Source organism: Miscanthus floridulus, chromosome 1 (assembly GCF_019320115.1).
Source record: "Miscanthus floridulus cultivar M001 chromosome 1, ASM1932011v1, whole genome shotgun sequence".
Lineage (NCBI taxonomy): Eukaryota > Viridiplantae > Streptophyta > Magnoliopsida > Poales > Poaceae > Miscanthus > Miscanthus floridulus.
In genome coordinates, this window is record NC_089580.1 from 45,182,808 (window position 1) to 45,325,028 (window position 142,221).

Genomic DNA, 142,221 nt, shown 5'->3' on the forward strand with positions numbered 1-142,221 from the left:
GTGGCGGCTCTGGGACCTCCTCCTGACAAGAATCTCCTCCTCGTACTCCCCGATGATCTCCTCGACCTCATGATCGCCGATAGTCACGATCTCCGCTAACTCGTTCTCTACATGCATACGATGATGATGCAACACTTAGCATTTAGGCAACAGCAACTCTTAAAATAAGGATACGCATACTAGGCTACTAAGCTAGCTCTAATGACTAAGGTACCAAGCTAACTATCATCTTCATCAAGCAAAGTGTTGGGTTCAACTAATAAACACCTAACTTTATAAATTAAGGATATATCTTTATTTCTACTAATGATTTAATGTATATTGAAACAAAGAGCATTTAACTACCCTAATGCTTGGTCTATTCTAAGGCTACAAAAACTACAGTAAGCACATAATAATACAATGAAGCTACTATAAAAATTTTAGGATTCAAGCTATCACTAATTTACCACTAAAAATTCCTATAATATTTACCCTACGAATATTAAGTAATTTCAAATGATTTGATAGGCCTTAGCATCAACATAGATATGTATGAACTAGCTACTACTATCAGGTAGACAATGATTTTAGAAACCTAACAAAATTAGTTTCATAATTTTTGGACATCTACATGAATTTATATTAAATATACAAGTTTAGCTCAGAAAATAATTAGAAAAGCAATAACTAATTCATTTAGAAAAAAAGAAAAGACGATTTCACTGCACGGCCCGCGCGACGCGGCCTATGCACGCGAGGCGGCCCATGGCGGGGAAGCCCGCGGCACGCTGGCGCTTTTGCAGAAACGCCCCCGCGCTATCCTCTATTAACACGATGACTATGCGCACTATTTCTACAGACATCGTTTATGCAAGAAGGCCCTCAGTATTAACTCGTCTTCGCATCGGAGAGGTCCCTGATGCCTCCACGCTTGCCGCCGCGGCATTGGCCGACACTGTGCCACTACGCCGGTGAACTGGGGACCCCCCCCCACTCACCCACTTGCTAGATTTCGACCCTATTGTCACTTGACGCCATTTGCATCACCATAAATTGTGTTGTAATATGGGTATGTTTTGCAATATTTGTCCAAAAAGGTGACAATAGGGGGATTGTGTTGCCACAAAAATAGTGCATTGCAATTTTTACATTCTGCGTTGCAAGAGGTGAGACCTATAGCAACCCTTTTTCGAAAAGTGTTGCTATTGGTTAATAATATTGCCATGATGACATTTAGTTGCATTAGTATTGATTGGCGTTGCAACTGTCTGGTGCTCTTGCAACCAAATAGAACAGTGTTGTTATTGCTTGAAATTATTGCCATAGTGTTGTTGGGTTATAATATTTCTCACGACCATTGCAATAGGTAGACCGTGTATTACAACTAAATTTCTAAGATGATGTAATAGTATGTTGCTATTCTCACATTTTTGTGGGTTGTAATATTTCTCACGACCATTGCAATAGGTAGCTGTTTGTTGCAACTAAATTTCTAAGGCGATGTAATAGTTTATTTCTATTGCCACAGTTTTTGTTGGTTGTAATATTTCTCACGACCATTGCAATAGGTAGTTGTTTATTGCAACTAAATACCTAAAGCGATGCAATAGTATATTGCTATTGCCACATGTGTGTTTGATTGCTATAGAATAGCATGTGTTGTTGCAATATGGTTTGGTGGGCCATTGGGTGTGAAGGGCTAGGAAAACAGCATCGACCGCCAACAAGAACAGGAGACACTGGTGCCCTAGAGATCGAGAAACGATGCCTCCACACCATTGATCATTAGGACATAAACACCGCAATGCTCAACACACGCCATATTCATTGACAATGCTTGCACCCTGATTCATCTTGCCTTTGGTAAAGTCCTAACGATCTTGTGATTACATACTCTCCATGCTGCAAACTTATGCAATTATAATTTAATTCATGTTATTAACATACTAGGGTATTCTAGTTCTCAGCCTAATAAATGCTTGCTTAAATATACTAGTACGTATTTAGTCAAAAAAATTAGGGTAAACATAATCACGAAATATACATTAGTTCACACTAGCTACCAGGTCATACATACAAATATATCGTGGTTCGGGACATAGCCACAAACTAACACTAGTTCATACAAACCAGCTACCAACACATATAGTGCTTTCATGCCAACTACCAGGTCATATATATACACATATACATCATGATTCATACAAGCAACGAACTAATTACCAGCCACTACAAACGATAACAACAAAATCTACCCCGATCATCACACTTTGTTGTGAAAGGCGCCCTTCTTGGTGTTGCACTTCATCGCTTCAGCTACATCCTAGTCATCCATGATTGTGTTGTACAGCTTGGTGAACCTTCTACAAATATCATAGGTTCACATAAATCTAGATTTGTACGTTAGAATGGACAAACACATTATCATATTATCCAAATTAAGACAGCAAGCAATACCAGTAAGCATGCTTTTAAGTCTCTGTGAATCACAATATTAGGTTCATTATGAAGATGTCATTCAACTGCAGAAAGTAACACAAGAATCAATTATCACAGATAAATTACTAGGGATGAATGATAGCAGTATGCTAGAGTGAGCTAGAAATAAAGGGAGACAATACATCACAATGATACGGTATTTCCTGGTATAACTACAATATATACTATTAGAATGCCCCATCTCATGCTACAATTCAAATAGATCCAAAAGTTGACAATAGTCAATAGTTGTCGGTGCGGGACCCATGAGATACCCCGCAAGGAAGGGAGAAGATCTAGTCTAATTATGATTCTTCCCATGTAATCCTAGTAGTAGCATTATTCTGTAATCCTACTAGGAACACTTATTGTAAACCGACTAGGATTCTGACCTCCTGACTATATAAAGGAGGGAAGGGTTCCTAGAGACGGGAGGAAGAGAACAATTGTACAACACAATACTTTACAATCAATCCAACGCAAAGGCTAACGTCGACTGGACATAGGGCTATTACTTGATCACGATCGAGGGCCCGAACCAGGATAAATCGACTGTCTCTTAGGTTTACAGTTGAGTTCTGCATACGCTGAAGCCCGAACAAACTGTCCCGGGTACCCCCGTGGTAGGCTATCGGTGGTGAAACATCGACAGCTGAGATGAAAAGAATAATCTCATCAGGACTTGGAGCAGGGACCCGATGCTCGCCTAGAGCTCTCCAATCAGCAAATTCCTTGCTCTGGAGCAGACCATCACTCACGAGCTCGCGCAACTAGTCCTTAGTCATAGTCGGAGCCAGCCAGACCTTCTGAGCAGCCCTCATGGCCATGAATTCTTGATTTTCAATGATGGAGATCGATGCTTCCTCATTGACAAAGGTCGCCTAGGACTTACTCGCCAACTTCTTCCTACCCATATACTAGCAAAAGCAATGGGGCACTAAGAATCGAGAAGGCTCAGACGGCAGCACTCAGATGACGGCGACAATGGCGGCGGCGGAAGTTTGAAGACTAGGGTTTCAAAGGAAAATTAAGGAAGTAAGGAAGATGAAGAGGAAAGACCCTTAAATAGATTTTACACCAGTAAAAACATGGCCCACCAGGTCCGCTTTTAACACGGCATGGAGACGCAACGGTCCATTTACTGACACAGCTAAAATGACGGACGACACAAATTCACACAATGGTACAGTTCAACGGGCAGATTTCAGACTTATCCATCCAGCACCACGGCGGAGTTATCACATTACTACAAAAAGAACTCATCAGCCATGAAGCAACGAAGGGTTACCTCACAAGGGACGCAATAACCCGGTCCTTATAGAAAGAACTTAGGAATCTCATAAACAACCAGGACATCAGCAGAATAAAGAATGACAGCTCAGAAGACAAGATTATTTCCATTATAAATGGTTTCAAAAAAATAGAAGATTACACATCTTACAAGACCCAACGAACTCGGTACTACGACAAGCAAAGTAGCAAAGAGGAACTCGGACACGGCTAGGCTCTGGAACGACTACGTGTTCCAAATTGCTACTCGGTAGGACAAACCGCCCTTGGCTACAATGTTTTCTTCAAAGGACGGACGCAGTGCATCCAAGGCGAAAATCAGTAGCACGGCGGGATAACATGGAGCAGAGAAGGCCGGCAGGCATCTGTCTACCCAAGTCCGATGTGATGCTGGATATGGTGTTGATCTGCACCGGACAGTCTCAGGGCAGGCGTCGAGGATCAACCCAGAACTGCCAGATGAAGGATCGCATCCCACATCACAAGACTCCCTCCAACTACCGCCACGTATTTCCAAGTATAATGCTGCTGCGGGATTAGCCTACCTCTAATCCCTATCACAAGACTCCCTCCAGTTACAGCAAGATACACAAGAACTACAAAATACGCCCGAGGCTGCTCTACTTCAGTAACTATCATATTCATGACTATGGAGATTTCAGACCACGCAACAAAGTGCTCGATGAATCAAAACAGCACACCAGAAAGGTATTTATAGACCAAAGAAGCGGTGCACATAGACCGGGAGCACCAACGGAACAAACCTAACAAAGGACACAGTGAAAAGACAGAATTCAATGTAAGAGGACTCAGGCATGAAGGAACAGTACTCAAGGACGAGCATATTCGAAAGGATATACCAACACTGTACAACTCGTGAGCAAACAGCATTTACACTCAACCACTACCATACAACCACATCTGACAACAGCAGAATACTAGAAAATATGCCAAGACCCTGCACCCGAGTTCTTTTTGAATAAAAGAACCTGGATATACGCTCGGGGGCTACAACAGGAGAGGTTTTTCAGCTCTTTTGAACAACATAAGATTCAAGACCCTTTAACTTTTTGTTCCAAATAGCAAGAGGCTCGGGGGCTACACTCAGTGAGTGCACTTTTTCCTTCAAAAAAGCGCACATCACTCAGAAGACTTCTTCAAGACAGACCACTTCAAGGCCACACGACAAAAAGAACCCGGACATAGCTATATCCGAGCTCTTTTTACCAAGAACCCGGGTATATGCTCAAGAGCCCTTCGACGAAGAATCAGAGCGATTTCAAGAGAAGACCATCCAGCTCCTTGTGCCAAACAGCAAGAGGCTCGGGGGCTACATCCAAATGGGAGTACTTTTTTCTTCAAAAAGGTACCGACCACGCGAAGATCTCACAAAGCGCTACACGGTTTCGCTCAAGAAAGCACTCGGACGACGCTTGTTCCTGCTTGACAAGACCTGAAGGAACAAGACGAGGTTTCCAGGGCTCAACCATGAAGTGCTCGGGGGTTTGTCGGTGCGGGACCCACGGGATACCCCGCAAGAAAGGGAGAAGATCTAATCTAACTAGGATTCTTCCCATGTAATCCTAGTAGTAGTATTATTCTGTAATCCTACTAGGAACACTCATTGTAAACCGACTAGGATTCCGACCTCCTGACTATATAAAGGAGGGCAGGGTTCCTAGAGACGGGAGGAAGAGAACAATTGTACAACACAACACTTTACAATCAATCCAACACAAAGGCTAACGCCGACTGGACGTAGGGCTATTACTCGATCACAATCGAGGGCCCGAACCAGGATAAATCGACTACTCTTGCGTTTATCATCGAGTTCTGCATACGCTGAAGCCCGAACAAACTGCCCCGGGTACCCCCATGGCAGACTATCGGTGGTGAAACATCGACAATAGTGATGTGAGAACTTTATTGCAATACGTGTGCTACTGAACATTTATGCAAAAACCTTAAGGCTTCTTTGGACTGGCCAGACATCCATCCTAGGCGTCTAATTTTGGGCGCCTAGGGCCAGGATGCATTTGCATAGCCCTCCATCCAAACAAGCACTTAATTTCTACATGCAAGTATCCTAGCTTCTTGACCCAGTTTGTTCATTGTCCTAGTTACATGGAACTCCTATAGAAAAATTATTCTGATCCTAGTTTTTTGGTATGCTACCATTTGTTGAGCACGATGTTCAGTTACACTATCTACATGTTAATAAACCATAGATACAGATATGATGGTGCTTCTCTCTCTCTCTCTCTCTCTCTCTCTCTGAAACTAAAAACTGCAGGTATATATCTTAAACAAACATGAGCCAATGGGCACAAGAGCAAGCTGCCATCTACATACCTATGAAAGACATGTCGAAAGTACTCAGAACATATAGAAGCACCACAAAACACAAAGGCAACTAAACATTACTGAAGCTTTTCAGTTTTCACCTCTAGGCCACACTACTAATCTCTCCAAAGGCAGCCACCTGCAGCCACAAACTACAAACATTAGTCAAAAATATAAAGATAGGTTCATGCATATGTACTGGACAGAACCAAGCTCCCAGTTCAGCATATAACAGTAGGAAAAATCTATCCAAGAACATCATAAAACTACAATATACCAAAATTACATCTATTTAAATATTTAAGTATTTATCCAAATCAGTACGGTGTACAAAGCACCTTAAGACTTCAGGAAAAAAATAAATGGTACAACCATAAGTTGGAATAGGAATCATGCATGGGTCACAGAAACTCTATATACTATTGGACACATATTTTTTGCGCAACAAATTCAACCAAATAGCGTACTAGATTTATTCAACCATGAGTTGGGATAGGAACTGTATCCCATTAGTTAGATCAACACAACCATGACTTTATTAATAATCTGTTAGCAAACTCAGCGCAAGTTTGGAAATCTGGTGTACCACCTATTGGAGCACGGAAGCCCCTTTAAGCCATCCATGATCATAACTAAATTTGTTGGCCGGCCGATAGTGAGCAGCGGTGTTCCTAACATATATATAAGCATAGCTAACTACATGAAGTAGCAATTTGATAGACAAAAAACTAAAGACTACTGGACATGAGAACTGTGAACTGAACTGAAACAAGCAGAAGGAACTGAAGGCATCAACGCACCACTTATCAGTAGCTTAGGAATACCAAAAGCCTTAGTCTTATAGTCCCTGTTCGAGCACGACCAATAATGTCTTTTCCTTGCATTGCTGGCTCAAGGAGGGTCTCTGGATAACAAAATAGCAAGAACCAAATTAGAACGGTTACAGGCATCAATATTAGCTAACCTTCTCCACACCATAAAAATAAGTAGGCTCAAATGCTTTACCAATTGGAGTCAACAGAAAAGTGATGCAGTAATATAATGTTTTTCCTATGAGCTGCCATACTAACTATAAACTAACACTACTGATGTCTGAACTTTTGTTAGTCAACAAATTTATAAGCTAGATCTAACCATAAATTTAGTGAACAAATTTATGCTGCAAGAACTCATAGACAGTGGCCCCAAAAAAAACTACTACAGCAAAAATCCTTAGATGCTTTCCCAATCCAAAAAAATGAATTGAAAGCGGAGATATATGAATCTAACTTATTAGGTATGATACTATATGACCTCAACTGCACATAATTCATTTGCTTAGAAGGTCATAATGCACACTGTAAAACACCTGATGGCATGCTCAAAAGTACCAAGTTACTGGTGATACAAAATAGTGAACATTTTTTTGTAAACAGAATATTGCATTAGCAGCCAAACAAAATATTGCGCTTGTTTTATGAAAATCCAAAATCTGAAATGTACAGTAACCAAAAATCAGGTATGGCTAGCATCTGTGAAAACAAAACACAGAGAACAATTAAATTCATAAACTGAACATATTATAGATAAGGTAGGGCAAGGAATTAAGCAGAAGAGAGATGTGCTACAGTCATGGCAAAAGAAAAAGAAGAGAGGGTACAGTAACCAAATAAGAAAGAAACCTCCAGATTTATACAAAGAGGCTTCAGCTTTCTGAACATCCTATACTATCATAATCGCTTCAAAACCAACTCTCTTAGCAAAAGCAAACTGCATGCAGAGTAAATAACAAATCTAAATCAGGCAGGTTGCAATGACAGAGCCAATCAAGGGTATATCACATTACTGAATTGACTGTTTTCATGTATGCTTTAGCTCAGTTCTGAATATGATTAGTATAGCTTAGGATGCTGCAAGATTAAACATGTCATTGCTCATGCATCTCACGAACTGCATCTTGCAACAGAGAAAAATAAAAATTGCATCTAACTTTGTCTAAACCTAATAGGATGTGTGATGGGAGAAAATTTGGTGTGCCCTGATTGTAGTTGTGCCGCTCCGATGCAGCTGGTGGCTTAGAAGTCGAAGGAGGCGGAAATCACCGAACTGGATTCGCTGCTTCTAGTAAGTCTCCTCCTCTCCTAGCTCTTCTCCGATTCAATTCTAAATTTCATGTGGAGGTGAACAACAGCTGCAGCCTTATTCATCAAACTTTTTCAGGTTTTTATTTCATCAACAGGGTGCAGAAACTGCTCAGGTTATTTGCTAATATACAAGTTTTGTTGGCTAATACTTGATTGCATGGCAGGTTACTTTTGCGTGTGTGCGAGAGCGATGGTGCGGGTGTGCCTTGTGGAAGCAACCTCAAATTTTTTTTTTACTCTAGTCTTGTGTAGTATTTCTTATGTCTTGCTTACCTGATCATTGCAAGGTGCTCTTCATTGTAAATTGACAGGAGATGCAGCAAATCAAAGGCTGTGAAGCAGGGGAAAGGAGAGGGGCAGGTGGGCTACTCACCATAGATTTTTGTTTTGTCGCTGCAAGGTAAAACCCATGGCTTAACACCTCTGTTTGGACTTGTTTTAGATGAGTTCTGGCCTGGGTAAAACGATGAGTTGCTGGTCTGGATAAAATGAAAGGGATTATTTTGCTGGATTGGTTAACTGTGCTCCTGCCCTGCAGTCTGAAATTACAGATTTTGTTGTTCTGAATCGGATGACAATTTTGTAAATCAAATGATTTTTCCTGCAAAAAGAGATAATACAGAAGTTGTAGGTGATTTAAAGACCTCTTACCTCGTGGAATTTCACGTTTTTAGCACATATAAGGTTTGGTAGATTTGTTTTTACAAATTGCCAGTATAGATAAGATCGATTATTTGGGCTCTTACATTCTGAATATCGTGATACAATGTATTAGAAAATTGTAGTTAATTTGTTTATGCTTCCAAAGAGTTCTATACTCATATTTCATATTTTAGATTGAGTCAATTAGGAGGAGTTATAGACTTCTCAAAATGATTGTCTACACTTTGTCCGACTTCAAAAACAGTAATTTTGTACCTCAAGTTAGTCCCACTGGATGGATGACATAAACATTGCCATGACTAGAAATTGTGAGCTGGTTGTCTATCATATGAAGTCTGTTTTAATATGATCTGTATGTGTTTATTTATTGCACGTCTGGTTGTCTATCCATCCAGTTAACAACAATTGGATGATTGGATCTGCACCAATTGTTTACATTTATCAAGTGTATTGTGGACATACAATTTGTTTGGTTAGTTGCCAAAGAGGAGATACATTCCAGTAGTCAATTTGTTTGTTTGTTTGGTTAATTTACCCAGCACCAGCTAAATAATCAATATTTCCCAGTAATCTTTGGGATTCAACGCTTAAAGTAGTTGATATAAATGTTTAGAAATAATGATACAGAAATTTATCTTTTAAAGAATGTTGCCAGGATTGTTATAGCTGGATTCATTTATGATGGCAAAAAAATTATGGGCGTTCACAATCTGACTGGTAGGGCGCCGCGAAGCGTGCAAAAGTTTCTAGTATGTTTAGAGCAGCATGTTAGGTTTGTGGTTTTTAAAAATGCAGATCATTAGCTACTCCCAACAGTACGATTTATATGACATAAAAAATGCATATCTAGGTGATTTGATTTTTTTTCTTTGTTGATATCATTACAGTATGATCCTTGAGTCACTTGTCCACTCTTCAAATGCTGCTAACAACCAGAAAAAGCTGGCTAAATCCTTTGGCGAATTAAAAATTGTGGTTTCTGCAACTTTCCGTTGGAATGCTGCAAATAAGGATGTCACCAAATGTTATGTACGGGCGCTCGTATACACGGCGTCGCAGGGCACGCGATGTGCGCCGCGCTGCCGAACGAGCTGCACGCCTGGGTCAGCAGGAGATTACGTCAAGTGGCTAAGTTTAGAAAGAGGAGAGTAATTGATTGTTTCCTTTTTGTTACATTCCCTTGATAGTCCTTAAGTTTAGGAAGTATGGTTGGGCCAGAGACCATATATTGCTGTAACCGCACATTGAAAGGGGTAAGCAAGAATCATTCCATCTAATCTCCTATCTCTTCTCTCAAGCCACGAGCCAGGGGGCAAAACCCGGCGAGTGTGTCGCGGCGTGGGGGCATAACCCCGTCCTAGTTATCACGGAGTGCGACTACGAACTCCGCAGTCGAGGTCCGGCGTCCTTGCCGCACACGGTCCTTGACAACCTGGTATCCAGAGTCTCTCGATCCTCTTCCACCCACCAGCCCACCGCATCCTCATCATCCGTCGCTCCGCCCACCCGCAGCCGCCTGCCGTCCGCTCCTCCCACCACATCACCGCCAGACATGGGTGATCAACTCACCCTCGCCGATCTCATGGAGAAGCTGAACACCCTCACCACCGACATGGCCGCCATGAAGGTGAAGATGGAGGGTATCCAAGATCGCGCCTACTCCTCGAAAACTAGCGGAGGTGGCCGCACCGAGGGGCCGAGGGACCTAGATCGTCCCCCCAAGTTTCAGAAGCTCGACTTCCCCCGCTACGACGGCAAGTCTGATCCCATGATCTTCATCAACAAGTGCGAGTCGTATTTCCGGCAGCAGCGCACCATGGCGGAGGAACGCGTCTGGATGGCTTCATATCAACTGGAAGGTGTCGCCCACATGTGGTTCATCCAGTTGCAAGAAGATGAAGGTACGCCGCCATGGGGATGCTTCAAGGAGCTCCTCAACTTGCGGTTTGGGCCCCATCTTCGTTCGGCACCCCTCTTTGAGCTTTCCGAGTGCCGCCGCACGGGCTCCGTCGAGGACTACGCCAACCGTTTTCAAGAGCTCCTACCGCGCGCTGGTCGGCTCGATGAGAGCCAACGGGTGCAGCTCTTCACCGGGGGACTCCTGCCGCCACTCAGTCACGCCGTCCGCATCCACAACCCGGAGACCCTCAACGCGGCCATGAGTTTGGCGCGTCAGGTGGAGCTCATGGAGCTAGATCGGCTCCACCAAACCCCCCCTAGGCACGCGCCGCGCGCGGTGTTGCCGGCCCCTGCGGCTCGGCCGGCGTTGCCCGCGGCCCCGCCGGTCCTGGCACTTCCCGCCCCGGCGCTACCGGCTCAACCCCCGGTGCTCCAGGCTCCTCCTCCCCGAGGTGCAGGGCCACAGGCGAAGCGCCTCACCCCCGAGGAGCAGGCTGAACGTCGGCGCCTCGGCCTTTGCTATAACTGCAATGAGCCCTACTCCAGGGGCCACAACCGGGTCTGCCGTCGCATATTCTACGTCCACGGTGTGGAACTCGACGATGATGCAGAGGCTGACGCACTGGCCGACCAGGAGGCGCCGCTGTTCTCCCTCCGGGCCGTAGCTGGTATGCCGATCTGTGATTCGATCCAGGTGCACGTAACGGTGGGAGCCGCGACGTTCACCGCCCTCCTGGATACGGGCTCCACTCATAACTTCATCGCGGAGGTGGCAGCAGCCCGTACAGGCCTCGCCGTCCACTCCAGGCCACGCCTCTGCGCCACCGTGGCCAACGGCGAACGGATCGCCTGTCCCGGGGTCCTCCGCCGGGCACCGATCGCCATCGCCGGCGAGGCATTCTGCGTCGACCTCTATGTGATGCCGCTCGCCGGCTACGACGTCGTCCTCGGCACACAGTGGATGGTGACGTTGGGGAAGATGGTGTGGGACTTCACCACCCGAACCGTGGCCTTCACTCGCCATGGCCGCACCATCTGCTGGGAGGACGTCTGCGCGCGCCAGGAGCCGCGTCTCACCGCCGTCATGTCGTCCACGACCCTATTGGAAGAACTGTTGACCACTTTCGGTGGCCTCTTCACAGAGCCAGCCGGGCTGCCGCCACAGCGCGCGCGTGACCACAGCATCGTCCTCAAGCCGGGCGCGCTGCCAGTGGCTGTCAGGCCTTACAGATACCCGGCGGCCCACAAGGACGAATTGGAGCACCAATGCGCCGCGATGATCGAGCAGGGCATCGTGCGGCGCAGCGACTCCGCGTTCTCGTCCCCGGTCCTCCTCGTCAAGAAACCGGACGGATCGTGGCGCTTCTGCGTCGACTAGCGGGCGCTCAACGCGCTCACCGTCAAGGACGCGTTTCCCGTACCTGTCGTCGACGAACTGCTGGATGAGCTCCATGGGGCGTGCTGCTTCACCAAGCTCGATCTGCGTTCGGGATATCACCAAGTCCGCATGCATCCGGCTGACATCCACAAGACAGCGTTCAGGACTCATGATGGCCTATACGAGTTCTTGGTCATGGCGTTCGGGCTGTGCAACGCCCCCGCCACGTTCCAAGCGCTGATGAACGACGTCCTTCGACCCTTCCTACGCCGCTTTGTGCTTGTGTTTTTTGACGACATTCTGATTTACAGTCGCACGTGGGCGGATCACCTACGCCACTTGCGCGTCGTCTTCGAGGCGCTCCAACAGCACCAGCTCTTCGTGAAGCGCTCCAAATGCGCGTTCGCGGCGTCGTCCGTCGCGTACCTCGGCCATGTGGTGTCGGCCGCGGGCGTCGCCATGGACCCAGCAAAGGTACAAGCGGTGCGGGACTGGCAGCAGCCTCGGTCCGCGCGAGCCGTGCGCGCCTTCCTGGGACTTGCCGGGTACTACCGGAAGTTCGTGCACAACTACGGCACCATCGCCGCGCCGCTCACCGCCCTGCTCAAGAAGGACGGGTTCGCCTGGTCGCCTGACGCGGCGGCTGCGTTCACCGCGCTCAAGGAGGCGGTCACCTCAGCACCGGTGCTCGCCATGCCAGATTTCTCCAAGCTGTTCGTCGTCGAGTGCGACGCGTCCTCGCACGGCTTCGGGGCGGTGCTGGTCCAGGACAGCCACCCGGTGGCCTTCTTCAGCCGGCCTGTGGCCCCCCGGCACCGAGCTCTCGCGGCGTATGAGCGCGAACTAATCGGCCTCGTCCAGGCCGTGCGCCACTGGAGGCCCTACCTTTGGGGGGGGCGTTTCGAGGTCAAGACCGATCATTATAGCCTCAAGTACTTGTTGGATCAGAGGCTGTCCACGATCCCCCAACATCACTGGGTCGGGAAGCTCCTCGGTTTCGACTTTACTGTGGAGTACAAGCCGGGGCATACCAATGCCGTGGCAGACGCTCTGTCGCGCCGCGATACTCCTGACGAGGGCTCGGTGTTGGTGTTGTCCGGACCGCGCTTCGACTTCCTCGACCGCCTTTGCCAAGCTCAAGCCTCCGATCCGGCGTTGGTCGCCCTACAGGACGCCATCAGCAGCGGCTCCAAGTCACCGCCATGGACCCTCACCGACGGACTGGTTCACTACGGCGGCCGGCTGTACCTGCCGCCAGACTCGCCGCTGCTGCAGGAGCTGCTGCGGGCGGTCCATGAGGAGGGCCATGAGGGTGTCCAGCGCACGCTGCATCGACTCCGCCGTGACTTCCATTTCCCTAACATGAAAACTGTGGTGCAGGACTTGGTGCGTGCGTGTACAGTGTGCCAGCGCAACAAGCCGGAACATCTCCACCCGGCCGGACTGTTGCTGCCACTTCCGGTGCCACAGGGTGTGTGGTCGGACATCGCCATGGACTTCGTCGAGGCGCTGCCGCGCGTCCGGGGCAAGTCCGTCATCTTGACGGTCGTGGACCGCTTCAGCAAGTATGCGCACTTCATCCCCCTGGCGCACCCGTACTCGGCGGAGACTGTGGCCCAAGCATTCTTCGCCGAGATCGTCCGGCTGCACGGCATTCCGCAGTCCATCGTCTCCGATCGTGACCCGGTGTTTACCTCCAACTTCTGGCGCGAGCTGCTGCGCTTGAGTGGCACCAAGCTGCAGATGACGACGGCGTTCCACCCACAGTCGGACGAGCAGTCGGAGGCCGCTAACAAAGTAATCATCATGTACCTTCGATGCTTGACAGGTGATCGTCCACGTGACTGGCTACGCTGGCTTCCATGGGCGGAGTACGTCTTCAACACTGCCTTCCAGTCGTCGTTGCGCGACACGCCGTTCCGCGTCGTCTACGGCCGCGATCCGCCATCCTTGCGCACCTATGCGCATGGTGACTCCCGGGTGCCGGCGGTGGCCCGCACGTTGGAGGAGCGCACAGAGTTCCTGGAGGACATCGGGCACCGCCTCGAGCAGGCCCAGGCCCTCCAGAAGCGCCACTATGACCGTCTCCACCGCGCGGTCACCTACCAGGCCGGTGACTGGGTCCTGCTTCGCCTGCGTCAGCGGCCTTCTGCATCCATGCCCCAAGCGTCGACTGGCAAGCTCAAGCCACGCTTTTACGGGCCATACCTCGTCGTCGAGCTCATCAACGACGTCGTAGTCCGCCTGGCCCTACCACCTCAAGCTCGCCTCCACGACGTCTTCCACGTTGGGCTGCTGAAAAAATTCCATGGCGCCCCACCGCAGGATCCACCAGCCCTTCCTCCGATTCGCCATGGCGCGATCGTTCCTGAGCCTGAGCGGGCGGTCAAGTTCCGCGTGGCGCGCGGCGTGCGCCAAGTCCTCATTCAGTGGAAGGGATCATCGCCAGCTTCATCAACCTGGGAGGATGTCGCCTCTTTCCGCGCCACATATCCCCAGTTTCAGCTCGAGGACGAGCTGTCTCTCGAGGAGGGGAGAGATGTTATGTACGGGCGCTCGTATACACGGCGTCGCAGGGCACGCGATGTGCGCCGCGCTGCCGAACGAGCTGCACGCCTGGGTCAGCAGGAGATTACGTCAAGTGGCTAAGTTTAGAAAGAGGAGAGTAATTGATTGTTTCCTTTTTGTTACATTCCCTTGATAGTCCTTAAGTTTAGGAAGTATGGTTGGGCCAGAGACCATATATTGCTGTAACCGCACATTGAAAGGGGTAAGCAAGAATCATTCCATCTAATCTCCTATCTCTTCTCTCAAGCCACGAGCCAGGGGGCAAAACCCGGCGAGTGTGTCGCGGCGTGGGGGCATAACCCCGTCCTAGTTATCACGGAGCGCGACTACGAACTCCGCAGTCGAGGTCCGGCGTCCTTGCCGCACACGGTCCTTGACACCAAACACCTTGAGAAAGGTAGTAGTGTTTAGGCCTTAATTCCGTAATTCTGTGATCATGCTCTGGATGCTATGGGCTGTGATCTTTTTTGCTAGTAGGACCCAATGTGGTTGCCTCCACTGGAGCTGATTATGTATCTCATTTTCCTTAACACTGATAGTAGAACAGGTGGTGCTCGCTAACTACTGCATGATTTATGAGTCCCACTATCACTGTCAAGGTACGCTTCCTCCTATTTTGTTCTCCTTTTTTCTGATTCAGTTTAGTGAGCCTAGATGTGGTTTCTGACTGGTTTGGGTGGTAGAGATTAATTCCATGCTATTTTTTTTGGGTGATAGAGATTTGATTAGAAGCATAAGATCTAATAATACTTACTGCATGTTTTTCCTTTGTTTCTCTACTGGAAAAGATTGACCCTTTGGTTAGCTAAAGAGGGAACTAAAAATTGCAACACTGGTAATTGATAAGTGGTGACACTACAGCAGAATAGTTGGAAACATATAAATTAGTTTTTTTCCTAGAGAAAGTGTGTATTTATGGCTTCCTGTTCTTACATGACCCATCCTAGAATTTACATTATGACACGTTCATACAAAAATATGATCTGCTTCAATTTAATTTCTATGGTGTGTAACCTTAGGTAGTTTATTCTTTTAATAGTATATAGGCCCAATATTTCATCCTTGTCAGAAGATAACTATCAGGCCAAAGCCTAGCTCAATAATCATCAGATTATGTAGGTAACCATTTAGTTAGGTCTGTTTTTACAAGTACTTGTGAAATTGTCAAGACTCATGTGTATCCGTGAATGATTTTATTTAGGAGGAAGATACAGTTTGAGTGGAGTGATTCGAGTGATGCTGTGATGGGATGGTCAATTCAAGATATGGATAAACAATGTCGAGCCAAGCTTCAATGCAGTCTTAGCTAGGGATATTTAAATGATGTTTGTAATACAATGTCAAACTATTGTCACAACAATGATGGCTTCATTTCATATGTGTAGAAACAAATCATGTTTTGATACAATGGTTTTATATAAATGCTTTCTTGATCACATGTTCCTGTTCTGACAAACAATAATGGCGTTGTAATATTGTTTGGTGACACCAAACCGAAAGCGTTGCAAAAGAGACTATTTGCAACCACATTTTCTGTGGCAATACATCCTATAGCGACACAATGAGCGTGGCAACAGGTGATATAGCAACACTAATCTTTGTGCTATAGCAACCAGAACCACCATCGCAAAAAAGAGTATGACAACGAACAATCTGCGCAGCAATAGATGTTGCACCTTATAGCAACCAAACCCTAGGCGTGGCAATTGCACATGTTGCCACCACTTCTTGGTGTTGCTACATAGGTCTTGTTGCCACACTAGTTATGCGATGCAATAGAGGTTGCACCTTATAGCAACCAAACCTTGGTCGTGGCAATTGCACATGTTACCACCACTTCTTGGTGTTGCGACATAATCCTTATTGCCACACACGTTATGCGTGGCAATACATTGTCTTGCAACACACGTTCGTCGTTGCTAGTGCATCATTTGCTATGACATGGACGAGTTGCCATTGCAAGGTCCAGCAACGCCTAAGGCGTTGCATTAGTTGATGTTGCCACACCTACAACCGTAGCAAAAGCTTATGTTGCAACACCTAGGTGTTGCAAATCCAAAACGCATTTTGCAACACTAAGCAGAAAAGCATTGTCCAAAGCTTTACCCACGCAAGCGCCTGCAACGCCTCCCAACGACAAAAAAGTATTTGCTATTTTTGATATTGCAACTATTTCGGGCCTATTGCAACACTTTTCGGGCGTTGAAACAGGGTTAAACTTTAGTAGTGCCCTGATCCATCTAGAGGACCGATGCTCACCTACGGGCCAACGCGCAACAATGGGCAGCGATTCAGAGACCGGAGACAAAGTAGGGAGGCTCCCCCACGGCGGCGGCCAACCTGTGGCGACGATGGCAGTGTTCCGGTGAGCCACAGCGCTAAACGACCAGTAGGGTAGCGAGTAAGCATCCAGGACTCACCACGAACCTAGCCGAGGTGAAGGTTCGGCCGGAGACTACCCGAGCCGGGCTGGCCACGCGTGACCGAGCAGTGCGGCGGCGCACCACGGCGGACACGGCTGTGTCAATGGCATTGGGGTGGTGGTAGAGGTTCCGCTAGCGCGCGCAGGGTGGAGAGGGAGTCAAGGTGAGGCTATTGGTGCATGTGATTGAGCCTAAATGGCAACCGGAGCGGGTTGCCACCCACAGCGGCCGAACATGGCCTTAACGGCTCGGCGGTGGGGAAACTCCAAAATTGGAGCTCGATCGGGTGCCATTCAAGGTAGGATGGGTAGCTAGGTAGCTTGATGACGGAGCTAGCGACGCGATGAATCGACTCGAGGTGATCTCTCCCTGACGAATTTAATGGCGCAGCTTGGCCATTGTAGCAAAGAGAGGGAGAGAGAGAGGTAGGTGGGCTCAGCTCGGCCTCGTCTTGGCGGGACATGGTCAATGTGATTAGGGAGACATGCGACAGACGCTACAGACAAAACATGTGCGTCCACGACCGGGCATGGCCCGCGTGGCCGTAGTGCCATAAATGGCAAGACGACGGCAAGCACAGCCATGTGCGCACAGCAGTGGCGGGCATCGGACCGGGCATGCAGCGGTGCAGAAGTGCAGGGGAGGGGTGCCGACGTGATGGCGAGGCGACGGCACCAGCAGCAGCAGCGCCGTGGTGCAAAGCAAGGAGGGCAGCAGCCCCGTGAGGACATGGGGCCACAGTGGCAGCAGTGCAGCAGCGGGTGGGGCAGGGTGGTCGCCAGGCGCAGTGGCCAGCGCCTGGCGTTGCGGCCAAGGGTGGCCAAGCCGTGGCTAGACCGAGTGCAGCCTTGGTCAGCCAGCATGCGGCCACGTGCGGTGACCACGTGCCAAGGCCTAACGGACCAAGCCGGAGTGCGTGCATGAATTTTAAAGCACCCATAAAAACTAAACAATTGATCTTGGAACCAAGCCACCTTCACCATGCTCAAGAGAGCATATTAGGCTACCCCTAAGAACTAAAACATAGTACTATTCTTTAACTAGACTTCTCGGAATAAATTCACAAACCCGGTGCTGTCAAACAGTTTTTAAACTTAAGAATTTTCTAAGTCTTTAAGCCAGTTTTGATTTCAAGCTCCATTTCTAAGCTATTGGAAACACTAGCTAGCAATGTTATTTTTCTACAGCAAAGGTTGCATTGCCATCTACAAAGTTTGTACTTCATGCTTTATTTAGGTGCCATATATATGTTCTATAGTATTTTTGCTCAATAAAAATTGATTTTCAACCCTACTTGATATACATGAGCTATTGAATCAAGTTTCATTTAGCATTTTTATTAGTCATTTTAGGTTACAAGAAATTTATCTACACACTTTATCACATGCATTATCACATAAACATGATGCTCATGACATGGTTCAGTAGTTTGTTAGGGTGTAACACCGAGGGTGTTTCACTCTGCCTTTGAGAAAGCGGCCTTTTGCTCGTGGTATCGTAGCCTCCGCCTTTGCGAAGCGACCTCCGCCCGCCTTCACCGGGCGACCTTCGCTTGCCTTCGCCAGGCGACCTTCGCTCGCCCTTGTCGGGCGACCTCTGGCCTTTGCCTCACACGGCCATTAGTGCGAAGGCCTTCTTATAACTTTCCTACACATCACATGAAAAACTAGTTTGCTTGTTAGTCTCTGTTGTCTCCAGACTTGCCTCTGTGTCTCATGGTCATTCCCCAACAGTTCCCCCCTTTTGAGGGCATGGTCTGACGATGGTGGGCCTTGTCCTCAAAATGTGGTATACTTTTTGAGGCGTAGAGGCCCTTTGCTGACACGGAGGCTACCCCCCTCTTCCCCCCTGGGCCACCCAGATCTGACCGTTAGCCTCGTGACATTGCGTATTTTAATTGGATGTGGTGGCTCAGGAACCGATGCGTGCGAATGGACTCGACCATTGGCGTCTGGAACGCAAAGCGTTCGTTCGCCGCCTATATAAGGGGGGTTGACGGGGGCTCCCCCGTCTCTTGTCTAAGCAGCCACTTTCGCATCCTTTTGTTTCCAAGTTCTCATCCTTGTTCCTTGGAGTCCTCTTTTAGTTTTCTTTAGCCTTCGCCTTTTGTCCCTAGCCTCCGCTTGGTTTTAGCCCTTGCCCATATTTTGGCGGTGGCTCCTCCTGTCATCTCTCCTCCCCGCCGAGCTACTTTCTTTGGTCCTTACTGCCATCTTCTTAGCGTTTGGGCGAGCAGGTGGTCTGCGCAGTTCGAGGAGTGCATGGTTGCTAGTGCGAAGGCGTAGGAGCTTGTGGAAGATCTTGCTAGCGTAGAAGCCTCTGTTGGTGATCTAATCGGAGGTAAAGAGGTGGGTTGATGGCTGGGAAGACTTGGGATTTAGGGCCTTCGTTGATGACCAAGAAGATGATCGCCAAGCTTGAGAAAGAAGGGATGTTCCCCATAGACCGAGCTAAGCCTCCACAGGGCGAGACTGTGCCTTCGCATGGTAAGGACTACGCCATTGTTTTTAAGGATTACTTTTCATGTGGCCTTCGTCTACCTTTCGTCAAGTTCCTTCGCCAAGTGCTTGAGGAGTTTGACCTTCAGATTCATCATCTAACCCCAAATGGATTCCTCACTCTGAGTAAGTTTTGCTGGGCCTGTGAGTCCTATGGCGCTATGCCTGATTTGGATACTTTCTGCACATACTATGAACTTTAGCATCAGCCGAAGAAGGTGGGTGAAGATGAGCTCATAGCTCAATACGGCAGCTACGCTTTTATGGCGAAGAGGCAGCAGGGGGAATCCCGATTGGAGATCTCTTGGTGTTAAAAGAAAATTTGGGATAAAGATTGGATGAAATATTGGTTTTATGTCTAGACCTTTGGCATCACCACTACACACGAGGATGGGAAGAAGAGTACCTACTTCCCGCTGGCCTCTGTAATGACGGAGATGAAGCCTCTGATGAAGGTCAATCCTTGTGGGGAGATTACTCCTCAGAGCGAGGCCTATGACAAGGCCTTTGCCTTGGCTTGCTGGTACTCTAGGGGCCATGACCTTATTGAGGAGATGGTTACTTCAAACTGCTGGCCGCTTGGGAAATAGAGGCCTTCGTTCAAGATTGAGATGGTGAACATTCCTGTTTATGGCCTGCTAAGGGGGTTCCTTTCCCCTTATTTGGGATTGAGCTACCAGAGGGTGAGAGTGCAGAAGACTTTGTGTCTTCTGTGGAGGAAGGTGCGTGGGAGATCGTCGGTGACATCTTCGATAGAGAATTTCTCGCACGGCGTGCCATTGGAGGCATGATGCCTCGTTTGAATCGGGTCTTTGAAGAATTGGGTATCCATCATGAGGAGCACAATGTTCCACCAAAGGTGCTAAAATCTATCGAAGAGAAGGCAAAGAAGGCTACTATTAAAAATGCTACTGTGGTAGCAGAGTCGAAGAAGAGGAAGGGGGCTGGCGGGCCTAAAACCATCAGCAAGAAATAGAAGATCATCCCTGCATCTACCGCCGCCTCCGCCGCTACCTCAGTAGCTGCCTCTACTAAGGCCGAAGAAGAGGTTGCGAAGAATGTTGCTGGAGGTTTTGCCTCTAGCGTCAGGGTAGAAGGCGAGCATTCTGTCGTCTCTTTGGACCTTGGCGGCGATGACTTCATTAAAGATGCCCTCTAGGGGATGGGTGCCGGGTCTGCTCCTGATCCCTCCATCACAGCGCCTATGCCCGGCGTTCTTGGTGATGACTCATCTGACTCGGAGGGTGAGGACATTGGTGGAGGTATTGGTGCGCGCTCTCCTTCTAACATGGAGGTCACAGGTACAAGCCATCGTCGAACTATGGATGCCCAAGTGCTGGAGGAGTCCGAGGATGATGTGGAGGCGTAATCTCCTGCTCTGTTCCAGAGTGCGGCATTCTGAGCCATGGCGCAACGAACCGACACGAGTACTTCTGGTGCCATTCCTGATTCTCTATATCTAGGTGAGGACTTGCTGTCCATCTTCGCCTTCTTTAACTGCTTCATATTTTGAGTTTTTATCCTGATTTGATTTGACTGTCTAGCAGATTTTACGAAGGCCCTTGTGGACACCAGCAAGAACCCCTGTGATCCTTTGGGTACGGACATTGCCCGGATTGGATTGGGTGCACCTCTGAGGCCTCCACTCGTTGGCGAGACCCCTTGTCCATCTGGTCTGGGCATGGAACATGGCACATGTTATAGTTCTTGGTTTTTCCTGAGTTTTTCATTTTCTGCGCCTTGTGCTTTGCTAACTACTTAATTGCTATTATAGGGGCCTCTAATAGCACAATAAGTGGGTGGGTGGACGCCCTTGAGGCTGTTTATAAAGATATAGGAGATTGTCTTTTGTTTCTTCCTTGCTATTTATTTTTAGTCTTATGTTTCTTATACCTGGTTTGTTGTTAGGCCGGCTTCACCACCAGCTGAAGAACGTGGATTATTTCAAGTTGTTGTGCATGAACCTGGAGCAGTAGTGTGTGGTGTGTTTCTGTTTGTTTCCTACTTTTCCCTCCCTGTGTTTTTTTATTGTACTTTTTGTTTTGGAAGCTATGATTGACCTTCGCTTTGACAGAGTCACTATATGGCGGAGGCTCTTGAAGAGCGTAGCACGCAAGAGGTTGTAGACTGCAACCAGGCGATTGAGGCAATGAAGAAGGAGATGGATATTCTTGAGGTTGAGAAGACCTAGCTTGCGGGGGAGGTTGGTGGCCTCTGCACCGCCCAAGCTGAATTGGGGGAGCTTCAGAAGAAGGTTGACTTGCTGAACAAGGAGGTGGATGGCGCAAAGGCTGCTGAACACTTGGCTGCTGAACGCACCTTGAAAGCTATTGAGATGCCTGACAACCTTTGCAAGCAGGTGGACATCGAGACAGAATCTAGCACTGCCTTGAAGGTGCAAGTTGAACTTTTGACTAAGCGGCTAGAGGACACCAATGCTGTTGGGGTGGCCGTAGTTGAGCTTTATGTGGGTGCGCTCAAACGGTTTGGGGGATCTACGTCTTTGTTGCCCTCCGAGCCTTCGACGTTAAATCTCTTCTCCTAGATGAAAGCCAACTTTGTGAAGCTTCCCAACTTCGTTGGTGGCGCTGTGGACTTTGGAGCTCTGGCCTCTGCCACCAACCTTTCCAAGATGTTGTTGCGGAATGACTGCCGTCACATTGAAGGCATGCGGGAAAGGGATCTTGGGGGTCTGGGTGAGCTTAGAGTGACTTCCCGCGGCGTGCGAAGATCCATCTGGCACTTTATGAAGTCGTTTTGGGTGAATTTGGCTAGGCAAAGGCTCGCTCAATGGCGAAGGCATGCCGAGATGAGGTTGCTTTTTCCATGACTTATTGTTTTTTTACTTTGGTTTTCTGTTGTTTGTTTGTTCACTTGTGTGCTTGTGCAATTTTGTAGAAGGCACAGAAAGTGGAAGCCGCACGTGGTGCTGCCGGAGCACAACCTTCGTGGGCAGCACAGGCGACGGCTACGAAGGCCCCCTCTCCTGCTATTGAGGTGATGGCTCCAAGGGCTCCTTCCCCTACTATTGATATCCCAAGGGCCAGGGAACCTATGCCTGCCCCTACTGATCCGGAGGTGTAGTATCTAGGTTTTAGCTAGTTTTTAGGTTTGTTCAAAGGCGATGTGCTGCAAATGCCCACCCTTTTGTATATACCTTAGGTCTAAATTCACAAATTGTCCTACGCAGGTTTCCTTCTCTAGGCTTGTGCAGTACATACCCCTAGTTACTATGTACCATGACGGAATTTATGTTAATGGTGAACTATGGCAATATTGGCGTGAAGCTTTTCCTCAGCGTTCGGTTCTTGAAATGTTCAATTTTGTGAAGTGTGATATCGATGATGAGCGTGCGGCGTTCACTAGGTCACTAGCTTGGCGAGGGCCTCAGCCTTCGGTTTAACGTGTGGCCCTTTCGCCTATGTTCTATAATTTATGTATCTCCATTTGGACTTGTGTTTGTTGCCTTCGGGCTTGCTATAATGCTGCTTGTGCTTAAATAACCTATGTTAGCAGTTTCCTTTGCTGTAAGGTGTTTGTAATTTTTAAATAAAGTTTTCTTGGAATGATTTAGTTGCACACTTATTTTATTGAAGATTTTGAATATGACTACAACTTAGGCCGAAGGCTCTTAGCGAATTATTTTTACAATATTTCTTTTGCCTTGGCTTCTTTCTTCTATGGTTGGAGATGAGTACGAGTCTGCGCATCGATGTGGAGAAGCTGAGGTGCTAGTCTTTGACCTTGTGAGGCTTGCAGAGGATCCATTGCTTATATCTTTGCTTTTGCCTCCGCTGCTCTTTTCTCTAGCTCCCGTTGGGGATAAGCTTGTGCATCGCAGTGGAGGAACTGAGGCACTCCCGAAGGCAGCAGTAGTTTATTGATTGCCCTGGCCTCCGTCCTTGTGCTTGCTTGCAGTCGATGGTGATGCTCTAGCACATCTGCACGAAGGAGCTGAGGCACTCATATTCGATCTTGCAGATGCTATGAATGGTTTGGCGCAATTTGAGCACTCATTGGAGGTGGTAGCCTTCGATTTTGTTGGTTCTCAAGAAGCCACAGAATAATTTGAGCAAGTAACGGAGGTTGAGGAAGCATTTCTTATACGTTGCCTCTACTTGTGCGTGGAGTGCTTTGCTACTGCCTTCGGCCGTGCTAGAGCAGCTGCGCTCTCGTCGAACATGGTCGATGCCGGGTTGCGCCAGATGGTGCCCTTGGTTGCGGGAGGATGTTACAAGCCTTCGTGCGATACCCTCCCACAAACTCTGACACAGTCTGGTTGCTGCCAGACTATAGTCGTACATCACTCCGTGGAGGTTGTTCAACACCGAGTGGGGGATGTTTATCACCTCAACGTGGCCTTCACCGGGCTACGCAAGCTGTTGGATTTCCGAGTCTTCGTACGGCACCTTTCGCTCTCTCGTTTCTAAGGAAACTCCGGCCTCCATGGCTCTCTTTCTTTGCCTTATAGTAGACTGGCTCCTATTTGGTTTGGCTTCCCTCCTAGCACTACTTTGGGGATAGGGGTATGAAAATTTGCTGATTGGGGCTAATACTGGGGTGTGGCGCCTGGTTTTATAGTCTACTACTTGCACGATGTAATAAGTTTTGGTGGTTGGCTAAAATTTATTGCTTAGATACGTTTTGAAGTTAAGACTGACATATTTTGTTTGTACCTGGCGTATCTTTGGCTCTTACTTATATTGTACTTTAGTCATTAATTCCTAATATTGCCCTGGTGCCTGATAAATATAGGTCTTTGTCATGTATTTTCTTGCCCAAAGCCTACAGCGAAGGTAGGACTTTGTTGGGTCTTTGCGACCTTTTGGCCATTATGAAGAGTCCTTGATGCCTGAATTTGGATAGGGCTTTGTCAAGGTTGTGGGCTAATTTAGCCACGGAGGTCGTTCCACGTCTTAGAGCCTTCGGCTAAGGCAATGGAGGATCCTCTTTATCATATTGTCATTGTCAAATGGTGTGGCTCCGTTGCTAGCCACTTTTGACCTTCACTTTTGGTGGTATACTTGGGGAATTACTCTTTATATTTTAGAGGGTTTACATGGGTCCTGCCTTGTTAAAAACCTCACCTCCGCTAGGAGCCCCATTTGTGAGGAAAAGAGTGCAGGCCCTTTTTGCATGAAATATAAAGAAAATATGAAAAGTAGAAGAGGTATGGTGACCTTTGCTTATAGTTCTGTGGAGGCCACCTTTTTACATTTTAGATGTAGAATCTACATAAACTGTCGATGTTCTAGGTATGAGTGGTTGTTTTTCCTTCGGCGTCTACTAGGTAGAATGATCCCGGTCTTCTAGTGGCCTCCACCGTGTATGGGCCTTCCCATCTTGGTTGTAGCTTTCCTGTATTGGCCGCATTGGGCTCCCTTCTTAGGACTAAGTCTCTATCTTGTATGAGTTTCCTGACCACCTAGGTGTCTCTCCACTTCCTAGTTTGCTCTTGGTATTTGTTGATGTTTTCTACTGCTTCCAATCTTGAGCCTTCAATCATTTCTTTGGAGTATTCTTCATCTGCAGCCAAGGTCTGCTTCATTACTCGAAGGCTCTAATGTTTGATCTCGGGTAGCATTGTCTCTTCACCGTACAGGAGCTTGAATAGAGTAAATCATGTTGCTCTGGACACCATGGTGTTGTGAGACCATGCTACCTTTGGCAGCTCTTCTGTCCATCTGCCTTTGCGGAGGTTGAATAAAGTTTTTGAGATTGCTGAGAACACTATTCTGTTGGCTCTTTCTACCGCTCCATTTGACTCTAGATGATATACTGATGCGAAGGCTATCTTTGTGCCTATGCTTTGGCAGAATTCTTTGAATTTGTCTGAATTGGACTGCTTTCCATTGTCTACTGTTAAGGTTCTTAGTACTCCAAATCTATAGATTATGTTCTACCAAAAGAATTTTTCCACTGCCTCTGATATGATTGTTGCTAGTGGCTTGGCTTCAATCCATCTTGTGAAATACTCAATCGCTACTATTGTGAATTTGTTCCCCTTGCGAAGGTGGTAGTGGGCTGACCAGGACCATGCCCCATCTTTGCAATGGCTAGGTGGGTGGGATGAGCTGTACTGTTGCCGAAGGTTTTGACTAGTGAGGGGATGTGGTCTGACATGCTTCACATGTCTTAACAATTTGTTCTGCATCTTTTACATGTGTGGGCCAATAGAATCCCTGCCTGATTGCCTTCGCAAATAATGCCCTTGGTCTAATGTGAGAGCCACACATCCCTGAATGGATTTCTTGGAGGATCTCTCTACCTTCGCTCTGGGTTATGCATTTGAGTAATGGCTGGACTACCCCTTTTTTGTACAAAATGACGTCCATTAATGTGTAACTTCTTGCCCTGGCTGCTATTCTTGTTATGCTTGCTTCATCTTCTAAGTGATGTATGTTGTTCAGGCAATCTTTTATAAAATGTCTCTAGTCTTTGGATTCGGTGATCATGATTGTTTTGAATGCCTTCGCTATTGTTTGAATTGCTGGTGCTTGCAATATTTGGTAGAAAGTTCCTTCTGGAAAGGGTGTGTTATTTGATGCTGCCTTTGCTAGCTCATCTGCTTCTATGTTCTCTGCTCTCGGTATATACTTTAGGGTGAATCCCTAGAACCTTGGCTCAAGTGCCCTTACTGTGGCTAGATATTTGGCCAACTCTAGTTCTCTTGCGACATACTTCTTTTCAACTTGTCCTGCCATGACTTGGGAGTCTTTTTTGCTAGCACAATCTTCGCATCGAGTGCTTTGCCTTGTTGAGGCCCAATATGAGACCTTCATATTCTGCTATGTTATTTGTTGTTTTGAATTCTAGTCTTGTTGCATACTTTGTACGAAGGCCTGATGGTGCTATCAAAATGGCAGAGGCCCTAGCTCCTAAATGTCCCCATGATCCGTCTATAGAGCGTCCAGATTTGGGTTTGAGGCTGTGGGTTTTGATGTGCCAAAGGTGTCTAGTCTACCACAAAGTCTGCTAATGCTTAGGATTTGACTGTTGTTCTTAGCACATAGCTGATTTCAAATTGGAATAATTATGTTGCCCATTTCCCTACTCTTATGGAGGCTTCTTTGTTGTTGAACACATCTCCAAGTGGTTGTGAAGATGGCACTGTGATCTCATGCGCTTGGAAGTAGTGTTTTAACTTTCTTGATGAGATGAGCACGGCGTACGCAATTTTCTTGATTTCTGTATAGTTCAGCTTTGCTCCTGATAGGGCTTCTAAGATATAGTAGACAGGCTATTGAATGACCTTTGACCCTTCTTCTTTCTCCTGAACATGTACCCCACTAACTACGTGTTCGGAGGCTGCCACATATAACAGTAGTGGGGCCTCCGGATCTGGCACTGTTACCAAGAGTTTGTTGGCCATGTAATTTTTTAGTCGCTGGAAGGCCTCCGACTGCTCTGGTCCCCATTCCACCTTGCCTCTGCCTCTTAGAGCTTTAAAGAATGGGAGGCTGCGTTCTGCTAATTAAGAGATAAATTTGTTCAATGCTGATATTCTTCTAGTGAGTTTTTGCACTTCCTTTTTGGTTGACGGCTCCACCATTGAGATTATAGCCTTTGTCTTCTCTAGGTTGGCCTGAATGCCTTTGGGTCCTATGATGTACCTAAGCATCTTTCCTCAGTTGACACTGAAAACACACTTCTCTAGGTTTAGCTTTAGGCCTACTTCCCTGAGATTGGCAAAGATTTCCTTTAGATCTACTATATGATCTTCCTCATTCTTGCTCATTACTACAATGTCATCGACATAAGCTATGATGTTTTTCTGTAATTGTGGGCCAAGGACTACCTTCATCATTCTGGCGAAGGTCAAGCCTACATTCTTTAGCCCTTCAGGCATTCTTGTGTAATAGTAAGTTTCAAAGGGGTAGTGAAACTTGTCTTTTCTTCACCTTCTTTGTTGAGCCAAATTTGATGATATCCTGAGAAGCAATCCAATAGGGAGAAGTGCTTGCATCTTGCTGCCTTATCAATGAAGGTGTCTATCCTAGGTAGCGGAAATGGATCTTTCTTGCATGCCTTGTTCATATCTATGAAGTATATGCACATTCTCATCTTTCCATTCTTCTTTGGCACCAGCACTACATTTGCTAACCATTCTGAGTACTTGACTTCTTTGATGACGTTTACATCTAGCAGCCTTTGCACTTCAGCCTTTGCTGCTAAGATTCTATCCTCGGACATTTTCCTTTATTTCTGCTTTCTTGGTTTCATTTTGGGGTTGATGTCAAGGGAGTGTTGTATGATATCCCTGCTAACTCCTTTCAGGTCAGAGGCTGACCAGGCAAAGACTTCTTTATTTCTGGCTAGAGTTTCTCTGAGTTTTGTTTCTTTTGCCTTCAATAGGTTGGCTCCGATGGTGAGCTTTCTGTCTAAGACTACATTTTCTAATAGGACTGACTTTGTTTCTTCTTGATCTTTGAGATCTGTTTTGCCCTTCAGCATGTCTGGAGGATCTAGCTCAGTATTCTTTGCTGAATCAACAGAATTGATGTTTCTTTGTGATTTGTAGATAGCTCTTTCTATGTTTCTTGCCTCTTTCTAACTACCATGTATTGTGATAGTGTCATGCAAAGCTAGCATCTTCATGCACAAGTAACCCATATGGATGGTTGCATTGAACTTGTTCGCAAACCCTCTACCGAACATGGCGTTGTAGGGTAATAGAGGTCCACTACGTTGAAGGTTACGTATTCTGTTCTTGCATTTTTCTGACCTCCAAAGGAAACTGATAGGGATATTTTTCCCAGTGCATCAATCTTCTTTCCCCTGAAACTGATTAGTGGTGAATCTGAATGCTATAGCTAGGTCCTGCTTAGTTTCATCTGGTCGAAGGCATTAACAAAGATGATATCTGCTGAGCTTCCAGAGTCTATGAGAACCCTGTTGATCTCCCAACCCGCTATGTTGGCCCTGATTACCATAGCGTTGGTATGGGCGTAACTTTCTAATTGCAGGTCTTCCTCTGAGAAGGTGATTGGTGACTTCGACTAATCTGTACAGTGCATTGGGCCTTGGACTGCTATGTTGTTGACAAGCCTGAGGTGATCCTTCTTTTGCTTTTTTGTTTGGAATTCCATTGAAGAGCCTTCAGCTATTAGCAATATCATGTCGATGGTGGGTAGTGGTGTATGTGGGTTGAGTTGATTTTCTGGGTTGAGCTCATTTTTGGGGGCGGCTAGCTATGGTGGGGTGGCGGCAGAGGTGCTTCTAGTTGTCTGTTATGGACCTGAGCTGGCTAGTTTGTCTCTATATATGTTATGTGCGGAGGCCTTGAATTTATGTAGGTGAGGTTGGCTTCTACTCGATGATTACTTGCTTGTCCTTGCTGTTGGGTACTTGGTTGCCATGCAGGTAAGAAGTTGGGATAGTATGCGGCTGCTAAGGTGGATGGGTGAATTTGATTGGAGTTAAGACTTGGGTAGATTGGGCAATATGGCTACTGTAAAGGCATAGCGAAGGTATGGTTGACTTCACTGGTGGGTTGTTGTGATGGAGGCTGAGTGTTTTCTCTGCTTTTTATCCTCTCCTAAGTTTCCTTCGCATCTGGGCAATCTCTGGTGATGTGCCCTTTATTTTCTCCATGAAAGAAACAATATTGCCTCCACTGTCTTAGTTCTTGGTTTTTATTCTAGTTCTTCCTTTGGTTGTATTTCTTGCCTTCATACTGCTTGTGTGATGGCTTGCTTTGTTCTGCCTTCGGCATTTGTTGTCGTTGTTGGCTGCTTCCTTGCTATTCTATGTTAAAAACTTGTTGACCAGAGGTCTGCTGAGGCTACAATTGGCCTTGGCTTCTGTTGCCCTTCTAAACATTCATGCCACTTGTTTGGTACTGATTGTTCTAATTTTTTTCTTCCAGCCTTCTTCGGAGGTTATTGTATGACCTGCAGTACTTCTCAAACTCTGTATACAGTTCTTGTATAGTGCTTGGTTTTTCTCGAGCTAGATGAGCCATGAAGGCTCCGATGTGGATGCCCTTAATTGCGGCCTCAATTGCCACATCCTCTGGGACATTTGGTGCCTTCGCTTTAAGCTGCACAAACCTCTAAAAATAATCTCTTAGCGCTTCACCTTGATTCTGTATGCACTGAAATAAATCCACTGATGTTAGAGATTCGATGGTGAACCCTTTGAAGTTAGCAATGATCTTATCTCAGAGGTCTTCCCATGAATATATTGAGCTTGGCCTCAATATCAAGTACCATGCCAATACATCTCCTTTGGTTGCGATGACAAATGACTTGGGCAAGACAGTGTCATTCCCTCCTGTGAAGGCTATGGCTACCTTGAAACTCATGATGAACTAGCGGGGGTCTGATCTTCCATTGAATTTGGGTAGGGTACTGGGCTTGTAAGTGTCGGCACAAAAATGCGTCGACACACAACAAACCGAAAGGATCTGCTTGATGGAGCAAGGCTAGAGATCCGATTGGCTTCAAAGCAGGACCAGTCGACCCTATAAACTCCTCCTAAGGCATGCCAATCAATTTGACCTGCAATTGACAAGGAGAGAAAGTTTATCAGTAATTTAAGGTGGAACATGCTGGTTTTTGCCTAGACAGTTCCAAGTGTGCCGCTTCGGGAGCAGCCAGTGTTAGCCCACTGGATCACAGAGATATCCGACCACTCACTAATGTTGTCGAGCACGCATTAGTGATGCCGACCACGAGCCATTGTTATTTTTACCTCTAGGCATAGTGTGTGGTTAGACAACGTTAGTGGTGATCGACAACGTTGGTGAGTGCTCGGTGATCTAGTGGCCTGACAGCCAGACGGGAAAAATTTATCAAATAACCGATACGAGAAAAAAATGGCTATTAAGAACTGTAACACTCGCGGGTTGTGATTGATTTTATAATGACCATTGTGATGTGCCCAATTTTAATGATTCTTTTCCTTGAGCTATTAACATGTATGTGTCAGAGATGCATCACTAGCTAAATCAGATTTGATCAATACGTAGTGTAGAGCCAATGAATTTAGTAAAAAAGGGATATGCCACGCACACAATCGACTATCTGATATGGACAAACCCACAAACCATCTAGACCTAATCCATTACCATCAACAGTGAGGTTTCACCGGATCGATGCAGCTATGATGACAACAACAAACTAAATCCAGAGAATTCATAGAATTGATTATACTTCAACAGGTTCATGAGAGCGTGTCATATCTGTGAAAGGGCAGATGAATCGGCTAAAAGAGCCGATTCGGATAGAAAAAGGATCATAGCATGTGATCAATAGACTATTCAACACGAGCAGACCTATCAACTCCTCAAATCTAACCTATCGCCTTTAATAGTGGGGTTCGACCGGATCGATGCAGCCATAATAAAGATAACAGATTCTATCCTTAAAGAAAATGGATCTACTCATATTTAATAGGATCATGAAAACACACTATGAACATTGAAATATGGGCGATCGGCTATTTAGCCGATGCAGGCATAGCAAGCAGCTAGGGTCATGCCTGGTCGAAAGCAAACCTACTAGCTAGCATCCTCCGATCTAGAGTACTAACAGTGGGGGTCGACTGGATCGATGCAGCTGTGATAGTGGGCTATAGACTAGATTCAACTAGCTAATAAACCTCCTCAAGATCAGACATGCCTTGACCGCGTATTATGCACAATCAAGATCGAAGTAAAACAACCAATAAAACATAATCCATCGTTTGAAGTAAAAAACCATTGCAATATAAACGAGGGATTAAAAGGATATGAGGCTGATCTAGATCGATCTCGATTGGGCAGGTTGATATTACTAAAAAACTAATAACAATAAGAACATCAGCAAGATTGGTAACTTAATAAATCTACCCAAAGGACGCCACCCTTAGGTAGAGCCGATAACTTGACCTTAATCTAATTCGAGCAGTGGAGGTCAACCGGATCGATGCAGCCATACTTAAACTAGATAAGAGTCGATAACTAGTTTATACTAGAGCTCACAGTGGATGTCGACCGGATCGATGCAACTGTACAAACCAAAGTATAAGCCATGACGGTACTTACAGACAACCCGGAGGTCGGCCGGACCGATGCAGCCCTACTTGTTGAAGAACTCAATGGATTCTACTCTACTCCTACTCCTAAGGGTTGGCATGGAGCTGAAAAAGAAAGTAACTTGTATTGATTGATTGGATGTCCTTTTACAATTGCCGGGTTCCAATATTTATACTCGGAGACTAAGCATGAATCCTACTCAGGTTTGACTCATTACAATCTTTGATATAGAATAAAACATTCCTAATTTAAGATAACTTGGACCCTAATCTTTCCCTTTTTGTAGAGTCCGACATATTTTCCCCAACACCAACCATAGCTCATTATCGTTATCTGCTGACGTCATTCGAACAGAGCCGATTCTGGTGCATCTGAATCAGCTGATATCGATCCTTATGCAATCGATTCCTCGATTGACATGATCTTGGAAGCTTCGAGTTCCCGCGTCCTCCTTTCCAAATTTTGGTGCAAACACATGCCCCCCAATTTTGGGATAAAATGATTTTATTCCAAAATTCCAATTTATATGTTTACCACATCGCAACCATTTTGTTCTGAGACATCCGCGTGACTCCCTGATTTCTCGGTCCAAGTTTTTATATAATATCCCAACAATATTGTATCCAACTTACTCAGACCATTCTCTTTCCCCTTCTTTCTCGAGCAAATCTTAACAGACGACGCCGCCATCACCAAGACCTCAACCCTAGCAAATCCTCTGTCCTATCAAGCTTTTATTCGAGCGATCCTCTTCAGATTCAAATCCATTTTGGCTGTAATGGCGACCAACGACCATGTCCCTGAGGTATGCTTCCAAGTTTCCATCCTCCAAGTATCGGCAGCTAACCTATATTTCCTCTCTTCTCAAATTTATTTCATCTGATTTCTAGGAAATGAGGAATGAAATCTTGATTCCATCAGCTGTTGCTCCCAATGTTTATTTTCTTGGGCCTATGGGTGACCCAGATCCATCTAATTTTAACCATCAAGAAACCAACCAAATCCCTTTCAAACAATCTACAGTGATTCATCCTCCTGGAACACCAAAACTCCCTTCAGAAACTAGCCCAAAATGCCTAAGGGATGGAGAGACTGGTTTCGTAGGGTATCCAAAAAAAGGCTGGAGATTGGGAGGTTTATGATTTGAATCAATGTTTGACGCTCTCACTATCTGGAATGGAAAGGAATGATCCACTCCTGATTTATGTATCTTATTTCTGGTCCAATACCCTGAACACTTTTGTTTTTGGTCATGGCCCAATGACCATCACTCTGGGTGATGTTTACATGTTGACCGGCCTTAGAATAACTGGATCAATGCAGCCTTATGATTACTTTAGTGCTGGTTCCAAAAAATTAGCCAAGATGTTAGACTGCACAGGATGGGCAAGCTACATTCTGAACCATATTGGAAACGGATCAGTTGTTAGCGAAAGAGAATATATGGCTTTTCTAAATATGTGGCTAGAGAGATTCATCTTCTACGGGTCATCTTGTGGTCCAACCTACAATCACAAACTTATGGCAGAGCATCTAGCAGTGGGCAAGGATATCCCCCTTGGAAAGTATCTGTTAGGAGCTGCCTATCATCTGATGCACCAGGTAGCTGCCCAGTTGCTGAAGAATGAACCAATGCATACTATTAGTGGCCCTTGGTGGTTGATACAACTATGGCTGAACCTATATATGCACAAGATTGTAAGGCCTGATCTTAGAAACCTGAGTTTTCATTCCTCCAACTTTGATGAGGAATATAGAGGCGAATAAGGAAGAACCCGTCAGTGTATGAGCTATGGTGAGGCTGCATCAGCCTTAACAATTGGTGTCGATGTGGGCCATCTCTTCAAAAAATTTCATAGAGGATTTGAGGTAGATATCTTGACTTGGCTACCCTATGATGAGGATGAGAACAATGAGCTAGTCCTCTCATTCAAATTTCGATTTGAATTAGGCTATTCAGACAAAACGACAGCTGCAGTCTTTAATTCCTTTATCAAACCTTACGCTCTTCTAGCTGAATTTCGTCATGGCCATGGTAAAATGGCTACAGGTTCCTTCCTTCCAGGCAACCTTCCAACTTATAAGTTTTACAATCCCTCTTTCGTAGCCCGTCAGTTTAGTCTTCGTCAACTCCCCCCTCAACTGTTCTTCAAGAACACACTGAAGCCAAGAGAAGGTATCAGCAAAGTGATTGAAGCCTCCAGAGCCTTTCAATTGGGATCAGATCTTCCTTCCCTTTGCTTGCATGACTGGACCAGAGTTAGCTTCTCTTCCACTTTCTTTGACTCCTAGTGGCAAGAATGGCACTCACATCTCTTCTGTAGGTTGGTCCATCCTAGATGCATAGCTCTAGATGGAGAGTTTGATTCTAACATAGAGGTAACTTACCATTTCTTTTTTAGAAAATTATTTGATGAATTCTCCTGTCAACTGTTCTAATAGACCCTTTTAGGACACCGAATTCGATCCTCCAAGCTTGGATAGGAAAGGGCATTCTATAGATTATCAGCCACCATGCCCAGTTTCAAGAATAGGATCAGCTGCACCTCCACTGAAGAAATTGATAAAAACTCATGCCGCCTCCACCATTGTAACATATCAATCTTCAAAGCGCAAGGCAGCCTAAGGGACAACCTAGAAAACTGTTACTGGGAAAAGACTCCATAGAACAAGACCATCAGCTGGTTAGGTAAACAATTCATTTTTTCCTCAAAATGGTATTCAACCTCTGATCCTCTTTCTCCACAGTTATCAACCATTGCATCCCAATAAGCTCTAGGTGCGGAACTATTGTCCTAGGCATTCAAGTCAGCATCAACTGAACCTTCATCGGCCAATCCTCAAAAAGAGCTGATTTTGATTGAAATAACCGATGCTTCCAAGATAGCAGGAGATGTAAGTCCTTCCATTTCACCCCCTAATGTTGCCAAGGTATTTTCTTTAAATTCTTGATTTTTATTCAGTTTTCACCCTTCATCTAACCATTTATCATGCCAGATACTCTCTAAGGAAACACACATGCAAGAGCAGAAGTCTGGCAGTCCACCTACTGATAATGATCCTATTGACGTTGAGAATGATCCTATTATTGACACTCATACTGTCGATTCCCCAGTTCAGCATACAACTGACGGTAAGAAAATCATATATCCCTTTTATCCTTCTGCAATAATTATGAACTAAAAATTTCCCTTGATATTTGCAGATACCAATGTTGAAAGTTCAGAGCCGATTCAACCAGACATCATTGGTGCATCATCAGCTGTCCCTTCTCTTTAGATAGAAGCTGCCACAGAAAAGGTATTGTATCCACTTCACCGTTCATTTATTATAAACTGATCCATCCTCCTGATCAAGATTTTCTTATATATAGGCACTCAATCTTCCAACTCTGAGCTATTCTTTCAATCTTGAGGAGTATCTAGATAAACATGAAATCAGCTCATCAGCCACCTCCTCTAAGGAAGCTTTGTCAGAAGAGACCAGAAATTGGCTCAGGGATATATTGTCAATGTTTGAGAAGAATATAGTTGATTTGGTCCAAGACACTAATTCAATGCAAAGAGTCTTCTTGGCTATTAAGGGTAACCCATCCCTAGTTCTCTCTAGAGTCTTGTCACATTTATCCATTATTGAAGATTAGGCCCTAAAGGTAAAAAAAGGATCAGAGGAACCTGTTCGACCGTGAAGCTTTATTGGCCAAGAGAAACTCCAATAGACAAGAGGCTAAAGAGCTGACACAGCTGATTAATGATTTGAAGAACTCCTCCCTTAGGATCAATCTAGAGTTGTTCCAATTGGAAATCAAGCGTGCAGAACTTGAGAAGGAGCTAGAGAACGTGAAGGCTGCCATCGATCACCATAAGTCTAACCTAGCTCAAATACCCGATGTCATCAAGCAAAAGAAACAAGAACTGATGGCCAAAGTCAGAGAAGGCAGGGCCATCTGTAGTAGCCTCGAGGATATTCTTGGATCAGCCGAAGAAGATAAGCAACAAATTGCAGAAGTTGATGCTATCCGGCTAGAAGTATTGAAAGCAATCTAGGATGTTCTAGACTTGTAATCTATATATCAACATGTATCTTGTGTAGAATCAACGATAACCATACTTTCTGTCGCCTCATTGTATTTCTTGTTTTCGGCTAAAGAGCTGATTTGAAAATAGTCAATTCTAGATTTCTAACCTTAATCCGATTAAGTCTGAAAACATGGCCTTTATTAAGAGAACCCCTCGATCTTCTGTCCTTAGTCACCAAATGTCGTATTCTCTTTGGCATTAGTGAGGTGGCGCTTCATCTTCTATTAATTGCGGTTGTCTTTTGCATGTCCCGAGGCGTCCACCTCCTCGCTCTGTGGCTTCAAATACCAGTCGAGGGCTCTAGCCTCAAACACATCTACATTCGCAACTGCTCCTGTTCCTTTGCACTTCTCCGCCCTCACAAACTCTATAGCAGCCTTCTTCCCCTTCTTGTAGATCCAATGGCCGATGAGGACAACCGAGCCAAGCGTGTGGCGGAGGAGATTCTCAGGGAGGACATGTCGGTGAACCAGTGCCTTCAACGTATGAGGTAAGATCAAGATCTTCTGCTCATGGCGATGAACTCTTTCTAACTTGTTTATAGGTTTGTCTTGAATGATAGCCTTTGCCCCCTTCCTAGGGCCAGAGAGCCCTCTGATGTTGCGTCTTCTACGCCGGCCTCGTCGTCGGACTCTTCCGACTCTTACAATGGTGATGATGCCCGGTGTTTCCTCCGAGAGTGGAGGGCAGCCCAGAACCGTTATTCTGAGGCAACTCAGGAAAATGGCCAGCTTGAGATTCACCTTGGGGTCTCTCAAGCCACCCTTCATGCCGCCAAAGAAGAGGCCAGCACTGCTCGGGTGTGGCTGGCCAAATTCGACGCCATGGTGGTGGGTAAGATGGATTCCAGGAACACCCTTATTTTGATTTCCACTATCTTTATCTTGATAGCTCTTCTGTTTATGTGATTGTCAGCCCTGATAGTGCAGTTGGAGTCCCTCCAACTAGAGGCAAACGTGGCTATGGATGCCGTCAACGCCTGAGGCCCTCTCATCAATGCTCGCCTCCATGATGTTCTAGCCCGCATTTAGGAGATCGCCCCCCCATGGCGTCCATCATGGCGCGTCAGTGGCACTGGTCGCGGCGTAGGTCTAAACCAAGCACGAGCTCCATACCATGGAGACCGGTTTCCCAATGGGCAACAGCCCCAAGGAGCACGAGGACTTGATCATGGAGTTTGTTGATGCAGTGGAGGCCATCGAGGACATCACATCCACTCAGGATGTGATAAACAATGTCTTCGATTAGTTTGTACTTAGGGCAAACTGATCAATGAACAAAATCTTCCATCTTTCCATGATTGTATCTGTGTACTTTCTACAGTGTCATGATTTTTCTACGTTTGTTTTTGCTCTATAGGCGACACATCTCGTATCAGCTTTTCTCCCTTTTTAAACTAGAGGCGATACCCTTCTGGTACCAGCTATTAGAGTTGATGACTGAACAAATCGGCTATCAAGTGTTGATCCAAACATTAGGATAATATTCTTCTCAAACATTTTCCATTAATCACTCCTTGACTGGTTGCACCAGAACTCTCCAGACCAAAGATTAAACAATCGATTGATCCAGGCCAAGCATCTCATTAAGTAGAACAACCTCTAATAAATTTATCAACTCTGGCTTGTACTCAGGATTCGACTTAGCGCTTACATACGTCGGTCTAGGCTTATCTTCATGACCAATGTTTATCTCCCTTAATCCACTGGCCAACATGAAGCCATGATTATCCATTAAAACAAACTCTCAGAGCCGATTGCTTGGATCGGCTATTGGCCTTCATTACTTATCTTAATAAAGCCTCCTTCCCACAGCTTGCCAGAAAAACACTCGAAGTCTTCTAGTTCCCAATATACTAGATTGGCTATTGCGATACTCACAAATTCATCAGCGCGAACCAGCTCGACATCATCTCCATGCCATTAAATCAAACACTGATGCATGGTTGACGGCACACAGTAGTTTGCATGAATCCAATCATGACCAAAGAGTAAATTGTATGGCCCTTTTCCATCAATGACTAAGAATGTGGTGAGCAAAGTTTTACTTCCAATTGTTAATTCAACGTTCATTGCCCCTGGTCTTAGATGCATTACCTCCAAAATCCATAAGCATCATATCAGTTTCAATCAAATCTCCTGGCCCCTTGCTAAGCTTGCAAAAAGTGGTATAAGGCATAAGATTGACAGAAGCACTTCCATCCACCAACATCTTGTTCATCGGCTTCCCATCAACAAAACCTTTTACATATAAAGCCTTTAAGTGCCGATGCTTGACATGGCTTATCGAATATAGCCTACTGTATAACTGTCAACTTGGCAACTATTTCCTCGTACTCTGATTTATCAAAATCCGAATAAACTTCTTGGTCTGTTGGAGCTCTAAACTCTGACGGTAATAGAAAAGCCATCTAAATATTAGCCGATGGTTGCCCCCTATCGGCTATTTGATTAGCACGCCACACTTGAGATCTACCAGATGCCTGAGCCTGTTCTAGTTCTCTGTTTCTTAGGTGTTGCACTTTTCTTTTCTGGCTTCTTATCAGACCTCTAGGACACCATTGGCCTTCCTGCCAAACATATTCTTCCTCATTACTCTTTTTTCATAATCGGCCCAGTTTTGATCAACAATCCGCTTCCCAAGTCGATCATAAACACTTTAATTTTTTAAGCGCCGATCCATGTTATTATGATGATACTCATCTCGAGCACGGATAGACTAGGCGGTTGGCTTGAGATTGCCTAAACTCCTAATATTGCTCGCTGCATTCCGGATAAGTTATTTTTGGATAGGCAATTTCAAACCTTCATTCCAGCAATGTCTGAAGAAAGGACAATTCCAATATGATTCAGCTTGCTTTCTTTCATACCTCTCTTTTTCCTATTGACTGTTGGTATTCTTGCTCTTCTAACCAATGCTAATAATCCTTTTTCTTCTGTCGCTACCATTTATTCAACAAAATTCGAGATGTAACACGTGGCCTTGCTGCCCCATCCTTTGACGTCTCTTCCTGCTCATATCGGCTCTTATGTTGGTCACGATGCTTTCTAACTCCCTATATTCATCAGCTGATATTTGCATCTCGGGATCGACTGTTCTAGTTTCTCTTGATCTAGTTGATGTTAGGACTTTAGTCTTTCCTCTGAGCAATCTGGCATCAACCATGTTCTTAGAAAAGGATTATCATCAACTTTCATCTTTCAAGGTGTATCAAATTTGAGCCTTCCTTGCTGAATAGCCCTCTGTATATGCTACCGAAAAACTCTACACTCATTAATAGAATGAGAAGTGGCGTTGTGAAATTTGTAGAACTTCTTATTCTTTAACTGATCGGGAGGCAACATAACATGATTATCGGACAACTTAATTTGTCCCTTCTCAAGCAAGAAATCGAAGAGCTTGTCTGATTTTGTGACGTCGAAGTCATAGCTCTCTTCGACTCCTCTTCCCTAAGGATTTGGCACCATTACTGTCTTCTTACCCCAATTCCATTCAGCCGTGGCAACTTCTTCATCATCGTCCTCATAGTCATCATCGACTGAATATGGATTATAGGCTTCGGCCATTGTGGTACTCTTCTGGAATCAGGTATCTCTGCGCATATTCTGAAAATTGGCTACTGAGCGTTGCCACTCGTTGAGCCAACCAACCTAAATTGTCAAATTCTTGCCCTAGTAGCTTCTCTCTCCACATTGGCAACATTCCTTGAACAGACAAAGCAGCCAGCTGATCATCAGTTAAGTTCAATGAGAAGCATAAATTTCTGGTCTCTCAGAACCTCTGAAGAAACTCGATGCCCCATTCATTAGTTCTCTGCCTTATAGTCGTTTGAAAGCATCTAGGCCCCTAGTTGGATTTCGGTGATTAATGTCAATATAATATTACTATGACTAACGTGTGTTTTCCAGAGGTAATTAAGTTAGGTCATGGTAATGGAGATCGATTGGGCAATCGAGATGGTCATGCCCCTACGATGGAAATCATTTTCGGTTTTCAAAGGATGGACGACAAGGTTAAGGATGACTAGTTCTAAGTGTCGATTGGAGTTGGAGAGACACTTAGAGTAGTTTAAGGACTTTGTTTTTCCTTTGGCCGTACTATAAAGGGGGGTATGAACTGGGTAGCTTGACCTAGTTGAGTCTAGTGAGTTAGGTGTGGTGCACACTTGTTAAAACTAGCTCTAGGTAGCTCCTATGAATGTCTAAGATCCTTTGGAGCAAACTTCATTCACATATGTTTCAGAGTTGGAAGTGAATGGAGGGTCAAATGCTGACCGGACGCTAGCCCCAGTGCGACCAGGACGCTTGGCCGTAGGGTCCGGACAGTTCATTTGATCAGCAGATAGCATTCGGTGTGACCGGACACTGGAGAGGTCAAGTGACCAGACGCTGAGAGGTAGCGTTCGGTCGACTACCAGTAAGGTTCCAGAGAAAGGAATCTGTGACCGGACGCGTCCGGTCAGTACTGACTAGGACCCTGAGCGTTCAGCGTCCGATCGAGTCTAGTAAGCATCGAGTAGGGTTTCATGCGACTGGACACGTCCGGTCAATGGTGACCGGACCCTATCAGCGTCCTGGTCAATACAGTTTCACTAGTTCGCGGGTTGAACTGACCGGAGCGTCCGATCAACAAAATCAGGAGCGTCCGGTCACACCGCAGAAGCTCATAACGGTTCGTTTTCCAGGCTGTCTTATAAATAGAAGCTCCACTCGTGTGTGGAGTTACTTTTGCTCATTCCAACAACTGAGAAACATGTTTGTGAGTGCCAAGAAGAGCAAGATCCTAGTGAGGTGATTGAGATTTGAGAATCCAAGAGAGTAGCCTCATTAGTAAACCAAGAGTAGCAAAGTGTGCATCCATCTTCTCATTAGGCTTTGCGTGGTCAAGTGAGAGTTCATGCTTGTTACTCTTGGTGATCGCCATCACCTAGACGGCTTGGTAGTGATTGGGAGCTCGGTGATCACCCGACAAAGCTTGTGGGTGACCCAACTCAAGTTGTGAGCGGCTTTAGGTGATTCACCACGATGGAGTGTTGAAGAATCAACCCAGTAGAGAGCACTTGATCCTTGCGTGGATCAAGGGGGAGCTACACCCTTGCGTGGGTGCTCCAACGAGGACTAGTGGGGAGTGGCGACTCTCCGATACCTCGGCAAAACATCACCGCGTTCCTTTCTCTCTCTATTTACTTTGAGCATTCACTTTGAGTATTTACTTTGAGCAATTCAATACTTGTTTTACATCCATAGAATTGCATGCTAGAGTAAGTTTGGAACATAGGTTGCAAGTCCATTGTGTGTTAGTTTGATAGAAATACTTTTCTAGGCACAATGGGTTAATTGGGCCATCCAGTAGGATTTGATTATTGTAAGAGAATTTAGAATTAGCCCAATTCACCCCCCCTCTTGGGCATCTTGATCCTTTCAATTGGTATCAGAGCCTCGTGCTCACGTTTTTAAGCTTAATCAGCTTAGAGCAAGATGTCTCACGAGGATGGACCTCCTCCTATCTTTGAGGGAGATGATTTTCCATATTGGAAAATCCGCATGGAGGCGTACTTAGAAGCTCTAGACGTTGGTATTCTTAGAGCCGCCTCTCAAGGCTTCCCAAAACCTCGACATGCTACTAACCTACAAGGCGATGAGGTTAACTATGAAAAATGGAATGCAAAGGCTCGAAACACCATTTTTAGAGGCCTTTGCAAAGATGTGTTTAACTGTGTAAGGAACCACAAAGATGCCCATGCACTATGGTTGGACGTTTGTGCGCTCCATGAGGGAACCAAGAGTGAGCGTGAGGAACGCTATCATCTTGTGATTAAAAAGCTAAATTCTTTTGAGATGCTTCCCAAAAAAAGTGCTAATGAGATGTATTCTCGTTTAAATATTCTTGTAGAGGAAGTCAATGGGCTTGGACTTACTTAAATGTCACCATCCAATGTTGTGAGAAAAATCTTGAGTGTCCTCCCCATTGACAAATATGGGCACATTGTGACCAGTGCTACATCAAGGTGATCTTTCCGCCGCTACACCGACATGAATCTTAGGAAAGATCAATGCTCATGAGATGTACATGCACATCACGCCACAAGATGGCTCATCCTCTACAAAGAAGAAAGAGAAGGACTTAGCATTCAAAGCTAGCCAAGATAAGGGCAAAGCAAGACTTGAGTATGAGAGCTCAAGTGATGAAGATGATGAAGAAAGCCTTGCTCTCATGGTGAAGAGGACCGCCAAGATGCTAAAAAGGCTAAACAAGAGTGGCATCAAGTTTGACGGCAAGAAGAAGAAGTTCTTCACTAGCTCAAGAAGAAAGCCAATCTCCGAGATGGATTGCTACAATTGTGGTGAACTCAGCCATCTAGATCATCAATGCACAAAGCCCAAGAAAGACAAGTTCAAGAACAAGGGCAAAAAGATGACTCAAGTAATGAAGATGAAGATGAGAAGAAAAAGAACAAGCCATACAAAAATAGAGATGGCAAAAAGAGGGACTTCTACAAGAAGAAGAAGAGTGGCAAGGCCTACTATTGTCGGTGATTGGCTCACGGACATTGATTCATCAAGTGGATCATCCGATGATGATAGTGACAATGAGAAGGTGGCTACCATTGCTATTGATCTTGCATCCTCACCGCCACCATCGCCATCATCCTCTACACACCTATGCCTTATGGCCAAAGGTTAACGCAAGGTAACTAAGAGTGATGATAGTAGTGATGATGAGCAAGCTAGTGATGATGATAGCGATAGCGATGATGATTCACCTACATATGATGATCTTGTCAAAATATTAAGAAAATACACTCAGATCATTAGAAAGAGTAGAGCTACAAATGAAAAACTTGATGCTAAAAATGATTCACTCTTAGCTAAGTGTGATACATTGGAAAAGGCTAATGATGAGCTCAAAGAAACAAATGATTCTATATCATCCAAACTCAAGGAGCTCAAATCTTCTAAGAAAGAGCTTAAAGATAAACATGGTAAACTTGAGTGGGTGCACAATGAGCTTATCACTAATCACAACAAGCTAAAAGATGAATATACAACTCCAAAGATCAATTATGATACTCTTGTTATTGCTCAAGAATTCTTACCAAATGAGCCACATGATGCTACTAACCATGTTGTTAAGATTGATCTAGCTACCTCATGTGATGATTTAATTGATGAGAGCATTGAGCATGGATCTAGTAGCAAAGGCAAGCAAGTGGTTGAGTGCAATGACTATGATGAGTATGTTAAGCTCAAGAGTGATAATGAGAAGCTCATGAAAGATCTTGAAGAGATGAAGAGCAACAACATCATTGTGCTAGAAACTCTTGATCATGACAAAGAGTTGATCCTTGAGAATGAGAAGCTCAAAGAAGAGAACAAGAAGCTCAAGGAAGAGAAGAACAATGAGGTTCTCAAGGAAGAGAACAAGAAGCTCAAGATGGAGAAAGAACATCTCAAGATTGGGTTGAGCAAGTTTACTAGAGGCAAGCATCTCCAAAGTGAGCTACTCATGAACACCGTCATGAAGATGGATAAGAGTGGTATTGGATATGTGTCAAGTATAGAGAAAAAGAAGACTCAAGTTCAACAACAACAATCAAAGCCAAAGAGATGCTTTGAGTGTGGACAAGAAGGTCATTTTGCTCATGAGTGTCAAACTCCACCACCACAACCCTTGCCCAAGCATGCTAGACCCTTTGCCTTCAATGCTCACTACATGCTTAGAAAAGATTCTAGTAGAAAGATGAAAGTCATGTTCTTAGGACCCCCTAACAAGAGTAGGCCTAAGAAGATTTGGGTGGCTAAGTCACTTGTTGAGAAGGTGAAGGGCCCTCAATAAGTTTGGATTCCTAAAGCTTGAATCTCTTATGTGTAGGTGAACTATAAGACTGGTGGAAGTCATTGGGTTATTGATAGTGGTTGCACTCAACATATGACCAGGGATCCTCGTATGTTCACCTCACTATATAAAGAGGTAGATGGACAAGAGAAAATAACATTTGGAGATAATTCAAAGGGCAAGATTAAAGGATTGGGCAAAGTAGCAATATCAAATGATCATTCCATCTCTAATGTGCTCTATGTTGCTTCATTGAGCTTCCACTTGCTATCCGTTGGGTAATTGTGTGATCTTGGCTTCCAATGCTTGTTCACCGAGAAGGAGGTTGTTGTATCCAAGGTAGATGACAATCAAGTGATATTCAATGGATTTAGATATAACTTATATCTAGTTGACTTCACCTCCGAAGATGCAAATTTGAAGACTTGCCAATTCACCAAAACAACACTTGGGTGGCTATGGCATAGAAGACTTGCTTATGTTGGGATGAGCTCACTCAAGAAGCTTATGAAGAATGATTTGGTGAGAGGGTTGAAGGATGTGAAGTTTGAGAAGGACAAGCTTTGTAGTGCATGTCAAGCTGGCAAGCAAGTTGCAAACACTCATCCAACCAAAGCTTTCATGTCAACCACAAGAGTGCTAGAACTCCTACACCTGGATTTATTTGGACCAACAACATACAAGAGTTTGGGAGGAAATCTCTATTGTCTTGTGATTGTGGATGACTATTCAAGGTATATATGGGTGTTCTTCCTTCATGATAAATCCGAAGTTGCATCTTGCTTCAAGAAGTTTGCCAAGAGAGCTCAAAATGAATTTGAAGTGAAGCTCAAGAAGATTAGAAGTGACAATGGCAAAGAATTTGACAACACAAATATTGAAGCCTATTGTGATGAAGTTGGAATCAAACATGAAGTCTCCACAACTTATACTCCTCAACAAAATGGTGTAGTTGAGAGGAAGAACCGGACTTTGATCACTCTTACAAGGACAATGCTAGATGAGTATAACACCCCTGAAGCTCTATGGGCAGAAGCAATCAACACCGCATGTTATGTATCTAACCGCCTATTCCTTCAAAAGTTCCTTGGCAAGACACCTTATGAGTTGCTCAATGGGAAGAAGCCGGAACGTCTCATTCTTTAGGGTGTTTGGTTGCAAGTGCTACATCTACAAGAAGCCGCAACACCTAGGGAAGTTCCAAAGACGTTGTGATATAGGTTTTCTTATTGGTTACTCATTGAAGTCCAAAGCATATAGAGTATTTAATCATGCCACCGGCTTGGTTGAAGAAACATATGATATGGAATTTGATGAATCTAACGGCTCCCAAGGAGCACATGAGAATCTTGATGATGTAGGTGATGAACCATTGAGGGAGGCTATGAAGAATATTCCGGTGGGAGACATCAAGCCAAAAGATGATGAAGATGATGTATAAGTCATTAACCAACCTTCTTCATCAAGTGTACCACAAGATGGTGAAAAGATGAGAGAGTAGAAAATGAAGATACTCATATCTCCCATGAGCAAATGGTGGTACAAGCACAAGATGTTGATGCTCCACAACCTCCTCCTCAAGTGGTCAATAGAAGAAATACACCTCTTCTACAAGATCATCCACAAGATCTCATCATAGGGAGTCCATCAAAGGGTGTAATGACTCGATCTCAAAAACTTACTTCATTTATCGCTCATCACTCTTTTGTCTCTTGCTATGAGCCTACCAAGATAGAAGAAGCTCTTAAAGATACAGATTGGATCAATGCCATGCATGAAGAGTTGAACAACTTCACTTGCAATGAAGTTTGGACTCTTGAAGAGCGACCAAAAGGTGCAAGAGTCATTGGAACAAAGTGGGTGTTCCTGCAACAAGCAAGATGATCAAGGTGTTGTTGTGAGGAACAAGGCAAGACTAGTTGCAAAGGGGTTCTCTCAAGTTGAAGGTTTCGATTTTGGAGAGACCTTTGCACCAGGTTGCAAGATTAGAAGCCATCCGTATCCTTCTTGCATATGCATCACATCATGAAATGAAACTATATCAAATGGATGTGAAAAGAGCATTTTTAAATGGCTTTATTAATGAACTAGTCTATGTTGATCAACCTCCTAGGTTTGAAGACCCTAGATATCCTAATCATGTTTATAGGTTGTCCTAAGGCACTATATGGGCTCAAGCAAGCCCCAAGAGCTTGGTATGAGCGCCTTTGGGACTTCCTCATTGAGAAGGGCTTCACCATTGGGAAGGTCGACACCACACTATTCACCTAAGAAGCTTGATGGGTATATCTTCATTTGTCAAGTATATGTTGATGATATCATCTTTGGATCATCAAATGAAGACTCATGTAAAGAATTTGGTGAATTGATGTCTAAGGAGTTCGAGATGTCAATGATTGGTGAGCTTACATTCTTTCTTGGTTTTCAAGTCAAGCAAATGAAAGAAGGCATCTTCATCTCTCAAGAGAAATACACAAAAGATCTTCTTAAAAGATTCAAGATGGATGAATGTAAGCCAATCAAGACACCAATGCCTACCAATGGACATCGCGACCTAGATGAGGGAGGTAACCCGATTGATCAAACTCTCTACCATTCAATGATTGGTAGTTTGTTATATTTGACCGCATCTAGGCCCGACATCATGTTTAGTGTGTATATGTGTGCTAGATTTCAAGCTAGTCCTAAGGAAACACATTTAATTGCGTAAAAAGAATCCTTAGGTACCTTAAGCACACACCAAGCATTGGCCTTTGGTATCCTAAAGGAGCTTTATTTGAATTAATTGGCTATTCCGATTTGGATTACGTCGGATGCAAAGTTGATAGAAAAAGCACATCCGGAGGGTGCCATTTGCTTGGTAGATCACTTGTGTCTTGGTCCTCCAAGAAACAAAATAGCGTGGCTTTGTCCACCGCCTGAAGCGGAATACATTGCAGCAGGTGCTTGTTGTGCACAAATATTATACATGAAACTAAACTTTGCTAGACTATAGGTGTAGTTCTAGAAAAGGTACCTCTTTTGTGCGATAATGAAAGTGCGATAAAACTTACAAATAATCCGGTTCAACACTCTCGCACCAAGCACATAGATATCCTGCCATCACTTTCTAAGAGATCATGTTGCTAAAAATGATATATCACTAGAAGGTGTAAGATCCGAAGATCAATTAGCAGATATCTTCACTAAACCGCTAGATGAGGCTACATTTTGTAGATTGCGGAATGAGCTCAATGTACTTGACTTTAGCAACTTCACTAAAAATTGAGCTTGTGTTGTCCATTGCATTCATTGTAATATACAACATGTTTAAATTTTGGCAATGCATATAGGCCTTGTCTAACATGGTTAAGATAACCGCCGAAAAGCGTGTGAAGAAGCTTAACCTTGGATCAAACTTGACAAGCAACTAGATTTACTTACAAGTATTGCATATGCATAAATGTTGGTTTGTCGTTTTGTTCCATTTGCCCTCTTATTGCCTATTTTCTTAAAAAGAATTATAGCCTAAGGCAAAATATTTTGAAAAATATGAGGGTTTGAGAGAGGTCACTCACATCAGTCCCCAATTGGTGTTTATTTGGATCTTATTCAAGTTGGGACTTGATTGGGAAATAGGTAGCGTGGAGGAGACTTTGAAGATTTGCTAGAAAAGGTGCACCGGATGCTACTATCCAGCATCCGGTCAGTTCACAGGAGGTGAACTGCTATAGAAGGAGTGATCGGATGCTGCGTTTGTGCGTCCGGTCAGGAAGGGATCCAGCGTTCGGTCGATTGAAGGAAGAAATAGGATGTACTGATCGGACCCTACCTGCGTCCGGTCATGGACCACCGGACGCGTCCGGTCTCGATTCTAGAGGAATTGGACCTCTCTGGAATCGATCGGACGCTGGGTGGTAGCGTCCGGTCGCTACCACCGGAGCGTCCGGTCAGTGGATCTCGCACGGCTTTAGAACTCTTTTTCGTTTCCTTATCTGTTGCGCTTGGGGACCTCATTTAACCGAAGGCCAACCACGTTTTTCTTTACCCTAATTGACCTAGCCACCACCTCCGGTTCTCCCGCGCCCAAGCCGCCGCACCGCCGTAGCCCCATGCCACGCTCCCTGCAACGGCCATGCACGCCACCGCGCCTCCCCTACCTGCGCTCACCCCTACCACGCTCGCCACCGCGTCGTCGCTGAGGAACCCGCTGCCGAGCCTCACCACCTGCCTCTTGCCTGTCTACGACGCCTGAGTCAAAACCAAGGGGCTCTCAAGGCTGTTGATCCAAGTCCTAACTCTACCTCCTTGTTTGGTTAGGCCAGATCCTTGTTCCATTTTTTATTTGCTTAGATCAAATTGCAATACAATACACTGATTTCAAATAATCTAGGGCCACCGGTTCATCACAGTTCTTCGTAACCCTAGCCCCAGCCAGTTTCGAGGGTTCCCCCGCGTGACGTCTTTCCTTTTCTCAGATCACTGATTCATCAGGTAGCTTGCCCGTCGTCTCAATTTCATACCTACATTGCTTGCTTCCTAGGTTTTTGCATCTATTAGATATATTGTATTTATTCGTATATCCATCTATTCCATCGTGCAGCGAGTCGATGCTGTTATGGTTCTTATGGCAGTTGGCAGTCAACTCGGAGCCAAGCTCGTGAGTATGGATCGAGGCCAAGCCTCGGGAGTGTTAGTTTGACAGTTGATCTTCATCAGTGGTAGTTCATCCTCTTGTCAGTTCAGATGGCTCGCACCAAGAACGTTGGTGGTGGCCTAGGTGATGATGATCGGAGGCCCCCGCCTCGCTAGCCTACCGGATCGAAAGGCAAGTCAACAAAGCAGGTGACATCCAAGAAGCACAAGTACCCCAACGCAGAGACAGCGAGAGCAGCTGCAGTCACTGAGGCCAGCAGAGTGTGCCGAGAGAGGCGGTGCCCGCAGTGGAGTCATCATAGCAGATCAGCTGGCACCAGATGCACAGGGCAGACTGAGGGAGATTGAGCGACTTCATGGTAGTCCACCTAGGGACTATCATGATGGCAGGACTGTTAGTCTAGCCATTGAGGAGCCTCAGCAGTCAGGGGGAGTCCTGAGCAGGAGGCACATCAGTAGCCCCCACCAGTAGAGCCTCAGCCAGCTTAGGACACTCAGGAGGGCCAGCAGGCCGAAGGAGACCGAGGGGGCACCCTAGCTTCAGCCACTCTGGTCATACTAGTGCTACTGTTCCAGCGAGGCTAGCTACATAGCGCAGGGGTTTACTGCCCTCTGCCCAGACCACAGGGTCCACCTCCAGTGGTACACCTTGACTTGAGGGCCGCTATAGCCAGGCAGGTTTGCTAGTTGAGATTTGTTGAGTTTGATGTGTGGTTTCCTCCTGAGGAGGGATAAGAGAGCAGCTAAGGGGTTCTACATGCCGCTCTAGGAGGATTTCTATAATGCCTATCTCAACAGTGGGGCTGTGTTTAGATCTTAGAGGGTCTGTAGTTTGGAGTCTATTGTGGCAAGCAGCTGGAGAGCACATCCGCCCCTACTTGTCATATTTGTCGGGGCTCGCAGATCTAATTGGCCAGATAGGAGTATATGTACCATCTTGGGTCCGACAGTTTTATGCTTCACTCTATGTTGATCCACATCACAACTTTATTCACTTTGCATTCAATGGCAGAGATTACCGAGTGATGAGCTTCAAGTGCCCTGGGAGATACTGAGGCTACAGGATCAGCTTGTCAAGTTGCATGAGGTATGCTATGGACAGCAGGAGCCTCCCTAGGCAGTCCTCATGGAGGGATGGTGCCCCCGATAGATCTAGTGCGACACTGCTTCAAGGAGCCGTTTGGTGAGGGGTCGAGCAGGAACCCTAGTGACTTAACTCCTACAGCGAGAGTGCTAGAGGCCATTATCAGGAGGACACTGCTTCCCTAGGTTGGGATACAGGGAGGGTCTGACTCGCTTACAGCTCTGGCTCCTCAACGCCCTGATGTAGCAGACCGTGTTCGACATTTGGGACACTGCTTCCTAGAGATGGAGGATACTATTGCTGAGGGCTTCAAGGGTCAGCAGGCAGCTTCCGTATGCTCATTGGATCACTTTCCTGATGCTTAAGTGTGTGCAAGTCAGGACCCCTAGAGATAGCTACCGAGTATAGGGCTGCCACCACAGAGTTTCCAGCGTATAACATGGCACGGAGGATCAGGACACAACACTCCACAGGCACCTGCTCAGCCCTAGCCATCAGTCCAAATGTTCCAGAGTCAGCAGCTCAGCAGGATAAGATCATCAGAGGCATAGCCGCTATAGAGGAGGAGCAGCTTGAGGCACAGCAGGGGATGACTGAGTCCAGTGATAGCTCGGATGATGACTATCAGTTGATACCTCAGATGCCTCCACACAGACATGATGCAGAGGCCGGCAGTTCCAGCTCAGCACCACCTGCACCGCAGATAGACCCCGCATTGATTACCATTCTTGAGCAGATGTAGCCGGAGCAGGCATGACATGCATAGGAGACAGCTGCCAACTTTGTATAGTTTCAGGCTCATCAGGATGAGTTCCAGCGGTAGCAGCAGCTCCTTCAGCACCAGTAGCTACTTATGCAGCAGCACCTCATAGGGGTTTATGCAGCATGTCATCACAGCACTTGGGGCCCCACAGCCACACCTTTCGCCCTAGCTTGCTCCGCCTACCACCACTTCGACGACTCTAGCAGTATAGCCCAGCGAGCTTCAGAGTCAGGGATAGCCTCTAGCTCCTTTTGCTTCACCTACAGTTCAGGTGTCCCAGTGGTTGTCCTCACCAGTGGTTGCCCCATAGTTCACGCCTCTTCAGACGGGCTTCACACTAGAGCAATCACCCTCGCTCTTTGTGCCTGACATGTTAGTCTCCAGGAGTCTTGGAGCATCCTTCAGCGAGTTGACCGGCATGCCTACACCTCCTCATATGCATACCGCCGGTCCCTCTACAGTAGCTCTAGCTATCATGACTACTCAGAGGCTCCCCTCGTCTGTCGCCTCGTCAGATCCTACGACAGACATCCTTGCAGCATCACAGGCAGCACCTGCCCCAGCTCAGACCCAGATCGCTTCAGCGTCACATCCTACTACAGAGGGTCAGTCAGTTCAGAGCTCAGGGTCAAATGATGACGGCGCCCAGTTCCATCTTGCTCCACGTACTTCAGCGCCCGGCTCGTCCGCTATAGCCTCGCCGACCGATCCTTAGGTTTTGGTGTTTAACGCCAAAGGGGGAGAGGGTTCGAGTATGTAGACTCAGGGGGAGCGAGTTTTAGGGGGAGCTCATTATCTAGTAGTAGCTTATTATATACATTTGGAGTTTCTATTTGTGTGATACACTATTACTATTATGCTTTCGTGTTTTACTTTCATGCATTTTATTATATCTATGTGATAGTGCTATCTAAGTGTTTGTGATATATGACATGTGAGCTTTCTACTTTGAATTATTTATATGTCATATCACTTGTGTTATGCTCATTTGCTTTTGCTTCCACATTTACACTTCGAGGCAAATGAGTTTTGTTACTTGTACTCTTGCTTAATTCATATCCTTTGAGTACATTGTGTTGGCTTGGGTCATATAAGCTTGCCTAACACTTTTGTTCTTATTGACAAAAGCTTATATGAACCAAGCCCATCAAAAACCTCACTCTTTTACATACTCGAGGTAGTATTGTCATCAATCACCAAAAAGGGGGAGATTGAAAGCATCTAGGCCTCTAGTTGGATTTTGGTGATTAATGTCAATACAATATTACTATGACTAATGTGTGTTTTGCAGAGGCAATTAAGTTAGGTCATGGTAATGGAGATCGATTGGGCAATCGAGATGGTCATGCCCCTACGATGGAAATCGTTTCGGTTTTCAAAGGATGGACGACAAGGTTAAGGATGACTAGTTCTAAGTGTCGATTGGAGTTGGAGAGACACTTAAAGTAGTTTAGGACTTCGTTTTTTCCTTTGGCCGTACTATAAAGGGGGGTATGAACGGGTAGCTTGACCTAGTTGAGTCTAGTGAGTTAGGTGTGGTGCACACTTGTTAAAACTAGCTCTAGGTAGCTCCTATGAATGCCTAAGATCCTTTGGAGCAAACTTCATTCACATATGTTCGAGAGTTGGAAGTGAATGGAGGGTCAAATGCTGACTGGACGCTGGCCCCGGTGCGACCGGATGCTGGCCGTAGGGTCCGGATAGTTCATTTGATCAGCAGACAGTGTTCGGTGTGACTGGACGCTAAAGAGGTCAAGTGACCGGACGCTAAGAGGCAGCGTCCGGTCGACTCCAGTAAGGTTCTAGAGAAGGGAATCTATGACCGGATGCGTTCGGTCAGTACTGACCGGACCCTGAGGGTTCAGCGTCCGGTCGAGTCCAGTAAGCATCCAGTGAGGGTTTCATGCGATCGGACGCGTCCAGTCAATGGTGACCGGACCCTGCCAGCGTCCGGTCAACATGACCGGAGCGTCCGGTCACCCCGTAGAAGTTCATAACGGTTCATTTTTCAGGCTATCTTATAAATAGAAGCTCCACTCGTGTGTGGAGTTACTTTTGCTCATTCCAACAGCTGAGAAACACATTTGTGAGTGTCAAGAAGAGCAAGGTCCTAGTGAGGTGATTGAGATTTGAGAATCCAAGAGAGTAGCCTCATTAGTAAATCAAGAGTAGCAAAGTGTGCATCCATCTTCTCATTAGGCTTCGCGTGGTCAAGTGAGAGTTTGTGCTTGTTACTCTTGGTGATCACCATCACCTAGATAGCTTGGTGGTGATTGGGAGCTCGGTGATCACCCGGTGAAGCTTGTGGGTGACCCAACTCAAGTTGTGAGCGGCTTTGGGTGATTCGCCACGACGGAGTGTCGAAGAATCAACCCGTAGAGAGCACTTGATCCTTGCACGGATCAAGGGGGAGCTACACCCTTACACGGGTGCTCCAATGAGGACTAGTGGGGAGTGGCGACTCTCCAATACCTCGGCAAAACATCACCGTGTTCCTTTCTCTCTCTATTTACTTTGAGCATTCACTTTGAGTATTTACTTTGAGCAATTCAATACTTGTTTTACATCCATAGAATTGCATGCTAGAGTAAGTTTGGAACATAGGTTGCAAGTCCATTGTGCATTAGTTTGGTAGAAACACGTTTCTAGGCACAAGGGGTTAATTGGGCCATCCGTAGGATTTGATTATTGCAAGAGAATTTAGAATTAGCCCAATTCACCCCCCCCCCCTCTTGGGCATCTTGATCCTTTCAGTCATTAAATCGGTAATTTTCTTTTCTTCTATCCCAGTATAAAAATACGTATGAAACTTTTTCTTTAGGTCAACCCAATTGGCAATGGAGTTAACTCGCAGTGATGAAAACCAAGTGAAGGCTGGCCCTGATAGAGACAAGGAGAAGAAACGAACTCAATGGGCCTCTTCAATGGATGCTTTACCCAACTGTGTAAGATACCGACTGACATGTTCTATTGTGCTTGTGCTATCTTGGCCAGTAAACTTAGCAAACTCCGAGAGCCTGTAATTTGCAGGAAGAGTGACCAAATCATACCACTCTGGATATGAGCGTTTGTACGAAAAGGTCTGCCCTTTTAGCTTCAAACCGAACTGATTCTTTATCATCTCGGTCACTCTGAGTAACAACTCATCAGCATTTGAATTTGGATTTCTCTGCAGTTGCTGACCCATCTGTGGATTGAAATTTCGGGTACCTTGATACCCCGGATTTGGAATCATGTGAAGGGTGTTGTAATCTATGCCATAATGATATCCTTATAGAATCTCTATCTATTGGGTCCTTTGCTGGTTTGCTGCTTGAAGTCTCTGGCTATAGACGTTAAGATCTATATATCTATGAATCCTTTGAACTGACGATGCTATCTTTTGAGACGACGATGGTATTTGGCATGATGTGCCAAAATTAACTATCTGGTTCTAACCTTGCCCCGTCGGCTATTGCATATGCTGCACTAACAATCTAGGATTATATTGTATCTGATTATTAGTAGCACCTTGAACTTGTTCAGATGAGCTCTGAACTACCTAGACATCATCATTACTAGCTGGTGCTGCTTCTTGATGGCTAGTACTGGCTTGATTAGTCTCCTGAGTCGACAGATGTGGAATGTTGTAATAAGCCAGCCCAACCTGATCAACTGGAAACCCATGAAACACCTCTTTCATGGTGTTGTGGAATGTGTTCAAGAAAACTTCATTATGATTCGACATGGCATCATGAATAGATTTGTTTATAGCCTCTACGAAGAAACGTCTGTCTTCAGCTTCATCTACATCTGTCTGCCCATGCAATAGAACTTTTGGTAGTGGATATTTCTGAACAATTTTATTGTCCCATGTCTTGGTGTAGGACAACAAACACTTGTTCTGAAATTCTTCTATAGCTTTGCTGATGACATCTTTATCTCCATCAGGTAGGTCTTCATAAGGCACCATAAGGATATCATTGTTGTTGTAAGCCACCATGACGATTGTGGTGGTCCCACTGGGCATACCAAAACATATGTCAATACGAAAATACGTCGACACACAGCAAGCTGGAACGATCTACTTGACGGAGCAAGGCTGGAGATCTGCTTGGCTTCAACGCAGGACCAGTCGACCCTGCGAACTCCTCCCGAGGCGTGCCAGTCAATTTGACCTGCAATTGACAAGAAGAGAAAGTTTATCAGTAATTTAAGGTGGAACATGCTAGTTTTTGTCCAGACAGTTCCAAGTGTGCCGCTCCGGGAGCAGCCAGTGTTAGCCCGCTGGATCACGGAGATATTCGACCACTCACTAATGTTGCCGAGCATGCACTAGTGATGCCGATCACGAGCCATCATTATTTTTACCTCTAGGCATAGTGTATGGTCGGACAACGTTAGTGGTGATTGGCAACGCTGGTGAGTGCTTGGTGATCCAATGGTCTGACAGCCAGACGGGAAAAATTAATCAAATAACCGATACGAGAAGAAAAATGGCTATTAAGAACTGTAGCACTCGCGGGTTGTGATTGATTTTATAATGACCATTGCGATGTGCCCAATTTTAATGATTCTTTCCCTTGAGCTATTAACATGTATGTGTCAGAGATGCATCATTGGCTAAATCAGATTCGATCAATACGTAGTGCAAAGCCAATGAATTTAGTAAAAAAGGGATATGCCACACACACAATCAACTGCTTGATACAGACAGACCCACAAACCATCTAGACCTAATCCATTACCATCAACAGTGAGGTTCGACTGGATCGATGCAGCTATGATGATAACAACAAACTAAATCCAGAGAATTCATAGAACCGACTATACTTCAACAGGTTCATGAGAGCGTGTCATATCTGTGAAAGCGTAGACGAATCGGCTAAAAGAGCCGATTCAGGTAGAAAAATGATCATAGCATGTAAACAATAGACTATTCAACACGAGCAGACCTATCAACTCCTCAAATCTAACATATCATCTTTAACAGTGGGGTTTGACCGGATCGATGCAGTCATAATAAAGATAACAGATTCTATCCTTAAAGAAAACGGATCTACTCATATTTAACAGGATCATGAAAACACACTATGAACATTGAAATACGGGCGATCGGCTATTTAGCCAATGCAGGCATAGCAAACAGCTAGGGTCACGCCTGGTCGAAAGCAAACCTACCAGCTAGCATCCTCTGATCTAGAGTACTAACAGTGGGGGTCGACCGGATCGATGCAGCCGTGATAGTGGGCTATAGACCAGATTCAACTAGCTAATAAACCTCCTCAAGATTAGACATGCCTTGACCGCGTACTATGCACAATCAAGATCGAAGTAGAACAGCCAATAAAACGTAATCCATCGTTTGAAGTAAGAACCATTGCAATATAAACGAGGGATTAAAAGGATATGATGCCGATCTAGATCGATCTCGATCGGGTAGGTTGATGTTGCTGAAAAACTAATAACAATAAGAGCATCAGCAAGATTAGTAACTTAATGAATCTACCCGAAAGACGCCACCCTTAGGTAGAGCCGATAACTTGACCTTAATCTAATTCGAGCAGTGGAGCTCGACCGGATCGATGCAGCCGTACTTGAACTAGATAAGAGTCGATAACTAGCTTATACTAGAGCTCGCAGTGGAGGTCGACCGGATCAATGTAGCTGTACAAACCAAAGTATAAGCCATGACGGTATTTACAGACAAGCCGGAGGTCGGCCGGACCGATGCAGCCCTGCTTGTTGAAGAACTCGCCGGATTCTACTCTACTCCTACTCCTAAGGGTTGGTACGGAGCTAAAAAAGAAAGTAACTTTTATTGATTTATTGGATATCCTTTTCCAATAGCCGGGGTCTAATATTTATACCCGGAGACTAAGCATGAATCCTACTCAAGTATGACTCATTATAATCTTTGATATAGAATAAAACATTCCTAATTTAAGATAACTTGGACCCTAATCTTTCTCTTTTTGTAGAGTCCGACATATTTTCCCCGATGCCAACCATAGCTCATAGTCGTTATCTGCTGATGTCATTCGAAGAGAGCCGATTCCGGTGCATCTGAATCAACTGATATCGATCCTTATGCAATCGATTCCTCGATTGACATGATCTTGGAAGCTTCGAGTTCCCGCGTTCTCCTTCCCAAATTTTGGTGTAAACAGTAAGATGGTGGTCAAGGTGAGGTTTGGATTCCCTCAGAGAGTGGGGATTTTGAATCTATAGCTCTATGGGATGGTGGCGAGTTGAATGGTGTGCTGAAGGTTGGCTGGGCGGCCATACTTGGCGAAGGGTTAGGTTGGCTTTGGTCTGCTTACTGGAGCTGATTGGAAATGTTAGACTAGGGCTGGCTTGGCTGCATACTCTGAATCTCTGCCTGCAAGACAGCCAACTGTTGCCTAATCTCTGCTGCCTATAATGATGTATGTGCTGCCCTCTGATTTGCGGCGAAGGTTGCTGCCAGCCTATCTCTTTCTTGTTGTGTACTCTGCAGCTGGGCTTGCAATTGTTGGAGTACCTGCTCTGGGGTGGGATCTGAGGTTTGTTGATCTTCGGCTACCGGAGGCTGAGCTTCGACCGTGGGTTCTTCCACAACCTGGTCTTCTGGGGCACTGGCATAAGTGCTGCGAGTATTACGCCTAGGCCGTCCCCTTGTCGAAGGCTCTGCAGGTGTTCTGGTGGGGGCTGCTCTTTTTCTCGGCATCGTGGGTTTTGCTGGCCAACACGCGGTGGGTGCCAATGTTGGAAAGTAGTGATTCCCAGCAGGTGGTATGGAGGGAGCCTTCGCCCGATCGAATGCCCCAGGCGAAGGTAGAGAAAGAGGTAGGTGGGTCCTGGCACAATAAGGGTTTCATAAATGCACTCACCAACCTCCCAAACAAGCTTCCGCTCTCCCCTTTTATAGGGCGCTATTCACTACTTTTTTCCTTTTACATCTTTGTCCTACAACTACTACGGTACATTCTCTGAACATCTCTCTTGTTAGTGCAGGTGGCCGGGGCAAACTGGACCTTCCCTTTTTTGCACCGCCTTGTCTCCTTGGGCCTAAATTGTTGGCCCAAAGGGAAGCCCATTCCTGGCCCGAGGTCACCTCCACGCCGTGAACCCTCCTGCTGTGGTGGAGCCAGCTTCCGCCTCCGCCCATGGCACTGCGGCCTCCGCCTTTGCCAAGCGGCCTTCTGCTCGTGGTACCGCGGCCTCCGCCTTCGCCAAGCGACCTCCGCCCGCCTTCGTCGGGCGACCTTCGCTCGCCTTTGCCGGACGACCTCCGGCCTTCGTCTCATGCGGCCATCAGTGCGGAGGCCTTCTTATAACTTTCCTGCACATCACACGAAAAACCGGCTTGCTTGTTAGTCTCCGCTGTCTCCAGACTCTATGGTCTCCGCGGCTCGTGGTCATTCCCCAAGAGGGTCTTTTCTTCCACCTTCTATCTCCACATATACAAGAAATTAATAAAATAATCAGTATGGTGTCTTGTGGCAAAGATACACGCTTTTGTAATGGTACCAGACAAAATTTCTGATTAGCGGTGTGTATTAGCAAATACTAGATTTCTACTATGTCTGTGACCAAAATTTGTCATTTCTTTTAGATTCTCCGAGTCATCTTTTTCATAGATTCCAAGGATCCAAATAAGTTAGTTTTTTAGGCTCTCAGTTATTTTGTGCATCGCAACGGTATGAACCCAACTTTACATAAATCACGAGGCAACTGAAATGTACCAACATGAATCATGGCCGATAATGAAGTGGAACAGATCACATGAATCACGTGGCAACTGAAACGAATGGACACGGTGGAAAGGAAAGCCGGTTGCGCTTCCTAAATTGACCTGACTGTCATCATGATGATGATGAAGAACTAAACATTTCGTCGTCCTTTCCTGATGCACACGGTCAAAACTGATGTCTGCTCTTTGGGGGGAGTGGGGCCTGAATTCAAAGGGCATTTTCCGTGTTTCCTGAGCTATCCCTGTCAGTTTTGCCCTGCTGCTATTCTAGTATCTAGAAGACGACCAGGAAAGAAAGAAGAAGAACATTCATTTCACCGACCATAATCTAATCGTCATCCTTATCATTAGTTAGGCGAGTTGGGACGGCAACCGCGGCGCCATCAACGGAACGGAAGAATTGTTGGTTCAGACTGACTCGAGAAAGAGACCAAAATGTCAGGAGGTTGAACAATTCATTTCCGTGTCTTTGGCTACAGAAACAGACAGGCTGAAAGATGCCTGCCTGTCACGTCTCATTCAACAATGCTTCAATTGCCATGTCCTTGACCTTGACTGTCTAAAAAATCTGCATGAACTGCCAACCTCTTCTTCCTTCATACAGAGAAAGAAAAAAAAAGAAAAAAACAAACACTACGCCACCAGTGAAATCTTCTCTACACACAACACATCACTTTGATTTCTCCTAAAGAATAAGGCCGGCCGGTCAGGGAACCAACTTTCACTCGATACAGCCACCTGAACTAAATTCCCTAATCGATTAACCAACACAAGTCTCTACAGGCAGAGTCAGAAAGCAACAAGGCCATCGTTACAACTTACAGGATCCTGGAACTCGGGGCGGCGTCACTACCTCTGCTCCAATCGTATTGTGTCAAGTCGGAGCTGTCGTCATCTTGCGCACCGGCCACCATCCGCCGGAACATCCTTATCTCCGCCGTGTTGGCCACGTTGAAGAGCTGGCTTTGCCCAGGCTGAACGCCATTTGTTAGGTCAATGTCCGCTGAGCTCTCAAGAACTCGCACCACCTGAATTTGAGTTTGAAACAACGCAAATGTCATCTTCAATTCGGCTTCATGAATGAACAATGAACTAGGGACCAACGCCAAAACCACAAGACTGCTTGCTTTTACTTTTAAGTACCTGGCTCATTCTGGGCCTCCTTGATGCCGAGTGCCGAATGCAGGCTGCAGCAGCCTCGATCATGTGGAACATCTCCACCTCATTCAAATTCATCTCAAGCCTGGGGTCAACCAACCCTCCCAAATCGCCTGTATCCAGGGCTCGAGAAAGCAATGGCCTAGACTGAAAATAATTGGGAAAAGGAAGTCAACCAACAATTCTCAGGCATACAACATATTCATGGTGCAGTAGTTCTTCAACATTGACAAGTTCTAGCTACTTATGCCGTTACAGGCATCATGAGCAATTCTCTATCCTCCCTCAAGACATATGCCTACCGTGACATCATTCATGTATATACGAGTATACTGCAATCCAAAATTGAATATACGGTGCCAACAAACACTTGCTGGGAACAAAGCTTATGCTACCCAATAAAAGAAACTCCCAAAAATCATAGTCAACAAAAGTGCTCTAGGAACATCACCAGGCTTTAAGCAAATATAAGCTCTTTGATAAAACTCACCCACTCGACGAGGCTCTCGTCACCTAGTGGTCTCGATGCATCAACAGGTTTTTGACCGGTAATAAGCTCTAACAAAACTACACCAAAAGAGAATACATCTGATCTGTCAGTCAGTTTGCCACTTGAGGCATACTCCGGAGCCATGTACCTGGAAAAGAAAAAAATCCAGCCATGAATTCTGTATGGTTATGTCATATATTGATGAACTTTCTGAGATATGACAGCACTTGACCCACCCAAATGTTCCCATAACACGGGTTGTTACATGGGTTACAGCATCCAAAGCCAACCTCGCAAGACCAAAATCAGCAACCTACAATTCGTGGATGGCATCCAATCAGAAAACCAATACAAATTGCTAGGTATATTGTGAGAAACACTTAGGCTCATTTAGTGAATGTAGTTACCTTTGCCTCAAAATTGTTATCCAACAAAATGTTTGAGGACTTGATGTCTCGATGAATTATCCTCAGATGGCCTGCAAATGGATACAAAGGAAAGTGTTTAACAATTAACACACAAAATAGATGTAAATGAACATTGCAAAGAAAACGAGAAGTAGGAAGGAACACTACAATCTTCGTGTAGATAAGCAATTCCACGAGCAGCACCTGCAGCAATTTTAACTCGCATGGACCACTCTAACACAGGCATTCCGTGTCCTGCGATTGCAGTTCAATTCAGTTTTTTACTGGCAGAAGATGGGAATGCTCTTGTAAAAGATTAGAAAGAGGCTCTAACATACCGTGAAGATGATAATGCAGCGTGTTATTAGGAACAAAGTCATATACAAGTAACCTTTGGTCATTGAAAATGCAGTATCCCACAAGGGAAACCAAATGACGGTGATGCACACGGCTAATTATCTCGACTTCAGCCTGGAACTCGCGTTCCCCTTGTCCGCCACCATCCTTTAGTCGTTTAATGGCGACATGTTTACCATCTGGCAGGCGGCCCTTGTACACCGACCCAAAGCCTCCTTCCCCTAGCAGCCTCTGAGCTGAGAAACCATCAGTAATCTGATACAGCTCGTCATATGAGAAGAACCTGGAGTTGCCCATGCTGATATCCGACAAGCATTGTTTCAGCCTGGGGCTCCCGGCGCTATACTTGGTATGGACAGAAGGATCAACTGACGATCCTACATTTGCAGATTCACCTGAAGGAAGCGGGAAGATTGGTATCAGTGGCCGTGTTGCTAGCTATTCGGAAGAGCTGCATACTGTATTAAGCTAAATGCAGAAAATTTTCAGGCAACAATCTTACACAATCAGCTAGTACAATTAAAAGGACAACTCCAAAAGATAATTCATATTTTTTTCCTACAGTCAAACAATGACAAAATTGCATCTTGCATGAACAACAATGACATGATATATATATATATATATATATATATATATATATATATATATATATATATATATATATATAGGGAGAGGCTATTCAGCAGCCGGCTATAAAATAAGTTATTCTGTAGCCACCTCTATTTACCATAATTTTATATACTAATTTACCATAATGTCAATACATATTTACAATAGTTGGGTTACTATAACACATGAGAATATTTATCGTAACGTTATAGTAAACCACTTAGTAAGGAGTTACTGTAAATTAACATAGTAATTATCGTAACTCAAAGTGGCTACAGAATAAGTTATTCTATGGCCAGCTACAAAATAGTAGTTCTATATATATATATATATATATATATATATATATATATATAGGAGAAGTGAGAAACAAAATACCCGAAGGTTGCTGCGAAGAAAAAGGCGAGGTAGGGGACATGAAACCAGCTCTGTAACCATTCATTTGCTTCCTCTTGCGCTTGTTGTTGAACCAAACTGCTGTGACTAGGAGGCTAAGTACAAGCAGGGCGACCACCCCAGCAGCGATGGCTATGACAACACCATTACCAAGGCCGCCAAAAGGAGCTGGGCTCCTGGACGGCGCACCTGGGCTGGACGACTTGTTCGAACTTGGGTTCTTGACGGCGCCGGAGTGGGCCGGGTCAACTGCAATGGCAGGCGTAGGCAATGTCCTGTGTCTAGTCGGTGGTGGTGCTGATGGCGGAGGAGAGTTGGAAGGAGGTGATGCAGGGGCCGGGGACGCTGGCGGAGAGAGCGAGCGCGTCGGAGCGGCAGACGGCGTCGGGGACGTTGGAGGGGGCGAGAGCAGCGGTGGCCTTGGAGGAGGAGGAGCCGTATGTCGAGGAGGCCCAGGCGGCTGCAAGTGGGAGTGGGAGGAGGGTGGAGGAGCGGCGGGTGGGGGAGAGGTGAGGGGCGGGGGCGCGGCCGGTGGCGTCGCAGCGGTGTCGGCCGGTGTGGCAGTGGGCCGCGAGGACGCCGGTGACGGAGAAGAGGCGGCCCCGGCAGTGGTGGGGGCGGAGGCCATGAACCAATCAGGCTCTTGAGAGGGAGAGGTGGTGGTTGGACTTGGTGGTGCCTGTCCCCGTCGTGGCGGCGGTGTCGCCGGACATGGCAATACGATGGATGCTGCTACTACTAGTATAGGAATAGGAAGGAAGGAAAAATGGGAGCTTGCTTACTCTGATGGCACCGCACCACTTTTGCTTGCTTGCTTAGTTGCTTTGACGAGGGACAGAGGAGGGACGGGAGGCGGACTTGACTTGTGACTTGCGGACGCCGGACGCCACCAAAGAAATCGAAATGAATGGTGTGCAAGTTGAAGCAAAGGCAAGCCAAGCATAGAGAGAGGAAGACGAGGATCGAGGAATCTGGGGAGGACGGTTGCTCCTCCAATTCATCTCATGGCGGAAATGGAACTCAGGGGAGCACGGCTCGGCTCGGCTGATCCTGCCACTGCCAGCATCCAATTTCAGTCTCAGGAGCTGAAACGAATCCAAGGGAAGGAGAAAGAGAGATTGGAGGAGCGTAGAAGTGGCGGCAGCAGAGCAGCCAGCGGTCAGTGGGGAGGAGTTGGGAGTGGACGATGATTCCCCCTTCCGCTTCCACTGGGTGCCGCCGGGGGCCGTCCGGTCGTTGGACTTGGACCACTGCTTCACTGCCGTGCCCCCCGTGCTGTGCTGTGCTGTGACCTGCTCTGCTCTGCTCTTGCCTGTGGCCCTGTGGGGTTTGCCAGCGTTTGTGCCCGTTTCAGTGAAATAATCGGGTGTTTGGATCTAGCTATTAAAATTTAGGAGATGTGTTAGGAGAATATTATATGAGATGTTCGGATACTAATAAAAAAAATAAATTACATAATCCGTCAGTATTCCACTAGACGAATTTTTTAAGCGTAATTAATCCATCATTAGCACATGTTTACTGTAGCAAAACATTGTCAAATCATGGCCTAATTAGGCTCAACAGATTCGTCTCGCAAATTAGTCGCAAACTATGTAATTAGTTTCGTAATTAGTCTATATTTAATACTCTATGCATGTGTCCAAACATCCGATGGGACAGCGACTAAAATTTAAGAGGGGCAACCAAACACCCCCTAATAGTGTTTTTCTCTCATAATAAATAAACATCAACATCAGCATCAGCATCAGCATCAGCATCAGCATCAGCATCAGCATCAGCATCAGCATCAGTATCAGCATCAGCATCAGCATCAGCATCAGCCGTTTTTCCAGCTAGCCAAACCAGGCCTGTGTTGGATTCGACCACCGTGCCCCCTCCCCACTCTACTTCCATTCCATACACCTGCCAAACAAGTTTTACAAAATGGATGACCAGCCATTTCCTAAAATGTATGTATCTTGCTTTAGGATTTTTGTTGCCAAAAATTTGATTTTTTATAATTAAAAAAAAGAGCGGAATGACTATATCTTTAACAACCGGGCTCCTTCTCCTGCGGCTTGGAAACAACGCTTTATAAGTGAAGTTAAGCTTCACTTCTGTTGTCTCCCACCAGATGTTTGTCATGTAATTACAACTTGGCTGAACTCTTTGTAATAGGTAGTTTAGTCCTATTAGATTAAAAATGAAAATTTTATAATGGTAAAACAAATATAATATTTACATTTTGCATCAAATACATTATATGACACATAGCATCTCTAATATGAGAGAATTCCCTGTGAGCCAATATTATATGACACATAGCATCTCTAACTTCAAAAATAGTTCACTGCACTCTCATAGCGATTCACATAAACAACTCAACTCACAAAAAAAGACCAATATTTTCCTCACTTGCCTGCCATCAGCGGAATGTAAGAATTTATGAAGCCTCTATGTTCTGCCCTCCTTTCTTCTAACTAAAATTTTTTGTTTTATTTTTTTTCTAAACGTACAAAAATATAAAAATGACATTTTAGAAATACTCTCAGAGATGCTCCAATTTAGTATTTTAGTATTGTGATGCATTGGATTTACCAGGCTTTGGTAAGGAAGTGAACTGGAGTTTCTTCAGTGAGAAAAATCTTACCAAAGATTGGTACCTGACCAAATGCCTGGTCCAATTAGCCAACATTGCTAAAGTTTTTTTTTTTTTTTTTTGGTGAGGCGACACCTCGGCATGCGTGGAACCAAACAATCCCTGGCTAGAGAAAGGTCATCTCAAAACCCTAACCTCGCTAGATAAAAGAGATTGAAGCTCACCGGAATAAATTTGACAGATTTCCTCCCACAAAGTCAAGCTTTAACATGATTTAGTCTTTCAGAAGTGGTCTTATAAACACAAGTCTGCGTACATTGTTACAAGCATCTACATGTACCGTGACTAAAAAGAGCGAGAGAGATATGAATTGCAACCTCCTTAGCTAGAGGTAGAGGGTGAGTGATTGGGTCATTGGATGGATGCACTCAGCTAGACACAATGATGAATTGCCACTCTGCGCTTTGTGTCGTGGGGCACCCACCAATTTAGCTGGGGTAATCTATCTGAATTGCTTCTGCTTTACGGCAGCACAAGACCCGTCAAATCTACAATCTGACCAAACGAACCAACACAAAAGGTTAGGCTGCCTAAGCTGTGTATGCAACTGGCAAGGAGGCAGTAAGTTACGTCAGGCCAATGAAACGGGATGCATACATAAGATTGAAAAATGAATTCATCCCTCTTTACAAGAAAACAAACAAACAATTAAAAAAAACTGGGTACAGTACCAATTGAATCTAATCGAATCGAATCGGAACTTTACAGATACTAGCACACAGAAGCATGGAGACAACTCACTCTTTCCTTCTACATACATGAACCGCAAAAACATAGTAGGTAATAGATACAGTCAACCTGCCATGCCACTACCTAATACTACTACAAACTACTTGAAGAAGATGCCCTTTCTTCTTCCCTTACTCTTCTCAACAGCCTGCAATCACAGAAATTCCTGACTCATCATCGACGCATTACAAATAAACATCTAAGCCTAAAAAATCAGTGAGAAATGCAACTGTACCTTCATTCTGAATAGCCTTAGTATTAGAACAATGGCATCTCGTGATCTGGATTTTTTTTATATTAAAAAAACAGTTAGCATCTCTGTGTTCTGCCATTTTTATGGCCTAGGCCATCACTCTAAAATAACTGCCACAAATGCAAGCGTAACAATAATAACAGATGTCATGCAGTCAACCAAGCACAGAAGCAATTGACTACTAGGAGCACACTGTAGCTGGATTCGAGTTGTGGAAAAACTAGAGATCAGGGGAAGCCACACGAATGGATTCTGACATGCTTTCAGTTGTAACTTGACGCATCAAAACTTCAGAAGACAATTGCAATATACTACTACCACAACAAATAGCCACAGTGGTTAGCATGAAACTCACGGGGCATTTTCTGCAGGCTTTAAATTGTACTCAGCACCATCAGTGGACACAATTGAGAACTCAGTAGGACGCCCAAATGGGATATTGATCTGCAAAGATTGTACAAGATAAGTTCTAGATCACTATACATACAAAAAAAGGAATGAAACCCTGGAGAACCCAGAACCTGAAATACTGAAAGCATAAAGAAAAACTTCAACAACAACAACATAACCTTTCAGTCCCAAACAAGTTGGGGTAGGCTAGAGTTGAAACCCACCAAGAGCCCTAAGTCACGGTTCAGGCACTTCAATAGCTGTTTTCCAAGCACTCCTATTCAAACATAGATCTCTAGGTATATCCCAAGCTTTCAAATCTCTTTTTATTGCCTCCCCCCACGTCAATTTCGGTCTTCCTCTACCCCTCATATTATTAGCTTGGCTTAGGACTCCACAATGCACTGGTGCCTCTGGAGGTCTCCTTTGGACATGGCCAAACCAAAGAAAAACTAACTAATACTATTTCCTTTCACAACAAAATGTAGCTTCTGTGTGTGGTCTCCAAGATGAACCTTACATTTCTCTACAAAGAGGGATGCACCTACAGCCACCTTTTCAGTATAAGATATTGCTAAACATACTAAGTTCACCATGATGGAAGATTGAGATGACATATCTGGTACAATTTCATGCAACTAATTTATACTAGTATAGTGCCCGTGCTAACGCCACGGCTTCATTTCAGGGATACACATGAAAACAACCAAACGACGATATTTTTTTCCATAGTTTAAGTTTCACGCAATTCTATATGACCAAGTATAAAATAGCAAACAAGATAAAATTTATACAACTTAGGCTACAAAGAAAACAAACATTTTTATCACATAAATAAATACGAAACACAGGACCATATATTCATACACATTGGTTATTCAGAGTTCCAAATGCTCTGAACATTGAGACCACTGAAAAAAAAAAGATGGTTACAAATCCCAAGACATTTTTTTCAAAAAAAAAAAAAGATGAAGCATCACACAAACAGAGTGATTTTAAGGACAATGATTTTGGAAACCATACGGTCATCGCTTGCTGGAATTTCTCTGTAACGACGACACCACGCTGTCCATTACACTTAACACTGTAACCTTCCCTCTTTATTGCCAAGACAGCTGGTTCCCACATATCTAAAAATCTAACCTGCAGAATAGTTTGATGTTCACAGGGTTTTATGACAATGGAAAGGTGTAGAGAGAGTGCTCTTGGAAGACCATTTGAGAAGAATAGAGGACATACAGGTAATAGAACTTCATAAGACACATGTCCCATAGAGAGAATTTTCTTAATATGTTCCTTGGTTTCAGGATCTGCACAAATAAGAGTTACTCAGATACTGAGACATATCTAATAAGCCAAAAGAAACCCTTCTACACCATGACATGGTTCTTCTCTCATACTGACAGCTCAAGAAGAAATGGAGCTCAGATACCCAATCATTTTTTAAAACATACAAGGTGCAAATGAAAGAAAAGAAAAAGATTGTGTCCACTACTTAAAGAACAAACGCTCTTAGAAAACTCACCACATGTAATTTTTCTTTGATCATTAGCATAAACCTTCACAATCTCCCCCTACAACAAGAGAAAAAATTTTAGATAAATCAAGAGGTTCCATCATAAGGATGGAATATACCCAAAGACTTAGCCTTAGATAGGAGTGCTTCGAAAACAGCTATTCACGTGCCTGAACCTTGATGGCTTCTGCTGGGTTTCAACTCTAGCCTACCCTAACTTGTTTGGGACTTAAAGGCTTTGTTGTTGTTGTTGTTGCAAGAGGTTCCATCACCCAACTCAGTAATAACCGTCTAATGTAAAGTTTTCAAACCATGAACTATGTGTTAGCACCCTACCAGCATATAACTAATGAGCCGTGGTATGAATTCTAACCTAAACCACATCTGCATATGTTTTTCCCAAACAGTAGAGTTAGCTCACTTTTATCCTTTAACATTTCTTTAATCTAACAAAAAAATAACATACAACATAAATTCAAACAGCCCTTGCCATCTTCCTGTTATTGCAATTTCAACAAGATCAAAAAACTGCCTCTCAGGTTCTCAAAAATCGACAAATGGGCAGTACTTTTAGCCATTTGCTTCTCAGCATACACTATGCGGTAGAAGTCACTAGTGTGAGGCCTAGAATAACACAACAAACAGGTGCCCACCATCTAATCTAATATAAAAGTACGAAAAAAACTGACCAAGCTATCGACTATCGAATCCAAGAAAAATTAAGAATATAATGCCATTTAAGAATGGCCAGCACTTGATGTGAAGATATACCTTTCTTTTTCTGTCATCCAGAGGCTGGACTTCAATTGCTAGTACAGAGTCCACATCATCAGCAGTTACTAAATAGGTGGGCTGCCGTGCACCTGCAGCAAACAGAAAATGTGAGTTCCAAAGCTTCAATGGTATATCCAAAACGAAACAAAAATGCCACAAGGCATTGTGTTTTTTTTTCTTGCATTACAAGAAAAGGTACCTTCTATGAAATTTACTGATCCATCGTCCAAATGGCGCACCCACTGTGAGTACAAAAAGAATTTGCAAAAAATGCATATTATAATGAAAACACAAAACTGAAAAGATTCATGAATATAGAAGAATTTAGTGGAATATTTAAGCCGCGTGGATAACAAAGGCAATAGTGCACACCTCAAAATTACAGCTTGTGGTTCCATGGATGGAGTACCCACTTGCTTGAAGTTCTCTTCCAGGAAAGGCTTCACCTGTGATTCGCAGCCCATCTATGGCTGGCAGCGGATCATCCTCTGCAACTGCCCATTCATAAAAATGCTGTTCACCATCATAGCTGAGGTAATATAGTAGGCAAATGCATGGATTTAAAGATGCAACACCTTCAGAAAAAGAAGAACTAGGCTCCTCAAGGACAGTAGGAAGATAAGGGTATGGTGGATTTGCATCATCAAGACCAGATGCCAAATTAGGTGAGCCTCCAGAATCCCACTGTGCAGAAGTTTCTTGTGGAACTTGGGCTTCAGCTCCCTCGAGATTTTCCGAGGCATCACTCCTAACAAGGTCCTTGAATGATGGGTTTTGATCCTTGGATTCAATGTTAAATAGAACAGCACGGGAATCATGGTCAGTTCCTTGAGGGACATCCTTCATGTTATGGTTGCTGCAGAACGTTAGAAGCCAGTGAGAAACAACCAAATTTCATTCTTCATGTTCCTGTTTGAAAGTACACTGCCACCACCACCCACACTCATAAGAAGGAAAACAGCTCAGAAGGGAGGGAAAAAAAAAAGAGGGACAGGGGGAGGTTGACACATTGGTATAAAAACCTTTTGAACGGTAGGTCATTACCATAGTTATTTCAATAACAAGAATATTTTGCTTCTTTGTAAATATGGGGCTTAAGCAAACTCCAAGGCCTATTCACTTTTCCACTACGATAACTCTGCCTTCACTTTTACACTTCTCAACACTTTAAAAGCAGCACATTAATTTTCTAAATAACTAGTTTGCACCCACATTCTTATTTTGTTTGACATAATAGAATCTGTGCTGTAGAAAAAAAAAACTTTCAAAAGGCTGACCAGTAATGCAACAACAAGGCCTTCAGTTCACAAACCAACAAGGGTCACGTGTAACAAAGAGCAAGAAAGTAAATGATAGTAACAAAATAAAATGGTAATAGAGTGCTAGATAATGCTAGAACAATCATAATTGGAGAAATGGTTTCAAAATACTGTAGAAAAGTTATTAAGATTTTCATCATGCGGCAAAAATGGAAAGTACATAGTGAAATAACTGTAATTGTGAAACGGCAAAGAATAGCGAAAAACATATCCTATTGAATTTTTAAAGTAACCACCAGCAACCTGGTTGAAGGAGAGGTCCTTCCAACATTATCATGCTCTGCACTTGTTGTGGCAACCTCACTTCGAATGACCTGACGATTTTCATTCCCTAACAAATCCCAGTCACGCCTAGCTCGAACAGGAGAAGCTGGAGACTGTACATGAGAGTATGCTTGCTGGAGCACAATGTCAAGGTTGGCTTTGCTCTGAGAAATGTGATGGACGTTAGAATCTACAATCATGCATGCATTCCAAGAAATATATGATGAAAAGCAAGCATAGTGCCATATCGAACAAACCAATGCATTGCCAGGAGTATGAGAAGGTGACTGTGCAGCAGCACTTGTATTATTTGAAGATTCAGCATGCCAAGGAGCAATCTGGTATTGTGATTCCTTCAGCTTCTCCTGCAACATCCAACTTTCTCAATGCTTGGCAAGCATAACAACACCAATGTCCAGGCAGCAGGTTTGTACTAGCTCTTCTTTCACAAAATACACATTAACAAGGACGAATGTGACTCACCTCAGTAATAATAAGCTTTTCTTGCAAATGCTTAAACAGAACCTACATGATGAAAAATGAAAGGTCAACCAAGCAAGAAATAAAAATAATCAAGGGATTTTTTTACTTCTGTCACTTGATTGTTTTGAAACTATTATAATAATGTCTTCTGTAGCAATGATACTATATATCTAAAATATCTTAGAAGATTGTATAGTTCAGCACTCCCTGTAAATGTGGCATAAGCCTCACTAATAAGGTAGTTTAGCTTCCTCTCGGCATGTATGACATATCCCAATAAGAAAAGTAAATTTTACCATGTACAACAATATACAAGGTCCCCAGTTCACCATGGGCAAGCTCACTTAATAGAAAAGGGGGCATTTAATCAATGCCAAACAAGCAACCAATCACAGCAGCACATACCTTCAGATTGCTAACAATGGACTGAGCGTCAAGAACAGGAGGCTGAAGGTTATATTCCGATAGAAGAGGCAATAAAGAAGATACAAATGTTGATCTCTCTTGATGCGCTGCCTATGGAACAAAGTAGACTCAGCATTCTTCATTTTACTTCACCAAATCCAGACAATAAGGTTTGAAGAAAATAACAAAAACTAATTGCAGCATACACACCTAGTTTATCTGAATAGAATAAATAAGAATCTCACAAAATGCAAAAGGGCCTCTAGCTGAGTTGGTTAGGTGGCTTGAGTAGCACTCCTCAAGTCCTGGGTTCGACTCCCCGTGGAAGCGAATTTCATACTGGGGTTAAAAAGATCCCCTCGTTTGTTCCACACCGAAGCACAGGTCTAAGGTCTGGCCCCGGTCATGATCATTTTCACATGGGCTATGGTGCTGCTGTGTATGGGTAGGGCCGGGGTTTAGGGTGTTTCTCAGCCTGCGTGAGAATGTCTTCTCTTAACGAAATGCTCTGGGGCTGTCTTACCCCCGCAGGTCGAGTTTTAAGATTCTCACAAAATAATGAAGTGAATTAACTAGAAATCAGTTCTTTTAACACGTGTGCACAGAATTAGGTTGATTTGTAAATAAGAAGGGATATTCATTGAGTAGTATGAACGCTGCAGCTTATTATGGAAACTAAAGGTATACAAAAAGCAAATTCAATGAAAAATGAATTAATCACAAGTGTATCTTGGGGGTATGTAATAAAAGCGAGCAAATGAGGAAAGAATATGCTAATGGCTGTCAGGAAAACGTTACCTGCAATGCATATGTAAGACGGATGTTTTCTTCAATAATATCCTGTCTGTAAGACAAAGCTTTCGATGCAGCATCAACCAGATCTTGCTGCTGCTGATCAAACGCCTGCCCCCACGAAAAAGGAAAAAAAAAACAGTTAAATCATAGTCTCATGCACTCCAAGGTGTTTTTTTTTAACAAACTCCAAGGTGGTAGTTGATGCGTCATAAATAAAACGTTTACCATGCGCATATATGCAATGCGTTTTTCCAGGACATGTTTCTCATTAAGTATTCGGGCCTCCTGTGAAAAGACATAGGAGTGAAATACTAAAGATTGAAGAAAGAACATTAGAGGAAAAAGATTGTTACTGTGCAAGGTCACCTTGGCAGAGTAGTCAGAGAGATGCCTTCTCAGTTGTGCAATCTCCTCCTCTTGTTCTTTAACCTTAACAAGGAGATCCTGTGGAAGGAAATAGGCACCTCAGCAAGAAGAGTGAATCAATCAAAAGCATGGCAACCGACAGACAAAGTAAACAGTTGATACCTGCTTCCAGATGACAACATTTGAGTTGAGGTCTGAAACAGGCAGTGCGCCTTGTCCGGATAAGTTGAGCCTAGAATCATAGTCTGGTTCTTTGCGGTGCCTGCAAGGAAAGGCTTGGTGAAGGTAACGAAACAGGATAGTATGATATGATATTAAGAGAGGCTGGATTTGGAATGTACTACTTCCTACCTAGTTGGTGAGAGGGAACGAGAAGACGGGGTAGATAGCTGAGATGGGAACGCACTATCGGGAGCGCTCTGGTCCCCTGATGATTTACGGGGAATTCCATTAGCCTGGGTGGCCTCGAGGTACTTGTGCTTGATGCCGGCATCCTGCAACATGGGCTCCCCAGCTCCCCATTTGAAGGCCTCTGCTGCTGTAGCGGTAGTCCCAATGGGAGCAGTGGAGGAGGTGTCTGTGTGGGCGGCGAGAGCGCGATCCTGATGGATCCCACAAGAAGAAGCTTGGTTTGTGGCTTCTGACCTCTGGTTTGGGCACCACAGTAGCTATTAGGCAAATGAAATGACATGATAAAGAAAAATGATGTGCTGCAATGCAGCATATGATTGTTTGCGCAGGCAGCAATGCAGCATATAGACATATATGATTGATTGACAGTGTGGGAAGGTGGAGGGGAGGGGATTTGGATCGGGAAGGGCGTGGAAATCGGATGGGCTTACAATTCTGTGGAGCTCCTGCGTCTTGAGCATCAGCTCGTCCTTCAACCGGCTGTTCTCCTCCAGCTGAAGAGGGATACAAGAGAAGAGAAGAGGCGTGATGAGAGAGTCGCTTGTTCTAATTGGAGCTGATTCTCTCTCTTCACTTGAGCAGAGCCGCAGAGGCAGGAAGAGAATGATTTACGATACCTGCTGGCGGATGGTGGCCTCCGCGTCCTCGACGGCGCGCATCACCTGGAAGATGTTGTTGTTGCTGCTCTCCAGCGCAGCCGCGGCGGCAGTAGGAGACTCGGAGACGGCGACCGCGGCGAGGCGGCGGCCGAGCTCGTCGGGATCGGCCATGGAGGATGGATGCGGGGAAGGATGGATGCGGAGGAACGCGAAACCCTACTGCACTGCGCTACACTAGAGTCTGGAGGGAGGGGAGGGGAGGGGAGAAGGCTGCCCTCCTGCCACAGCCCACACCCACCCACAGGGTAGTCCCTCCTCTCCGCTCCTCCCCTGGAACTGGGAGTGGGAGGGACAGGACAGGGCAGGGAGAGCCGGACCGGACACCGGAGAGGGAGAAGGACGCTAATGCCACAGCCTGTGACTGTGACTGTGACTGTGACCGTGACCGTGACTATCAGCCTCCCTTCCCTTGTGAGAGCCAGACTGGACTCACGCAGGTGGGGATTCGGAAGAGGGACTTTTTTTATTTTTTATTTTTTTTAAACAATATTTTAATAGTAATCCCAAAAAAACATTTACAAATCTATACCTTTTGGTGACGCGACTGCACCACTTTGGCCCGCTTGGAGAAATCTGAATGAATCTGGAGGAATTTGTGAGAGCGTGAACAGTGAAAACCATCCGTGCACAGTAAAAACCGGCTGGTTTTCACACCGTCCGAACGGCCCCTTTGTCGCGCCACATGCGCTGGCGCGACAAGGGGCGCCACGGTGGCACGCATCGTTGATCGGAGCTGGCGTGGCGTTCCGTGGGGCCCGCCCTGTCACGCCAGCGACTTCAGGCGGGCCGGCGCGACAGAGTCATATACGATTTGGCCGGTCCGACCCATTTTCCTTTCTCTCTCGCTCTCCCTCTCCCTCTCCTTCACTCGTGTCGCCGACGAGTTCAGCGGCTACTCCTGCTACCCTCTCTCTCCCTCTCCCTCGTGCGGCAGGGGAGCGGCGCCAGGGGGAGCAGGCAGGCTCCCCGCGTCATCGGCGCCTTGCTGGCGCGCCTTGCCGCAACGGCGCCGCCGCCGAGGTTTGTCCCAACGTGGTCCGCGACCTCCTTGCTCCGTGGACTCAAGTACACCGCCAGGTTGATCTTCCCCCACTTTTTCTTAATTTCTTGCCTCATGAGTTTGAAGACTAGGGTTAGGAAATTAGGGATGTTGACAATGTTTTGATCGTTGCTTGTTAGTATTTGATGCGTAGATTAGGTTTAGGATATACTCTGCCCATGGATTGGACGTAAACTACGTGTTGCATGGACTTTGGTAGTTGGTGCATGGTGGATTTAGATCTGAATGTTTGTTTCCTTTGTTGCCATCACTGTGAAGTTTTTGTTATTGTAGTGTATTAGTGAATGGATATGATTTATTTCCGAAATGCGTAGTTCATGTGTTGTTGATGTGTTGGTTCGTATTTTGTAGATGGATCGGTTAGTGCGATTGTTTCATGGTGGCAAAGTGAAAGGAAACGGGGAGTTCGAAAGTATGCAAGAACATGTTGAGTTCTTTAGTGGACCTCCTACCTTTGATGCTTTGGTTAGCAAGTGTCGAGATAAATTTGGGTGGCCACTAAGTTTGAGAGGTAGATTTGACTGTGGGAAGGAACGGGCACATTATGTGTTGATGTGTTTGTCATGTAAGGATAAATGGAAGAACTACATAGAGGTTGTCAAGAGTAGCAGTGTTAGGTGCTTGGAAGTTGCTGTGGAGAAGCGGTGTAGCCGAATTGTGGTGGTTGTGGGTGATAATGTGGATGTGGAGCCCATAGAGAACCTTACCCAAGACGAAGAGTTGCAGACGGTTGTCGTTAGAGAAGTTGATAGGTCATATGAGCCCGGTGCCTTGAATGATGATTTCAATGAAGAAACGTTTGATGAAGACGATGGCAATGGAGATGGAACACATGATATGGATGACATATCCCAAGGATCAGAGGATGATGAAGTTGATGTTGCCTTCACGGACGAAGATGACTTTACTTCAGGGCCAAGTACTTCGGATGATGTGTTAGAGGACGAGTACAGGTCTGAGCCTAGTAGCGAGGACGCAACTGATTGTTGTGAGGGAGGGTTTCCGAACGCAATAGGAGTCCTAGCTGACGGGTCATTGACAATGGAGTACAATGACATCGAATTGAGGCAAATGAAGGTTGTCCATGTGGAGGTACCCTCGGTACCAAATTTCATGGACATTAGTATGGTTGACCAGGCAATATGTGACACCGGTTTGTCGTTGTTGCCCAATGAGGTACCAGATAGTGAGGAGGTGGAGATTAAGAAGGGAATGATATTTGATACGTTGGAGCATCTCAAGTATTTTTTCTGATGGATTATGCCGTTCGGTTTCACAGGCCATATTATGTTAGCCACTCTGACAAGAACAAGAGGTACACGGTCCTCTACAAGAATGGATGTCAATGGGGTCTATGGGCTCGAAGGCAGAGAAATGAAAAGTGGAAGATTCGCAATGTAAGGCAACCTCACACGTGTCGATCTTCGAAGCCGAAGGGTGTGCATGCCCAAAACATAGCCCATTACCTTAGTCGTCGTCTTGTTGGCACGGTTAGGGCCGATAGTGACACATCTGTTTCAAGCATGATCGAGACCATATTTGGGTTCACTGGTTATAGAGTGAACTACTCAAAGGCATGGCGGGCAAAGCAGCATACTATAGAGTTGCTATGGGGCGATTGGAAAGGGCGTACAACCAAGTTCCTAGGATTCTAAGTGCCATGAAACACTACAATCCAGGCTTTAGGTGGTATTCTTCTATGGTCGCATTGTCATCTGCAGAGACTTTTTTGGTGTTTTGCTCAGTCCGCGGAGGCCTTCAAGCATTGTCGTCCCTTAGTGCTTGTTGATGGTACATTCCTGATAGGCAAGTACAGGGGTGTATTGATGCTTGCTGTTGGAGTGGACCCGGATAATCAACTTGTCCCTTTAGCATTCGCTTTGGCTAAGGGTGAGAATGACGACAGGTGGTGTTGGTTCTTGAAGCTTATGAGACAGAATGTGCTCCGTTCATCTTGGAACATAGGCATGATCTCAGATCATCATCACGGTCTGCTGATAGCTATGAAATAGCATGTAGATTGATGCCCTCCTCTTGAGCATCGGTGGTGCATGAGGCACTTTGCTGCCAACAAATGGAGGGGGTAGAAGAAAAAGGAGGTAGTGCAAAAATTGAAGTCACTATGTGGGTGTCGAACCAAGGAAAAGTTCAAAGAGATGCTTGTGGAGTTACACAAGGTCCTCAATGCTAGGGTAAAGAGTTGGCTTGAGGATCAGATGCCTCAAAGGGATAAGTGGGCTCTTGCATTCGATGCCAGAGGTCTTCGGTACGGCGTGATGACTACCAATTCTTCAGAATTGTTCAACAAGGTGTTCAAGGGTATCCGTGTAGTCCCCATGTCAGGTATTGTGGAGTACTCCTTTAGGAAGTGCAATGAATACTTTATCAATCGATGGAACATAGCAAATGCATCCAAAGAGAAATGGGGTAGAGCCAGTACAAAACACTTGGATCTTTCATAGACGATAGCTTCCAACCAAGTGGGGGAGGCCTTTAGGCCATCTCGGTTAGTGTACAATGTCAGGTCAGCCGAAGGAATGAACCCGAGGGACGAGAAGTACGGTGGTAGGAATTATAGGGTGGACCTTGAGAAAGTCGAATGCCCTTGTAACATTCCACAACTCCTCCATGTGCCTTGCTCGCATGTCATTACAGCTTGCGGATGCAGAGGTCTAGACCACGAAAGTGAAAAGTTCATGTCTCCTTTTTACCTCATGTCAAACACTCTCAAAGTATGGGAGTCTGGCTTCGAGCCTTACCTAGATCCGACACAATGGCCCCCGTATTACGGGTTGGATTATGTTCATGACCCGGACCTTCTGAAGACAAAGAAGGTAGAAGAAAGAAAAAGCGGCTCTGAGGAGTTATGGATGCATCGAAAGGGTATGGTGAAGATATGTATGGTTTTAGTGACTTTGATGAGGCACCGAGACAGGTCCGTTGCTCCAAATGCCACAAAACCGGTCATACTGCTGCCACACATAAGAAGCATAACAAGTCAAAGAAATTAGAAACACGGAACAAGAGTCATAGTGGTTTGAAGGTTACAAAGGTACATACATAGATTAAAATAGGCGTTGCTTATATATTCCATGCATTTGTTCGTTGTTTTTGTACCATGTGCCATATTTTATTTACTTTTTCCATATTCTAATGTTGTCTCATCGTTTTCACAATTGCAGCATGGCGCACCTACATTTCCCCCTTCTTGAGACCTACTACGACAAGGACCACCGAGCGCACTTGATGGTCGACAATGGTGATGTAAGTGATTTGCACACAATATTTCATTTCCATGTATAATGTCTTAACCCCGCTATCGATTCTACCGTCGTTTTTTTGTAGGCCTTGGTCCCGCTGCGTCCTTGAACTCACCGACCGCTCGAGTGGGACGAGCGCTATGCCCTGTACCTCTCAAGAGCAGGAGCCAATTTTCTAGGCTTGGCTAGAGCTATCAATGCTGGCCTCCCAAACATGAATGGTCCCCTCCTCACCGCCTTCATCAATAGGTGGCGTCCAGAGACCCATAGCTTCCACCTACCCTCTAGAGAGATGTACATGCTCATGCAAGACGTTGGCTACATTTTGGTCCTTCGCTTGGACGGTCTGGTAGTGACAGGCACGGTAGAGCCACTCAACTGGAAGGATATGGTGGAGCAGTTTACCGGCCACTGGCCACCGACCACCTGACCCTGAAGAAGGGAAGAAGGAGAAGACTTTGGGTGTCAGCTCAGTTTGGTTGCGACAACGTTAAACATGTGCCCTCCCATGCACCGAACGACGTCGTTGAGAGGTATGCTCGTGTCTGGCTGTGTCACATGGTGGCACAGTTCCTGTTTCCATACGTTTCTAGGAACATCGTCTTGTGGATGGTCCTACCCCAGCTACGTGAGCCATGGGAAAACATTGCCCAATATAGTTGGGGGTCTGCCACTCTTGCTTGGTTGTATCGACAGTTATGTGAGGGATGTAGGAGGGCCAACCCTAATTCCAACATAGGTGGTTGCACATACTTGCTTTAGATTTGGATTTGGGAGCGCATTCCTATCGGACGGGTGCATAGAGGCAGAGTTGCGGTAAGTACCTTGCTTTTAATTGCTATATGTGTTTCATTTATTGCATGCACTATGTGAAATGCTTAGAATTGTTTTGTTTTTCAGGCTTAGACACATGGTGACTGTCATCCCCCCGTATGCTACCTTTGGACGGGAATTAAGTCGGTTTAGGGTCAGCCGCAATGACTCTTTGTTCAATACTCCAATGATTGGATGTTTTAACTCCGAACCAGGTTTGTTCCACCACTGAGGCTTCCATTCTTTTTCTTCATAAAGTATCAACAAGGCCATGTACTAATAACATATGTTACAGGTTGAATGGGATCCATATGACAGGCGAGATGTATGAGAGTTGAACATGGCCCCATATGTTGAGGCTGAGAAGGTGCTGTGGCGATCCAATGTAGCGATGATCTTCTACTATGTGGTCGAGCACCACTTGCCCCAAAGAGTGATGAAGCAGTTTGGTAGGAATCAAAATTTCCCTCTACAGCATGAGTCGACAAACCATTAGTTGCATGAGTAAGCTGGACTTTGCATGTATCATGACTCACCATTGCATGCATCGTACAAGGCCTTGAAATGTAATATGTGTCGTCCTTGTAGGATTTCGAGGAGGAAAAGGTTCGACGGCAATGATTGGCTTGTGAAGCATCAAAAGTACGTGCAAGACTAGGAAGCAAGAGAGAAGGTGGAACCAGCTAATGGGGCTCACTATGTGACCAACGATTACTGTGAGTACCTGGCGTGGCTTCACAGGTCATCAAGAATCACTATGCATCCACCGGTCTCGAGCATTCCAATTGATGAACAAGGGAGTGACGACGAGGACCCGTATGATGTGATGACAAGGACAAGTGTGCAGCCGCAGAGAGCGCCACTTGAGAACTACATGGTAAGCATTTGAATTGAACTATGCCTTCACGCACCTTGACTTGAAAAGTATGTCGTAATGATGAATATGCATGTACTCTAGGCATCTCAGCTAGCTCACCTTTCTAATGAGGCCAGAGTTTACCTTGGACATGCAGCAGGGGTCAAGAATTCATACCTTGAAGAATTTGCCAACGTAATACCCCTATGCCTATGTATTTGAACTATACCTAGAACAATATGTAACCACTTCTCATTTGACATGAACATGTTTGCAGAAAGTGTTGACATCTTGTCGACGCATGGCTTACAAGTTGAGTTGCATGAGAGCCAAAGATGTACAAGTGCCACCTCCCGCATCCTAAGGACGATAAACCCATACAAGCCAAAGGGCATCGATTGAGAGACCGGAGAGCTCCCGTGCAAGATGTAGGGATGACGAAGACGGCGACGATGGAGATGATGATGACTTCAATGATCCAACGTATGACCAAGACGAGCTGACGGGTTCCCAACTTGCTGATGCTCCTCAAGGTATACAAACTCAGGTGCGTGTTTCATTACCAAGTAGTACATGAGGTTGTATTTGATATGGATGTCCAAAATCATTGATATTTTGTGAATATGACTGCCACTTTACTATTTCCTCATGTTACTTCTTTAATGTTGTATATGTTTTGTGTAGAGTTCGTCCCAATGCCCGTGACGAGGTGAAGGAAGAAATGTGCGACCACGTGCCCATGATCGCTCGGGCGTCGGCAGTCCTAATCTCCTTGTGACAAATCTAGGCCGTTGGTGTCGTCCTCGACAGCCCTTCACGCCTAACCCCTAATCCTATCTATCAACTACGTGTATGCTTTGTGAACTATGTGCCTCTTTTGTGGACGATGGTACGACTACTTGGTTCTTTGGTGCACTATGTTCTAAATGCTAGATTTCTAAACTATGTGGACTATGCGAAGTATGTTGGTCATGTATGAACTGTGGAGTATGTGAACTATGTTGGTCATGTGGATGTGAACTATGGGAAATGTGGACTATGTCATTTGTGAAGTATGTGTATGATATTTGTTTCATGTTTGAATTATATGTGCAACTGTATGTATGGAAGTGTGGGAAGGATGGGAAAAAATTCATTACACATAGGTCTATCGCGCCAGTGCCAATGGCGCGACAGCCTAAACGCACACTGTGCAAATGACTGTCGTGCCTGAGTCGCTGGCTTGTCATGCCAGCCCTGATGGCACGATGAGAAGGCAGCGGCCAGGCCAAACCATTCTGGTCCAGAGTGCTCATTGGTGTGGCAGTGTCGTGCCAAGCAGGGTGGCATGGCAGTGTCGCGCTAGGCTCATTGGCGTGGCAGTGTTGCACCAGTGAGCCAAAGAAACCAGAAAGGTTTGGCCAGGGCGCCCACTCCTCATCGCGCCACCTAGGCTGGCACGACAAGCTTGTCGCGCCATCGACTCAGGCACGATAGGCTTGTCACGCCACCCAGTCCTAGCTAGCTTTGTCTACGACACCATGGCTTTCTATAACCAATTTTGTTGAACTGTTTATTCATGTTTTCAAAACCTAAATCCACCATTTGCAAACATTGCACTTTGTACATGTCCAACATTTCCAAAATCATGAACATTATGTGCTCTTTGTGTTTTGAACTAAACTTCAAATTACAAGAATTGTTTACATGAAAAGAACGAATGCAAAGATAAATAATGTTCACATTACCATAACACACGATAAGGAGTTCGAAGCATTGTTCGTACAACTCAAGGTCATCATCATCATCACTTATAAGTGTTCCATCTAGCATATACAACCACTAGTACTAAGAGTCTTCCATGTAACATAAACAAGTACTACCAAATGGCAACCCATGGCCGTTTGCAAAATATGTATGGATCTTGCTGCCTTGGCACAAAAGAAGCAGCGCTATCGTACCTGTCTTCCATCTAACATATACAAGACCTACAAAATGCTAAACCTATTGGCATTTGCAAAATATGTACGAATATTGCTGCCTTGGCACAAAAGAAGCAGCACTATCGTACCTGTCTTCCATCTACCATATACAAGACCTATGAAATGCCAAACCTATTGGCATTTGCAAAATATGTACTGCACCTTGTAGCTGTTGAGACACTACTCATGGTCATCGCCATTGTCATCATCATCGTCATCCTCCTCCTCCATGGGTGCGGGGATATGGCCGTCGTTCGGTAAATTATCGGGGACTACAAGAACGAAACAATGTCTCATTGGCAACAATTATAAGAAGATGCACAAGTCGAAACAAAATTCTAAATCGATTACTCACATAAGCGACGCAAATGCCTATGGAAAAAGGCCATCTCTCTCTTATCCTCGGCCTCCTTAAAGTCATAGGCCTACTTGTTTTGTCACCAGAAGCTCATCAACTCGGCCTCATTTTTGTAAAAACTCAGTTGTCGACCGGTCACTCGAGGAAAGTCCTCTAAAATCATGTTACGGGTCTTCCATGATGGCATCTCTACCCCGTACCTCATCCTCACCTCCATCTGCTTCTCCTCCCGCATCCAACGCTTGCTCTCTTTTTGGAGTGGCGTATGTATCTTTAGCCTTTCCACTAACTCTCCATGACCAGTGAAGTCCTCCCAATCGCATGTCCTCCCCACCTAAGCAATGAGCAAACAAACCGGTGGCCTATGGTCTTGTAGTAATTTCACCGGTTCAGTCAACGTACCCATAACTCAGACGACCCCCCATAAGCATTAGCACAGTAGTATCCGTATCCTAGCTCAGACGGAACAACTCCTTCGCGAGCCTTGATGCCACACTTGCACTTACGGTCCAGTATCTTTGTGCATGGCCATGACTTAATCCCTGCTTCAAACTTCGCAAATTCATACTCAGAAGGCCAGTGCGATTTGAGTCCATAGTTGTACTCCTCAAAGTCACAAGATGGGAACCCTCTCTATAAAAAACACATGTTCCAATTACAATATTGTATGTGCAAAACGCATACAAGCTTAGAGATAGATTGCTTTCATGAGAACTCACATAATCTGGCAATCCACAATGATAGAAGGCAGTGAATGCTCCACATTGGCTGGAAGTAGTTAGTCGTGCCAACACTCCACAATGGCATCTAGGAGGATTGGCTAGACGGCGCAAAGCAGCGTCAACCTTCTCCGCCTCTGTCATTTCTGGAGGTTCAGTGGCAGTGGAACACAACGAACAAATTCTAAATATGGAACACTCTTCCAGGGGTCATAAGGAAACAACATAATCAACGGATCGAATATTTCATCGCCATCGATCCACTGATAGAAGCTGCATCCCTCTAGGTAGGCATCAAGTGTCGAGAGACGTCGCTTAAGTTGGCAACAGTAGAAAGCACGCCCAGCTGACGCGGGATAACCCGGTAACCCACAGTAACACAACGGTGTTGGCTCTGCTGGTAGGAAAGGATCGATAGCACCATGGTCCTTCGGATGGCGCACGAATTGGTTGTCATTTCGAACCGCTATTGAACCTAATACAAAGTAGTTCAAGAAAGCAAAGATATGAACCAATAATCATATAAACCCATGAAGCCAAATCCTAAAACAAACTTATTGAATGTAAATGATGTATATACATACATAGTCCAACTCATCTATACATCTAATCACCACAAAAAAACACACTTCGAACAGTGCAAACCATACTGCTGTCTAAACCCTAATGCATTGCCAACCAAAACCCCAATGCACTGCCAACCAAAATCAATAAAAAAATCATAAAAGTTCAATAAGTACAACATGGACCATAATATATTAGACATGATTAGCCAAAGCAACGTTCATTCAACCAAACAAAAGCCGGTATTGCAAACAACAGTCTAAACCAGAGCAGTATATAAACATCAACTAAACACAAAAAAACAACAGATGTGAGGGAGTCATACCTCATGCACAAGACCGTTCAAATCTAAAAAGCAAATGCAAACTTGATCAAAGACGAATAGAGGATGGGAGGAGAAGAGAGACAACACAGGACACAACGGTGACCTCGAGCTCGCCCAGAGTGGTCACAGAGTGAAGGGAGATAGATAAGAGAGAGAGGAAAAAGGTGGTGGGCCGTGGCCTTTATATGGGCCTGTCGCGTCAGCCCGCCTGGCGCGACAGCTCTGTCGTACCAGAGTCGCTGGCGTGACAGACCGAGGCCCACGCACTACCACGCCAGCTACGGTCAACGCCGGGTGCCACCGTGGCTGGGCTTATCACGCCAACACATGTGGCACGACAGCCAACCGCGCTGGCGCGACCAAAAGGGTCACTTTTGCAAATACTTTTTTTAGATTAGTATTAAATTATTTATTTAAAAAGGATTACAAATAAAAAAATTCCTTGGAAGAGAGAGCCAACACACAAGAAAAGAAACACACACACACGACACGCAGGCACGCAGGCACGAACACCATGAAATCATGTCATGTTTCTTTTTTATTTTACTTAAGGGCGGGAGCTCTATCTGTTTAATTACAATAAAATCGATAAATTATCGTAATACAAAGACGTCTGTCTGTTCAATTAAGATCGAAGTCATTGAGCTATCACTATACAAAGGCAAGAGAGTCGAGTTTTTTTTTGTTCAATACCCTCTCCCTTAGCGAGAAATTTGGACGATCTGTTGATTAGTTTTTCTCTAAATATTCCACATAGTAAAAAGGTGTGTCGATGTGCCTCCTCACATTAATCACCTTTGGACTAGAAATTATTCGACCATGCCAATGATTCTCAAAACTGTTACTACGAGAGAATTTGGCGCCAAAGCTATGTGTACAAGGGCGGCGTAGCAAAGGTGCTTATGTTTCAGTCATATAATGAGATCTAGTGGAGTAGTTATTAGGTATTTTCTCGGTTCTCAAACATTTTAACCAACTCAAAATTTCACAAGTTTGACTAAACCTATGAAAAATACTATTAAATTTCACAAGTTTATTAGAATATTATTTTATGACTATCGTAAATGTTATTATTTTTTTATAGACTTTTAAATTTCACTTGGCTCTTTGAAAATGAGAATTACTTTATTTCGAAGGTAGGAGGAAGATAATGTTGCGTTTCCGTTTTGGACTCCCCCCTATTTGTATTTGGATTGGAAGTGAACTGGAATGGGCAGCACACGGCCTGCTCCTGCTGCCGATGAGATGAGGTGGTGATTGAGGTGCAGGACAAAAGCAAAAACGACACCTTTCCATCAAAAAAAAAAAAAAGAAAAAGAAGAAGAAGCAAAACGACACCTCCCGTTTCGTTCCGTTCCCGACGACTCCAGTGACCGTGAGAGGAGAGGCGACTAGGCGAGGCCATGGCCTCCGGCACCGGCTCCGGCCAGCTGCAACCCCCAGGTACCTTCCCCGTCCTCCTCCTCTTGCTGCTCGATTAGATTCCAATTTTTAGACCGACCAAACTAGAATTAGGTAGATTCAGCAGTTAGGGAGAATCAATTTTTTCCTTGCCCTAGCAGCAGCGGCGGCAGATGCTGACCCGGGAGCCGGCGGCGACAAGCTCGTCTTCGAGGCGCCGCCGCAGCCCGTGAGGGAGGACTACGTCCAGAACGCCGTCAAGTTCCTCTCCCACCCAAAGGTCAGGGGCTCCCCCGTCGTCTACAGGCGATCCTTCCTCGAGAAGAAGGGCCTCACCACCGAGGAGATCGACGAGGCCTTCCGAAGAGTCCCTGTAAGATGAAGATACATCCTCCTTCCATCACCGTCTTCATCCATGCCCGTGCCTTCTTATCTTACGTTACGCCTCTCTGTCTGCTGCTTGGCTTGCAGGATCCTCAACCCAGCACTACGGCTACCACTTCTCCACAGCAGCAGCAAGGTAACTCAACTAAACCATCAGTCTCAGCATGTCTCATCTTGTCATGTTGATTTCATTTACAGACTTGCCTTGTCTCTGTTTGCTTGCTTGCTTACAGTCAACAACCAGAATCATTCCGCTGGGGTGCAAACTTACACCCCAGCGCAACCTGTGCACCCAGCAACTGCTGGCCCTGTCATCCTTCGAACGCAACCCAGGTTCAGCTGGTACCAAGCATTCCTCGCTGCAGGGCTCTTGCTTGGTTTTGGTGCTAGCGCTGCTGTCTTTATCAAGGTATTTCTCATCTCTGAATTTTTGCAACCCTTCCCGTGCACTAACTGGGGCATCTTTATTTCCATGTTAGAAATTGTTCCTTCCTAGGCTCAAGTCTTGGATACGCAATGTCGTAGCGGAAGGTGATGGCACTGAAGGCAACCAACTTAAGGCCAGGATAGATGAGGAAACGGCCGAGGCTGTAAAGGCTTCTGCTTCGGCTGTTTCTGCTATTGCCAAAACAAACCAACAGCTGCTTGCCTCAAAGGATGAAGGTTTCACTCTCTACCTGTTCATGATTTGCTTCTTCTTCCTTGCCAATGGTTTTACTCACTTCAATAATGTCGTTTTGTTCTTGTTAGCAGAAAAGAAGATACTAGTGACGTTAACACAAGCTCTAGATTCCCAAGCCAAGGAGTTAAAATCCTTGACCGAGTCAATCAGTCATACCAGGGAATCCATCAACATTACCAGGGATGATAGGTTTTCTCAGTACCGCCCACTGGAAGACCATGCCCCTCCTGTTATAAGGAATGGTCAGTGTCCAAAATTTATCTGCTGTTTTATGGTTCAGTGCTTAGCTCTGTTATCAAAAGCAGCCCACCTTGTGCTGCGTAAAGATTAGAAATTTTTTATCCAACATCTATGTGAATCTCACAACATTGCCATTTGTTTGGTTGTGATTTCAGGGGCAATTAATAGTTCATGGAGAGCTTCTCAGGTGTGCACTTATAATGTCTACCCATATTCCTGTTCCACAAGCATGCTCATGCTTTCAATTATCATCCTATTTCTGACCACTTTCCCTTCTGTAGCAAACTAACATGTACGGTGCGTCGAACGGTGACTTTGGTTCTGGTTGGTGTCTTTCGTGAATATCTTTTTCCTTGTTTGCCATACCGAGTCTGATGTTTTCTTGTTGCTTTACCTACTCTTGCCTTTGTTTTGCAGCGAGGTCTTCATTCGCGCCAGCACCTGTTGAACCTACAGCTGGATCATTTTCAAGATCCTATGCCGAGGTAAGGAGCTTGACTGGTTTATATTGGCATACCCTGCAAGACTGAGTTTTGTACCCAGCAGCGGGCACACGCCAGGTGGGGAAAATAAACAACCTAGTGAAAAGAAGGAAAACTAATTGGCATCAATATACATCTGTCAAGTTTGTTGGATCCACTTGGTGCAGTCTGAGTCTCTGAGATTGCACATTCACTTTAACTAACTTTTGGGACAACTAGTATTTGCTGGCAGCCAGCCTTCTTTCATGCTTATGAACAGCTTACATCTGAGTTGATCAGCTACGGAAAATATCGAATTTCCCAAATCAGCTAGATATGGTTGTGTACCAAAGGGAATTGTTTGCAAATCCACTATAATAATCCGTCGCTTATGTATGTTTTTAGACATACATTATTTGACCAGATCTGCAAACACTGGAATGATTGTGTTTTTAATAGTGTCACTCCTCGGGTGAGTGCTGTAGTGTGGCCAGTGGAATAAGAGGAACTCTTGTAGTGTGCTGCGGGTGCTCATCCCCTCTACCAGCTACTCTAGAGGCCTTCCTGTTCTTGCTCTTGGTTGTGTTGCTAGTGTCCTGCATAGTGTATAATCTTAGTGCAGTGTGTTGCTGGTGTGTGTGTTGCGTGCATTGGTATGGGTGCTTAGTTATGCAGTTGTCTTTTTTCTCTCTTTAATGAAGATGACAAGCTCTCCTTCACGTCCGAGAGAAAAAACTGACCATTAACTAATAAGATTATAATAGCTGAACTTTAAAAGATATGACATTCCTTTTTCAAACTAACTATATAGAGGCTCATATTCTTGACAAAGGTAGTCTTTTTAGTATATATTTTATTACATCTTCTCAATATACATGTTGCTCAATCTCCAAATATATGTATGTGTGATATGTGCATATGGTTAACATATTTTGTTATATGGTGTTCTTTATTGATCAGTTGAAAGCTGTTCAGCTCTACCACGGTGTAATCAATTTCTATAATCTTGTGGAACTCCTAGCTACTCCCTCCGTTCCAAATTATAAGTCGCTTTGACTTTTTTTATACATCCATTTTTCTATGCATCTAGATATAATAATATGTCTAGACACATAGCAAAATGGATGATGAACCAAAAAAGTCAAAACGGCTTATAATGTGGAACGGAGGGAGTAAAATGCAAAATATATGAGCCTGCATTATTGATAAATATCTCACATATTTGAGTTCTTGACAACTCACACATCTATTACTGTAAAATTCATAATATCATCTGCTTTGTTGTTGTCCATTTAACTTATCAGTTTTCACTGAAAGCATGTGGCCTACTATAACTTGAACCACTACCCTGATTGTATCTGTGTGCTTTTAGCAGACGATGTCCACTGCACAACGAGGGGATAGGTCTTCTGGCAGTAAGGTGAGAAGAAGCCCTTGTCTGTTGCATTTCTGACACAATGATGTCTTTGAGTTGGACAGGCTTTCACGTCTGTGTTTTTTCCCCTTAAAAAATCACAGCCATGGGAGATGCAGCAGTATTCGCAACAGAGGCCTGGTTATGGATCCAACTCCCAGTTGAGTGATGATGGATCATACTCTGATGCCCAGAACAGCTATGCTCCTTCCTATCACCAGAATGGAAAGGCCCCTGATTTTCAAGCAGATGAACCTAGGCCTTTGACCTACAACACTGGGGTTGAGGAAAGACCGCCGCCTCAGCGCCGCTGGGTGCCCCCTCAGCCTCCAGGTGTCGTGATGCCAGAAGCAGCTGCTGCCATACGTCAACCAAAGACCCCTCCAAAGCAACCCTCCAGCAATGCCTCTGAGGCAGCTGGTGAGACGCAGGTGAATGGTGCCTCAAGTGCATCGGATGCTGTGACTGAGGTTCCTGTTAATGGTGCTATGGCAAGTGATGCTGGACACAGCGAGATCGAAGAACAATCAGTGGCCGTCTAAGTGAAACCACGACCAGCCAAGAACGGGGAAGCAATCTAATTGAGATTCTGGATTTCTGGTACATCTGGGAGTTTGTCATACATTTCTGAATAACATCTGTATCAGAACAGCGGGAAAACTGCGCAAGATGGATACCTGTAATAATGCAATAAGTAGCAGATAGTTTCTGTATTTAGGTTAATGCTACTTGTACACAGGAGAACATATCAGTAATATTTCTATGGCTGTTCGATTGAGGGTGCTTAAAAAGTGTGCTTGTGAACTGTTCTCCTTCGGTCTTAATCTTGTAAAGACTAGCAATCGCAATGGACAAAATGGAGACGGTCGTTTGTTTGCCTTTTGCTGTTTCGCTTTATTCCATTCAGGTGTTCTAAGGTCTTGTTTTTCTGAGTCTGCCAAGGATGAGAATGAATCCATTCAGGTGTTGTCCAGGGGTTATTTTCTGGGTCCGCCAAGGATGAGAATGAATGGAGGCCTACACATGGATTGTCTCCCAGACCCTTGTCCTGGACGCATCGTTCAGATTCAGTTGTGTTGGGGACCAAATACTGGGTATCCAAAAAGGAGGAGTTAATAACCATCAAATGTTGATGCTTCCGAACAGACAAGAACGTAACTACATTTTTTGCCCAACGACCGAAGGTTGGCTCCGTCTCGCCCGACCCCTGAGGGCTGCGCCTCGCTCGACGTCTGGGGGCAGACTCCGTCTCGCCCGACGGCTGAGGGCTGGCTCCGCCTCACCCGACGTTTGGGGGCAGACTCCGCCTCGCCCGATGTCCGAGGGCTGGCTTCGCCTCGCCCGACGTCTGGGGGCAGACTTCGTCTCGCCCGACGACTGAGGGCTGGCTCCGCTTGGGGGCAGGCTCCGCCTCGCCCGACGTCTGGGGGTAGGCTCCGCCTCGCCCGACGTCCAGGGGCAGACTCCGCCTCGCCCGACGTCTGGGGGGAGACTCCGCCTCGTCCGACGCCTGAGGGTAGACTTCGCCTCGCCCGACGTCCGGGGACAGACTCCGCCTCGCACGACGTCTATGCGCTACTCCTTCATAACTACGCGTGCAGATAAGGCGGGGCACTCAAGTCAACCGCAATGCTGAGGACCATACCCTGCACGCCTGTAGGAAAGTACCGTCAGGATATGACAAGACGGGCGCTTTAAGCCCTTCCAGGCATGTCAGAGCCCAAACAGCGTTGTGGGCGACGACATTTGTCTTACAGTATTATGGGCGTCGGCATTTGCCCTCGGACACGAATCCCGACGGGTGTATACGACAACCACTACGGTCCAGGAGGAAACTCATGTCATCTACCGTAACGAACGTGGGGCCTCTACGCCGTCTGCTCCCCGTAGGGTCACGATTCGGCACCCTGGCGCGTCGCGCCGCCCGCAGGGGCAGGATGGGACGTGACCACTTGCTGAACGAAGCCAGAGCACGACCCTATTAGGATCAGCGGACATGCTATCCCTGGCACTGTCTACCGTATCAGGGGGACTCGCTCAGAGGAAAAGGAGGACCTGACATCATTGAATGATCTCCTTGGCCTCTGGTTTTTCTTCCCTCTCCCATTTGTAAATCCCTGCTTCCCCTTGGTCTATAAAAGGGGAAGGCAGGGCACCCCACTAAGAGGACAAATTGATTCCACACATCACACAACACATAACCACATGGCTGAGCAGCAACCAAGCTCTCAGCGTCCTTTCAACCTTTCCATCAGAGACTTGGGACCTGTCCCTCTCTCACCCATTTGTACCCCTACTACGAACCTTTCAGTGCTAATAACACGAGTAGCAGCCGTAAACTGGACGTTGAGACGTTTAGCCCAAACCAGTATAAACCTTGTGTCTTTTAGCATACCATCTGGGCCCAACGCGCAACAAATACAAATTTACTAGTTGGTGTTTACTCGAAACATCGACAGTTGGCGCACCAGGCAGGGGCCTTTGCGTGTTCCGACATTAACATCTGGCCATGGATGGCTAGCCACGCAATCAGCTGGGTCCCGGGCGCACACGTGTGTTTCGGGGACCTAGACTTCATCGTCACGGTGGAAGAAGAACTAGCGCGAACACCCGTCATCGTCCAATCCTTCCACCCCGCTGGCCTTGACGCGGTCACCAAGACGCTCAAGGAGCTAGAGCTCACCGAAGGAGAACCATTCTCTCCGAAACACATCATCCGGAGCGCCCCGACGGTGCTCCCGTTCGGTCTTCGCAACGCTACGGAGACCGTTGGTCACCTTGTGGCCCAGCGCCTGATCTCATCTCCCGCGAACAATGAGTTTGTGGGGGTGATCGAACGTGTCATAGAATCTCTCCACGACCTCCTCGTAGAGGAACCGGGGTCGCCCTCTAGCTCTGACTCTAGTAGGAGGAGCCATCACCCCTCTCATGAATGCTTCATGACGGGTACCCCCGAGGGACACGTCGAAAGCGTCTCTGAGGAGGAGGCTACCCCGACGAACAACCTCGACACGAGGCCAAGGGGGAGACAACGGCCCCGCCTTGTATGGGGGTGGAGCAGCTGAAAGCCCAACACCGAGAGATCGAGGAAGCGTGACTCCAGCTTGAGCGGGAATGCGCGAAGCTCGATCGGGAGATCGAGCGCCAAGGAGACGGTGGGCGGGCACACGCCGTGGCCCATGACGTGAATCATAGAATCATCGCCGATGATGAAGCCCTCTCTTGCTTCGCATGGGCAAGCCAGAACATCACCGCCGCGATGGCCTTGCTCCATGGCCTTCCAGAGGCCACGACGCCCGAGGATCGTCGTGCCCACCGTGAGATTCACATGCTGCTCGAACGTGCGTCGGCGCAGTAGGCCGAAAGCTCATTGTCTCAATGACACGAGCTCGACGCCAGCCAACGCATGCCCTTGGAGCGCCCCAATAGGGACACGTCGGTCCACCAGGAGCCTCAAGGAAGTAGGCAGCACACCGTGGTCCTGGTGCGTCAGTGTCTCGGCCGCAACCATGACGCGCGCGACACCCTCGATGCCTACAGATGCGCCTACGACGACTCGAGATAGGGAGCCAGACATGGCTATCACCCTCACAGGGGCGGACGCTACGACAGCGGCGAGGACTAGAGCCCGAGCCCTGGCCTGCCGGGACCTCAAGTCTTCGGTCAACCCATCCTCAACGCTGCCTTCCCGCCAAGGTACCGACCACCAACCAATATCTCAAAGTACTCTGGGGAAACAAACCCCAGACTATGGCTCAAAGACTATTGGCTTACCTGCCAAGCTGGTGGTGCAGATAATAATGATTTCATTATCCGCAACCTTCCATTATTCTTGGCCGATTCGGCAAGGACCTGGTTGGAACACCTCCCGTCCAACAGAATCCAAAGTTGGGCGGACCTTAAGGAGATCTTTGTGGGAAATTTCTAGGGCACTTACAAGCGCCTCGGAAACCCATGGGACCTCAAGAACTGTCGGCAGAAGGCTAGAGAAACCCTCCGTGTGTACATCTGGCGCTTCTCCCGGTAATGCAACGAGCTCCCTAACGTCACCGACGCTGACATTATAGGAGCGTTCCTATCCGGGATCACCTGCGAGTCTCTGGTTCACAAGCTAGGACGTAAGGGCCCACGAACCACCAAGGAGCTCCTGGACATCGCCACCAGCCACGCCTCGGGCGAAGAGGTGGTCAGAGCGATCTTCGATCGCCTCGATGGTAAGGTGAGGCGGGATGAGGACGCCGGTGAAGGCGCCTCCAACCGTTCCGCCAAAAAGAAGAACAAGAAGCAACGACGCGAGGGCTCGCTCATGGCCGTCGCTGACCGCAGGGGTGGTCGAAAGCCCATGGAAGGCACTCCGAACCACTTCGAAAAATTAATCAAGCATCTGTACAAGGACTACAGCCTCATGTGACGGTTCTTGTTTGAAGGCTCCAACAAAGCAGAGCACAGAAAGGACCCTGCCCCCACCGTGGATGACAACAAGGAGAAGGACGACGGCTTTCCAACACCGAATGGCTGCCTCATGATCTTCGGAGGATCATAGGCCTATGACTCCAAGCGCCGCCAGAAGATCACGCGCCACGAGGTCTATGCGACCTAACCGGCCACGCCTACCTTCCTCCGGTGGTCAGAGTCCGCTATAACCTTCGATCGGGCCGACCACCCGAAGAGCGTTCCACAGCCGGGAAGATACCCGCTCATGGTTGACCCAATCGTTGGTCTGAAGCACCTCACTAAAGTACTAATTGATGGAGGCAGCGACCTCAATATCATGTACGCTGAGACGCTCAACGCGATGGGTGTTGACCTGGCACGCATCTGGCCAACCAAAGCGCCTTTCCATGGCATCGTGCCTGGAAAGCAGGCCATGCCACTTGGGCAGATCGATCTGCCCGTCACTTTCGTCCAACTATAGGACAGAGACCCTCACCTTTGAAGTGGTTGGGTTCCCCAGAACTTACCACGCCATCCTAGGACGACCATGCTACGCGAAGTTCATGGCCGTCCCCAACTACACCTACCTCAAACTAAAGATACTAGGCCCAGGCGGGGTCATCACCATCAACACCTCCTTTCAGCGCGCCTACGAGTGTGAAGTCGAGTGCTGCGATCACGCCGCAGCGATCATAGCCTCCGGAGAGCTCGTGAACATTAGAAAAGAGGTCACCGAAGAAGCGCATGACCCCAAGAGGTCAACCGGGTCCTTCAAGCTAGCGGAAGGCTCTAAAGAAGTCCTCATAGACCCCAGGAGCACCGAGGGTAAAACAGTGGTGCTTGGTACCACGCTTTCCTCTGAATAGGAAGGCCGCTCATCGGCTTCCTCCATGCTAACAGAGACATCTTCGCGTGGAAACCCTCGGACATGCCAGGCATCCTGAGGGAAGTCGTCGAGCACACCTTGAAGATTCACCCAGCTCCAAACCGGTGAAACAACGCCTGCGTCGCTTTCAACAAGGGGGAAACATAGGACCATGGCAAAGAGATAGCAAAACTTCGGCGGTCGGATTCATCAAGGAAGTATACCACCCAGAGTGGTTAGCCAACCCCGTTCTTATACAAAAGAAGAGTGGGAAATGGAGGATGTGTGTCGACTATACGGGTCTCAACAAGGCGATGCCCAAAGGATCCATTTCCTTTGCCGCGCATAGACCAAATAGTTCGACTCTACCTTGGGTGCGAAACCCTCTGCTTCCTTGATGCGTACTCTGGGTACCATCAAATCGCGATGAAAGAGTCTGACCAGCTCATGACATCTTTCATCACCCCCTTCGGATCGTTCTACTACGTCTCAATATTGTTCGGTCTGAAGAACGTTGGGGCTACATACCAGCGTTGTATGCTCAAGTGTTTTAGGGACCTCATCGGGCGGACCGTTGAGGCCTACATTGATGACATCGTGGTCAAGTCCAAGCGAGCTGACCACCTCATTGCCGATCTTGAGCAGACCTCTGCAAAACTCTGAGCGAATGGCATCAAACTCAATCCCGAGAAGTGTGTTTTTGGGGTCCCGAGGGGCATGCTACTTGATTTCATGGTCTCCGAGCATGGCATCGAGGCCAACCCGGAGAAGACCTCAGCCATCATAAGGATGGGCCCGATTCAGGACATAAAGGGGGTACAATGGGCTACGGGGTGCCTCACCGCACTTAGGTGCTTCATCTCACGCCTCGACGAATGAGGTCTCTCCCTTTATCGACTTCTAAAGAAGGCCGACCACTTTGAATGGACGTTCGAGGCCCAGGAGGCACTTGACATGGTCAAGTAGCTTCTGACGAAGGCCTCGATCCTGATTCCTCCTACCGATGGAGAATTCCTCTTGCTCTACATAGCGGCCACCACGCAAGTGTCAGCACCGCCCTGGTAGTGGAGTGGGAAGAAGAGGGGCACACCCTCAAGGTGCAGCGCCCTGTGTACTTCATCAGCAAGGTCCTATCCGACTCAAAGACCCGCTACTCCCAAATCTAGAAGCTCCTGTACGTCGTCCTCATCACAAAGAGGAAGCTACGCCACTACTTCGAGTCACACCCAGTGATGGTCGTGACGTCATTCCTCCTCGGCGAGGTCGTCCAAAGCCAGGACGCCATGGGAAGAACCGCAAAATGGGCACTCAAGTTGATGGATCAGGGCATTACATATGCCTCCCGAACAATAATCAAGTCCCAGGTGTTGGCGGACTTTGTTGTGGAATGGACCGAGGTCCAAATGCCCCCAGCGGTCGTCGATCAAGAGTACTAGACGATGTACTTCGATGGATCACTAATGAAGAAGGGTGTCGGCATGGGGCTAGTCTTCATGTCGCCCCTAGGGGTACGCATGAGGTACATGATTTGCCTCCACTTTCCCTCCTCCAATAATGTGGCTGAGTATGAGGCGCTCATCAACGGCCTACGCATCGCCATCGAGTTGGGCATCCGATGCCTCGGCGTTCGAGGAGATTCCCAGTTGGTCGTCGACCAAGTCATGAAGGAGTCAAGCTGCCACGATGCTAAAATGGCTGCATACTGCCAAGAAGTCCGAAGGTTGGAAGATAAGTTCGACGGCCTCGAGCTCAGTCACATCCTGAGGCGCCTCAACGAGGCAGCCAACACACTTGCGAAAGCAGCATCTGACCGAGAGCCGGTGCCAATAGGGGTCTTCGCTAGCAACCAACATAAGCCCTCGGTTCACTACAAGGGGTCAGAATAGGCTGATGACAGTCCACCCGATCCGGGATCGAGGGCCGATCAACCCACGGCTCCGTCCGGCCCTGAGGTCATGGAGCTTGAACAAGATCTGGTAACAGAGCCCGACCCTCTGGTCGACTAGAGAACGCTCCACCTCAACTACCTACTCCATGACACACTACCGACGGACAAGGCGGAGGCTCGACGGCTTGCATGCCATGCCAAGTCCTTCGTCCTTGTGGAGGGCGAACTCTACAAATGAAGCCACACTAGGATCCTACAGCGTTGTATCCCCATTGAGCAGGGGAAGCGCTGGCTGAGCGATATCCATGGGGGGTCTACGGTCACCATGCTGCGCCTAGAACCCTGGTCAGAAACGTGTTCCGATAGGGCTTCTACTGGCCCACTACAGTAGCCGACGCCGAGCAGATCATACGCACCTACGAAGGGTGTCAGTACTATGCTCGGCAAACTCACCTCCCAGCCCAAGCGCTCCAAATGATCCCCATCATGTGGCCGTTCGTGGTCTAGGGGCTCGATCTGGTTGGACCTCTAAAGAAGATTCCCAGAGGCTACACCCACTTGCTTGTCACCATGGACAGGTTCACAAAATGGATAGAAGCTTGGCCGATCTCCATGATCAAGTCTAAGCAAGCTATACTATTCTTCCTCGACATCGTCCATCGCTTTGGAGTCCCAAACTCTATCATCACGGACAACGGTATGCAATTCACCGAAAAGAAGTTCCTTCAATTCTACGATGAATACCACATCTAGGTCGATTGGGCCGCCGTCGTGCACCCTCGAACGAACGAGCAGGTCGAGTGTGCAAAGGGCATGGTCCTACAGGGCCTTAAGCCTAGGATCTTCAACCGATTGAACAAATTCAGCGCACGATGGGTCGCCGAGCTCCCTGTGGTACATTGGAGCCTGAGGACAACTCCCAGTTGAGCCACCGACTACACACCCTTCTTCATGGTCTACGGTTTTGAGGCTGTCCTGCCAACCGACCTTGACTATAGAGCACCAAGGATCAGGGCGTACAACGAATAGGGAGCCAAGGCGTCTCTCGAAGATGCCATGGACCAGCTAGACGAAGCCCGCGACGTTGCCCCCTCCCACTCTCAGCCAAGTACCAGCAGGCGTTTGCAGATGGTACCCGACAGCCGATGAGTGCGGGTCGGGCCTTCGACCTGGGGACCAAGTCCTTCACCTCATCTAGAGCACAAGATCCCATAAGCTCTCCCCGCCATTGGAGGGACCATTACGTGGTTTGCGGAGGTGCTTCTCCCAGGCGCCTACAAGCTAAAACCATCGACGGTGAGACTTCCCCAATGCCCGGAACATCGAGCAGCTACGTCGCTTGTAACCCTAAATAAAGCACATACTGTCTCTTATCAGTTTTGTTATTCGAAATCCCTGATCTTCGTGACTCCGACCCTGCAAACGGGCAAAGGGTCGAACCTCACTCGGGGCTGATGTGAGCTCATTTATGCGACAACATTCTCTTGCGCATGCCCTCCTTTTCATGTTAATTCCTAGGAGCTTGATTTACGGGAACAATTCCTACGTATGACTGGTAGGACTGTGGGAAACCCACGCCCCGACGGCTATGGTCTCTTTGCTCACCAGCATGATCAGAATTGTCTCACCCGTACTCCAAGCTTTTGTGACCTTAACCACGGAAAGGGTCGGGATGCACTAAACCTTTTTACACAAAAAAGGGGAGAAGAAATAAGAAGTTGTTTGCTGTAACAATATTTGAAAGCTTGTCCATTTGTTACAAGTTTCGCCACTTGGCTTCCCTCCTTAACTAAATTCTTGCATGGGATGTCGGCATCCTTTATATCTGTAGGAAATTCTTGTTTCAGCAGGTAGCCTGAATCGACCGAATAGCATGAACATTGCTAGGAAATGGATGGGACAAGCTTCCCCTTACAAAGTGATTTCATCACGAAAAGGGGCTGATGTATTCATAAATACAAAAAACTATTCACATAGGGCTCCCCCACAACTTAAATGGTTACATTTGCTGACCACTTCTACTCTAAATACTACTATTGTCGCTTGGCGCATCGGCCACTTGTTCGTCTACTGCGGCCGGCGCTACGCTCTCCATCGGCCAACGTCACTACCGCTCCGTGGGATCCGTGAGGGTGCTGTCGTCTGCAACGTCGAGCACCATGTCAGTGACCCTGGTGTCTTCGCTAGGGCGTTCGAGGACTATGCCATCATGATCAGCCACAACCCTAACAATGGCACCTCGAGACGAGGCAACTCCTAGACGGGGATGCTGCCCACCGAAGTATGGCCACCATGGCTGGTGGATGCTCTGACATCTCATCAAACTTTATGAACTGGCCGACCTAAGCGGTTGCAAGGGTGAAACCCCCCATCAGCGCAGTCCTAGTCGGCTTCCCCATCGACAAGGCTTGCCCAGAGAAGATTCGCTGAAAGAAGTCTACATACGGCTCCATCCCGACGAAGGCCTCGTAGACGGTGACAAAGCCGGTGACATGTAGCACCCTCTAGTGCGCCTCCTCCTTTGGTGAAAGCATTCCTTCTCGACAAAGGCGGCCCGCACCATCTCATCTATGTTGGATGACCTCTAGCTCAACATCGCGCTTCGGATTCACAAACGGATCTGTGAGTTCTCCTCTCCCTCACTTTACCCTCTCTCACTTAGGAACCGCCGCGATGCACGAACGCACTCAGCGAGAAGGAAGAAGGAGGAGAGGCAGCAGCTCAAGAATAGGCGGAGGAACAGGACGAGAACCCTCTCCCTTCCCCTATTTAAGGAGGAGACACAGCAGTTGGAGAAAGGCGAAGGATTGGCGTGAAAAATCCTCTCCCTTCCCCTATTCAATGCAGATGGGAATTCGATGGGACGCGTCCTGACCGATGAGACACGCCCTGCTCAACGAGATGGCGTCTGGTCAAACAGGACGTGGCCTAGGCATGGCCCACTGCTACCACACACCGGGCACGAGAAACAAGGCGTAGCCTCATGCAGGCGGCTCTCCGCCTTCCTAGACAGGACCTAGAAGGGCCCAACGACGGAACCTCCATCAAGGGGAGACCAACGGGCCTCCTAAGTCGATCGGACGGCCCAGGTGAACGCCGAGCGATAGGGTTGAGGAACCAAATGGCCGCCGAAAGATAAGGACCCTTATTTACTTTACGTATCAATTTCACTACCGAGCCTCCGACCCCAGCAACGGCAGGGGCGCGAACATCGCTCGGGGGCTGCCGAGAGTGTCTACTCATTTAGACATTCTCTTCACTCGACCCCTTCTTACATTTAATAACCAGAGGCATGGTGTGCTAGTGTAAACTTTGAGTAAAACTAGTCGAACCGCTAGACCATATGCCCCAGCGGCTATGACATTTTTTGTTCACCAGCATGATCGAATTCTTTGTCCCCGCACCCCAAGCTTTAGCATCCACCTTCTCGAGAAGGGTTCGGAGGGGTCTACCTACAGAACATCCTTCAAGGAGAAGCTGTTAGGTTGCCCAAGTCCATCGAATGGCTCGGATCGCTGCCGAGAGATAGAAACGAAAAATTGCGATGCTCGTGCAGGTTACACCGGCCCCATCGCAAACAGTTGGACCCAAACCCTGCACTGAACATGTCTAGTAAGAGCTCCCCATCACTCATGCCACCAAGGTAACATCACGGACCCTCACCTTCATTTCCATTATATCATACATTCATCCCATATATCCAAGCGTTGCATATGCAATTGCTACATCTCAACGCTTCGCGTCGCATCGTGAAGCGGTAGTCACCTCATTCGATATGAGCGGCAACTGACCGAGGTTTGAAGGCCAACCTAGGAAGGGCTCAAGGCTGCCTTATGTCAAACAGAGCCAGGGGAGAAAAACCGAGATGAGCCCCAGCAGCCTTGCCCGACCCCGCTCAGAAGCGGACAGGGACATCTCAACCTTTCTCATTTGATTCTAACCTCAAGCCAAGCCTATAGAATCTCCATCGAGGAGAGGCCAACGAGCCACCCGAGCCTATCGAATGGCTCGGGCATCTGCTGAGAGGTGGGTTAAGAAGTAGTGGAGTGCCACATGAGGGCTCTGTCGACCCCGTCAGTGGATGACGGACGCAGATTCCACTCGAACGTGCCCGTTAGTGAGCTCTTTGAGCGCAACACTCAAGGTGTCGAGGCAAGTGTCGTTAGCTCAGCCCCTCCGGTTGCAGAAACCGAGAATGGGGTGATGCGTGAAACACGGCTGACCCCTCCCTATCAGACCCCAAGGGGCTCGGGGGCTCGAGCCACCTGATCCTAGATCAAGAGACCAAGGTTCGAAGGTCGTCCCGCGAAGGGCCCGAGGCCGCCTCACGTCAAACAAGAGCCAGGGGAGAAAATGCAGATGAGCCTCAGCGGCCTTCGCCCAACCTACATAGAGGCGGATAGGGTCATCTCAACCTTCTCGTTCAATTTAGCCTCTAGTCGAGCCCATAGATTCCCCATTGACGGGGAATCTATTGGAAGGTGGGTTAAGGAGCAACGGAATGCCACCCGAGGGCTTTGCCGACCCTATCACGAGCGACAGGACCGGATTCTGTTCAAACATCCCCGTTAGTGAGCTCATCAAGCACATCCCTCGAGCCATCGAGGCAAGTGATGTCGCCTCAACCCCTCCGGTTGTGAAAACCACGGATGGGGCGACAATCACAAAAATGAGCTGACCCTTGACCGAATCCCCGCCACACGTGGGGGCTCAGGGAAGGTTGGACTTGCAAGGAGACCGAATGCACGGTCGTAGAACGATAGCTAAAATCCTAAGGAAGGGGTATGTGTGAATACAAGAGTAGTTTCGCTATCCTCTCTTCGGTCTCCAGTGACATTTGACCCCAGCAACCGCAAGGGGTCAGATCTCACTCGGGGCCTGATAAAGGTATAAGTACGCCCTTTTTTCAAAACAGTCGCTGTGTCGGACCTCTTCCTCATGTTAAGGTTAGTGGCAAGGTTTGTGGGAACGAATAACTAAGCATGCCTGGTCAGACTGCAAAAAAAACCCATGCGCCGATGGCTAAATAACTTTGCTCACCAGCATAATTGAAGTTTCCCTCTTACACACCTCGGGCCCTACGGTCTTAACAAACGGATGGGTCGGATTGCATGAGTCCTTCTTTTTTGAATACGAAAAGGGAAGAAAGCAAGTTCAATCAAACGAAACAAAATTATGAATTTGTTTAACGAAACGAAATTATGAATATGTTTTTAAGATACAAAAGGGTTGGCACTTGTCTATAGATTATAGATAATGTCTATCAGACCCATTCGACTAACTATCCCCTCTCGGAGAGAACTATGTCTTTGATTCTGTTCGGCAGGTTCCGTGCAATAGGAGTTACCGCCGTCTCGATGTCATCCAGCTCAGAGGCTTCGTAGCCAGGCGTGAAGCCGAGGCTCATTATCTCCAAGTCAATGCTCTTTGTATAATGAGAGCGGGCAACAGCCAAGGCTTGGGTGATCCCGGCATGAGAAGCGTCCTCCTCAAGCTGACGCACTCGTGCCGTGATATCTACGGCATGGGCCGCAAGTGAGCTGGTTCCCTCTGGCCGTGCCACCTCTAGGTCATCGAAGACCACCCCGACGGCAATGCGTAGGAGATCATGCTCATCGCTCTCCGCCTGAAGGATCCTTCAAGCCTCGGCAAGGTTCATGACCAGCCAAGTGGAGACGCTCTCGGCCTTCAGCCTTTGGGCTACTGTAGTTCCAAGATCAGCCCAGAGGGACCTAACCTCCTACCATGCCTCATCATGCTTTCAGACGGCCTAGTCGCGCTCCTCGCGAGCCGCGCCGTGTTCTGAGCAAAGTCTCTCCATGGTCTAGCGTAGCTCGTCTCGCTCCTTGCACAGCCGGGCTATCACCTCGGCGTCCAGGCTCGCCCTCTGTTGTAGGGCCACGGACCTCTCCTTGGCTCCTAGCTTGAGCTCCCGCTCATTCTCGGCCTCGGCCAGGAGGTCAAGGATTCGCTGGTGGGCCTCGGCATCCCTCTAGAGCAGCTTATCCCGCTCCTTTGGGACTCTGGTGGCCTCCTCCTCATCCTACCACACCCTCGCCAAGAGCTCCTCAAATGCCCTCTCAGTTTCCTCCTCCTGCCGACGGGCCTCGACCTCCCACAGCCGGAGACTGGCCGCCTCCTCGGCCAAGGGAGTCAGCTCGACCACCCTCCGTCGGAGCTGGGCGGTCACATCCCTGTGCAGCCATGCCTCGTCAACAAGGCGATCCCAATCCTCCTTATATTCGTGAAGGAAGCGGGATTTCTCCTAGCTGCGAGTGATGAGGGACTGAGAAAAGATGGTGGTCAGAACACAAAAATAGATGAAGAAAGAAGAAGGGTGAGAGGCAATGTTGAGTTCCGACGACGGGTCCTACGGACTCACCCACCAGAGCAGGGGCTCATCCCGCATGGGTGGCTGGCTACCCCCGATGTCAGGGCCAGGGATAATTCCCCGGTGGTGCCCTCGGCAACCACCACGGTGTCCGAGGGTCCCTTGGCCGTGACCCCCTCCGTCCTGCCCACGACAGGTGTTGACTCTTGGGCCGCCGGTAGCATGGGTTGCGTCGCTACCTCGGGTGCCACCACCGCAACTTCTGGCTGTGACCCATCTGTCATAGCCACCGTCACGTCCACCTCCGTCGGCGGGACCACATCCGGCTATGCCGCACCCGCCGTGGTCGACGCAATGAGCATGGTCGGTACCTCCGCCCGCTCCGACATCAGCAGCGGAATCACTTCCATCACCGGTTGCTCGACGATCTCCGTGGGCGCTCCTTTAGCCCCGACGTCTGTATGACCCGCCGAGGGCATGGGCGCCACCGTGGGTGGCGCTTGACCGACCAACGAGGCCACAACATCGACTCCGCTCCTGCCCAAAATAGAAGCGACGTCGGGCGACGGCCCCCGTCTAGCCTGAATGGCGACGCTCTTCTTGGGCACCACCGCTAAAAAATTGTGCTGCCTCAAGACGTTGTAAGAACACAAAAAGCATGAGTCATGATGAAAATAGCGAAAAACAGAGAAAAAGCAGAGGAACTGGTGGCTTACATCGGTGCTGTTGGGCAGGGCCGTTTGGGGGACGAACCCCCAGGTCCCTGCTCTGCCTTGTCGAGGCGGGACCGTTTTGAGCCTACCCCCTACTCGCCTCTAGGGGCGCGGCGGCAGGGCCACCCACCTCTGTTAGCACCTCAGGCACGGTGGCAGATCCGCTCGCCCCTATTAGCTCTTGGGGCGTGGCAGTAGAGCCGCCCCCTCCACCAGCACCTCGGGCACGGAGGTAGATCTGCCCACCCCTGCTGCCTCTCGAAGCACAGTGGTGGGGCCACTCCCCTCCGATGGCACCTAGGGCACAGCGGTGAGCCGCCCACTCCCACTGGTCCTAAGGATGGGCCGATGGTTTGGCCCATCTCTGCCGGCCTCACGGACTCACTTCTCCCGCATGAAACGGGAAGGGTCCCTGCATAGACGAGTGGGTACCTGTCAGTGTATCCTCGCTCTCCAGGCCATCCCACTTGGTGTCAGCATCTACCTCATCGTCATCGTCGCTGTCAGTCTCCTCTCCTCACTCCCATGCCTGCAGCTTTAGCTGCTTCTTTTTCCTCTTGACCTCCTTCGTCTTCCTCTGTCACTCGGCCGCAGCACGGTTGGCCGCCGCCATGAACGGGTCCTTCGAAAGCGGAGCCAGGTGATCCACAAGGGCGAGTTTCTTCGACTGGTCCCCCTATCTCGATATCAGCTTCAAGGGGTCAGGAGTTCAATTAAAAAGGAGGCACAAGGAAAGAAAAATTTACAAAGGCAATGTACCCTGGTTCTGGCCGCATCGGAGGGTGTCCCAGCATCGGATACATGAAATCAAGGATGGAGCCGTCGTCGTCGCGAGAAGGCTCCATCATCTCCTTGATGCGCTGCACCACTTCGGAGGGGGAGAACGCTCCCACAACGAGCGTCGTCCCATCGAGTGACGCTCCAGGCACCATCATGTGCAGGGGAAGCACGCGCCTCATCAGTGGCGCCACTCTCCACGTATGGTAGGCACCGATGATCCCCGACCCCTTCACGCCCCTCTCCTTTAGAATTCGGATGGCGGCGAGATGGTCCTGTATTTTCTTCTTGTCTTTATCCGAGACCCCCCACTTCCTCCACGATTCTGGGACCCCTTCGATGAGGCGCCCGGTGAACGCCGGGAAGGGGGCGGCTACGTCGTCCTTGACATAGAACCAATGTGAATGCCACCCCTTGTTGGAGGTCGACAGACGCATCAGCGGATATTCATTTACCCAGTTGTTGCGGAGCTGAATGTCGACGCATCCCATCGGCACGCTCAGCTCCTGCCTCTTCTCCCGCTTCTTAAGGAGGGTGACGGCGAAGAAGTACCGCCATAGGTCGAAGTGGGGACTAATCCCCAGGAACCCCTCACACAGGGCGACAAACGCCGCAATGTGTTGGAATCCATTGGGATTAAGGTGCTGCAGCTCCACCTTGTAGTAATGCAACAACCCCCGAAGGAACTTGTGGGCGGGGTGGCGAATCCTCGCTCATGGAAGTGAGCAAAGGACACAACGTAGCCGTCGGGCGAGGACGATGCGTCCTCATCATCGGGCAACCTCCACTCCTCGGTGGCGGTCCGTGTGCAGAGGAGACCATGGTGGACGAGGCCCTCCAGGCGCTAGAGGGTGATATCGGATCTACCCTATGGCTCCATTGAATGATTGGGATGGGTGGATGCGAACTTGACGATGGCTGAGATGTGGATGCAGAGAGCTTGGGGATTGGCGGCGGAGGTTGCAGATGAGAAGGCAAGGAGGCAAAGTACAAAACCCTAGGGGTAAACCCTTTGGTTTTATAGGGGCGACGGATGCGAGGAAGGCAACCGTCTGCCTAAATCTTCATGCCTGCCATGATACGCCACCACATCACGTCGCGGGATATGCGCCCGCAATCCCTATCATTTCCCTCTAAAGACGTGCCGGACGTTTCGCCTTCCCGGGCGGACTAGGACTCTTTACCAGCAGAAGAGATACGGGTCAAAAAGCGTTCCTCCGGCCCACCTGGGCCTAGGAGTTCGAGGGCTAGCCCATCAATGGTTTCGATGATCGTCCCAAGGCAGCCTTATGATGAAGCATGGGCCCACGAGCGGCCAAAACCCAGGCACACGAGTGCCACAAGTATCTCAACCCACGATTGAGTCTCAGACAGGCTGACTCTTGCCAGATCCCCGCAAACGGGATACCGGGACTCCAATCGAACTATCCAGTTATCAAAACACCAAATCTCACAGCCATACCCGCGAAGGGTCCGAATTACCCCCGGGCGATTCTATCCGAATTACCCGGGGGCTACACCCGTGAGCGCACCCTCTAGCGAATCGAAATACCCCCCAGGCAATTCTATCCGAATCACCCAGGCGTATGGGGGCTACACCCGTCGGGTGCGCTCGTGCGCACCCTCTGGCAAGTCAAATCACCCCGGGCGATTCTATCCGAATCACCCGGGGCTACTGTCGGCGACCAAATACTGGGGTACCCAAAGAGGAGGAGCTAATAATCATCAAACGTTGATACTTTTGAACAGACAAGAACGCAACTACACTTCTTGCCCAATGATCGAAGGTTGGCTCCGCCTCGCCCGACCTCTGAGAGCTGGCTCCGCCTCGCTCGACCCCCGAGGGCTGGACTCCGCCTCGCCCGACGTATGGGGGCAGACTCCGCCTCGCCCAATGGCTGAGGGCTGGCTCCGCCTCGCCCGACGTCTAGGGGCAGACTCCGCCTTGCCCGATGTCTGAGGGCTGGACTCCACCTTGCCCAACGACCGAGGGCTGGCTCCGCCTCACCCGACGTCTAGGGGCAGGCTGCACCTCGCCCGATGTCCGAGGGCTGGCTCTGCCTCGCCCGATGTCCGAGGGCTGGCTCCGCCTCGCCCGACGTCTGGGGGCAGGATCCGCCTCGCCCGACGTTCAGGGGTAGACTCCGCCTCGCCCGACGTCCAGGGGCAGACTCTGCCTCGCTCGACCCCTCAGGGCAGACTCCACCTCGCCCGACGTCTGGGGGCAGACTCCGCCTCGCCCGACGTCTAAGGGCAGACCCCGCCTCGCCCGACGTCCGGGGACAAACTCCGCCTCGCCCGACGTCTATGCGCTACTCCTTCATAACTACGTGTGCAGATAAGGTGGGGCACTCAAGTCAACCGCAATACCGAGGACCATACCCTGCACGTCTGTAGAAAAGTACCGTCAGGATATGATAAGACGGGCGCTTTAAGCCCTTCCAGGCATGTCAGAGCCCAAACAACGTTGTGGGTGTCGACAATTGTCTTATAGTATTATGGGCGCCGGCATTTGCCCTCGGACACGAATCTCGATGGGTGTATATGACAACCTCTACGGTCCAGGAGGAAACTCATGTCATCTACAGTAACAAACGTGGGGCCTCTAAGCCGTCTGCTCCCCGTAGGGTCGCGATTCGGCACCCTGGTGCGTCGCGCCGCCCGCCGGGGCAGGATGGAACATGACCACTTGCTGAACGAAGTCAGAGCACGGTCCTATCAGGATCAGCGGACATGCTATCCCTGGCACTGTCTACCGTGTCAGGGGGACTCGCTTAGAGGAAAAGGAGGACCCAACATTGTTGAAGGATCTCCTTGGCCTCTGGTTTTTCTTTCCTCTCACATTTGTAAATTCCTGCTTTCCCTTAGTCTATAAAAGGAGAAGGCAGGGCACCCAACTAAGGGGACGGATCGATTCCACACACCACGCAACACATAACACACGGCTGAGCAGCAACCAAGCTCTCAGCGTCCTTTGAACCTTTCCATCAGAGACTTGGGACCTGTCTCTCTCTCGCTCGTTTGTACCCCCTACTATGAATCTTTTAGTGCTTGGCTCCGTTCGGCTTACTGAATCTTGACTGAAAAACACTGTTCTGACTGAAATATTGTGAGAGAAAAACACTGTTCCGGTTGAAAAAAGAAGCCGAACAAGCCGGATATGGGGTAAGCCGAACGGAGCCAATAACACGAGCAATAGCCGCAAACTGGACGTAGGGACGTTCAGCCCGAACCAGTATAAACCTTGTGTCTTTTAGCATACCATCCGGGCCCAACGCGCAATAAATACAAATTTACTAGTTGGTGTTTACTCGAAACACCGACAGTTGGATATTTCTGTTGAGGATGCATCATTCTCTGGGGCAGAGAACTCAGGGATAGGAATGGTATTTCGTTGGAAATTCGACATGAAGGATCCAATTGCTTGATAATTACACTGGCGGCCTGGTATTAGGTTGGCAATGGCAAACACAGTTTTTTCGATTATTCTTTTCATTTGGAGTGCAAGGTGTAAACTTATGACATGATTGCAATTATTATTGTTGTCCCAGGTCAAAGGTGGGATACCAGGATTGCAGCTCTGGCTAATCAACTACATCAGCACAACATTTTGATGCAAAGGGATATTACCCTGACACAGGATGGATCATAAAGGATGCTGCATATAGCATAATCTGTTACAGAGTACCACTACATAGAGCAGCGATGCATGCAGATCTACCATTTACACAATTGCACGCGGTGAGAAACTAGGATTACAGCTGCTGAAATGGGATTTGAGGATCCGCACTAGAGCTACAAAAGACTGACGATCAGCAGCTAAAAGGAACATGGGTCAGTAGCAGAACCTAGCAAAAGGGTGGTGGCTTCTCTGAGCTGAGCCTAAGCGTGATGAGCTGTAGCAGAAGCACCCTGCACCTGCAGCACCTTGTCAACCTTGGCAAGAAGACGTTGCATTTCTCCCACAAGACTGAGACTGTCCACGGCTGTCTTTGCATTTGCTTCTTGAGGTGCCGCTGTGGCTTTAGACGACAAGGACAAGATCATCTTCCCAAGATTGTTCCTAATATCTGTGAGAGGGAGCTTTGGAAGAGGCAGAGGAGGCGTGTTGAGCGTGATGGAAGGGAGGTCCTGGAGGCTTGCTACTGCAAATGGAGGTCCAAATGCAGCGCCAAGAGTTGCGGCGCAGCTCAAGGCAGTCGCTGCTTGAACCCTGGTGGCGAACGCCACTTGCGCGGTGTGCTTGTCTTGGCTGATGGTGGTCTCGGAGTCGATCACAGAGCCAAACCTGCTGAATGTGGAGAGGAGGTCCTCCCTGGAGGGCAGGGGAGTTCCCTCTGGGAAGTCCAGCACAAGTGCCACGGGATTCCCGACATAGCTGTGCTGCCCAGCTGTCTTCATCGTCCTTTTCTTGTTCATCTTCCTCTTCTTCTCATTGTTAGTGTTAATGGGGGGCGTTGCTGTTGTTACCACAGGAGGATTGGGATGCCCATGCGATGCAGCAGCAGCAGCAGCAAAACCAGCCGATTGGGAAGCCCCATGAGTAGCTATAGCATGTTCAGGCACTGCAGCATTCTCCATGGTGCCATCATCCTTTTGTTGCTTGGCATTGGCACCTGCAGCAGCAACAACAGCAGGAGGATGGGGATTCTTGGGGTTGGGGTTCTTCTCACTGTTAATGGGGGGTATTGCTGTAGTTACCACAGGAGGATTGGGATGCCCATGCGTTGCAGCAGCAGCAGCAGCAGCAAAATCAGCCGATTGGGAAGCTCCATGAGTAGCAATAGCATGTTCAGGCACTGCAGGTGCAGCATTCTCCATGATGCCATCCTTTTGTTGCTTGGCATTGGCACCTGCAGCAGCAACAGCAACAGCAGCAGGAGGATGGGGATTCTTGGGGTTGGGGTTCTTCTTCTTCATCTTGGCCAAGGATCCATCTTCAAGGCCTGCATTGAGGTTGAGCATCTTGCGGCCAACACCAGCAGCTGATGGAGGCTTGTCGCCACCATCGGCTTGTGAGCCGCCGCCGGCGGCGGCAGCATGGGAATCGTCGACGAAGATGCTGTTCCTGTTCCTGCTATACATGGCCAGAAAACGGGCCGCTGCATCCATCCCCTCCCCCTGCCCAAGCGCGGCGGCTCGGAGAGCAGAGAGCACCTCCGAGGCGGAGACATGGGGCGGCCCCTCCTCCTCCTCCTCCTCCTCCTCCTCCTCTCGCTGCTTCCGGCTGCCGGCGGCCTTCTTTTCTTGGACACCTGTGTCGGTGTAGGGAGGGGAGAGGTACCTGCTTCTCTTGCGCTCTCTCTTGGTGACGGCCAGGGCTGCCTCGTTGACGTCCACGGCGGGATGGGTCAGCTGGCTCTGGCAGCCCCCGCTCCCCTCCATCTCCATGGAAACGGGCGGCAGCCGGAGCGGCGACCGGCCGACGGCGGCGGCGAAGGGACGGGACTGAAGGTTGGCAGAGTGGAGAGTCAGCTCACTGGAGTGGAGTGCGGGACCCGCCACTCCTTCCTGTTCGCTGGTTAGTTTCGGTTCGGACTTATTAGTCGTGGTTTAATATTTTTCTCTCACGCAGCATTAGCCGGTCGCCAGAAACCGATCAGCACCGGTTTTGTCCTCTCCTCCCTGTTGTGTTCCTTCCACGTGTACAACTTGCTGGCTTAGCTGTGGGCGTGCCAATGACACTCTCCGCCCAGGTGTTGTCAGACTCAGATAGTTTTACGGTGCTGTTTTAAGACAAAACTGGGATGAAACGTCAGGTCTTGACGCAAAGTATAGTTAGTAATCGTGTCAAGAGAGTTTTATCTAGACGAAACTAATTTCTTCTTTCTTTTCTTAAATACACTATCATATTATCAAAACTGGCTACGTGGAAACATATTTAATGCAAATGAAACTCAAATAAAACTCTCGAGACTGGCCTTAGGGCATTCCCACCTCGCGGCTCACCTCAATGTAAATATACGGTACCACTTGTGTCTAAATTAGGGCATTCCCAACTGGGTGACCACCTCGCGGCTCACCTCAATGTAAATCTACGGTACCACTTATGTCTAAATTATGTCATTTTGATTTTTTTAAATATATAGTTTTTATTATACATCTAAATTTACGATATATCTAGATATATAATAAATTAGAAGCAGGAAGTACATGGGAGAGAGAGTGCCGAAAGTAACTCGCTAGTGAGCCAACGGTCGCTGGGCTCGTGCCCTTCTCAAGAAACTTTCAATTTGCTCTCTCTTGTTTTTTTGCGTACACCCTTAGATGTTACCATTTTTTTTGTTGCTTTTCATTCTTTCTCAGAGCCACTTCAGCTAGCGATTTCTAGTACTCCTGGGATGCCCTTAAGGCCTGTTTGTACAATCTCGTGAGGAGATGCAAACCTTGCCACATGAATGAAGACACTAAATTAGCAAAAATAGCTCTGATGTCTGGTAGATTTGAGAACGGGAGAGTGAGTGAGAGAGGAAATTATTTGTTTAACGTTGACACCAGGTGCAAAAGTAGAAAACTAGTAGTTCCAAAAGATTCCTCACTAGCACCTCACTTTGTTACATTTTTTTTATTTCTCTCTCTCTCCTTACACCAAAGCAACTCTAGCAGTAGACGTCAAAACAAGGTCCTTACTTTTTATTTGAGGGTTTTCTCTTTCTCCACTTTTGAGGGCCCTATTTTCTGGGCTGCACTCTAGCAGTGGTCCTCAAGTTCGTTCCAACAGAGAATGACACCTAGGACCCACTTGTCAATGACTTCCTCGGCTAGAGCACTAGGATTCGAGGGAGGAAGAGCACTGGTCGCATGCCTCATTGAGAGAGGTTCTCGGGAGAGGGAAAGGAACTTCATCGGGAGAGAGAAGGGAACCGAGAATCAGAGGAGGGGGAGGCGGCCACTGGAGTCGGGAGAGGGAAGTAAAGTGGCAATTGGAGGAGGAAGCCGACCTCCAGAGACAGGGAAGTAGTGGGGAGCTGCAACGGGCGAGGCTTGGCCGCGACCTCGCTAAGAGGAGCCGAACGCGACATTGTCGAAAGGAGTTGGGGGCCCGGGGTAGATCTCGTCCATCTCAACGCCCCAGAGCGGAACTGGGGACGAGATCCGGGTGAAGGACCAGGTGGCAGGCGGCAGCATGTTGCGCTCCGGCGAGCGATTCCGAACGGGGCAGGAAGATGAACCGTCAAAACAGAAAAGTAGGGGCTCCCTCTAGACCTCCAAAAAATGAGGACTTGAGGGGGAGATTTGAGGGTCTCCTACTTTTGAGGGCCAGAGTAGGGACCCTGCAGAAGTGATTTCCCCCCTCTTGGCTCTTAAATGTAGGATAGAGGTCTGAGTAGAGTCCTACTGGAGTGTTAGAGTAACTCTAAGAGACTCCCTGTATCATTCCTAATTACCAGGAATAGAGATTTTGATCGAAAAAACCCTCCAACTTCTCTATTTGGTTATCCAAATATAACCGTCTTCTATTCTAGATTTCTCGTTAGCCAAAAACAGAAAGCGAGAATGACTCTCTAGAGTGCAAACAAGGATCGAAAAACTATTGAAGAATGAAAAGATATAGAAAAACAAATTTTATGTGAATGATTCTCCAAATGATGATTTATAGAGTGAGTTTTACAAAAACTATTGGAGATTCTCTATCTCTTAGCATGTGGTAGCAGGTACATTGGTGTTGCTCCTTTTTTTTGGGCGGGGGGGATACATTGGAGCTGCTCTATGAGCAGCTCTATACCCATACCCAACTTCTTGACTCCGCCAAACGTACTAAATAGGAGGATGAGCAACAGCCGCCCAAAAATCACGCTGGGGAGAGCTAATTGTGTGTCTACTCTATTGCTCAAAACACTCATCATCACCAGATCATACACAAAGGTGATCAACTGGTGAAAAATAAAGCACGTCTTGTATTGTGGGGGAGCATTTAATTTAATTAATTGTTATACGAGTACGTACTACATACACATCCGATCCATTATTTTCTTGTCTTAATTTCCCGTGCACATGGCGGAGGGCATGCGTGCGTGATCACCTTAGCTAGCTTCTTGTTGATCTGATATGGGTGTGAGGTGAATGGGGCATCCGCTCTTGAGCCTGGGAAACATTGCCCACTTCTCAAGGCTTGGGTCCTCGTCGGCCATCTCCCATCTGCAATCATAAGAGAATATACCAATCAGTTTGTTGTGTATTCGTTCAATTCAATGTTGGTGCTGCTGCCTGCTGTGTGCTAAATACTATTCTACTCCTGAGTACGTTGGAACCTCCTTAATTACGTACCTCCAATTTGTAACAAGGTGGTGCAGAAAAATGAGCATCATGATTTTGGCGAGGTTCATCCCCAGGCAGGTTCTGCCGCCTGCTCCGAACACCAGGAAGCTGTACGGAGCCTGCCGCTTCGTATATGTATCCTCCCCCTGTTCAAGTTCAACCCACCCATACATATATGCGTGCTAGGTAATCAAATTGTTTCATCATATATAATGCATATGGTATTAGGTGTTGAACGAAAAACTAATTAACTAACTTACCTTGAATCTTGAAGGATCAAACATGGTGGGGTTGTCGTAAAGCGTTGCATCATAGTGTAGTGCCCTCGCATCAATGTTCACAATCCACCCCTTGTTGATGTGAAACCCTGTATGTAGTGCTTGTGTTGTTTGTCAATACACACACATCTCATAAATTTCAGAAAATGAAAATGAATGAAATGAGCAGGTCGTAGATAAAAATGGAAGAGTGGATTGATGGATACCTGCAACCTGGCAGTCCTCGAGTGCTACCCTTGGAAACCAGGAAACTATGCTCGCCATCCTCAATGATTCTTTAACCGTCTACGATAGATGATATGATGCATATGCATGCAGCAAGAATATATCCAAATTACATATATACTCTGTATATTATATTATCAGATTTACAAATAATAATTGTGGATGTTGAGGCTATCTGGAGTGGAGACCGACCATGTATGCAAGCTCCATGCTGTTGAGATGTTGGAGCGTCAGGGGGGCATCCGCATCCCCGTCCCCATTCCCATCGGCCTTGTGCTTCAGTGCCAGCTCCAGCTGAACCGACTGCATGCATAATAGTACATACTGTGCTTCAGTTTGCATCAACAACAAGAAAATGGAGCTACTAGCATATATACTGCCTGCCATATTATATAAGAACAGATTCAGATTCGACATTCATTTCATTTCATTTGGACTGACTGACCAACCCACCGTACCCTTAAGGTTTCTTGAAAGTCTTTGTTGTCAGCCAGGTACTTGACCATCCATGTAATTGCGCTTGCTGTCGTAACCTGGCCTGTTATTTTTTATAATATAGTAATTAATAAGAACATGCACATGCAAACTGTTATTTAACAAACACGGAGTACTAGTATGCATGTAAGCCATACCGGCAATGATGAGCGTCAAGATGTTGTCGACAATCTGGTCGTCAGTGAGGAAGAGGTCCTCGTTCGATGGTGACTGTTGTCGCAGTTGCAGGAGCTGCTGCTGCTGGCTCCTCCTCCTGAGAAGAAGAAGGCTCTGCAGAAAGTCGTTGTCGTGCTTGCTGTGATGATGATGGTGATCGTCGTCGTCGTCCTCCTCCTCCTCCATGTCGTCCATGATCCGTCTCTGCCTGGAGGCTATCTCTTGCCTCAGCACCTCCATGATCCTTTTCCTCGCCCGGAGGCCCGCGTGGAACCTGGTGCCCGGCAGCCTGAGCGGGAACGCCAGCATGGCCCGCGTCACGGCCAGCACGTCGCTCTGCAGCTGCCTCTTGACGTCGCTCTGCAGCGTCGTCCTCCCGATGAGCATGTCGCAGATGGCCTCGAAAGTTATGTCGAGCGCGGCGTCGAGCACGACGACGGTACTGGTCGTCGTCGTCCAGTCGCGCTTGATGAGCCTCCGCGTGAGGGCGTCGAAGTTGGCGGCCAGGGACGCCGTGGCCTGCGCGTTGAAGAGGGGCGCGACGGCGCGGCGCAGTGCGCGGTGCGCGGCGTGGGAGGCGCACAGCAGGCTGTGCTCGCCGAGGAGGTCCGCGACGGTGCGCACGTAGCGCTTGGAGAAGCCGGCGGCGTGGTCGGCGGCCAGGAGCGACCTGGCGGCGTCGGGCGAGGAGACGAAGACGTGGGTGGCGCCGAAGAGCGCGGTGCGGAAGCAGGGGGGACCGTACCTGCGGTGGCGCGCCTCCACGAAGTGGTAGAAGCCCCTGCCGCTGCTGTTGGCGGACACGAAGGCCAGCGTCTCCACGACGGACCACCACCACCCCCGTCCCGGTGGTGCATCTGCATTATTCTCGTTGTAGTCCCGACGATCATGATCATTCTTCCTCCTCCTCCCTTTGAATCTGATGAGTTGTCTGATTAGCCTATTATTATTATTATTATTACAGGTGGTGATGATCACGATGCAGTAGATGGCTGCTAAGAAGAAGAGGAGGAGGAGGCAGGAGACGCCGAGGAAGCTGCTGCTGCTGTGGCTTTGGCAGGCTGGTGCTTGGAGTTGGCGGTGCATCATGCCGTCCATGGATCCGATCCAAGGCTTTGCCATGCCCATGCGGTGGAATTCACGACTCACTCCACCGTGACTCCGAAGTCCAGATTACTTGTACTCCTTCCTTCCTTGCTATAGTACTACGTTCCTGGCCGGCCGGCTGGCCTAGCCACCGTTGAATGCTCAGTGCTCTGCTCAGGTCATCACTCATCATGGTCAACTATTGCTGCTGAATGAATGATGAAGATGGTGTACCATACTCCTGCTCCTGCTCCTGCCTGCCCACCACTAGTAGTGTAAAGAGGAGGAGTGTAGCGTAGAGGGTCGGTCGCATTCGCAATCACTCTGTCCCATTAATTAATTCTCCCACTGCAAGTCCAGTCCTAGCACAACCGGAAGCCAGAGCAGGGAAGCTCAGACACACACAGCTCCGAGCACGAGCAGCAGTAGAATAGATGCTGGATTGCTGGTGCCTGGTGGTGGAGGATCCATATCCATATATCCACTGTCCCAGGCTCCCAGCTCTCTCTGTCAAGCAAAACAAGATGGATGCTTTTCGTCAATCGTCAGTTCGTCCCAACCACAACCATGATTGTTCACGCATGCGCATCTGTCGTCATTCCACCTCCGATCCATCTGTCCTGTCCACACGCATAGCATATTAAGCTGAGTGTTAATCTGCGCAGATCACAAGTACTCCACTGCTACAACAGGGGCGACTTCTGTGTTCTGCAGAATATCTGCTCAACACGAGAGGAGGCTGGATTCTATTTGTTCATCGGTGGGTCGCAACCTAAGGGTGTTTAATTACCATTACCATTACCATCACCATCACCATCACCAATCCTGCACGAGAAAGCAGGATATATAGCCACACCCTACCGCCTCAGCACTGGCTTGCAAAGCACTACTGTCACAAACTTGGCCTTGAACCGGTGCGTGATCCCCAGAGCAACCACGGATCTTGTGTTCCCTTTCTCGATGTAAAGGTGGTTCAGAACCACAGTCTGAGGTTGAGGCAGCGGGCTTGATTCGTCTTGGCTTGGTGGGAAGCTCAGCAGCCAGCGTATGCTGCAGATGAGGTGGCACCAGTGGGGGCTCCCGCCCTTCATCTTCATTTCCAGGAATAGGGTTGCTGTAGCTAGAAATCGGGTGAAGGTGGGACTTCAAATCCAACAACGTGGACCCCTTCCTGAATCATGGTTAGCCAGGAAAAATTGGGTACCTATATATGCGGTTATATTCTGAGAGATAATTCTTACATGGCCCATCCATGCCTTGTTGGTCCATATTCCAACAGCCTGTTGCCTGTCCTGGAGAGATAATACAACATGTTCATGTTAGTAAAGATTTTTAAAGAAAAAGGCAATCTGGACAATGCACATTGCACAATAAAATTTAAGAGCTAACTTAACATTGCCCGTGCGTTGCAACGGGAACAAAATAACCACAACAATTTTAGTTTAAACGTGTGTTGTATTACTACCTCTGTTTCAGCTTATATTGTTTATGCTTGTACTCCATAGCTTGACATGACACAATCTATTATATTATATTGTTTAGCTGCTTATAAACTTTTGATAATTGGATATATAGTACATTTGATATAAATCTAATCGTATCAAGTTTGTATTACAATTGATAGTTAAAAAATATTTGAAGTTATTGATCAAAGATGTTAATATTTGAATGTTGTGTGCCTTATAAAACAATATGGAGGGAACATTACTAAAAAGTGATATTTTGAGTGTGATGCTCACAACATTTTGTTTTGCAGCCATAGTCACTATTACACGAGTCTTCACAAAGTTTAAACAATTAGCACATAATTGAAGTTTTGATGTATATTGTAAGGACCTAGTTATGCTATAACAGTCGTTTTATACTACAACAACCGTGCGTTTGCATACAACTATCCATTAAGGATCTTGGTCAATCTACCTGCCTCGTCATCGCTCTATTGACGCCTTCTCCCTCCTATCTTTATTACAGTAACATCTTCCGCAGTCATGCCCTCACTTAGGATCTACCCATAAACAATGCTCGGCCATTGCACTTTGTTGCAAGATCTTAAAGCCAATCGAGCCAATGCCCAAGTTGATCGGCCTATTCATAGTTATTCAGGTTTGAATCCCATATAAGATGTGAAAGCCCAAGACCCAGAAGGCCAGAACCCTTACTCCTGATGATCAGATTGTGTGAGCTCGAGGGCATTCGGACGATCGACCCAAGATTACAAGCACCTAGGGAGAACAAATCTGGCTAACTAGTTGCTTAGTAAGAAAATCTATAATCTTAGAGAACAAATGATCTGACCATGGAAAAAATACAATGAGTTAGTGATAAAATCGAACATGACAATAAATTTATCATTAAAAGGTAAAAAGATTGAAAATACAGTTCTTTTACACCAGGGAGGTACTCATGTTGCTAAAGCACTATGAAACCTCAGAAACTTAAAAGCTGGTTCCTCGCTCTATATGCAAAATCTCACACACCTATTGCCAGATTTTGTACAGGAACCGTGGCAGGTGTCATCCATTAATAATGATTAAATGAACAACCACCATTGATGTTATGAACTATGAAGAGTTCCCTAAAAACCAATCAATCTCGCAAACTTGTTGTTGAATAGGTTGCATCTTTTATTCCTTTTAGACAGTACAAGTATACAAGAAACTTAAGCATCACAAACTTATGGATATTCAGCAAAAATATAATTTCGATGTATGACCAGTCTAAATAAAACACAGAGACTGATGTATGACACGCATCAGACTAATGCTTATGCAATGCAAGGGCTTCTTCCCCATGGTGTAAAAGAAAGCAGTAGGAATGAGACGTGCAGCTATATAATAAACACAACAATAGGAGAACAAGATCATGCTGGAATAGTATGGAAGACGAGCCCGGCGGCCACCAAGGACAGCAGAGTGTGGCGACACCGGTGCTGCGGTGCATGAGCTTGGCGCCGCTGATTCCTCCTCCAGAGCGAGCGCAGGCTACAGTCCCTGGAGGTAGCAAGAGGCTATCACCAACACCGATCTGAACGGTGCCAGTGAAGGCGCCAGCTTTGGCTACCATGTAACCTATCATGGGAATACACAAGAAAGGGACCAACCTTACATAGATGTAGATGATGCTGGCCTTGTTCCTCATAGAGGGCCAGCCAATTAGCTAGCAGACCGAAACGGTGGAGGCAGCCAAATGCTCGCGTCTGCTGCTTCCCATTGTTGGGGTAAGCTTCGATTTGAACCGTGGGGACTGTGATATCGCTGCTCGTGTTCGGTACATTGTTGGCTGGTGTCGTGTTGAGTGCGTAGATGCCGATCAGAATGATGGGTGGACGAGCGGAGGCGCGATTGACAACTACGTGAGCAGAGCTTCAGCCTTCAGGAGCAATAATGCTGTGATTGATGCCAGCATGAGATCAAAGGAAGACAATCCATTTCCTAATTAGTCGTGATCTCCTATCTCCTAATTAGTGTGATCTTGTGGAGAAAAAAATGCTGCGATTGATGTCAGCGAGAGAAGGAAGGCAATCCATTTCCTAATTAGCCGTGGCATCTATTGATGGGCGAGGCAGCAGTGGTCGCGCGAGGCTTCCGTCGGGCGTGTATGCAGGGTCGGACGCGTACAATCGTGTGATTGAAGGGCAATTTCCCTTGATTTGGCTCTTTCCTTCCATGCACGGGTGGGATTTTTTTTCCACGTGATTGTCTACCTGCGTGGTGAGGGGTTTGCCGAAATTTCCTTTTATACATCGAGTAATCATGGATCGCATGGTGGTTTTGGTGCTGCCGGGTAGACGTTGACAATCCGTATGTTTTAGTTGTAGAGATAGAGAAAAGGCAATCTGGACAATGGACATTGCACAATAAAATTTAAGAGCTAACTTAACATCATCTCTATCTCTTACAACTAAAACATGTATAGCGATTCCGTCCACCCGGCTACGCGAAGTCGCCCCATAGCATGATAGCCCGCCCGGCGCTCCCTCGCGCTCTCGCGCGCACGGTGGCCCTAGCCTTCGCGTCGCTCCCCTGATATAGCGCCCATCCAGCCCGTAAAAGTGGAAACAAAATCAATCACCAATTACTTACTGCTCAGTCATAGGAATCCCATCCTCAATCAACATGTGCATGGCTGCATGCGATCCGCGTCCGCCTCCTCCTATTCGGGCAAATCGCCAACGCCTTCCCAGTCAACTTCGTAGCCAGAGCCATTGTCTCCATTCCAGTAGCCCTTGTGTTCGTCTACGCCGTCGACCCATGCGCGATCGGCACATCCATCATCGCTGCACGGAGACGATCGTCATGCGCCCCATGACCTTCACGATCAAGCTGTGTGGACGATCCTCCTCACCATGATAGTGAAGAGGTAGCAACAATAGATCGTGAAATCCAGGATTTCCCTCTCTCCCTACTATTCATGATCCGGCAATGGCCTACTGGCTTGAGCCACCTAGACTGGCTGGATGTCGGCAAACTCGTGTTTTTTGCGCAGGCGACGTCACGTTTGTCGTCTCGCCGATCCCAGTAGCCCTGTTGCTAAACTCGATCATCATGGCAACTGCCCTGCTATGCCTGAACGTGTGAAAGGTCCTAATGGCTAGAGGGGAGTGAATAGCCTATTAAAAATTTCTACAACAACACTTAGCAAACCGGTTACACAAATATGAGGCGAAGCGAGTGTTGCGCTAGAATACTAAAAATGCAAGCCACCTACCACAATTCTAATTTATATAGTCTCTATCCACACAATGGCTATGTCACTACACTAAGTTAGTGTGCTCTCAAAAGGCTAACTAAAGAGCCACACTAACCAAACTAACAAGCTTTCATGACTAGCTACACTAAAGAGCTTGACAACTAGTTTGCGGTAATGTAGAGAGAGAGAGAGAGAGAGCAAGATGGTTATACCGCCGAGTCGAGGAATGAACCAATGAAAGCTCTAGTTTGGTTTTAGTGAATTGATGAAACCCTAAGTGCTAACCGAGTTTATCAAGTGATCATGAGATATGTAGCACATTTCAAGTGGTGAAGCAAATGAAGATCATGACATGATGATGGTGATGCCATGGTGGTGAACAAGTGCTTGGACTTGAAAAGAAGAAGAGAAAAACAAAAGGCTTAAGGCAAAGGTATAAATGATAGGAGTCATTTTGTTTTGGTGATCGAGACACTTAGCGAGTGTGATCACATTTAGGATCGATAGTCGTACTATTAAGAGGGGTGAAACTCGTATCGGAATGCGGTTATCAAAGTGCCACTAGATTCTCTAACTCATTGCATATGCATTTAGGATCTAGTGGAGTGCTAACACCCTTGAAAATGTTTGTGAAAATATGCTAACACATGTGCACAAGGTGATACACTTGGTGGTTGGCACATTTGAGCAAGGGTTAGGAACTTCACCGGTGGAGTGTTCGACGGTGCCACCGGTGCCCTAGACAGAAAAAATGGAGGTCACTGTAAGTGACCGGACGCTGGGTCCTGCGTCCGGTCAGTGGAAGCAGCGAAGACGCTGGCGTCAGTCTCTGACCGGACGTTGGGTCACTTGTGATCGGACGCTGGGCGTCTGCGTCCGGTCATACTAACGTGGCAGAGCATAGAGGGAACGCTGAGTGATCGGACGCTGGGTGAGTCCGGTCGAGCATGACCGGACGCGTCCGGTCGTGAAAAGTCATCTCTAGATGCTTACTGGAAACGACTGGATGTTGGGGTTCAGCGTCCGGTCACTTTGAGCTGCTGCGTCCGGTCATCACTTGACTGTTGAGATCGGGCGATCAGCGTTTGAAGAGAGGGGACACGTGGCATGCATTGGGCGACCGAACGCTGAGGTCCAGTGTTCGGTCGATCTGACCGGAGCGTCCGGTTACCCCGTGTTGTGCCCAGTGAAGGGGTACAACAACTCTATTTCATGGGGGCTTCTATTTAAGCCCTATGGCTGGCTCAAGCTCTGGCGCTTGGCCATTTGCTTTGACATAGCAACCTTGTGAGCTTAGCCAAAGCCCTACCACTCATCTCCATCATAGATTAAACATCTTTGTGAGATTGGGAGTGAATCCAAGTGCATTGCTTGAGTGTTTGCATCTAGAGGCACTTGGTGTTTGTGTTTCGCTGTGGGATTCACTTGTTACTCTTGGTGGTTGCTGCCACCTAGATGGCTTGGAGCAGCGAGGATCGTTGAGCGGAGGTTGGTGATTGTCTCTGGCTCCGATCATGGTGATTGTGAGGGGTTCTTGACCTTTCCCCGGTGGAGAGCCAAAAGGTACTCTAGTAAAGTGCTCATGGCTTGTATGATCCTCATCTTGTGTTGGTTGTGTGGCACCCTATTGAGGGTTTGGCGTGTGATGCCAATTAGCGCGTGAACCTCCAAGTGAGTGTATCACCACAACGAGGAGTAGCTTGCCGACAAGCAAGTGAACCTCGGTAAAAATCATTGTCATCATTTGATTCTGAGGTGATTGGTCTACATTGGTATTCATCCTTGTGATTAATTGGTTCACTCCTCGACACGGCGGTATAACTATCTTGATATCTCTTTACAATACCGCAAACTAGTTATCAAGCTCTTTAGTGTAGCTAGTTGTGAGAGCTTGTTAGTTTGATTAGTGTGGCTCTTTAGCTAGCATTTGAGAGCACACTAACTTAGTGTAGTGGTATAGCCATTGAGTGGATATAGACTATAGAAACTAGAATTGTGGTAGGTGGCTTGCATTTTTAGTAGGCTAGCGCAATAATTGCTTCGCCTCATAATTGTCTAATCATTTTGTTAAGTGTTGTTGTAGAATTTTTTAATATGCTATTCACCCCCTCTAGCCATTAGACCTTTCAACCAATCAATCACAAGAATGAATACCAATGAGGACCAATCACCTTGGAATCAAATGATGACACAATGATTTTTACCGAGGTTCACTTGTTTGCCGGTAAGCTAGTCCTCGTTGCTACGATTCACTCACTTGGAGGTTCACATGCTAATTGGCATCACACGATAAACCCTCAATAAGGTGCCACACAATCAACACAAGATGAGAATCACACAAGCCATGAGCAATTTACTAGAGTACCTTTTGGCTCTCCGCCGGGGAAAGGTCAAGAACCCCTCACAATCACCACGGTCGAAGCCGGAGGCAATCACCAACCTCCGCTCGATGATCCTTACTGCTCCAAGCCATCTAGGTGGCGGCAACCACTAAGAGTAACAAGCAAATCCCATAGCGAAACATGAACACCAAGTGCCTCTAGATATAATCACTCAAGCAATGCACTTGGATTCTCTCCGAATCTCGCAAAGATGATGAATCAATGATGGAGATGAGTGGGAGGGCTTTGGCTAAGCTCACAAGGTTGCTATGTCAATGCAAATGGCCAAAGGAGTGAGCTAGAGCCGGCCAAACAATATTTATAGACACCCCAAACAATAGAGTCGTTGGCTCAATTATTGGGCTAACTGCAGGACGACCAGACACGTAGGTCGTGTGCGTCGAACGCGTCCGGTGTGGTGACCAGACGCATCCGATCGCTGTGTCCGGTCACAGCCTAACCGCCATGTGTCCCTTTCAAATTGTTTAGCCATTCGCACCCAATGGCTAATACTACATGATCGGACGCGCTGTTAGAAAATGACCGAACACGGGAGACGCAGCGTCCGGTCGAGTCCACAGAGCTCCCAGAGCCGCTCTGGGCCGACCGGACGTGTCCGGTCACACCAGACCAGACGTGGAAGACGCAGCACTCGGTCGAGTCTAGAGAGCTCCCAGAGCCGCTCTAGGCCAACCAAACACGTCCGGTCACACAGGACCAAACGCTCCCCGTGTCCGATCAATTATTACGCTGAAAACCCGAGACTTGCTAGTTCATACCGGACGTGTCCGATCGCTCTCTGCAATCCAGCTTCAGTCTAAATCACCTTGACCTGACACAGAATAGTAACTAGTTAGCGTCTGGTCACTCCACTAAGCCAGAGTCTGGTCACCTCGGCAACTCTACCCGTGCCTAGCCAGAATACCGGACGCGTCCGATATCGATATCGGACGCGTCCGGTCACGTCAGGACATGTCCGATATGTATGTCGAACATGTCCGATCACACGATAAACCCTCAATAAGGTGCCACACAATCAACACAAGATGAGAATCACACAAGCCATGAGCAATTTACTAGAGTACCTTTTGGCTCTCCGCCGGGGAAAGGTCAAGAACCCCTCACAATCACCACGGTCGAAGCCGGAGGCAATCACCAACCTCCGCTCGATGATCCTTACTGCTCCAAGCCATCTAGGTGGCGGCAACCACTAAGAGTAACAAGCAAATCCCATAGCGAAACATGAACACCAAGTGCCTCTAGATATAATCACTCAAGCAATGCACTTGGATTCTCTCTGAATCTCGCAAAGATGATGAATCAATGATGGAGATGAGTGGGAGGGCTTTGGCTAAGCTCACAAGGTTGCTATGTCAATGCAAATGGCCAAAGGAGTGAGCTAGAGCCGGCCAAACAATATTTATAGACACCCCAAATAATAGAGTCGTTGGCTCAATTATTGGGCTAACTGCAGGACGACCAGACACGTAGGTCGTGTGCGTCGAACACGTCCGGTGTGGTGACCAGACGCATCCGATCGCTGTGTCCGGTCACAGCCTAACCGCCATGTGTCCCTTTCAAATTGTTTAGCCATTCGCACCCAATGGCTAATACTACATGATCGGACGCGCTGTTAGAAAACGACCAAACACGGGAGACGCAGCGTCCGGTCGAGTCCATAGAGCTCCCAGAGCCGCTCTGGGCCGACCGGACGTGTCCGGTCACACCAGACCAGACGTGGAAGACGCGGCACTCGGTCGAGTCTAGAGAGCTCCCAGAGCCGCTCTAGGCCGACCAAACACGTCCGGTCACACAGGACCAAACGCTCCCCGTGTCCGATCAATTATTACGCTGAAAACCCGAGACTTGCTAGTTCATACCGGACGTGTCCGATCGCTCTCTGCAATCCAGCTTCAGTCTAAATCACCTTGACCTGACACGGAATAGTAACTAGTTAGCGTCTGGTCACTCCACTAAGCCAGAGTCTGGTCACCTCGGCAACTCTGCCCGTGCCTAGCCAGAATACCGGACGCGTCCGATATCGATATCAGACGCGTCCGGTCACATCAGGACATGTCCGATATGTATGTCGAACATGTCCGATCACCCCGTGACTAGCACGTTCAACTCCTTTTCAACTCTATCTTCTTTACCCTTGCTTAGATGTGCCAACCACCAAGTGTATCACCTTGTGCACACGTGTTAGCATATTTTTACAAATGTTTTCAAGGGTGTTAGCACTCCACTAGATGCTAAATGCATATGCAATGAGTTAGAGCATCTAGTGGCACTTTGATAACCGCATTTCGATACGAGTTTCACCCCTCTTAATAGTATGGCTATCGATCCTAAATGTGATCACACTCGCTAAGTGTCTCAATCACTAAACCGAAAAACTCCTATCAATTTCACCTTTGTTGTCGACAGAATATTGTCGGCAGTCCTCTGAGGAGTACCCCACGAAGGTAGATTGATCGGTAGAGGAGCGCATGATCAAGAACAAGAAGGCAACAAAGACACACGAGTTATACAGGTTCAGGCCATCAGTATGACGTAATACCTTACTCCTGTGGTCTATTGGTTTGTATTAGCTATCGTATGATATGCCGTAATTTTGGAGGGGGTCCCTGCCCGCCTTATATAGTCCGAGGGGCAGGGTTACAAGTCAGTTAGATCTAAGAGATAACCGAAAAGTAATAACAGATTACAAGAATCATGGGATCATACATATCCTAATAGATCTCGTAGTATCTTCAGGATATCCTTCCTATATCTTGCAGGAGGCGCCGAGCAGAATCATATCCCACAAGGCTTCATCTTGTGGGCTAGGCCTCCCTTGGGGGCGCAGCTCATGTGGTCCGCCATGGGTATCTGGGGTCGTACCCCCACAGCTAGTCCCTGAGTGCCTTGTACCCGTTGTGCAACACCGTCCTGAGCGTGTTCGAGCAAGTGCAAACCAAAGCCGAGCAGTCCGACTCATAGTCCGACCTCCATGATGAGTCGCTGAGCAGTTGTGACTAGTTGCCGAGTAGCGTACAATCATTGCTGAGCAGCATGACCCATAGCCGAGCAGCATAACCCAAGTACGGCTTGCCATAAGGGTGTAAGGAGCTCTAGTCCAGAATTGAAAATTTCTTCACAGTGAACCAAGTGTGCCCACTTAGAGTCCGACCACGAGGAAAGGAGATAACCTTCTTTAGCTTCAAGAGGCATGGAGTCTTCTAGAAAAAACAAGCACATTCACCGCGAGGTGAAGTGTGCCCACTTAATCCCTGAGCCTGATAGTAGATGACGTAGTTATGTGGTGCCAGGGCCCAAAGCAGAAAAATAATAGAAAACCAGCCGAGCAGGCAGCCAGTCCTCGGGCATAGTCCCCAAAACGAGATAAAGCACATTCATCGCAAGGTGAAGTGTGCCCACTTAGTCCCCGAGCCTAACAGTAGATGACGTAGTCATGTGGTGCCAGGGTCAGAAACAGAAAAATAATGAAAACCAGCCGAGCAGGCAGCCAGTCCCTAAGCTCTAAGTGAAGATATCAGAGAAATCAAACCATGGAGAAAAAATCGGAGCAACGGCTGTAGAGTAATGGTTACTGAGCCTCGATAAATGATCGACGTGGGCTACGATTGCGTGAAAGCCCAGGTTGCGGCCCATTAAGCTACGTTGGAGAATTTAGAGCAGCGCAGATCACGGGAACGGTTTCCCAAAAACCCTCGAATGCGAAAGGGTGGGGAAAACACTTTATAACGGCGCCGCCGCATACCCCATACCCACCTTTTTCACTTCATCTTCCTCCTCATCTCTCGCATCCCCGAATCCACAACCATATTTGCCTCCGCCACCAAACCCTAACCAAATCTAGGAGATGGCGCCGAAGAAAGGAGCTGCGAAATCGAAGAAGGCCAGTCCCAAGAAGGCGGACGCTGTGGCCCAGTGCGATGAGGAGTGGGTGTCGTCGCGAATGGGAGAGGCGAAACTAAATAGATTGGTAGAAGCCGGTGTTCTTCCTGACCGTGCTACCGCCGGATGGCGGCCAGCCCTTGGTGAGTCCTTCCCAACACCTCATACTGACGAAGCAGTGGTATTCGAGGATTATTTCTGGTGCGGGTTAGGATTTCCTGTTCATCCATTTCTGAGGGATCTATTGGAGCTCTAGGCGGTTAGTCTGTGCAACCTCCACCCCAATATCATTTTGCACATCTCAATCTTCATCCATTTCTATGAGGCATACCTTGGAATCCTACCCTGCTTTAATCTCTTCTGTCACCTATTCTAGCTAAAGAAGAGAGGCGACGCTGGTTCCAAGGTGGTCGGCGAGGTGTACCTTCAGCTACACGATGGGATGGCGAGTGAATACCTCACTATGCCACTAAACACATCACTGAAGGGGTGGAACACTAGGTGGTTCTACATGAAACAAAACCACCCAGCAGTCCGCTGTGACACTGACCATATCCTAGAAAAGCAGAAGAGTTGGTCGAAGATGCCGAGCAACGACGATATGGAACAAGTAAAGGAACTCCTTGACTTAATAAAGAGCATGAGGACCAATGGCGGATTGGCAGCGGTGAGTTTCATAGTGCACCGCATTTAGCCATGTAAAGAGAGGGTGCACCCAGGCTTCAAATTTAAAGGGGAGACCGACGGTACCCGAGAGAGGCCAGAGATACTGTCCAGGAATGCTGTTGAAGAGCGAACTGCTGAGCTGTTCGCTCCATTTGCTTCATTCAGATTGTCAGGGTATACAAAACCCTTTAACTGTAAAAATCTGCCTCCTCAAGTGAATATCCCAACTGTATATTTCTGAGAAATTTTTTCTTTCATTATTACCGAGCAGTAGACTGATCCACTCATGTGAAGATCCATTCATAGGATAGGGCAGTATACTTCTTGGGCGTGCCGAGAAGCGATTGGCCACTGGCAGTAGATGCACGACCACCAACTCAACCTGAAGAAAGCTCCGTTGGTGTCTCTTCAGAATCTGGAGATATGGACGTTGGTTGGACAGAGAGTCATCCCCCGGTATCAGAGAAAATCCGGGGGAAGAGGCCGACGGAAGATGAGCCAGCCCAGAAGAAGAGGAAAACAGTAGCTGCTGCTCCCCGCAAACTAGGCGGCATCTCACTTGGCGATGATCAGACCAATCGAACATGAAGCACCGTGGTGTTCGATTGGTCCGACGACGACGAAGTTCCAACAGCTCCGCCACCAATCAGGGGGAGGCGAAGAAGTCCGTGATCCGCCAACGAGAAAAGTCCCTGAGCAATGGGCAGAGGGATTTTCTGCACAGCAAACGACTGAAGTCCCTACGTGGCGAGCAACGGAAGTCCCTGAGCAACAAGCGGAGGCGAATCCAGAGTAGCAGGCAGAAAAGAGGCCGACCGAGGAGGAGCCGAGAATTCCCCAGCAGAGCACTGGAGTCAACCCCGCAACTATGCCAGGGGGCTCAGGCAGGCATCGCCGATTAAAGAAATTGAACCGTCAGACCAAACCGTAAGCATCCTTGTGTTTGAGTTACTTTGCCGTAATTTCTTAATTTCTGTGGTGACTGACGAACTATTTTGATGCAGTGCAAAACGAACGATGGACCTAGCCTCGTCCGTTTAGACTGAACAGCAGCCGAGAGCTGGCCCTGGAGTGGGGGTGATGCCTATGGACCCCATCCAAGAGTCCCTGAGTGCTCGGTAGCACGCGGGAGAACCAAACGCTGCCCCTGGTGGACTTGGCGGTAGCGAACGATTATCGACGATGGTGAACAAGTCAGCGGTGGCACCCTCAACAACCGTGGAATCTAGAGTGGAAAATCTTGCAGTGCTGAGGGAGCCAACAGCACTCCCTGATGCATCGGAGGGCATGGTTGGACCCGCTATCCGACCACCGAGTCCCCAAGTGGTCCCTCTGGCTGCAATAGAAGAGGACGAGGTGGAAGAGATCGAGCGTGACGAACCTCACCCCCAATCAGTCTGGATCCTCCAAAAGCGCGGCGATGATATTGTAATTGTCAAAGAAGAGGACACCACCAAGGAATTCAGGAGACTGGAGACCTCCCTTACTAGGGTGATGAGGCAGATCAAGGTTAGCACTACACCTTGAAAGGTCCTGGTCAACGTTCGAAATTGGATATCAACACTATTATTGTGCATTTGCAGGAGATAACTCGGATTGCTGAGTAGTGTCGTCAACTGATAAAGAGGATGGAGCCCTCACCGAGGAGAACGAAAAACTCAAAGAGGTGATGAACCTCTCGAAGAGAAACATCCAGAGAGCCCGACGCGAATGAGACCTTGCAGAGCCCAATGCGTGGGACCTAGAGTACCAGAATGGGGTCCTGACCAAAAAGCTGGCTGCTTCATTCGAGCTGGTGCAGAGCCAGTCCGAGCAACTGGCCATTGTCTCCGGCCAACTGAAGAGTGCCTCCGAGCAGCTGGAGAGGGAATCCAAGCAGCTAAAAAGTGTATCCGAGCAGAAAGTAGGTTCAATATATCGGTGATTGTATTTTCATATTGATGTACAACCGTATTTTTGGTGATAACTGTTGCACTTGTAGAGCAAGACGCTGAACTCAGCCAACTGCGCCAGGCCATCGATCAACTTTGCCAGGAGAAGGCGAAGGAAGCAGAGCGGGCAGACAAACTGGCTGAGGAGCTGAAAGGTGAATTCCTCCTAGTCGAAATTACTTTTAAAGTAGCTTCCTTGTATGATAGAACATTGTAACGCTTGCAGGCTATCGTCATAAAGCCAAAGCATAGTTTGACGTGCTGATGCAGGAGGCCAAGATCCAAAAGGAGAACTTTGATGCTGTAGTTGCCGCAATTAAGCCGGTGATTGAGTGCGTCGACCTAGAACCAGCTTCATAGACCAACGGTAGGCGGCAACGTTCAGACACCATTATCCAAAGGTGCAAGGCAGCATGGGAGAACTTCAAGATCTTCAACCGCGACGCCATTATGACCGTCGCTACTCACGTTCTCGCGGTGGTTTGATCCCACTACCCAACCATCGACATTCAGTCGATAGGGGGCTGTTTCACTGAAGGACTGAGCGATGCAAAGACCCAGAAGCTGGAGGATGAGGTGGAGGACGCTGCAAAGAATCTGGCCAGCGATATAGACCTATTCGGCGAGACGGACGACAATGGCAGAGCACAATGATCTGCTTTGCGGATATCATCTATAATTTCTGGACAGTGTAGTTAGAACGTGCTAAAGCGTAAAAAACACTTATATACATGTTAAATGTTATAAAGTGCATGTGTATGTAGTCAGATTGTATTTCGGTGAAAAAATCTTCGTAGTTACGACCATAAGGTATTTATATGGAGTATAAGTTGAGTCTGAGCAGTTAGTTCGCTACTGACCCTCATGGCCTTAGCTAGCCCATAATCCATGATGTCAAGCGCGGAGCCCGTGCACGTGTAGGAGGAACAAGCATGACCAAGGAACCGTAGCTGACCACCCATAATGCAGAGCGCGGAGCCCGTAGCATGTGTAGGGAGAGATCAGAAACTGGGTCTTCTCCATAGAAAAAAGAGCAGAACATGTGTTGCTCGACGATTATCGAAATAACTTGGAGATGTAGACAGTATAAGCGGCGTCTGAGCAATTAGTTCTGAGCTGAGCTCTCGGCCTTGGTTGGCCCATAATCCATAATGTCGAGTGCGGAGCCCATGCACGTGTAGCAGAAACAGGCGTGACCAAGGAACCATAGCCAACCACCCATAACGCAGAGCGTGGAGCCTATGGCACGTGTAGGGAGAGATCAGAGACTAGGTCTTCTCCGAATAGAACAGAAAAGAAAGTATGTTGCTCGCTGATCGGCAAAATATCTTGGAAATTTAGAATTGAGTGTTCGGCGGTTTGGAGAAAACATGTGGCGAGATACATTGGTGATTTGGAGGAAACATGTTCGGTGATTTGGAGGACACTTATTCGGTGATTTTTGGTGAAAATTTGTCGACGTTTTGGAGAAAACGTTCAGCAATTTTGGAGAAAACCGTTTGGCGCTAGCTTTGGAGATTTGGAGGAACTTATTCGGCAAAATTGTGGTCGGTGATTTGGAGAAATCGTTCGGCGATTTAGGAGAAAACTGTTTGGCGATTTCATATTGGAGATCATTATGGAGTATTGCGATGCTCGGCGACCATACGTGGTGATTAAAACATAATGGAGAAAAGGAATAGAGCCAAATTATGGAGATCAAAACTTTATTCATCACAAAGTGGAGAGTACATATCTGGAGCATTTCAAGGATAGAAACGCATAAGGTGCTCGATGTGCCATGAGTTTGGAACATCAATTCCATCTAAGTCACTTAGGCGATAAGAGCCTAGTCGGGTGACCTCTTTGACGACGTAAGGCCCTTCCCAAGGGGAGGAGAGCTTGTGCAACCCTTCGGTCTTTTGTTTTCTGTGGAGAACGAGGTTACCGACGGTGAATGAATGACCTTTTATGTTGCGGTTATAATACCTTCGCAACCCTTCTAGATATTTGGCTGTGCGGACGCAGGTGATCAGGCATTCTTCCTTGGCCTAGTCGACGTCCTCTATTCGAACAGCTGTGGCTTGCTCTTCATCATAACTTTCCACCCTAGGTGCTCGGAAGGCAATATCCGCTGGTAGTATGGCCTCTGAGCTGTAGACCAAAAAATATGGAGACACACCGGTACTGCGACTAGCTTGAGTGCGCAGTCCCTAGACCACAGCGAGTAGCTCTTTGAGCCATCTGCATGGATGCTTTTCTTCTTTCTGATATAGCCTCTTTTTGAGGGCATCAAGGATCATACCATTAGCCCGCTCAACCTGACCATTGGCTCTAGGATGGGCAATGGAAACGTATTTAATGGAGATGCACCGGTCTTCGCAAAAGTCCCAAAAATGATGGCTGGTAAACGTGGTTCCGAGGTTGGTGATTATGATGTTCAGGAGACCAAATCTGTGTATGATATCTTCAAAGAGCTCGACTGCTTTCTTTGCAGTAGCTGAAATGAGTGGTTTGTACTCGATCCACTTTGAGAACTTATCAATGGTGACGTATACATACCGGAAACCTCCTGGCGCTGGCTTGAAAGGCCTGATCATGTCTAGTCCCCAGCATGCGAAAGGCCAGGAAGCTAGGGTGGTCTGTAGTTCTTGTGCCGGTACGTGTATTTGCTTGGCGAAAAACTAACATCCTTCACAGCGTCGGACAAGGTCTTCTTCGTCGAAGATGGCCGTGGGCCAGTAAAACCTAGCTCAGAAAGCTTTGCCGACCAGGTTTCTTGAGGCCGCGTGATTGTCGCAGGAACCAGAATGAATTTCGAGAAGTAGCTTTACCCCTTCATCTTGGGTGATGCATTTCTATAGTATCTCTTCCTTGGCACTTTTCCTCATCAAGTTGTCATCCACCAGCACGTAATGCTTGCTTTGGCGAATTAAACGTTCAGTTTTGGTCTTGTTGGTGGGTACTTTGGCGCTGGTGAGGTACTTGATGAACTGCTCCCTCCAATCGGCGACCGGCGAAGGTACCACAAGTACCAACTGCTCGGTAGGGGGAACCTCTTCAACTTGCTTTTCTTCTGTGATGGATAGCGCCAAGAGATCTTGAATGAAGACCCCCGGTGGAACCGTGGCGCGAGAAGAACCTATTTTTGAGAGATGGTCGGCTGGCTGATTTTCATCACGTACCACATGGTGGTATTCGATACCGTAGAACTTCCCTTCAAGCTTCCTGATTTTAGCATAGTATGCATCCATCTTTTCACTGGAACATGACCAGTCTTTATTGAGCTAGTTGATAACCAGCGCTGAGTCCCTATACACCATGAGATGTTTGACGCCAAGCTCGACTGCTATACAGAGACCATGGAGACATGCTTCATATTCCACGGTGTTGTTGGAGGCCAGAAAGTGTATCCAGAGGACATAGCGGAGCTTGTCTTTGGTCAGCGTAATGAACAGAATGCCCGCGCCAGCACCGTTGATGTTAAGGGCACAATCAAAGTACATCACCTAGTGCTCGGGGCAAGTGACGACAATGGGTTCTTGGATCTTGGTCCACTCAGCGATGAAATCAGCAAGCGCCTGTGACTTAATGGTAGGTCTACTTCTGAATTCGATGGAGTAAGTACTGAGCTCAATAGCCCACTTGATGATATGGCCATTGGCCTCTTTGTTGTGGAGAATGTCCCCCAGAGGGAACTCGGTGACCACGACAATCTTATAGTATTCAAAGTAGTGTCGAAGCTTGCACGACGTAATCAGAATTGTATATAACAGCTGTTGTACCTGAGGATAATGAGTTTTGGGCTCATTAAGTACCTCACTGATAAAGTAGACCAGACGTTGCACCTTGTAGGCATGCCTAGCTTCCTCGCGCTCAACGACGATAGCAGTGCTGACGACGCGAGAAGTAGCGGCGATGTAGATCAGAAGAGTTTCATCTGGTCGTGGTGCAGTCATGATTGGAGGCCTTGTTAAGAATAATTTAAGCTGCTCAAAAGCTATGTCTGCCTCTTCTGACCAGGAAAAACGCTCGGAGGCCTTGAGGAGCTTGAAAAAAGGTAGCCCTTTTTCATCGAGGCGCGATATAAAGTGGCTTAAAGAAGCCATGCAGCCTATAAGCTTCTATATATCCTTGACACATGTCGGCCGTTTCATATTGGTGATGGCGGAGACCTTGTCAGGGTTAAGTTCGATGCCTCGAGCACTGACGATGTAGCCCAGCAGTATACCAGATGGAACTCCAAAGATGCACTTTGAAGGGTTCAACTTCCATCGGTACTTGTTCAGGTTGGCGAAAGTTTCTTCGAGGTCGGCGATAAGGTTGTCAGCGGTCTTGGTCTTGACGACCACGTCATCAATGTAAGCTTCGACATTGTGGCCGATCTGTTGGTCGAGGCACATCTGGATGGCCCTTTGATAGGTAGCCCTGGCGTTCTTGAGTCCGAAGGACATAGTTGTGTAGCAGTATGCCCCGAAAGGCGTGATGAACGACGTCTTGATCTGATCTTCTTCCTTGAAGGAGATTTGATGATAACCAGAGTAACAGTCAAGGAAGGAGAGCAGTTCATAGCCAGCGGTGGAGTCTACAACCTCGTCTATCCGAGGCAAGCCAAAGGGGTCTTTAGGGCAGTGTTTGTTAAGATCAGTATAATCAACACATATTCTCCATTCTTTATTCTTTTTTCGAATGAGAATAGGGTTTGCTAACCAATTTGGATGATACACTTCTTTTATAAATCCGGCTGCTAAGAGCCATTTTATTTCTACCCTAATAGCCTCCTTCTTGTCTGGCGTGAATCGGTGGAGTTTCTGCTTGATCGGTTTGGCGATCGGTGAGACATTCAAGGAGTGCTCGATCTTCTCCCGTGGTACCCCCGGCATGTTTGTAGGTTTCCACGCAAACACGTTGGCGTTGGCATGTAGGAAGGAGATGAGCGCACTTTCCTATTTGGGGTCAAGGTGAGCCCCAATCTTCATGGTCTTGGAGGGGTCGTCGAGGCCGAGGATGACCTCCTTGACTTCCTTGGACTTGGCAGAGGCATGAGGAAGCTCCAGCTCTGGGATCTCCATGTCATCGATGGGCGCCATCTTGGCTTCGGCGACCACACTAGCCATCTGGATGGAGAGGTCAGTGGCTTCGGCGGGAGCGAGACTCTCTGTCTCATAGGCATAGGCAACGAAGAGGTTGGCCCATAGAGACAGGACTCTTGTAGGCGAAGGCATCTTCATCACTAGATACGCGTAGTGCAGTATGGCCATGAACTTGGCCAGAGCTGGCCGACCAAGTATGGCATGGTAGGCGGTGTCGAAATCGGCGACGTAGAAGTTGACGTGCTCGATGCGGTAATTGCTTGCCGTGCCGAACTGTACTGGTAGGGTGATTTCTCCAAGTGGTCTAGATGCCCTACTAGGTACCACACCCCAGAAGGAGGAGTCCAAGGGTGTGAGATCTATTATCACGAGGCCCAACTCCCTTAGGGCCCCAGTGAAGAGTAGGTTCAAAGCACTGCCACCATCGACAAGGACTTTTTTGAAGACCACCTTCTGGATGATTGCATCAAGAATGAGAGAGAAGCGCCCTATATAGGGTATGTCCGCCCACTGGTCGGCCCCGCTGAAGGTGATGGGGACCTCGGACCATGGGCGATAGCTAGGGTTAGCGGTGGTTTCCTCTGAAGCGACGACGAGCACTCGTCGGGCGGCGAGCTTCCATTCTCTTCTACTCTCGATGGAGGAGAGGCCCTCGAAGATGGTGGTGACCACCTTGTCATGGTCCTAGAAGGCATTGTTATTGCCCCCAGGTGGTCGGCGGCCTCTGTTCCCACCGTTGGCGTCGTCGTCTAGCTTTTTGTCCTGGAACTCCTTGGCCAAACCAAAGCAGTCTTTTATCTTGTGTTTGGCGTTCTTGTGGAGGGGGCACGGGCCGTCGAGGATCTTCTTGTACTACTCGTTGTAGTTGCACTTGGCGCACGGCTCATTGATGGCAGCGACAAAGTGGTCTGGCCGGTGGTGGCGATTCTGACTAGGCTTGGATCCTTCTGGCCAATCATGACCGTTGTCCCGGTGGAAACTGCGGTCGTCATAGTGGCGATCGTTGTGGCATCGGTTGTCGGGGTGGTCGTTGTAGCGGTGAGGCGGGCGATTTGTGCCCGTATCTTCATTGAAACGCACCTCAGCTTCCTCTATGTCAGCGTACTGGTTGGCGGTCATGATCATCTCGCCGATGCCTGTAGGTGGCTTGCGGTTGAACTTGGAATGGAGCTCGCGGTGATGAAGTCCTCGGACAAAGGCGGTGATGACCTCAGCTTTCGTGATGTTGGGAATATAATTTTTCATCTCAGAAAAGCGTCTGTTGTAGCTGCGGAGGAGCTCGGACAGCTTTTGGGTGATGCGGTTGAGATCATGCTTGGTGCTCGGCCACGTACATGTAGCCATGTAATTATTAGTAAAGAGTTTCTTCAGCTCTTCTCAAGATCCAATGGAATCCGGGGCAAGGCTTGTGAACCAGCTCATGGCGGCTGGCATGAGCATGACGAGGAGATAATTTGCCATGATGTTGGTGTCTCCTCCGGCAGCATGGATAACAGTGGCGTAAGCTTGCAGCCGCTGAGTTGGGTCCATCCTTCCTTCATAGGGCTCGACCCCGGTGATTTTAAAACCACGGGGCCACTGGAGTGTTCGGAGCGCCCTGGTGAAAGCTGGAGGCCCTTCCAGGTTGTCGGTGCTGTTGTCTACAATGTATGTAGGATGGTTTGGAGGGATGCTCTAGGGCCTCAGCTAGCGTGCAGCAGTTGACCATCGACGGGAGCTGAACGGCGATCTGGTCGGTGAGAGGATGGATAGCCCCCACCTGGTCAGTGAATTTGCCCCTCAGGGCGTCTTGGTGTGTAGCAGCGGTGTTGGCGAGCCCAAAGGGCAGGGCCATAACCCTCGGAGTTTGCTGAACAACTTCTGATGGATGAGGATCGGAGGGTGGTCGGTGCTGAACGAAAGTGTCTAGAGCCGACTCGGCGATGGAGAGGCAATCGGCGAGCTTCAGACCGACCCGATCGATGGATTCGATCAGATCATCATTGTTGATGTGCCTCCTCTAGTAACGAGGAAGCGAGTGGCAAGTCGTTGATGAAGACGACCTCACAAGTGGTTCCAAGATCAAATCTGCATTTGTAGGTGCAGGGGAGGTTGGTGCAGAATGGATCTATACCGGCTTAAGGAGCTCTTCGACTCTGGCTTGTGAAGATCTAGCCAGGCTGTGGGAGGGATGAAGAGCCTGCGGAAAAAACCATTTTGTTCGACAAGGAAACAACACACACACCCCTACCTGGCGCGCCAACTGTCAACAGAATATTGTCGGCAGTCCTCCGAGGGGTACCCCACGAAGGTAGACTAATTGGTAGAGGAGGGCGTGATCAAGAACAAGAAGACAACAGAGACACACGAGTTATACAGGTTCAGGCCGTTAGTATGATGTAATACCTTACTCCTGTGGTCTGTTGGTTTGTATTAGCTATCGTATGCTATGTTGTGATTTTGGAGGGGGTCCTTGCCCACCTTATATAGTCCAGGGGGTAGGGTTACAAGTCGGTTAGATCTAAGAGATAACCGAAAAGTAATAACAGATTACAAGAATCATGGGATCATACGTATCCTAACAGATCTCATAGTATCTTCAGGATATCCTTCCTATATCTTGCGGGAGGCGTCGAGCAGAATCGTGTCCCACAAGACTTCATCTTGTGGGCTGGGCCGCCCCTAGGGACGCAGCTCATGTGGTCCGCCGTGGGTATCCGGGGTCGTACCCCCCACATTTGTATTGAGCTTTTTGTTTTTCTCTTACTTGTTTTCAAGTCCAAGCACTTGATCATCACCATGGCATCACCATCATCAAGTCATGATCTTCATTTGTTTCACCACTTGGAGTAGTGCTACCTATCCCATAGTCACTTTGATAAACTAGGTTAGCACTTAGGGTTTCATCAATTCACCAAAACCAAACTAGAGCTTTCAACGTGTTCATGAATGGTCAAATGCTGCTGTTGATTAGGTCCTTGCAACTAGGGATGCAACTAATTAGCAATCTGACTCCTGTGGCCTTGGTCCTGCAATAGTTGAACACATGAAAATTGAGTCCTGGTGATTGAGTTAGTTCTGGTTTAGAAAAAATCATGGGAGGCGAGGGGGTGCTTGCGGATGGAGACGCATAGCCAAGGGCTACTTGCTTGGATCTGGTTGAGCGGAGTGTTTAGGTAAAAAGGAGCACATAACCTTATTAGTTAGTGTCTGAATATATATTGATCTCTCAGTCAAGGGCCTACCATCAGGATTGTTTCACTTTGCATGTCCTCCACAAAGCCAAGCACAAAGAATCCAGCACTTGTGGCCTCTGTATTGAGACATAAGTAATAGGACTGAGTCTGTTCAAAGTCAAGAGTTACTGTAGTTAGGCAAAGAATGGTTCATAGAGTTACTCCTTTTGCATGTGACAGTTTACTTCCAGTGTGGGGTTCCTTGCAAAACTGAGTAGGATATGTGTATGGAGCTTTGTGACAGGTCATGTCAGCCTGAACATAAAATATTTTCTATAGCCTGAACATATAAAATATTTGTATGATTTTGCATATTCTCAAATACCCTAAAATATTTGTATCATTTTGTCATCAGTTGCTGAATCTGTAAAATGAAATAGCGAGCAACTGCATTAGGATGGTTTCACACTATTATTTTACATAACCATATTCAAGCAAGCATGTACAGAGGCTAAAACACATAGTTCTCAAGGTGTCCCTTGCACTAGAGCCCACCAACTTAGAATAACACAGTCCAACACAAGAGATCTGAATTCAGTTTATTGAAACACATAGTTCTCAAGATCTACATTTTGCCATTGAAATCTGAGGTGGTAGTCAGTTTATTGAAACTGAATTCGGTGACCTTCCTGAAAATTCAGCTTCATGTTCTTGTTCCTGTTCCTGTTTAGTTTCTTGATCCTGTTCCTGTTCCTAAAAAATCAATGAGCCTACATAAGCATACAGATGTTCCTGAAAAATCAATGAGCCTACATAAACTCTCACAGTTTACCAAGTTACGTTAATTTTGTCATCATTTATTTCTTTCATGTCAATAAATTGCTGACTAAAGCCAATAATGGTCCCGTTCGCTTCGCTGAAAAAACAAGCCGAAACACTGTTCTGGCTGATTTATTGTGAGAGAAAACACTGTTCTGGCTGAAAAAACAAGGTGAAAAGTACGGATTATAAGACAAGCGAACAGGGTCAATGTTTAGGCAATGTGTGCAATGGCTGCATTGCATTGTTTCATATCATCTTCTTATCTGCACATAGCAGAAATTATGATTCCTTATCTATGTGCATTGTTTTCCAACATTTTCTTCTATCACTGATAGTTTACTGATTGAAAAAATTGGCACTTCAATGCAGGAAGAACAAGATACTGTTTTGGCAAAATAAAAGTTTCGCATGCTCATCTGGAACTGTTAAAGCATACATATGTTTTGAATGATGCATTCTATATTTCACAACATGGAGTGTTTGGAACAATAAATAACCTCCGGTCTCGGATACTCTCATGAGGTAAGCTGTTGTTGTTTCCTATACATTAAAATGTGATTTTGTTTCATCCCCTTAGAGTCTTACCTCATTAAAGGTTTAATGGGAGGGCAACGCGTGGCATGAAGTTGTTGCATCAAGTTTGGTTTTGCAACTGATTTTGTCAAATAGTTTGAGCTGTAGTTTTTCCTCTGTTCATTGTATAGCACCTCGAGTGAAGATGTGATTCTAGTTTCATGTCAATTGGAATTGGGTTTGGTTTTGCACATGATTTTGTCAAATAGGCCGAGCTGTAGTTTTCTCTGTTCCGTGTACAGAAGCAGCTTGTGCTCTCTTTTTTGTTTTTCAGATCAGATTGTCAGTCCAACAACAGATTGTCAAGGCAAAGGGATCAATGAGGTCTACTGGTCCACTCATAATTGCCATTGCCACATATTTCTTGATAAATTTCTCATCTTATTTGGTTTGGAGCTTTAGAAAGCAGATGGATCTTAGCAGTGATTAATAAATTAAATAAACATGTCCTGAAGTGAAGTATTTATTCTATTAGAAACAACCACCATTACTCTGTAGCCAACGGGATGAGCATGAGTACTATTGCAACAGATTTTTGTCAGGCCAGAGCACATATAAATATTGGATAAGCTGCTCAACAATATTGAATGTGGATAGCCAAAAGGCAAAGTTCTTTTTTTTCTTTTTTCAATAACCAAGATGAGCCAGTACAAAAGGTTATGTTCTCTATCGTCACTCATTCAGCAGCGAGCTTCATCTTGTTCAGAACATTATATTAGTTTCTACTTCCTTTGTTTCATTTTGCTTGTAAGATAATCCATTTTCTTTCTTTATGTAGTCACATTATTGTAATACATGATGATATGATAGCTCCTTCGATTAATTGGTTCAAAGCCTTTTGAAACAATTTTTTTCTGATAGTCTGCTACTTTTCCTTTTTTACCATTTTTGCCTGACCCTTCTCCCTTTAAAAGACGATGCAGGATGAAAATTGGACAAATTAAAAGGTGACAGTGCATAAAACTGAGCGAGGAACAAAAAGCACAAGGCGGTTGTTTATAGGTTCGCAACCTGCTTGATGCCTCATTTGTAGTAAGGAATGTTTCTTTTCAATGCATAGTGTAGATACTAAGTTCAGAAAATTCAGTCTCATGTGATGCTTGAACTTAGTCACCATATTGTCCACATAGGGCTAATGAAATTGTTGTTTTTCCAATGTAATGACCATCTGCTAACTCAGATAGAAAGAGCCGAAAATCTTGAAACTATTCCCACTAGAAAATGATTTGGAAGTGCCATCATATATGTTGAGTTGAGAAAACATCATATATGTACATGGCAGCTTTTGAAGCTTTTTTTTGTTACAATAAAATCTCAATCCAACGAACTTACATGTATGAGTATTCTTTTTATAGCATGTTCTTACTAGAAACAATTTTTTCGGTATGTTGCATTTTGACAATTAATAACAGTGAAGCTTCCCTATTTTTTGTCAGAAACAACAATCTTGATGCTTTGGCAATAATGAATGTCCAGATTCAATGGAGGATGATCACTATACCTGCAGAACTTTTGTAGTCACTCCTATTTTGTTAAGTTTTAGTTCATAGCTGCGATTAGGAAGATTATTAGGATTACTCTCGTTCTTCATACCTATATATAGATGTAGTTATATGCACAAAAATTTTCAATATGAACCTGTTGCCTGGTGTTGATACTGAGTTATGAATGCATGTTTCCTATATGGTTGGATGGAGTATTTGTTGAAATTGGGATGATTTAATGATTTAACTAGACTAATTTCTATGATTCAGTGAAATGCTTTTTTGATGAAATCCCTTGGAACAAACCTTTGCTTGAGATTTTAAGACTTGTTTTGTTGTTTTGACGAACCAGCTTTCCAGGACACCGAATCATAACGCTTTAGTGGACAGAGTGTTGGCATGTTGGCCTTCCTTGTTTGTTCCCGTTACAACACACGGGCATGATCTTAGTGATGCACAATATTAGTAATACATGTAAGGAAAATGGACCCTAGGCCCATTTACTTTGGATTTTGGTGTTTGATGACTAACACAACCAAATTGGACAAATGGATTTGCAAGTAATTGTTTTGTAGTTTAATAGGATGCAAAATGTGACTTGGATGAAGGCGACGTGATGATCCAATGATCAACACCTCAAGAAAGACATGTAAAGATGCACAGAAGACATGTAAGGTCAAACAAAGTCCAAGCACGAGGATTGAAACCAAGCTGGATGCAAGATCGTGAAGAAACGAGCCCGGTAGAGGTGACCGGATGTGGCCCTATGAGTGACCGGACACGTCCGATCAGGTGCCAGGCAACAACAGGCATCGGCAGCTATGACCGGACGCTGAGCAGTAGTGACCGAACGCTGAGCAGCAGTGACCGGACGCTGAGCGAAGCAGTGACCGGAAGCACCGGTGACACTATTCATCATTACGGTAGTATTTTCTGCGTGACCAGATGCAGTAGACTGGACGACCGGACGCACGAAGTGCAGTGTCCGATCGAGTCTAGAGAGGTTCCAGAGCAGCGCCAGCGCGACCGGATGCGTCCGGTCGATGATGACTGGACTCTAAGCCGAGCTCCAACAGTCAGGACGATCGGACGCATCCGGTCAGGATGTGATCAGCGTCCGGTCAATAGCAGAAAGATGGGTTTCATCCCCAATAGCTACTTTCTCTGTGAGGCTTATAAATAGACCCTCCAACCGGCCATTTGAGGATAGTGGAGCTGAGGAAACATACCAAGGGTATTGATACACCATTTTTGTGATCTCCACTTGCATAGTGCTTAGTGATTCATTAGGTGATTAGCGTAGGTGCTTTGCGAAGTGCTTAGGTTGATTAGACCACCGCTTATGTGCTTGCTCTAGGTTTAGGCCTAGTGTTTAGTGAGGTTTGCATACCTCTTACCACTCGGTGCTTGTGCGCACCATTGTTGTTCATCGAAGGGGGCTTGTAGTCTTGCGAGATCACACCAACCGCATTTGTGGTGTGGCCGCCACCGTGTACCGAAGGGAAAAAGGCCCGCGGCGGTTTGGCCAGAAGCTTGATAGTGAAGATAGCGGGGAGCGGTCCAGGAGAGGCTTGCCAAAAGGCACAACGGAGACCCACTTGCATGTGGGGAAGGCCCGGGGCTATCCATGGAGTTACCCGACTGGGAGCTTGGCCCTTGCGAGGGGCTCCAACGAGGACTAGGGGGGAGCTTGAGCGCTTCTCGATATCTCAGTAAAAATACCAAAGTCGTCGATGGGAGTTTGCATATCTCTACCTTACTCTTTAGCTTTCGCATTTACATTGTTTGCATAACTCCTTTTTGCAGTAGAGATAGCAACACACAAGCAAAACCGTAGTTGCACATTTAGATAGTTTGTGTTGGGTTCATAAACCCAGGGTCCCTCATGGACCTGCTTCCCAGCAAAAGCTCGGCCCAGCAGACAACGTCGCGAACGACGTGGAACTCCTGGGCCGGCCCAAAATACCTAAAACGATAGGCCAAGAAGGGCGATCTAGTCTCCGACCGGAAGGACTGGCCAAGGAAGATTGACGCTCGCTTCTGACTCTGGCCTGCCTCTCCGACCGGAAGGCTTGGCCAAGGAGGAACGACGCTCGCTTCTGACTTCGGCCCACCTCGACCGCCTCTTCGACCAGAAGGTCTGGCTAAGGAGGAACGACGCTTGCTTTCGACTCTGGCCCGCCTCTTTGACCTAAAGGCCTGGCCAAGGAGGAACGACGCTCGCTTCCGACTTCGGCGCTTCCGACTCCAACCCGCCTCTCTCCGACTGGGAGTGCACCAAACCCCTACTTATAGCTCTTCTCCGACTGGCGCGGTTGGAGCCGACTAGGAAACAACCGAGCGAGGACGCTCGCTCGATAAAGACCCAAAGAATCAGGCAGAGCGAGTAAGGAAGGGCGCTAAAGTCAAACCGCAATACCGAGAACCATACCCTACACACCTACAGGACAATACTGTCGGGTCATGTCAGAAGGGTACTTTATAACCTTCTAGACATGTCAGAACACAAACTATGTTGTGGGCACCGATATTTGACCTATAGTATGGTAGGTGCCAACATTTTCCATACCAGAAGAACACGGAGGAACCAACCACATGCATCCAGCCATCAACAATATTGTGGGCGCTGACAAACCACCTTGTACCCGACGACATGGGAATCAAGGCTAGGTAGCACACACACACTCTTTCTCTCACACTCTCTCTCTTGTAAATTCGTCCCCTTCATCTATAATAGGGGATGCACTCTCTCCAAAAGGAGGGTGATCGATTGGAACAACAGACGGATCACTTCGATTCACTCTCTGCTAGCTTTAGACACTCTAAAGCTACATAGAGCACACACTCGAATACTCAGCGCTCGTAGGAGCTCCCATCACTCTCGGCCCTTCAGACCATAGTCTGATTGGACCTCTTGCACCCCCCATCATACTCCCTCTCATTTGTAACCCCACAGCAAACTTTGAGCACCTGGGCTTAGGAATAAAGTCACAGACCGACTCAAACTGGACCTAGGGCACGTTGCCTGAACCAGTATAAACCCTGTGCATTGAGTGCTAGGCCACATCCAATCACAACGTACGGCAAAATGACAAATATTTACTAGTTGGTCACTTTTCGCACCGACAGTTGGCGCCGTCCATGGGGAAGACATCGTACGTTCATGCTTTTGGTCATCGGATGACCCACTTTTCCGCCATCTTCACCATGGTGGGCTCAAGCGATACGACTCGCTTTGGCTCACTGGAGTTTCCCACACTCCCACCTATTGGGATATGGGTTCCACCTGTCTTCGAGCTGTCCTAGACCTTCCTCTTCAGAAGCCTGGACTTCATCGCTGACCGGCTCGATGTGCTTCGCCTTCACGAGAAGGCACTTGTCCTAGCGCCCGTCGGAGGAGGAGCGCCCTCCGTCGGCTCTGGGACACCTGGCGACCTCAACGACGAGGCATCCGTGCTTCGCTCCGAGCCCACGCTGGGTTCAAACCTCACTTTGAGTAACGTACATACTATTATTTACTCGCTATTTACTAACTTCCACCGACTCTTCGGAGGGACGCCGCTATCCTCGCCACGACCGCCATGTGATCGGTTCCCCTACGGCCTTGTGTCCCCCATGGACACGTACGCATGGGAGCTTTGAAGGATGCTAGCGCCGCCTCCTCTCACATCCAAATTCGTTGGGATGGCGGGCTATGCCCCAACCTGTTTCCATGACCTCATGGATGACATGGTTGAGAGCGATGGCTCCAGCATCAATGACATTATGGTGCTAGCCACCATCTGCCCTGGGAGTGTGCTATGGCGGAAGCCCCCTGGACAGCCGTTGGTGGTAGCGGAGTCTATATAGACCCACACCCCTCCAAACCCTTGCGCAGAGGCCCTCGCATGTGCGCAGGAGCACAGCAAGGAGCTACGACAAAGGCGGCAGGACCAACCACCACCAGCGCCGGCGCGCTCAGCACAGCACGCTGCGCCCCGTGCGTGTAACCCAACGAGCGGCACTTGGGGTGGCGCCTGCCAGGTCCAGCGCAACATCATGGATGGGGGGAATGATCCCCCATAGTTTGCTCGAGCTGGCCAGAAAATTGCCACTACGGCGATGCTTCTGCGTGGCCTTCCTAAGCCGGAAAACCCCCAGGAAGAGGCGATCCATCGGAACCTCCAGGTGCTGGTGGAGACCTCCGCCGTTCAACAGGCGGAAAGCTCCATGTGGTGCCACTAACTCACGGCCTCTTTCCCTACCGAGGGAATGGGGGCACGCCAGTGCAACCGCTCCATCCGCTCACCACTATAGTAACCAGGCGTGGAACAGGAGGCCGCAGCTACGCCACGGCTTCACCTAGCGCCCGTTCCACACCGGCTGCCTGTGCGCAAACACCTTAGGCCGAACCGAGATGCTCGCAGCGTCATCAATAACTAGCATCAGGCTGGGCATGACGATGATGTCCATCAGGCAGCGGTGAGAGCAGGCAACACGGGCTTCGACCGGACCATCGAGGGGACCGGTGAGATGCACCCCAGGCATGGTCACCGGCCAGACGACTGGAGTCCCATCCTAGATGGCGCGGGACCATGGGCCTTTGGCCGACACATCTAGAGAGCGTCGTTCCCACCGCTCTTCTGACCGCCTACCAACATCGGCAAATATATTGGGGAGACGAATCTCGGTATATGGCTCGAAGACTTTTGACTCGCCTACCGAGCCGATGGAGTGGATGATGACCACTTCATCATTCAATACCTCTCCATCTACATGGGGGAACATGTTCAAGCATGGCTCAAATTCCTCCTACATGACAGTATCTGCGACTGGGCGGACCTCAAGAGGATCTTCGTCGGGAATTTCTAGGGGACGTATGTCCGCCCTAGGAACTCCTAGGACCTCAAGAGCTACCAGTAGGAGCCCAACGAGTCCCTGCAGGATTACATCCGTAGGTTCTCAAAGCGATGCAACTCCCTTCCTGATGTCGTCGATGTGGACATCATCAGCGCATTCCTCCCCAGGACAACCTATGAGTCCCTAATCCACAAGCTTGGCTATCAAAAGCCTCGAACCACCCATGACCTACTCGACGTCGCCATGAACCATGCCTCCAGCGAGGAGGCAGTCGAAGCGATCTTTAATGGTGGCCGGGATAAAGGCAAGGCCAAGCGCGAGGACCAAGACGAGGGCCCCTCCACATAGAGAGGCAAAAAGAACAAGAAGGATCGGCGCCGACCAGCCAACTCCATGTTGGTCACCGTGGCTGATCGCATGGGCAAGCAGCCCTAGTAGGGCCTGCCTGACCCCTTTGATAAGCTCATGGAGAGCCCATGCACCAACCACGCCTACCCTATCAAG

The 142,221-nt window shown here is 47.3% G+C and overlaps 6 protein-coding genes across 12 annotated transcripts; 2 read left to right on the plus strand and 4 right to left on the minus strand.

Moving 5' to 3' along the window:
- Positions 1–10,431: 10,431 nt before the first annotated feature.
- LOC136456004 (uncharacterized) lies at positions 10,432–12,156 on the plus strand. The gene has a single exon (XM_066455758.1). It carries the CDS (start codon positions 10,432–10,434, stop codon positions 12,154–12,156), a length of 1,725 nt encoding a protein of 574 aa, XP_066311855.1.
- A 46,046-nt stretch (positions 12,157–58,202) lies between these two features.
- On the minus strand, positions 58,203–62,490 carry LOC136508249 (proline-rich receptor-like protein kinase PERK8). The gene is made up of 8 exons (XM_066502930.1): positions 61,178–62,490; positions 60,169–60,582; positions 59,999–60,085; positions 59,831–59,901; positions 59,660–59,736; positions 59,424–59,571; positions 58,919–59,080; positions 58,203–58,803 (listed from the first exon to the last, which is right to left on the minus strand). The coding sequence occupies exons 1-8, from the start codon at positions 61,821–61,823 to the stop codon at positions 58,594–58,596; spliced, it is 1,815 nt and encodes a 604-aa protein (XP_066359027.1). The 5' UTR covers positions 61,824–62,490; the 3' UTR covers positions 58,203–58,593.
- A 1,917-nt stretch (positions 62,491–64,407) lies between these two features.
- Positions 64,408–72,559, minus strand: LOC136508335 (uncharacterized). Of its 2 annotated transcripts, none has more exons than XM_066503075.1 (21): positions 72,159–72,559; positions 71,973–72,035; positions 71,482–71,777; positions 71,293–71,392; positions 71,131–71,208; positions 70,990–71,049; positions 70,768–70,872; positions 69,970–70,080; positions 69,565–69,606; positions 69,339–69,446; positions 69,061–69,245; positions 68,074–68,354; positions 67,871–67,986; positions 67,698–67,740; positions 67,496–67,587; positions 66,734–66,782; positions 66,448–66,518; positions 66,232–66,351; positions 65,174–65,262; positions 64,801–64,846; positions 64,408–64,713 (listed from the first exon to the last, which is right to left on the minus strand). In XM_066503075.1, exons 1-21 carry the CDS (start codon positions 72,309–72,311, stop codon positions 64,666–64,668), a joined length of 2,256 nt encoding a protein of 751 aa, XP_066359172.1. In that variant the 5' UTR covers positions 72,312–72,559; the 3' UTR covers positions 64,408–64,665. The 2 variants fall into 2 exon arrangements, with proteins under 2 accessions (XP_066359172.1, XP_066359116.1); XM_066503019.1 differs by having other exon boundaries at positions 67,871–67,992; positions 72,159–72,557.
- Positions 72,560–83,400: 10,841 nt separating this feature from the next.
- LOC136482162 (peroxisomal membrane protein PEX14-like) lies at positions 83,401–87,580 on the plus strand. 6 transcript variants are annotated; one of them, XM_066479396.1, is made up of 11 exons: positions 83,401–83,559; positions 83,676–83,890; positions 83,989–84,037; positions 84,135–84,310; positions 84,381–84,564; positions 84,652–84,825; positions 84,979–85,010; positions 85,105–85,147; positions 85,241–85,308; positions 86,657–86,704; positions 86,803–87,580. In XM_066479396.1, the coding sequence occupies exons 1-11, from the start codon at positions 83,520–83,522 to the stop codon at positions 87,238–87,240; spliced, it is 1,467 nt and encodes a 488-aa protein (XP_066335493.1). In that variant the 5' UTR covers positions 83,401–83,519; the 3' UTR covers positions 87,241–87,580. The 6 variants fall into 6 exon arrangements, with proteins under 6 accessions (XP_066335493.1, XP_066335513.1, XP_066335500.1 ...); XM_066479416.1 differs by having other exon boundaries at positions 83,402–83,559; positions 86,660–86,704; XM_066479403.1 differs by having other exon boundaries at positions 83,403–83,559; positions 83,679–83,890.
- Positions 87,581–105,362: 17,782 nt separating this feature from the next.
- On the minus strand, positions 105,363–107,230 carry LOC136482201 (uncharacterized). Its single transcript, XM_066479440.1, has one exon. It carries the CDS (start codon positions 107,095–107,097, stop codon positions 105,589–105,591), a length of 1,509 nt encoding a protein of 502 aa, XP_066335537.1. The 5' UTR covers positions 107,098–107,230; the 3' UTR covers positions 105,363–105,588.
- A 2,140-nt stretch (positions 107,231–109,370) lies between these two features.
- On the minus strand, positions 109,371–112,247 carry LOC136482211 (abscisic acid 8'-hydroxylase 4-like). Its single transcript, XM_066479448.1, has 7 exons — positions 111,101–112,247; positions 110,927–111,006; positions 110,661–110,771; positions 110,450–110,528; positions 110,226–110,332; positions 109,975–110,111; positions 109,371–109,845 (listed from the first exon to the last, which is right to left on the minus strand). The coding sequence occupies exons 1-7, from the start codon at positions 112,245–112,247 to the stop codon at positions 109,731–109,733; spliced, it is 1,776 nt and encodes a 591-aa protein (XP_066335545.1). The 3' UTR covers positions 109,371–109,730.
- Between the last annotated feature and the right edge of the window lie 29,974 nt (positions 112,248–142,221).

Coding starts and splice junctions, on each gene's coding strand:
- LOC136456004 (XM_066455758.1), top strand. CDS start 10,432: ATGGGTGATCAACTCACCCTCGCCGATCTCATGGAGAAGCTGAACACC.
- LOC136508249 (XM_066502930.1), bottom strand. CDS start 61,823: ATGGCCTCCGCCCCCACCACTGCCGGGGCCGCCTCTTCTCCGTCACCG. Junction 59,737..59,830: donor ATAACAATTTTGAGGCAAAG/GTAACTACATTC, acceptor CACGAATTGTAG/GTTGCTGATTTTGGTCTTGC. Junction 59,572..59,659: donor CGTGTTATGGGAACATTTGG/GTGGGTCAAGTG, acceptor TTTCTTTTCCAG/GTACATGGCTCCGGAGTATG.
- LOC136508335 (XM_066503019.1), bottom strand. CDS start 72,311: ATGGCCGATCCCGACGAGCTCGGCCGCCGCCTCGCCGCGGTCGCCGTC. Junction 72,036..72,158: donor AGGCCACCATCCGCCAGCAG/GTATCGTAAATC, acceptor ATCCCTCTTCAG/CTGGAGGAGAACAGCCGGTT. Junction 69,607..69,969: donor CCATTGTTAGCAATCTGAAG/GTATGTGCTGCT, acceptor TTCATCATGTAG/GTTCTGTTTAAGCATTTGCA.
- LOC136482162 (XM_066479396.1), top strand. CDS start 83,520: ATGGCCTCCGGCACCGGCTCCGGCCAGCTGCAACCCCCAG. Junction 84,311..84,380: donor GCGCTGCTGTCTTTATCAAG/GTATTTCTCATC, acceptor TTTCCATGTTAG/AAATTGTTCCTTCCTAGGCT. Junction 85,148..85,240: donor GAACGGTGACTTTGGTTCTG/GTTGGTGTCTTT, acceptor TTTGTTTTGCAG/CGAGGTCTTCATTCGCGCCA.
- LOC136482201 (XM_066479440.1), bottom strand. CDS start 107,097: ATGGAGATGGAGGGGAGCGGGGGCTGCCAGAGCCAGCTGACCCATCCC.
- LOC136482211 (XM_066479448.1), bottom strand. CDS start 112,247: ATGGGCATGGCAAAGCCTTGGATCGGATCCATGGACGGCATGATGCAC. Junction 111,007..111,100: donor CTTGACGCTCATCATTGCCG/GTATGGCTTACA, acceptor AAAAAATAACAG/GCCAGGTTACGACAGCAAGC. Junction 110,529..110,660: donor GCATGGAGCTTGCATACATG/GTCGGTCTCCAC, acceptor CATCTATCGTAG/ACGGTTAAAGAATCATTGAG.